We start from the raw sequence: 144,179 nt of genomic DNA on the forward strand, positions 1-144,179 counted from the left end.
TATATATATATATATATATATATATATATATATATATATATATATATATATATATATATATATTAATTATAAAGTATATATTATAAACATTAGTTATAATATTATTATTATACATTTTATATAAAAATGACATTTTAATTATTTAAACAAATAAATAAAAAACTTAAAAAAAAAAATTCAGAGAGGAGATAAGGAATAGACAAATTTTCAGTGCACTTGTGAAGTCTGTCTATATAAATGTAACATAATACTTCCATACATTTGTTTAGTTAACAGCAGTAACCAAGGAATCACTGTATAGCTTCTGTTTCATCAGCGCCATCTGCTGTCAGAGAGTCAATCTACACTCATTCAGTTCCTCAGCTGTTTTGTTTTGTGCAGATGTTTTATGTAGTACAATTAAAAAAATAAAGTCAGAGCATTCAGATTTGGTTTTAAATTTCGAAATTACAATCTAATTTAGATTTAAAACCGCTCGTGCTTGTGATTAAAAAGCAGTCACAGCCTCTAATCATAAATGGTTGTTTGTTATTTTATTTGTTATTTATCTTAAATTTCAATTTAGTTTTGTTATTCAACATATTTCAGTTTCACAAAGAAATGCGCAGCAATTTGGTCCAAGCATTTATATTTGTCTTTAATCTTGTCGCGAGAAAATCGTATCGTGAATTCAGTATTGTGAATCCTATTGCAACATGAGTTGAGTGACTTGTTACATCCCTAGTGCCGAGACATTTGACCCAGTGTCTCCAAAAACCATCACATACACGCAGGAAGACATTTGTACTGTGAGTCACAGTCATTAGCACTGGTCTAACAGAACTGGCCCTCATCCCACTCCTCCCTGAGTGCGTGCGTGTGTGTGTGTGTGTGTGTGTGTGTGTGTGTGTGTGTCATATCAGGACACAACTCTGTATAATGACATGGGTATGACACAGGTATTACAAGGAGAGGGTGACTTATGAGACATAACCCATGTCCCCATTTTTCAAAACACTTATAAATCATACAGAATGAGTTTTTTTGAGAAAGTAAAAATGCACAAAGTTTCCTGTGAGGGTTAGGGTTAGGTGTAGGGTTGGTGAAGGGACATAGAATATACAGTTTGTACAGAATAAAAACCATTACACCTATGGGATGAACACACTTTATACAGAAACAAACGTGTGTGCGTGTGTGTGTCCTATACGACTGACTAGTGAAACTAATTGTCGGCCCAAGGAGGATCAAGCTAATAAATAATGCAAAGAATCAAAGCTGGCCTGCATATCTGATCATATTGTATGCATCCTGCAGTGCATGATGGGTGTGTTCGGTGACCTATTAACACTGCTGGAAAGCAGGGAATTATTGGCGGAAATAGTTTTTCCGAGTACGTGATATAACATCATTCCAACAGCATCATATTTTTGGCTTCGGGCTGATGAACATCATGTAAGAACTATGTTGACTGGAATCCATTTAAAACGGTCACATTAGAGTCATATAAAAAAGATCGGGGCAATCTGGGACAGGGGAAATCTGAGGTTAGGAAACACCTTTCATTACGCAAACGAGGAAACCACATGATACGAGGTGAAAGAGAATTCAAAGATCAAACTATATTTATGAATTAATATGGATGTGTGGATTTAGGCTTGAAGTGTCCTCTTTTGGAGAGACTGTCACACTTTTACTCCAGTGAATATTTCTCAGTATACACAAACCTTGAAGTCTCAGCTACAAAATAGATATTGTATTTGCGTTTGCATCATTATTGGCCATAATGAAAGTACAAAAGGTAACACCAAAATATGAAGACCAATAAATAATCATTGATACATTACGATTAACAACTTGCCTCAACCTGATACATGAAAGCATACCCCCCCCCCCCCCCAAAAAAAACAATACAATTATGATAATTCTGGCATTTTAGTTTATAAGACAGACTTTTGAAAGTAACATACTAAACCATGGTGTGTGTGTGTGTGTGTGTGAGAGAGAGATTCAAGCAGGGAGAGTTCATTCTGAATTGTGATTGGCTGAAGTGATAGGAGCTTGTTGCTATGGGAATAAATCCTCAGTAAAGCCTCAGAGGACAGCGACTCACTTTCTACCGATAAAACACTCAGGAAACATCTAGATAAAGACACACACACAAACACACACACACACACACACTCACTCACAATAGAGACGTACAGCACTCATGTCTCAAGTGTCAAAGGTCATCGCAAAAGTGTTTTTTTTTTATGCTTAAAAACTTCACCTCAGACAAACTGAAAAGTAGATGTGTGTGTGTGTGTGTGTGTGTATATATATATATATATATATATATATATATATATATATATATATATATATATATATATATAGTAAAAATAGTATATATACAAAATTCTATTAAGAAAAAAATACATTCACACACATTTATTTGGTTGTTTTAGGCCATGTCAAAGACTATAAGGTAAATAAGTCATTAAAAAAATTGGTAAATAAACAATAGGATAAAGAAACAATACATAATTTACAAACAAAGAAAATATTTTTTGGCTAAAATATATTTGTTATTTATTAGTTTAAATAATTTAATTTAAAATGAATTATATTTGAATAATAAATAATATTATTTATATAAATAAATAAATAAAAATATATAATTAGTAATATATATATACACACTGTACAGACCAAAAGTTTGGAAACATTACTATTTTTTATGTTTTTGAAAGAAGTTTCTTCTGCTCACCAAGCCTGCATTTATTTGATCAAAAATACAGAGAAAAACTGTAATATTGTGAAATATTATTACAACTTAAAATAATAGTTTTCTATTTGAATAAACTTTTAAAAAAAAATGTATTCCTGTGATGCAAAGCTGAATTTTCAGCATCATTACTCCAGCCTTCAGTGTCACATGTAACATCAGTCACATGATCATTTAGAAATCATTCTAATATTCTGATTTATTATGAGTGTTGGAAACAGTTCTGCTGTCTAATAAATTTGATCAATAAAAGGTTAAAAAGAACTGCATTTATTCAAAAGAAAAATGTAATATATATTCTAATAATATATTTTCTTTACTATCACTTTTTATCAATTTAACACATCCTTGCTGAATAAAAGTATTGATTTTATTTAAAAAGAAGAAAGAAACAATTACTGATCCCAAATTCCTGACCAGTAGTGTATATAGTTATTACAAAATATTTATATTTTAAAAACATAGCATTTTTTTTTTTTTACTTTTTATTCATCAAAGTATCCTAAAAAAGTATCACATGTTCTGAAAAAATATTAAGCAGCAGAATTGTTTCCAACTTTGATAATGAATCATCATATTAGAATGATTTCTAAAGGATCATGTGATAATGATCCTAAAAATTCAGCTTTGCATCACAGAAATAAATGATAATTTAAAGTATAATACATTTAAAAACAATTACTTTAAATTGTAATAATATTTTACAATATTACTGTTTTTTCTGTATTTTCTTTCAAAAACATTAAAAATAGTAATGTTTCCAAACTTTTGGTCTGTACTGTATATGTATATATATATATATATATATATATATATATATATATATATATATATGTGTGTGTTGTAAATACACAAATCTGAACACACAGAAATGGTTCACAATTTGACGCAGATATAAACGCATTACATAAAGTGCTTCTGAAGCTGCCTGGATTCTGTTAACACGAGAAACCCTTTTTAAAAAAACACAAGGACATGTGGAGCTCTTGCACTGCTCAATCCTTATAAAAATAATATGCCTGCATTGTTTTAGCAGTAAGAATAATTCATGGTCCTGTGCCATGTGACTCCAGCTGAGAGCTTGTTTCTTGTGAAGCGCTGCTGTTTGAGCGGCTGCCCCGTCGAGTCTGTCTGTGGCGTGTCAGTTGGTAAAAAGGTTGGTGACAGCCGTTTGTTTTACTCCCTGAACTTTTGGAAATGAACAGCCGCGTACAGCAGATGGTGCTCCAAGCCTGACAACTGAACCTCTGTTTTCTTTACATCGCGTGCCTGGACGGACAGGTTAACTCGGTTAAATATTCTACACTAGCATCTCGTTTTGTCCCTTAGGTTCACTTACAATGATAACCTTGTACATAAAAGCAGGTTTCTTTTGGTCATTTTATCCATTGAGTATTTTCCACCCTCTCTCGGAGCCTTAACAGCCCATTTAGTTGTTGTCTTCTTTATGCAAATTACGTCAATTATGATTGGCTCAATATAACAGCATAGACACCCACAAAATTAAACTTCTTCCATAAGTTAATCACCCTTATGTCATCCCAAAAGCATTTTTGTCATACAAAGAAAGTAAATGAGGCTGGACACTGTGTGTGTGTGTGTGTGTGTGTGTATATATGTATATATATATCCACTAAAATATATTACTTGCATAATAAAACTTCTGAAGCCAAATAGTAACTTTGTATGAGGAAAGACCTTTGAGGAAAAATGAAGTCATATTTAATGACTGCACATTAAAATGTTGACAGTCCCTCAGTTCTCTTTCTGTGTACATTCAAATATGGCGACTCGAGACGTTAATGACAAGACATCAAGAAACCATTATGTGTGATGTTTGGATGATGAGAAACTTTGACTTGAGGCACTTTACTCATTTACAAATGGTCCTTTTTGGAGTTCAGAAATCCTCCTTCATTCACTTTCACTGTGTGCAAAAGAGCAGCATGAATAGTCAACATTTTAAACTAAACATTTTCTATTGTGTTCCACAGAAAAAGAAAACCTCACAGATTTGGGTCAGAGAATTATCTTCCTTTTTGAAAGAACATCAGCGACTCTTTTCAACATACTGATGATTCAGCTCCACCACACGTGCCTCGACATGTAACACAGACATGATCAACATCAGTGAAACAGAGAAGAACCTCAAAGATCGCTTATCAACATGTGAACACACACACACACACACACGAGAAACCTCACGGGTTCACAGGGTGCCCCTGGCAAACAGTGTAACAGGGAAAATCCTCTAGTAAAAGGATGCCTTCAGTCAAAGTGGCTGCAATACCATCTGCTAAAACCAGACCATCTGCTTATCACACACACACACACACACACACACAGAATCTGTCCAAGAAGTTTCAGCTATACACTGTATTGACACACACTCCATTAAACATGAGCATACACTAGTACACTAAGGTTTGTGTTTGATTTTTCTATTTTTTTTAACTCTCTTCTGCTCACCAAGGCTGCATTTATTTGATCAAAAATAAAGAAAAATCTTCAATATTGTGAAATATTAAATCCATTTAAAATAGTTGTTTCTTAATGTAATTAATTTTAAAATGTAATGCAAAGCATCATTCCTCCAGTCTTCAGTGTCACATGATCTTCAGAAATCAGTCTAACATAATGATTTTCTGCTCAAGAAACATTTCTGATTATCATCGATGCTGGAAATAGTGGTGCTGCTTCATATTTGTGTGGAAAGCAGGATAATACTTTAAATATATATATTTTGGAACATTTTAAACTCTACTGTTACTTAATTTAATGCATCCTATCTGAATAAAATTGAATGGTAGTTTAAAATGCATCAACAATCCAGAACGCAAAATGAACTTGAAATATCATTCTCAACTAATTTTATGCATTTCCAAATGAAATCTAGGGCAGGACTGGATTATTGAATTGAGTGAAGTGGGAGAACATTTTCTACAGAATAACATGCACAGATAAAACAGTCCAGGATCATGCACTCAAAATATATTAAGGCTTAAATTGATCTATTTGTAATGTATTTGAATTTTATTTTCCATGCATTTGGATTACAAAGTTTGAACATAAACAAACCAATAAATGTAATGTGATGCATATTTGTCTGACATACATAAAAGAACAGGTCAGATTTCTATAATCATAACAAAACAAAATCTGTAAAGGTGTTTTTAATACACAAAATAAATAATCAATCAATCCATTTTAAATAATTGAATAATGCTTGTTGCATATTTGAACCTTGTTCATGAATAAATGTAATCATTTTCACAATTAACAGAGGCATGCTGTTTCTAAGCAATTTGAATAAATGTATTTTAATTGAAATAAAATGAAATCAAACCAGTTTTTTAGTGACCTGTTTCATTGCTGCATGACTGACATACATGAATCACATTAGGTTTATTATTTTATGTAACTAATCCAAATGCATGCACTTCAAATACATAAATCTTAAATTTAGATCTTAATATCATTTCTGAGTGTGTAAAGAGTCGATTTGACGTCATGTTGACTTATATCCCCTGATGAGGTGATGCTGGAGCGTGCACGTGTTTACCTGCGCTCTCTATGGGGGGTAGGCTGCTGCTGCTGCTGTTGGCGTGTGATGAAAGTGGTTCCCCACACCGGACTGCTGTGGCTGGTCCTGAGCCAGCCCATCGGAGCGGCCGGCGGGAACGGAGCCGTACTGAACCCGTGATCTGATTCTCTGTCTGTGGTCAGAGACGACGCAGAACTCCCCATTGCCACGAGCAACTTAGAAGCACACGCGCTGCGTCCCTCTGTTTGTCTTTGATACACATAAATACACTCAAACACAGAGGTCTACGGTTTTCAAGCTCAGTTAGGAGAGTCAGACATCTCCTCTAGTCTGAGAGATCAACATCAGGAAGTGGCTGTGATTGACAGGATCCACGGGTGCCGTTTTCCCCAAAGGTCTGCGAGGGCCGTGGGCCCTTCAGCTCAACAGGCCCGGTCTCTCGAAGCCTCAGGTGGCATTTAACCTGCCGTCACCTCGCCTGATAGGAAGGACGACACTTCGGGGATGGCAGTACAACACATTACTGAAGCACTCGAGACGAAAACACGGGTTTAAAAGAGGAAGTTTGAGGCAGCGAGAAAGTTTCCAGTCTCCATTCCCGTCTTGTTTTTCTATGCGTCTGGTTGAGTCACAGCACAGTCCCTCTAATCATGTTCACTGCCTGTCTCTCTCTCTCTCTCTCTTGCTCTCTGTCTGTCTGTGGCTCATCTTTCCGCAGCTGTCACCGGGATTACGATGCGTCACATTTCATCTGGCCTGCAGAAGCAAATATTCCTTTCATCGCAAACAAACATCAGCGAGCTTCCAGAAACAAGCATATGAATCTGTGTGCGTCTGCGCATGCGAATGAGTGCATGTATGTGTGCATGCATTTAATCAGCCATGCATGCAAAGACCAATTTTAAAAACGATTTCAACCCAGTACAGTACAATCTGTTAAAAGCGGACTTCTAAGGGCAATTAAAGAGGTTTTAACTAGTAAAAAAAAACATTTAAAATATAGGAAAATTAAAGTGGTAAATAATATGTTTTTAAATTAACGTTTTCTTCCTGATACCAAATATTATTTTATGGCATATATGACTGATATAATAAGTCTCTATGAGTTTGCATGCTTAAAAGATAAACTTTACATTTTAGATTTATGATCAGGCACTAAAACTATTTTAACGAGCAAAGAGGATGGATACCTTTACAAACATGGCACACACATACACAAAATAAGATCTGTATCTAATTCTGACCCAAATTATATTAATAAAAATAATAATTAAAAAAAACAAACACACATTGTAATACCTGCCAGTACCAGTAAAGCTACCACCAATATACCATCCACCCTATTAAGTCAGATATAAAAACATCATATATGTGACTATGCATGCAGGCAGGCATGTGTGTGTGTGTGCAAACCCCTGTATAAACATCAGTGTGTATGAGACTGCGCATACATGTATGCATGCATGTGTGTCTGCAGCATCAGTGGACTCATATCATGGCACAGAGAGGGTTTCTGACCCAGCAGAGTTCCTCAGTGGGTCAGACTGCAGCTGCTGCAGTGAATCTCGTCCTGCTTGTGTAGATCCAGCTGCTCCTCTCATCCGAGTCTCATCTAAAGCTCATGCAGATGTTCATAACGTGACGGCGACGGATGTGAAGGTTCTCATCTGTCTCTCCGGGCACCGGAGTATCAAGTTTGACACTCAGATCGCGACTATGAATATTTAACGGCGCAGAAAGGCTCGGGTGAGGTACAGTGGTCTCGGGCCCGGTGAGGACATGAGCGCTCCGGTTCCTCCGGTCTGATGTGGGTCTCAACTGCGGTCAAGAGTCAAAAGCATCGGGATGGATGATAGGCTACAGAAAGATCCCGACTGCTGAAACGCTGGCGTCCGGGTGCACGGTACGGTTCGGATCGCTCCTGTCGGTCCCGCGCGGTTCAGTGTGCCGGTTCGGTCACTTCTGATTCGGCTGGAGCGGATGATGATGATGTTGATGATGCTGATGCTGCTGCTGTCGCGCGCCGCATAAACACACACAGCAGCCGAACTGCAGCGGTGCTTTCATGCATCTCCTCACGGGACTCATCATGAAAGCATGCGTGTGTCTAAAGCGCACTTGGACGTGCAAGCATAAGATGCTGTTATTAATTTAATTCAGTTCTTAATTCAGCCCGTTCCTCTTCAGCACGCGCAGAGATGAGCGAGGATTACGGCGAGTCAGCAGCGCGCATGCTCAGACTCTACCTCTGCTACAGGAATCGGATTCTCTCGTTTTTCTCCTCTGTTGTATAAATGTACACAACTAATCTAGACTATAGGTGACTGAATCTCACAAAGCCTGTCAAAAGCACGTCCGGGTTATATAGCATCTCAAAATCATAAGAAGAAATACCAAAATATAAATTATTTCTGAATTACAACATTCTTTTTTTATTTAACAAGAATACCCAATCAACATGTCTTGAAAAACACATAATGAATACAAAATGATTGTTTTAATGTAAGTCAAACACAGGAAGTTCTATGGAAATTATGTTATTGCACTTTCGCAATTAAAGCCTAAAACCAGCCTGACAAGATCTTATGTAGAAGCACGCATGCAACAGATTCTTGTGGGGTGAGAGAGCCGAAGTGTGAAACCACTTACAGAAACCACTATAGACTCTATTATGGACCCTGTTAACTGACAAAACATGCATTCAGTACTTAAGACATGTGACACTGATGACAGCAGATGCAGGAGAAAATGTCTCACTGTTGAAACACACACACCTACCTTTTTTCCAATTTCAGTGAGCTCACAATAGACTTCTACTGAGCTGATCTAAAGCAAAGTGCAAGAGTTCTAAAACATTATTTGAGCATTTCCTACCTAAATTAGCAAATTAAGCACACACACACACACACAGTTTGACTGTATATTCAGAGTCAACTGACACATGAAAGATATATTGCTGGATACAAAGACAAACCACTAGATATACTAAACCTAAAATAGTCTTACTGATAAAAAGTGAACATGATCTGATTATCTAAAAACAGAACTGAGAAATAGAGACAGTGAATGACGTTCAGTCTCAATGAGGAATTGATGATGATTGATCAGTATGTTTATGTTATTCATAAACTTGAGCATCTTCAAAGTGATTCATATGACAGACTCGTCACACGCTAAATTCAGATCAACAGTTAGACATCTAATACGCCGCTGATTAAAATTAAAATACCAAACTTCAGCTTCTGAAGAAAATGTTCCTCATCTCAGAATCCACTTCCTCGTTCAGGAGCATCAATAAAGCAGAGCCTAAACCAAAACCAGCACTTAACCTATGACCGGTTATGACAGGTTAAACTATCACGAAACCAACGTTCTATTTTAGAGCGAACTGTTCTTTTAATGATACATTGTATCACTTCGCCAAGGAAGTTATAAAGAAACAAACGATATAATGTAACATTCGATGCAACTGTCGCTCGAGCAATTAAAGAGACAGAACCCGCCAAAACACAGAAACATATCTAAATCAAATGACCTACAGCTTGACATGTGAGGTTTGTTACGATCGGTTTAAACTGTGTGATCTTACTTGTGAAGCACAGGGAGATCTTTGGATGGACCGATGATCTTCTCTTCCTCGACCTGCCCGTTTAACTTTCCCTTCTGCTGTCCGAAACGACTTATTCTTCCCCAAAACCTTCATATAAACGCGTCTTCACTCTCCACGAGCTCTCTCTTCCGCCGATCCATGCTCGTCTGTGGGTGAGCTGATGTGTGATCTGGCTGGTTTGATCTACTGTCTTAATCTCGCAGGGTTCCTCATGCTCCTCTATGGAAATAATCACAAGAAACAGATCGCCGCGCAACCGCCGTAAACCCGTGCTCGAACACCGCGCTGCGCTGCTCAGAATGCGTAACTCTCGTTCAGAATCCGGATTTCTGAAACTCGTTTCCCAAAATGCCTTGTGTATGTATAGGAGAGAGAGATCAATTCTCATTGGACCGCGAATGTTGTCGGCCTGTGAGTGTTTCTAAGGAGACGCGCGAGGTTATTCCTACAGGGGGGCGCTCTACGGCCCAGAAACCTGAAAAGTCATTGGATCCCACGGTGGTTTTTATTTATTGAAATAATTTTTTTGTTAAGAAACAAAGATTTTTAACAGAAATGCAAATCAAAATCTGCCTCAACAGTGTTTATAAAATTGTTATATATACAAAAAAAAAAAAAAAAAAAACTCAATTCTCAATCAGTCAACATAATCAACTTTGATTGGTCCATCTTGATCAGCGCTGAGAAAAGTAACAGGTATCAGGTGGCTTCGACTTCAGCGTCTTGAAAATGTATATATATTTTTAACACGAATAAAGACAGTAATGTCTTTTAATTGTTGTTAAACTGAAAATAAACGGTGAAGAGTTAGAAATGGATAGCGGGTATCGTATTTGAATAATTAGCGACAACCTTTGAACCTCTTAAGTTTCGTTTTTTTTACAACCTTTCAGAGAGAAACTCCCGGATGTGGGTAAATCGAGTCGGTTTTCTCAACAAAAACAAAAATCTAAAACCGAAACTTAGACTGTGGTAAATTACATAAGGATGATAGGAAATAACTAAATATTTTTAAATATTCAGTGATATCAATACTTTATTCTAATCATAAATGTGATGTTATCATTTTAAAATGTAACAATTTGAAGAAACATTTTCTGTGAAACTCACAGGCGACGTGTATTATTATTGGTGATTAATACTTTACATGTAGGCCCACATTATATGTTCACTATAAAATGCAAAGCAGTGACTTGAGGTGCCACTATTATTTTGATGGTGAACAGCGACATCTAGCGGAAGAAGGGAAGCCCTGTTGAAAAGCAGTAATAAAATATGTCTAGCTGATGGAACTGGAATAAAAACGTTCCAAGTGTTCCATGTAGTAAAATATTTTATTTGCATAGACAGAATTATAACCAGCTATTATAAAAATATCCTAAGGCTTATTTGCAAGTTGAAAGAAAGACATGAGAGACAAAAAAAAAAAAAAAAAAAAAAAACATAAGAGATTAAATATATATTTATAGAGATGTTAAAAGTGCTTAGTTTAAATTACTATGATTATATTAGAATTTTACATAGTAATAGAGTCATAGAATAATAACATAATTCAGATGCGTTTGCTGCAGAGATCCTTCAAAGCTCTGGTAGCAAGACGTTGCACTAATCCAGCGGCCAGTTGCAAAAATGAACTAGACTAATTATCATTTAAATCAGTTTTACTTTTAGGATTAATAATAAGAGTAATTTTTTTTTTTTATGTAGCTGATTTTAAAAAGTTAGAAATAATTCGATGACTAACCTTTAAGACTAGTCTGCAATTTATGCAACTGGCTGGCACTATATCTTGGTGAAAAATCCTAACTTCCCAGTTTCTGTGGCATTTCCCATATAGCAAGTTAACAGATTTAATCCCAGGAATTACGTGTCATCAAGTGTATTTGAACTTGTATAAATATATTATATATGTGCCAAAGAGTTTGTCCTTTGAATATTTTGGTTTTGTCCCTACATTTTCACTCTGTAAGAAAAATATAGATATGAATAATATTATTTAAGTCTAGTGAACCTTCTCATATGGAACTTTAAAAATCATATTTTGAATTTGACATTAATGTGTGCAATTTTAATTTTTAAAACAAATATTCACTGTACCAATACTGCTGACATTACCATCATGCCAAACATAATTACTAATATTTTTAAAGACTATTTATAAGACAAAACTTCTTATTTTGGACTTCAGCATTTGAACTGTCAGATATTTACAGCGGGTATAGAAAATAAAAATATGTACGGTTTTATCCAGCTGTATATTATATAAGTTGCACTGAGTAAATACAGCTGGATAAAACATAAATTGTCCATCTCAATTTTTTTATACTTGCAAATGGGGTGATTCTTTTTATACCCACTGTAGTCTATTTGTTCATTATTTTTGTTTATGAGTGGTCTAATAGATAACAATTCTCTAGATATATATATTTTTCTAAGTCTGTTAAAGGTATTATTTACTAGACGTCTGATTTGTGTTGATATAATAATACACAGACACTAGTACCAAAAGAATACATCAGACATTGCATGCCATTGTTGAATATAATGAACATTTTATATTAATAGACAAAACAAAATAGTCCAAGGCTCTAACTTTCTTTGTTTTTATAATGTATTTCCATTCCTGTGAAGACGTGGTCACGTGATACCTGTTGCTTTTCTCGCTTTATTTATTTATTTTTAATTATTTTATAGATATTTTAGCATCGGATTTTTATTTATAAATCATATTTGATTTTTTTTAAATAATAACATTTAAACGAATGCTCTTTTTATGTTTTAAAGAGCCAAAATAATCTCGAGGTCCGCGCGCGACTCGGGTTTGTGAGCGGCCGCGCGCCCCCTAACGGAAGAAAGGTTTACGTCACAAAGGAAACGGTTATTATTAGCAACATTTGATGCTGAAATGTAGCTTCTGTTGGCAGTACACTGTTTAGAGACACGGGCTACACGTGAGTGGACACAATGCGATCTAAGCGAACCCAGTGTTTTCTGTTCTCATCGATGAAATCAGACTCAAGAGAGATAAGAGAAAAAACAGACTTGAGGCTCAAAACTCTTTGACTGAAACTCAGCGACTTCTTTGTGTGGAAGGTAAGTTACGCGAGTGTTTATCAGACATTCCTCTGACCGACTGTGTCTGTTTCTCTCGGCAGTGAGTTAGTTTTGTGTCACCGAACTGAAGCTGGTTTGGTAAATATATATATATTAGTTGTTGGATTTGTGGGCCACGGGTTTTTGTTTTGCGCGCTCACGTTCAGCGGTTGTCATGGAGATCAGATGTCGCTGCGAGTTCACATTTACAGTCACGCCAATTCAGATTCGGTTCCTTTGGGAAGATAACTATTTTTTAATAACTCTGAGGATTTGTAGGATTTTTTTTTGTCACTTCTGAATGGTTTCATGTGTTTGTGTTAGTAAGAATGTATTTGTTTGTGCATCTATCTATCTATCTATCTATCTATCTATCTATCTATCTATCTATCTATCCATCTATCATTGCAGTTTCAATGTTTTTAGTAATAAGATAAGGGTCCATGACAAATAATGATATCTATGTTGAGGAAAATTGGGAAATAATGTGTTGAAATAGTGTTTTTATCAATCAATTTGTTTTTATAAATGTAAACGGCAGTGTTTTAAATATATCTTCTTGATTAAATGACAAATAATTCTCAAGTTTTTTCATTGCATGTCGAATGCATTTGACTGAATTGAAATTGTTATTAGGTTTAAAAAGTAGTATTTTTATATCAATATGATGCACATTCCAATCAAAAATATCAATATTGTTACTCCATTTGACTTAAACAAAACGTGCCTTTTCATAAAAGGCCAGAATGTTTTTTTTTTTTTTTTTTTTACGATGTCAAGATCATATTTCTTGCTTTTCTTGTCACATGACATCAAAATGACTTCTTATATGTTGACAAAATCACACACATTTTTTTTCAATTTTTCTGCTATTTTAAACAATATTGCTTATTTAGTTTTTTATAAAAAATTATGCCTAAGTCCTTACCCCCCCCCCCCCCCAACATTTACACCTTTTCTTTTAAAGTCTCCATACAGTTTGAAAAACCAAGAAATTTTAATTTTAAACCCAGTGAAACAAATCCAAATCATTTTTGGTTCAGAAATTGTAGTTTTTCATCATTCAAGAACTGCATTCAAGTGCACTGCATTTTCCACACCTTTGTTGTATTTGTTGTATTGTGATACAGAACAAAAAGTAAATAAATAATTTAATAGATTTAGACAATAAAAAGGGCGTTACATCATTGAACCGCATGTAAAAACAACAGTTCATAGAAGTCAAAAACATAAAAGTCTATGACGTTTGTTCCTATTTATAAAAAGTAAACACGTGAGTGTGTGTGTGTTCAGTTGAGTAGAATCGCAGTTTGTGATTTTGAGGAAGTCAGATGGTAAGGTGTGTCCTGTATACAGCAGGGTCAGGAAAAGGATGCTTACACACACACACACACACACACACACAATTATATGCCCATATTGGCTAAAGGAAAGGGCCGCTATTGTTGCTTGTGAGTTTAACAGATGAATCTCAGTGTGCGTGTGTGTGTCAATCCAAACATTTGGATTGAGATGCATTTGTCCAGATCCACAGGAAATGAGCTGCTATGAAGTGTGTAATTTCCTCCATTCATTCTGTTCAGCTTGTGATTCATTACGTGGATGGTGAAGTGGACTCTTTTATATCCCGCTGACGTTCAGAGAAGCGAGTCGAGGTGAGCGGTGAGGGAGGTTGTGTTGAGTTGTCAGGTGGGTGACTCACAGGAATCACATTATCCAGTAAATATCAGTGGAAGGTTAATGCGGGAGTTGGTTTGATTGAGAGATTTGTTAAGCGTATGATGATGAAGTTTCCATCATGCCAGGAGCATTTGTACATGTTGAGCTGCAACTCTGTTTGAACATGCAGAGACGCTGGAATACCACGGCTGTCGGCTTCTGAAGGGCTTATGTTAAACACACACACACACACACACACACACACGATAGTGCAACTTCCCGGATGCAAGAACTTTTTATGAGAAACGCATGCTTGGTAATAACAAAGCTGGATAAAAAGTAAAATAAAAAGTTAATTGCGACTTTTAACTCAAAGTTCTGACTATTTTTAGACTTTTTTTCTCACAAATTGTTTTCATTTAGAAATTTTGAGATTATGTCTTACAATTCTGACTTTTGTTTTCTCTGAATTCATAGTTTGCATCTTGCAATTCATTTTTTTCGCAATAAAAAAGTTATTGTGAATTTATTTTTTCATCTCACAATTATTACTTTTTCTCTGAATTCCAATTTTGTATATCACAATTTAGATTCTTTAAAATCTGAATTCATAGTTTAACATCTTGTAGTTGTTTCTGTGAAAAAAAAAGAAGGATATTGCAACTTTTTATCTTTTTTTTGCTTCCATTTCTCAGGTGACATCTTGAAATTCTTAGATTATATCTCACGATTCTGTTTATTCACAATTAAAAAACCTTTTTATCCCCCAATTCTGACTCATTTTGTATGAATTGCAGGTTTATTTCTCTCAAATCTGCATTTCTATCTCACAATTCTGAATTTTTATCTTGTCCATGTTTTGTGTTGCTCCTTTTGATATTGTTATAATCCATTTCATGATAAAGGAATACATTACATCGGTACAGAATTGTAAGAGTCAGTATTTACGCTGTTAAATATGGGTTTTATAATTACATGAGGACGAAAAGATACTGTTTAGTATACTTTTTCCTATCCAGTATAATCAAAAGTGTTCCTGATTATCAGCAGAGTTGTGTTTTTGAGGTTGATGAGATTGGTTACAAACAGCATTTAAAGGTGAAGAGGAACAACTCTAGTGATGATTCCTCTTTTCCTGCGTGTGAACATGAACAGAAGCTGAAATCTAACCGTTTGTGTCTGTGTTTCTCTCAGGATGTGTCTGGCGTGATGTTCGCAGGTTGTTATGCTGATGTATTCAGTACGGACACGCTGATGGAGTAAGTCTTCTCGTTTTGCATTTCATTAACACACATCAATATTCATCAAGTTTAAAAGCCCTAAAGACAGGCCTTGATGTACTGTGCTTTTAGACGACTCTTCAGACGCCTATAAATCAGCCAATATGTTGAGATTATCAGCATTGGCTGATTAAATCTAATGTTAAATCTCCCACCTTTTGGTTTAAAAATCTACCACTTTGCTCTAGATATGCTTTTAGATGTACTAGTGTGAATTTCAAATACATATTGTGGACATGTTCCTTTAAATGGTGTTGGTCACACATCATTCATCAGTTGCTTCTTCTAGTTCCAGTAACCCATATGAGTTGTTATGTTTTTAATGTCTTTCTGCTCACCAATGCTGTGTTTATTAATCAGAAATACAGCAATATTGTGATATATTATTGCATTTTAAAACAGCTGATTTCTATGTGAATATATTTTAAAATGTAATTTATTAATGTGATACAAAGCTGAATTTTCAGCATCATTCCTCCAGTCTTCAGTGTCACATGACCTTCAGAAATCATTCTACTATGCTGATTTGCTGCTCAAGAAACATTTCTGACTATTATCAGTGTTTAAATATTTTTGTGGAAACAAAATTCAAATCTTTTGTGCCATTTTCAATGTCTTTACTCTCAATTAAGTCTAATGTAATTAATGCCTTCTTGCTGAAAGCAAGTATTAATTTCTTAAATATATTTTTTTATCTTATTCACACTATTGATAAGTCAATGGTGCACATTGAACTTTTTTCTACGTTTATGTTTTAATGCCTTACTTCACTCGATTCATATTTCTCCTAAATTAAATGGCGGTTTTTGTTTAAAACAGGCATGTACAGTATAACATCTCCCATTATTTTGGTTAATTATCATACACAACAAGAACATTGCTCATTGGTATCTGCCATAAAATGTGCATCCATAAAAAACAGGCTATTTTTTTTAAATGTTCTTTAATGTATGTAAATTACCAAGATTCCATATTAAGCTCAAATTTATTGACGCAATATTGATGAGTAGTGGTGAAAATAATTCTGTTCAACAGGAAGTATAATTTTGCTGAAATGATGTATGCACTTCCTGAGGGCATCACAGTCCCAGGCTGTGAGTGTTTGATTTTAAAACCCATCATGTCTATAAAGGGATACACTAATGGCGTCATATGATGAGGCAGAGCGTTTTGTGAGTTGATGCTGGTTTAAGGTGAAAATAATGACTTCTGCTCCTCCTTCCACTCATTCTTCATCATCCTGCCCACTGCAGCCCATATGTAGAGCTAGTGTAGGAGGAGCTTTATTTGAACCTTTAAGGACAATTTAAAAGAATAGTTCACCCAAAAAGGAAAATTTGCTGAAGATGTGCTCACCCTCAGGCCATCCAAGATGTAGATGAGTTTGTTTCTTCATCAGATTTGGAGAAATGTAGCATTGCATCAGTGTCTCACCAATGGTTCCTCAGCAGTGAATGGGTGCCGTCAGAATGAGACACACCAATCCAGCTGTTTCAAGTCAGTTTAACATGGTGCAATCATGTTTGAATACTTGATATAATGGTGTTAAATCAAAATGAAATGTTTAAATAAAGTGAACAGCAGAAGAAATAATTTCTTCATCAGTGTCCATCATTGGCTGAATAGAATAATGCAATAATACTATCACTGTTTTTGTACTGTGCTGTGTTTATGTTGTTGTCAGTAAGCACTTTTGCTGTATGCAGAGAATATGATGTGCTACTTTTGCCTAAACATGTAGTTCTTACAATACTCTGTCCTACTACACATCAGTGCAAAGAAATAATATAAACCTTGATATTCGATATCTTTTTCTTGACTTATTGTTCGTCTGTCTGCTAAAAGTTAAGTTCGAAGATTGGAATAAAAATGGTAAATATATAATTATAATGTCATTGTCGAAAATGATTTTTCAAAATGGTAAATCTTAATTTGCTAGCGACTTTTGAGTAAAATAGTTTTTCACTAAATGCTTGAGATCATACTAATATTTGAAAGGGTTTTCGTTATAGTTACTATTCCGCATATTAATTTGAAATAGTACTCCAATGCTTAATTGAACAGACAGTGATGTTGTTGTTGTTGTTTTTTTTAACTGCAGTGATTCTAAGTAGAATTCTAAAAACAGTGTAACATTTCCCAAACATTCCGCACTTCTCTTATTGGTTGGGCAAACAGATAGCCCCTCCCCAAGCTCACTCCATTGGTCGAGTCAGTGTTGCTGTGCTGTGCTGGTCGTTATGCTTAGACAAGCATAGTATCTCATAAAATATAATTTCATTTTTGCACAGGGTAGGGTGTTTGATATGAGAGAGTCAGGTTAGCACACTAACACACACAAAATATGATCTGAAGCTGTATTGATCACTGAAGGCAGCTGATGACACATACTGTACGTGCTATTTTTGATGTTTCTGAAGGCAGTAGATATCACCATTGTCATCTCTATTGTTGTTACCGGCATATGGTTTTTAGGCCTAGATTTATGAGACACACACTCAGAGCCCTTGTCCATGATGTTCACACATTTCTATTTTGTGCGCTCCTAAACAATGAATATTTTTCATGCTTTTAATGCAAATCTCTTTAATTTGAATAACACAGACCTGGCTTAAAATCCTAAATGATTGGGCTTTAGTTTGGTGTGTTTTATTCTGTTTGCTTTGATAGCTTGGTTGATTTTGATCCCTTGGTTAACATTACCTGTATTGTACATTGTGTTCTATCCATCCCCACCATCTTCAGCTTCTATCAGGAGAGCAAAACTGCAGACGGCAGCAGAAGCGAGATGCTGCGGGGAGGAAAATATGCCGGACAAAGTTGTATGCTAGAACAAGATTTATTCTCAATGAGAGCCACCGACGCAGTCCTGTAAATCTGCCATGGATGTGCAATATGCACTCGTTTTTGCTTGCAGCAGGCGAAAATAGGCCAGCTGATGATGCAGTCTTTTGCATTTTTGGTCTTTTACATTGTACATTAATTCAGTCAATATGCAGCCAAGAAGTTAAAGAATAAAGGAATGTAATGAATGAATCGGAGCGTTGCTCTCCTGTCTTCAGCCTGTATTGATTTCATGAACTCCACTCTTTGAAGTGCAGTCCAGGCTGCTGTCTTTATCAAAGCATGATTCACACACACACACATACACACATAGACATGCACCGTTCTTAATGCAAAACACTTGGCAATAATCTCTTGTTCTAGGCAGTGTTGCTGCCTTTTTCTGATTCATTTTTCATCTTTACTCATTCATTTTTTCTCCCTCCCCTGCTCTAGATCATATTAGTTCATTTAGAGCTTTCGGCACACATTTGAGAGAGAGAGAGAGAGAGAGAGAGAGGCTGGGTGAGAGGGAGAGATGCTGATGGTGTTGCTGCAGCACTGATGATGCTCCGGAGGGAGAATGCTGAAAGACACTCTAAACTCAGACGCGTCAGTCTCATTGCATCTCTCTCGTGGCAGGCTCCTTTTGGAGGAAGTTTATAAGGGTGGCTATATTCAGCGTGTGAGCGAGCGGCAGACACGCGACTGCTGCTGCTGCTGCTCTGTGTTCACTGGTGTTTCTGTGGGTATCGTGGGGATGTGAGTGAACGAATGTGACACAGCCGCTCGTGGAATAACAGCAGAACACTGATGCATGCATGCAAGGGTCAGAATGGCAAGTTTCGGGAAACTTACGGATTACTTTAACCGTCGGCGTTCCAGGGATGAGCTCATGGCTCGGAGGGACACCCGTCGCAGCGGCAGTTACTGCTGCACAGTAGCCGAGGCCAGGTACTCCTAAATCAGAGCGCGGTTTGAGAGTGTGTGCATGTGTGCATGTGTGTCCTGCTTGAGATTTCAGGATTTTATTTAGAAAACGGCTGGTATGTTTAGTTAATACTCTAATAATGCTTACATATTTTGTACCTTATAACAAGATGAGCACATATCACTGAATAATCAAATCTGAACTGTATTATTGACATCTGAAACTTTCCCTCATATTTTGGCTCGTAAGAGCGCTTGATGTAGTGTGTCCTGGAGGGTTACAGTGCAGTCAGTTCACCTGGATGTGGCAGAAATCATCCGTGGACAGGACGACAGAAATATGACACAGGGATGAACTTTATGGTTTCATTTACTCAACATTGTGTTGTTCCTAATTTGAAGATTTATTATTATTACATTTATTTTATTTATTTAATAGAATGAAAGCATATATGGGGCTGGGATTTCTTAGTAAATTCTCAGTGTTATATTACTTTTATTTGTATACCATTATAGTATTTATAATTATTTTCAATTAAATTATTTTGAATATTTGCATTTTATATTTTATATAACTTAAAGTAATTTTGTTGTGTGCTTTAGTCATTATTATTTTAAATTAGTTAAAAAATGGTGATAGATTTCATTTATACTTATCTAAGCTTTAGTTTTAGTAATTTCAGCAGCACTTTAGCTTCAAGATTTTATTTCAGTTTTTAACCAAGGCCATATTTCAGATTTTTTAAAGTTTGTTTTTCTGTAAGCAAACTCAATATTACCCTATTAAATAAGTACTTACAAAATTAAATCATATAATGTTTAATATTACTATTTTTTTGGTCTGGTCTGTTTTCAATGTATTTTTTAATAATCCTGCTCTTCTGTAAAGCACTTTGTCAGCCTGGTTGTTATACAAATAAAATGAACTTGAATACAATAAGGAACTTATTAATTTATTTATTTTTGCATTACAATACTAAGAAATTATATCTAATCATCAAGGTAATGTTTCAATTGTTTAAGGTAAAAAAAAAAAAACATCTTTATTTCAGCTTTATTGCAATGAACGAAAATAATTTTTAAGCTTTCAGTTTTACTTAACGATAAAAAATCTGCCAATTCTGTCATTTTAAACTCTGTGCTCTGAAAGAACATGTAACAAGTTAAACGTGGTATTAAATTAGAAAAACATGTAAGACAGGATTTGTATTTCTCCATTGATTTAAAGGAACATGAAAACTCATAAAAATGAATGAAGCCAGATGTTTGCAGGGGAGAAGTTGAATGAATCGCATTATTTTCTGCTCTAATTCTTAAATCATTTCTTTTTTTCTTTTTTTTAAATTAAACTCATTATTAAAAAGCGCACATTGCAATTTTCTTTATTACTTCAAATTCAATTGAAGTCCACAATATGATCCGGAAGATCTTTATAAGTTTAATGTCATAAAATTGTAACATTTGTCGGTTTTGAATTGCGAGTTCTTTATTAAATGAACAGTTTAACTGAGCTTGACTAAAGATGGGAAAACCATATGCAGCTCTTAATATTTGATCAGTAGTGAAGTACATCTGCTGGCACAGACCTCAATCAAATGCTCTGCAGCTGCTGTTCACATCTGCGCTGTGCCTTTCCATCACTTCTGTTTCAGCAGTTTTTGGGATGTTTTGTAGTGAGATTATTGTATCTGGTCTTCATAAATGCAGAGCATCTTCTGGTTGTATTGTAGCTTTGATTTACTCCAGTGTTTTGGATGGTAATCACATTGCATAACCCGACGCCTGTTCAGATCACAGACAGACGCCGTCACATTCTGCTGTAGAATTTCCTCATGCAGTCTGGAATTCACTGCTTCGTCGCTGCCAGACATTCACTTTCGAATACAGCCAAATCTCCACATGCTGTTACACTCCATCTTGCATGCTTGAAAAATAATGTTTTTAATATTACTGTAACCTTACAGACAGACCGATTCAAACATGCTCATGTAATGCATGCAAACTTTACACAGCGATTAGGAAAGAAAGTTGTTTGGAGACATAATAAAACTACTTAATTCCATGCATATGCTATAGTTGTACTAATTTATTAAACAACAGCAATAAATGAATAGATAAATAACAAATGCATAAATAATCTCATATAAAACATCACAAATAAAGTGTTCAAATAAACATCCACACACATGCTTACAATGTAAAAACATTATGCAATGCAAAACATTGCTTGGAATTGATTGTTTCTCTTTATTATTAGAGTTTATTTCAGAAATACATGCATTTTAACCAGTTATCTGTTGTTGGTTCTGCTTGTTTGTGTTCCAGGTCTTTGGAGCGACGGCTACAGAGGCCTTTGTTGGCCAAATCCAGGACATTACCCAGCATCCCTCAGTCCCCCGCCGCTGTCCGTGTGCAGCAGTCAGAGAAAGTTTGTGAACGTCAACAACGCCCTCATGTTCCTTCCAGCCCTGGTGGTCTTCAAGCATGTACACTGCCTTCTGCAGGTATCGTGTGTGTGTGTGTGTGTGTGTGTGTGTTTATTCATTAAAACGGCACAGCCGTGTTAGCAAAACTAATTTGATCAAACTCTCAGTTTTGATGATTTTGCTGTGAACTCGATGAAAAGCATTTCAGTAAACTTATACTTATTTATTTCAGTTAGTTTATTACAGTTATTCATGTTATAACTGTTTAATTATTGCAAACAAATTTTAATAGTTTTAGTTCACAGTATCAGTTGACAGTTCTGTCTTTTTTTTGCACAGTGCTGAGAATTAGTAGTCATGAAAATGTCAATGCAGTAACTCTATTTGATCCAAAAACAGGCTTTATTTTCATAATATTATACAGAATTGTTACTTTCTGTTGACTTTTTACGATGCAGTACATTTTGTGAAATTCTAAATACTTTCAGTTTTCAGCATCTGAATGCACGAGACGCTCTTCAGTTGCTCTATTGCACAAAAAAAATAAACGTGATTTAAAAAAGATCAGCGAGGGAGTGAGAGTGTAGTTGTGAATGGACCAGGTCTGGAACGGGAGGCTTCCACTCGGCACATTCCATTCACAACATGTGTGAGCTTTACACCATGTGCGATTGTTTAGCACGTTCACCCCCCACTCTCTCTCACTTTCTCACGCCTGATTCTCACAGCTGAGCTGCTCCTGTGGAAAGCTTCTCTGAAGGATTTTTCACTGTTTCTCAAATGTTAATCCTAAAGTCTTTGGCTTCCTCCCCATTCTAGTTGCTTAGCAACTGTCATCGCCAACAGCGTAGCATGGTGCAGTTTCAGCACACACACACACACACACCGAATCCCAGCCGTCTCCCTCAGCATGTTTGACGTGCTCATTATGTTGGGATCATGCCAAACAAGGGTCGTAATATCTGGTAGAAACTCTGACCCAGATTTGACTGACTCCAGTCTAATAAACACGAATAACTCTGTTCCAGTGTCCTGACAGATCTCTAGTGTCTTTATCTGAGAGTTTACACCCGTGGTTACAGATCTAGCCGGCTGCCTGGGAATAACCAGCAGAGAAATAAGGTTAAATGTGCCATGTGTGATATTGGTCTGATGTGTGATCCGTCCGTCCTCAGGTGAGATGTGGCGGCTGGAAGATGAAAACGAGGCCGACATCATCGCTCCGGGTGCCGCTGACCCACGACCGCGCTCTCAGTCGCCCTTCTCACATTTCCGACAGCGGGCGGCGTATCTGAGGAAAAGCATCTCAGCTGATGATCAGCTGGGAGAGGCGGAGCTAGAACCCGCCCAGCCGGAGAGGAGGAGCTTCGCCGATCCAAAAGTCAAACTGAAGAGGAAGTTTGTGAGTAGTTGTAAAGAGAGTTTCTTTAAAGGGACAGTTCACCCAGAAATGAACAAGCAGTCATTATTTACACAACCTCATGTTGTTCAAAATCTCTATGTGGTTATTTATTACAGTGGAGTCCTAATTTTCAAGAACGCAAATAATATTTAAGACTTGGATTAAGTTTTTATTTTTATATTTTTGTCTTTTTTGCTCCCAATGGATGCATTTATTCGATCAAAAATACTCTAGAATTCTAATATTATTACAATTTTCTTTTTTTATACATTTTAAAATGTCTAATTTATTAAGTCTTTAGCATCACATGATCTTCAGAAATCATTATAATATGCTGATCTGCTCTTCGATAAATATTTCTGATTAGTATCAATGTTGAAAACAGTTTTTGCTGTTTAATTCATTGTGGAAACATGAAAAAGTTAAATTGTTTCCACAAATTATTTTCAGCATTCACAGTAATAATAAGCATTTGAACACCAATAATGTAATAATAATTCATTGTGGAAACATGAAAAAGTAAAAAAAAAAAAAAAGAGACAGTAAATACATTCGTTGACTGAATATTTCTATTTCAAATAAATGCAGTTCTTTTGAGCTTTCTATTAATCAAAGAATTCTGTTTCCACAAATTATTTTCAGCATTCACAGTAATAATAAGCATTTGAACACCAATAATGAGTTATAATATTTGAGCCACAAATCATCATATCAGAATGATTTCTGAAGATCATGTGACACTGAAGACTGGAGGAAAGATGCTGAAAATTCAGCTGCACATCACAGAAATAAATTACTGTTTAACAGATATTAACATTGAAACTGTTATTTAAATTTGTATTAATATTTCACAATTTAAATGTGTTTTTGATTGAATAAATGCATCCATTGGGAGCAGAAGAAACTTCTTTCAAAAGCATTGCATAAATTAAATAAGAACAGAATTTTTATTTTGGCTGAAGTAGTTCCCCTAAAGTCGTGTTTGAAAATGCACACAGAGGTTTTGTATGAATATTTAATGTAGTGTGTATATTAGCATGAAAGTGGAGCCCTCATTACCTCCCTGCGGCGTGTAACAGAGGCTCAGGTGTTTGAATGCTTCCTGACATGTGGAGAGACATTGAGTTTGTATGAGTTTCACTGTCAGGATGGACTCTTCTCTGGATCTAATGAGTCGTCTGCGTTTAGGGGTAAGATGTCTGTCTGCATGGCTGACTTCCTAATATTGTAAACTTTAGCTGACTCATTTCTCAGCGATACATTGAATGCAGCCTTTCAATAGGATATGGTAAATAAACTATAACTATGAACTTCTTTACACAAGAGCATCATAGTCGTCATAAAAATGGTGATGCACAGGCTATGTAGGCTGCTCACAGCAGGCAACAACAAGTCAGACAGTAATTGTCTTGAAATGTATTGTTGGAAAGCGGTCGATTTGTTAGAAAAGCACTTTGATGGCTGTAGCAGCAGGGCTTTAAATGGGAGGAATTAAAAGATGCAGCTTTTCAGAGATGTTAAGACTGTCTGAGATTTTAGTAGAAACACTTGGTTTTTGAATGATTAGTCAACTAGTCTTCCATCTCATCCCTTCTTATATGTGTATTTGATAAGCTCTGTTCCTCCCAAGTCTTTAGTTTTCAGTGTAAGGAGTGTTATGTTACAGTAAGCAGATTATTATTTTTTTCTGTACTGCATGGTTTAATCATTTTTACTATGCTGGCACATTCAGAAATCCTTCCTGGGTTGCAGAACGCCTTATTTCCAGACAGCTTAGTTGTTACAGTATTTGTACAAATCAACAGTGCTCTGGCTGTCTGCCAACTACTGTCGGCTTAAAGTCAGAGATTTGTTGGAGAAAATAGCTGGAAAGAGCTTTTTGCAGTGCATTAGCCTCCCGTTTGAATGGCCTGCTGGTTACGGATGATTGGACACAGTCTGTGGACTTCTAGTGAACTTGTGCTCAATCTGTATGTGGAGATAAATGACAGCAGCAGGTCCATCAGGAGGATGTTTGAATAATTCATTATAGATATTCATGGCAGGTATCTGTCATATATTGGTCACATTTTTTATTTAATGCACGGCGATGCAGTAGACTGAATTATTTTCTGTATTATGCATTTATCGAACACACATTTGTGTTTCAAGCTGTGTTTGCATGGGAACTAGAGCTAAGAAAAGCATGATAACTATCATGTTTAGTCGTAATTCATGACTCAAGTCAAATTCAGCAGTGACACTTTACAGTTCTCATTCATCCAAAATTTATTTTTTTCTCACAAATACATGTCTAGGTCATGTTTCACCCCAAAATTACATGAAAAAATATTTGAATGCATTTATGTTCAGCATTAAAGCTTTGTTATTTTTAGTATTATTCATATACTATTATAGTCTTTAGTAGTATTTTGAAATAACCTTTATTTTTTTAATTTTAGTTGACCTTTGTAATTTTGATGTTTTTTTTAATTCATTTTTGTCAGACTTTTTTATTTAGTATTTTATTTTATTGTTTTGAGCTTTCAATTTAAAGCTGCAATATGTGATTTTTGTAATTGACCACAAGAGGGCGCATTTCCAACAATAACAAAGGCGAAGCTTGATGACGCTATGAAGCAGGTAACGATGGGAGATGTCCTTTTTAATGCGTTTTCACCATTGCAATGTATCTAAATTGGATAAACGAATCATGATCACGGATGAGGTAATTGATTCGTTTTTGTATTACCTCGGTCATCACACTCGATTAAAAATCCTTACCTTAGTACAAAGAGCAATATAACAGTCCATTTGCCACGTTATGTTATTTTCTCACAGGTAACGTTATGGATAAAGTGACAGAATGTACAGGCATGTGGTGTAATTCATATCTATTAAAATCATCTTTACTGTAACTATTACGTTTCTTGTACAATAACAAAATAAATAATTGATTTGCTTACCTGTCTATCAATACACTCGCGAGAGCAGAGTCTCTGTCAAGTCCAAGATTTTCGCGCAGCTCTCTCCATCTCGTAAACACCTGACCGATATTTATCCTGGTTTTATTCCTCCGTTTGTCACACAGTCTGCGTGTATCCGAATATGGACGCTTACGTTTTACTGGCACTTCAATACTCGCCAAAGAGTAATCGTGATCCATAACAACGACAACCAAACCATACGCGCGGCTATAACATAACCACCACTTCCGCATTTGACCATGTGATATTGCGGTGTGGTGGAACATCACATGGTCTACACCTGAAACAAAGTATAGAGCGGACATTGCGTCACTGAGAGGCGACATTTCTTTTCTGGAACGGCCAGTTATTTAAAATCGGAATTTCTCTGAAATAAAAAATCTTTGGAGACTTTTGAGATATTATAATGTACACAACTAGAGGAAATATATCACACTGTGCAAGTTGTTTTCGACAATTTTATTACAAAATTCCTCCATATTGGAGCTTTAATGCTTTTATAACTTAAACTAATTTTCAGTTAGTTGACAAAATTATTAAGTTTATGTATGAAATGTACATTCAATTTATATTTCAGCTTTATTTTTATTTTTTTTTAATTTTTATATTACAAACCAACACTGCATCGTCAAAATCTTGTTACTGTGATGCTTATAGTTTTACTGACTTAGATTTCTTTGTAATTTAGATTGTTCCTAAAAACATTTTGTATGTATTTAGTGTTAAAAAATTTAATCAGCATAAATACATGATATGCATGACAATTTGTGCTTTATAATATCATATATTTTTTTTAATTGCCCTAAAAATCATATATATATATATATATATATATATATATATATATATATATATATATATATATATATATATATATATATATATATATATATATATATATATATATATATAATTAGTGTTCTTTTTATTTATTTATTTATTTATTTATTTATTTAGGAAATATTACCTGGATCTGTTCTTATCAGGTTCCATGATATTGTCTTTTTAAAGGTTTATTGTACTAAAATAATGCTAATAAAAAAAATCCTAAAATAGGCTGAATTAATCCTATTTTTTATTTTATTTTTCCAGAGCAATGCTTGTAGAATCAGTTTTATGAGTGAGTAATTTTCTCTGTACATTTGGTGTAGGATCAGAGTCAGTCAGAGTCTTGTCTGTTGTGTAAGCAGAGCTGTAGATGGCAGTGCTGAATAGCACAAACTCTCTCTGTCCGTCTGTGTCTCTAAACGCTGAACCCAACTCAAGATCGTCACACGCATTCATTGAGAACATTTGCAGAAATTACATATGCACAGAGGACGAGCATCGCTGATAAGAGAAGAATGAAAAATCTGTTGTTAGGGCTGGTTTCTTTAAATGCTCACACACACACACACTCACATTTTTGTCCTCGCAGCAGTGGTTGCTGTTGGTTTCGTGGTGAAACTGTGGCCATTAAGGCTCATTATGTATTTAGACGTGGGGAGTTGCTCCCAAAATCATCCTCACACTCTTCCCTCTGAGGTTTGTCCGTCTTTTCTTTTCCTTTTCTCTCTGTCTGTGTTTTATCTGACGTGTCTTCCTAAAAAGGAAAGCTGGGTCCCATGAGAACTTGTGTTCAGACACAGCTTAAATCAACAAACATGTTTCATTTCAGACGTGCAGTAAACATTAGCCAGACCCGACATGTGATTCACACATTTTTACTAAAGATCAGAGATGAATGAGCATTTAAGGGTTTGTGAGAACAGTATTTGTGAGAGGGGGATGGGATCGGCATTATGCAAATGCGAATAGAGAAGGATTTTGTTAAGACTTAATAGAAATCCAAATGTTGACTTAATTTTTGGATATTGATGTAATTTGTTTAATCATTTGTAGTTCAGTGTGTGCAACTTTCTGCTGCGTTTATTCACTAGAACAACCATTGTGGTGACCATTTAGCAAAAAAAGTAACCGTTTTTGTTGGCAATTAACAATTTGATTCTTTTTCAGAAAAAAATTGAACAAATTTGAAACAATTTTCACTCAAATTGCTCATAAATTTCACAGATGTTTCAATGTAACATTGAATTAAACATTCAAATTTTGAAGGAGAAAAACTACAGTAGTATTTTCTTGTGAAATTTGTATATTTAAATATTCCGATTTATTTACAACTTCTATCTTATCTTATTTATCTTTTTTTTAATATATATATATATATATATATATATATATATATACAATGCCGACAGCTGATTTAAAAATTGTTTATTAATTATATTTCATTAGTCTCTGCTCTAATTGGTTATTAATTGATTAGATATGTATGATTGTCAAATATGTGCATTAAATCACATTTCAAGGGCTTTACGAATTGTATTTTAAGGAATCAGTTCACCTAAAAATAATTACTCACTCATGTTGTTCCTGATTTTCTTTCCCCAGGGACACAAAATAAGGAAAAAATAAGAAATGATGTTGGTTCCTGGTGCATACAAGCTTCAAAAAGAAAACCATAATAAAATTATTTTATGTGAAATTTAAGTTGTTATTCACTGATATAACTCTCTTAGATGCGTTTGTGAGTTCTTTAGGGAGTCATTTGTTTAAAGCTGCATATTTTCAGTGAATCAGATTACAGAATTCACTACTTAGTTTTTACAATAATTAAAATGGTGAGTTGTGTAATAGAAATCAATTAGAAATGTGCAATTCTTTATAGAAAGACTATAGAACGATTCAATGACTCACTCATTAATACAGGGACTTATCGCCACCTACTGGTGGGTTTAGTGTCTCATTTATTTATTCATGACTGACCTAAACCAGCTAAAAACACACTTAGCAATATTTTGTTTAATTATCGTTATTGAGATATATTTTGTCAATATTGCATACCTCTAGTAGTGACTTAAATTAGGAGTTTGTTTCTCTTGCAAAATGTCCTTTTTTTAGCTTTAAAGCTTGGGTCTCCATTCATTGTAATCATATGTACAATAGCGACCAGCACAGACGTTGGAATTCCTGCTTTTGTGTTTGACAGGAAAAAAGAAATCCAACGGTTTTGGAAAGAGTTTTAATTCAGTGAACTGTTGCTTTAATTCTGGGTTTATGTTGTAGCTGAGGTTGTGCAGTAGTGCTGTGTTGATGTATGGTTGTATAATCTACTGCGCTCACAGTGAGCTGCTCTATTCATCAGTCTTAAATAATACCATCACTGATTGTGTTGAGCTAGTGAGTGTTTGGACGGCTGATATACCTGCTGTATTTCTGCTGTCAAATTAATGAGCCCAGGTTAAGTGTAGCTTTACGAGTGCACCGGTTTTTTTATTTTTTTTTTTACAAATGCTTGATGTGTTTTCTTCGTTACCGTGGCTGTACCTGACCTCATTACTCAAGCTTTTTACTAATGTCTGCATCAGTAAACCAGATTTTATTATTCAGAAAGCTTACTATAAACATGTTGACTTGAACTAACTTAATAGCCAGATCTGAAGGAGAGGACCTGAAAGAAGCATACCATAGAAGGAATATTGTTATGCTAATGCTCGCTGTAGCACCCCCTGTGGCAATGCAGTGCATGTGTGCGGTTTTCTAAATGGACCCATTTCACAGACTGTAATAATGTAAAGATTGCAAGTTTTATACATTTCGTAAAATATTTATTTTAAAATATATATGCAGTTAAACCAAAAATGTATTCAGACACCTTCAACATTGCACACGTTATCACAGTTTATTTGCTATAGTTTAGAAAATGGTAATAAAATATGAAAAGAACTCAAGTTAAACTGAGTTAACATGCAGTTATTATTATTATTATTATTATTATTATTATTATTATTATTATATTTGGTTTATATATAAATTTATATGTATGTGTATATGTGTAAATGTTTTCAAAAATTATTAATATTATTTATACTTAATGCATGAATGCTGACACACATACACACACATCCCTGTATATTATTTTTTGATCTAAATATATATATAATATATTTGTATATATTTAAATATATTTTTACAATTGTATTATTATATACTTTTGTTTAATATTAACTTGCCATTAAATAACAGTAAATAAAAATCCTCCCAAAAATGTGTAAACACTGCTTTTTCCTATTTTGATAGAGCATTCAAATGCAATAGTTTTTGCTAATTTATTTTGTGGAACAAATAGAAACACAGTAGGTTTAGTGTTCGCTGTGGTCTCCCATGTGTCTCTAAATATGTTTACCCCACTTTAGTTTACTTCAGTGTTCCAAGCACAAAATAGTTCAAAAGTGCGTGAAGTTGCCCTTGACTTGATGATTGCGTTATTATTATTTGCTGTGTTGTTGTTGTTGTTGTTGTTTTGCTTTGATTGTTTTTTTTTTGTGTTCGGTGTGGACTGACAAATGCAGCAGGTTAGCGCAGTCTAAATCTGTAACTTTTATTGAAATGAGTGACTTGTGGTTGCTCTATCGCTCCAGATCTCTTTGAGTGTGAACGCCCCTTCAAGATGGACCGATTCACTTCAGTTGAAGTGGGTGGATTTATTACAGCTTGTTTACAGCCTGTTTTTTGCTTTTGCCTTCATGGTCTGCAGCCTTCTGTCAGAGACTCTATTTTGTTTTTAATAAACTGACACTTATTGGTTGTTCGGGGTTAAGGGTGTATAAATATATATACGTGTATGTGTGTGTGTGGACTGGCTGTCTCCCAGCCGTACACCCAGAGAATACAGCCCTTCATATGCTTACAAGCAGTCCTTGAAATACTACTTACACACAGTGCTACTACAAGAAGAGGAGTGTGTGTGTGTTTATAAATATGTGTCCATGTCTCTGAATCTGTCTACTACATCACACACACACACACTTCATGCTCTGTGGCATGCACATTTCAGAGCAGCTTGTTTTTGTAACCATGAGGACTCTGGGATTGGCTTGAGCTCCGGTGGCTGACTGATGTGTTGAATGTTTTAGCTGGAAATAAAGCACATCGATTCAGCCAGTCGGCGTAAACACAAGCCGAAATCCAAGATTGTTTCATTGGACCAGCTTTGTGATTCATCTTATTCATGACAACTTAAAAAAAGAGATGTTTTTAACATCATTCAAGTAGTTTTTAATAACATTCATTTTCCATTACATTTAACTGATTCTGAAATCTGATTCAATGATTTGTTTGCGTCATCAATGCAACTTTTATCGTTTTATATTTATATTTTAGTGTTGGAGTAAAACTATATATGAAAAATGAAACAAGGAAATGATATATATATATATAAAATGTAATTTATTTATTTTTTTACCCATTGAATGAAATTTGTTAAATCTGCTTGTTTGAAATGATGGTTTCTGTAAAAAAAACAACAACAAAAACAACAAGACCTTTCAGAGCCAAAATGCAAACATAATGAATTTCAAAACAAAGAAATCTTGAAAAAATTTCCATTTACTTCTTTGTTCTAATATGAAATGTTTATAAAAGGGTGTTTTTAGTGAATACTAAAATTAAACAACAGATATTTAATATGCACAAAAATTTACATTTTAGTGCAGATTAAAATTCTGTGCAACTAGTATTATTTATATTACATGTAATTTTCTTTGCTCATTTAGTGATTTTTTTATATTATTATTTATTTTTCAAGATATTGAATCTGGTTAAAATTATGGTTATTCTGAAATGTCTTTTATTTACATTTTTTAAAATAATAATAATAATATTTTTCATTTTTCATTTGGTTTGTCAGTCTTATTCTTCCAGCTTTCATGCACCAACATCACTGAAAGTAAAAAAATCCATATAATTTACTATAAGATGTCCGTGTCTTTCTTTCATTTGTGGTTAAAAAGTATATACTTAAAAAAAAAGAAAAAAAAAGACACATCTTTGATGACATAGTGGTTAGTAAATTATCAGGACTTTTTTTTTTTTTGGACGTGAACAAAATTTGGAAGGCTTTCTTATTCCTGACACGTTCAGAGATGCAGACGCTCTTCAAAGATCTTTCAGAGAGCAAAGAGATAACAGAGACTCTCTGAGCTTTTCATTTGGAAAGATGGACATTAACTGGGCAAAACAGAAGGTTTTCAAAGGACGCCCTCATGTGTTTCATCGTTCGTTTCCGTGTGAAGGCCAACTTCATTTGGGTGTCAAGACTGCATCCATCTGATTAGATTTAATGAAACAATCAAACCCAAAATCAAAAGTGAAATATTTAAACAGACTTGATATTTAAATAATATGCACATGCACCTCGTCTCAGCATTTGTCTTCATCATCTTCCTTCTTTTGGACTGTTGTCATTACAGCAGCAGTTTTTGAAAATGAAAGATCAGATACGTTTTTTGCATGTAATTGTATGCATGCTCTTCTGAGCAGTTTGCCTTCGAGCGTTTGCATATATAATGCAGATGTGAGTAATTATGGCATTGGCTGAAATCTTTTTATATAGTGAGTCATTGGTTATGTCACATAAATGGTACCCAAATTCACATACCGTATTTTCCGGACTATAAGTCGCACTTTTTTTCATAGTTTGGCTGGTCCTGCGACTTATAGTTAGGTGCGACTTATTTATCAAAATTAATTTGACATGAACCAAGAGAAAACATTACCGTCTCCAGCCGCCAGAGGGCGCTCTATGCTGCTCAGTGCTGCTGTAGCCTACACTGAAGACATAGAGCGCCCTCTGGCGGCTGTAGACGGTAATGTTTTCTCTTGGTTCTTGGTTCTAAATAAATGCGACTTATAGTCCAGTGCGACTTATATATGTTTTTTCCTCATCATGACGTATTTTTGGACTGATGCGACTTATACTCAGGTGCGAAAAATACGGTAGATTTTCTAATTCTACTCGTATTGCAGTTTGAGCTGCTTTGTCTCTTTTTATTTCTGAATTGGCTGATATTGGAAGGTGATCATATCAGGGCTTACTATATGTTTTCCTAATCAAACCATAAACTTTGTTTGTAATGTTATCAGTTATCATAGCAACCATTAATACTTATTTAATTATGTTATAAGTAGGTAAAGTCTCAGAAAACTGGTACAGTAACCTTGAAAAGAGTACACCTTTGTATCAATTTCTTTCCCCAAAAAGGTCCATATTAGTACCTAAAATGTATACATTAGTACCTAAGAGTACCATTTATTTGGGTTCCATGAAATGCATTTTTATTTTTCCCTAAATTATGTGTTTATTTAAAGATTTTGTGTTTCATTATTTAATATAAATGTAATGCAAAAATGGTGTCTATTGAAATCGAATTAATGCAACTTTAACAATTAAAGAAATCTTTTAATATTTAATTAAATAGTGATATATGTGTCAGGGTGTACGTCTCAGTATGTGTGTATGAGTGTGTGAATCAGTGTATAAATGTGTGTGTGTGTGTGTGTGTGTGTTTGTGTGTTGGCATAATCCTGTTCAGGAAACAGGTATTCTGGGCTGCTGGCTTCTATTTATTCACACCGACACGCAAAGGCATCCGTAAGCCTCCATTAAGACAGGAATGGAATGTATTGAGACCTGTCCACACACACACACACACACACACACACACGCGCACTTGCAAATTTCCATGGAACATTTCCATGGTTCCTGCTTTGGTGTAGGTGAAAGCTTCTCTTCTGCTAACTTTAGAATACTTAAATATCCCTGTATAAAAACACATTAGCTTTGACCACACACACACACACACACACACACAGAGAGATGCACACACATCAACCTGCACATGCATCGCACAACACTGAACACACAACATGCATGTTCCCTTTTGAAGTGCATTAATATTTCTGTTATCACACACACACACAGGTGTGTGTCCATTCATAGACTGGGCTCTCGCCATCTCAAATCCCTCAGATTCCAGGGTCTGATCCAGGTCTCAGTGGGACATTAAAGTTTTTTCCGCTTGGGAATTTTGGGGAAATTATATTCATGTTGTGCAGCGATAGCATCAGCGTTCTGAGTGCTCTGATTGGCTGTGGCCCTCTCCGTCTGCTGTGAGAGCGATAGAGGGATGTGGAGTGAGTGGAAAGTTAGCAGCAGTGGATGACTGAGAGATGAAAGGATGGCTAAAGCCAGGATGGAGGGGTTGACAGAGAGCTGCTGCAGGAAAAGAGAGAGAGAGAGAGAGAGAGGGCTGATATCTCTTTATCCCTGGCATCTGGTGAGCGGCGCTTTGTTCTGGACGTGTGTCTGTGTGTGAGGAACGCCTCAGTGGCACCGCACCCCTCAGATGATACAGTAATAATAATAATGCAATAGATATATTGAACATAATCTAATATAAAACTAGGGATGTCCATTGATTAAACATTGTTATCAAACTATATCTAAACATGATGATTAATTTACCAAATTCAATAATTAGGTTGCATATATAAATGACTTGCATTTTACAAACTAAACTTGTTTATTTTTGTTTAGTTAAGTTACTAAATAAACTTAAATGTAATAAAAAAAGATATAGAGATTTAATTGTTTTTAATCTAATGCAAATAGCAAATATGCATTAAATGAAATATTTCAAAACTTTAATGTGTTTTATTTCAGCTAGTTTTAGTGATTGAAGTTGAAGTACTGAAATAAAATAAACTAAATGAATTCAAACTTAAAACTGTATAATGTCATTTTAAAAACAAACAAGAATGAATAAAAATGGCTTAAACATTACAATTAAAATAGAAAATGTAGAAATAGAAAATATTGAAATAAACACTGCGTGGTGAGAGATGGTAAATGTAAATGTAACATTTTTATAATTTAGTTTGACCATGTTTATTAGATAAAGTATTTAAATGGCAAACAATGTTACAAATAAAAGTTATGCCATTAAAAATATTTATGTTTAATGTAATTTATCTTTGGTAGTCCTGCTGTTTATTCACCATTGAATCTAACTAAAACTAAAGTGCAGTTGTAACCATTTTCAATAGAATACACTAATGTAAACAAATATGGTAGAAACACCGATGTGCTCTCACACACTCTGTCGTGCCCTTTTCATCAGTGCAGGAGTCTTTGAGGTCACTGAGCGCGATCGCAGTTTCACAGGTTCAGTTACAGACAGACGGCTGGGAAAGGAGAGAGAGAGTGATGCTGATGCAACTTTAGACCTGTGTGTTTCCCGTAGAGCCCCCCTCAGCTTTCTCACTCACACACACACACACACACACACACACACGGGGAAGGTTTGAGGTGGCGCCCTGACCTCTTTATTTATTAGCTCTGCTGAGCTGTGGAGTCTGTGGTATTTTCTTCCGAAATGCCATGCATGTGTGAGTGCATTTACGTGTGTGTGTGTGTGTGTTTGCATGCTCAGGCTTCAGGTATTCAGCAGGTTAAAATTTTAGATCACTTGACCAACCTCAACACAAAAATGAACAGCGCTGGCGAACAGATTAACAGATTATCTTTCCTATGCCTTTTTTTAATTATTGTTACATCTTGGTTCAAAATCATAAAATCCTACTTTTCCCATTTTGTTTTTATTTATATTATTTTAATCTAATTATTTATACATTTTTAATCTTTCTAGTTTGTGGTTCAGAAATTACACCGCCATAAACCATGATTTGCTACTTGTTAATTGGTCGCAGACAGCATCAGGGGGAGGGACATTCTCATTCTAACGCATTTGATTGGACAGAAATCCATGCAGTCCAGGATGAGTCATCAATATATTAAATCTGTTTTAGACGAAAAATACTATATTTTAAACATGAATATGTGTTTAAAATAATATTTAGGAGTACACCAGCATACCGATGTGACTAAAATGTTAACAGGCACCAACTAAAAGCCACTAAATTCTAGTTTTAATATCATGATGTTTCTAATTATTTCTTTGTTTTATTTGTACAGTCGAGATAAAGGGTGTAATAAAGATGGGAATCAAAGTCATTTTGGCTTGTAACATGTTAATCAAATGTTGAGTGTGGTTCGTGGTCATGCACGTCTGTGTTTATGTGTGTTTTTGTGTCTGACTGCAGCACGTAAACAAACCAAATACCGTGAGAACGGAGAGGTGTGAAGAGCGTCTCTCTCTCTCTCTCTCTCTCTCTCTTACCCGGGCTCTCTGTCTGTCTCCATGTCTGGCTCCCGACCCCAAACCAAAATGAGTTTTCCTCTTGTGTCAGCAAATAATCGGAGATCGCTCCTAACCCTGCGCGAGCCTATCATACACACACACACACACACACACACATGCATACACGTCAACAAATCAGAGCTTTCACATATTCAACAGTCCTCAGGATCAGTTCACTCATTTATTTAGGTATTGCTGTTGTTTCTTTATTGGGACTTGTGAGTCTGTTTTTACATATTTCATTTAGATGTTTTCCATGTTGTGCAAAGATTATTATCCTCAATCCTTTTTTTCTGCTTGGTCAGTGGGGAAATATTCACAGATAAATGTTTTTTACTGATCTTCAGCTTATCATGGATCTTTCTCTTATGGATCTTAAAATTATTTCTGTCAAGTGTAAAAAAAAAAAAAAGTTTTGTTCCAAATGTTCCTAAAATTACATGACCCCAATCAACCCTAAAATCAAATAAAATCTTAATATAAAAGAGAGAGATTTTATTTTTCATGTCTGTTTATGTGTACATACTTATTTTTTTTATTATGTTTAATTAAAATGTTGTATAAAAATGTTTTTATTAAACATTTTTATTGTTTCATATTTTTTTCATATTTTATATTTTTATGCAATACACATCTCAATAACATAAAAAGATACATTTATTTATTTTTAATATTTTTTTTTATGCAAAACACAACTCAACACATTATGCAATAAACTAAGTCTCTTCTGCTCACCAAGGATGCATTTATTTAATCAATAATACAGAAAAAACTCTAATATTGTATTCTGTCTAATGTGCTAATTTATTATTAACTGCTGTTTAATATATTTTTGGAACAGGTGATACATTTCTTCAGGATTCTCTTAGAAATAAACGTTTAGAAAGAACAGCATTTATTCAAAATAGAAATAAGGTTTTTCCTTTCACATCTTATCAACTTAAGACATCATCGCTGAATAAAAATATTAATTTGTTTAAAAAAAAAAAAAAATATTGAAAATACATTTTGTGACCCAAACTTTTGACGGCAGTGTATATGTTTTTTTTTTTACAGAAGATGTAGATGTATGGGTTTGAATGGCGGTCAGTGGATCCAGCTGGTGTAGTTACAGCTTCTACCAGTAGAGGCGCCCTGGACCACAATAACATCTCCACTCATCCACTTCTTCTTCTGCTCTCTGTTTGTGTGCCATGCCTTGCTTGATATCGGCTCCTTCCTTCTCTTTTCATCTCACTTTTCATTTCCATTGCAGCAGAAGCACTACACAAACACAGCAGCATGAAGAGCCAGACTCATGTTTGATGATTAATGGCTCATTTAACACTAATGAAGGAAAATAAACCGAGCGAGCTGCGAGAAACAGAACATGTAGTATGTGGTTTGGATCAATCACAGTCATTGCGTTGAAACGTGGCAGCGTGCAGCATTGTGATAAGAGATCCACACCCATAATAAAGCAAAAAAAAACCTAACAGATAGGAAATGTAGATACGGGCCGTTGTGCAGCAGTCGGTAAATCAGTGTCTTACGGACCCACCGCCGCGGCTGGCATCGGTCTGCATGCGAATGACTTCATCCTGCAGATGACAGCATGTCTTCTAGCCCCATTACCCTGATTTGAGGTGGTTACCAGATTAATGGGTAGCATTCAGTCGCTCCCCACAGGAACCACAAGCGAACACCCATCAGCACACACACACATGAGGTTTCAGAGCGTCTGCGTCTCTCACTGTGAGTCACTTCACATCCATGGCAATTGTCCGGTGACACTGAACACAGGTCTGCGGTTCTGTCACTCTGACACATTCCCTCTTTCCACAGCATCCTCACCCAGAGCAATCTATTTTACTCTTGAGGCCGCTCTTTAAATACAGGCTTCTCATGGACATGAAAAACCAAAAAACATATCAGGGAATATATTTTAGTTACATTTTTTCATGCAACACACCAGGCAAAAACATAAACAGAAAAGTAATTGTATTTCATTTTATTCAGAATTGTATATGCAGTACACAATTCAGTAACATACACAGATAAATTAATTCTCCTGATCTTAAAAAGCCTTTTGGTCTAAAAGCTTCTGCTTAAACTAATGAGCCGAATTTTAACACATATAAATGTGGATTTCTTTACAAAACTAACATTTTAATTTAAGAAAGCTTAACAGAATATGTTTTGAATGTATCTGATTATGTATAAGGAAATTGTTAAATAATTTTTTAATGAAAGACTCAACTCCAAAACATACACCGATAAATGAAAGCTTTCTTAGGCTTTATACAGCTCAAAAACATAAACAGAAAAATAAATGTTATTTTATGTTTACTTTTTTTCATGCAATACACAACTCAAAACTGTAAAACATACCAGAATATTATTCTTTTTTATTATTCTATTTTATTTTTATGTAATGCACAACTCAAACACATAAGTCAATCATTTTATTTAATAAATATATTTTTTCTTTTATTTTTAATTTTCATGTTATACACAACTCAAAACTGTAAAACTTTATTATTATTATTTACTTTTTATTTTTTTATTGCAATACACAACTCAAGAACAGAAACAATAAAATTCAAGAAATTATTTTTGGCAAACATTTCGGTGTGTTTCTCATACAAAGACTTATAGCTCTTAAATCATATGGACTCCTGGTAGTCATCAAAAATAGAAATACAATTTCTCTTGATTTTGGAATGATTGTGCATCAAATCAAACGCTTTTTAAAATCAAACACAATTTTCTTATACATAATCGGATACATTGTTAAAAGTCGTTTTTTTTAAGAAATTCACATTTAAATTTCTCTACAAAACTGGTTTTAATAATTTAAGCAGAAGGGTTTGGATCAAAAGGCTTTTTAGGACATTAGAGAAATATAAATCCAGTCAAGTGTTCCCAGACGTTTCACTGCTACTGTATATGTTTTATAGTCTAAAATAAACAGAAATATTATAAAAGCTCTTATGTTTTGGAGAGCCGTTTCTATGATAATTAGCACACAGCCATGCGTGCAGACAGGAGCTGAACTGCGGATCATTATGGCAAGTGAACAGAGAGAAAAACACTTTGAGATTTTCCATTTCACATAATGTGCTGCAAATGTCTCCAATTTTCCATTTCATACTCGAACAAGCTCATTTGGTTAAAGGGGGTGTGAATGTGTGTCTGCCAGAGATGCGAAGCTACAGCATCAGACTCTGATTTGGGAGATTTTTAGTTAAATGCATTTAGAGGAATACAGAATATCCCAGTGTGTGTTTATGTTCATGTATATTCATGCGTGGCATCATTAGTTCATTAATCTTCTCTTTTGAGTGATGTTTGCCCAGTCAGGGTCCCAAATCCTGGAATAGACTTGTCATGTGACTTCACCTTTCAGAGTAACTTATCTAGTGTAGTGTAGAAATTTGTGAATAATATAATGACATTTTTTAGGGCCAGTAAAAAACGATTTCCAGTCCAGCATAAAAAAACAAAAAAAAATGTCTATAGTGCTTTACATTTTCCTGTTCATTCATGGCGGTTTATGAAGCTTGATCATTTTAAAATCTTTAATAAATTATAATAGTAATTTTTAAAAATTCAATAAAAAGAAAAAGGCTCTCTATTTTGCATTTACAATTACTTAAAAAAACAATTGCAGCGTTTTTTTAAGCTGCAGCAGATATAATGAACTTGTTAGTGATCTTTCTAAAACAAGAAAAAGTCATGAATATTAATTGTTCAAAAAGTGTGAAAACCCTTTTTTTTCCTAAAAAGCTATTGTCTCTAAAAATATTATTAATTACTATATTATTGTGATTATTTGTTAATGCACCAAATACACAGTTAAAAAACGAATATTCTGTCAATTGTATGTGCATGTAAAGTGTATTTTTTTTCATGCGTAACCGTATAAAATATATAAACGTACATTTAGTATAGAAGTATAATTAATTTATAATATATAAGGAGTGTATTATGATAGGGATAGTGGACAAGATTAACAAGACACAGGTGCAAACAATGAATGCTGATGAGTCTGGGCAAAGGATTATGGGAAATGCTGTCCAAGATTGAGAGACAGTGCTGTGAGTGCCCTCTGGTGTTTATCAAGGGCACTCCAGCTGATGATCATGACAGTATCAAATATTCTTTCACAGTTAATTATAATATTCTGAAAATTGTATGTGTACTATGTTTAAAATGTTTAAAAGTATAGCTAAGTATAAAATTATATTTAGTATAGAAGTAAATAGGGTTTAAAATATACAAATTTTAATTAATTAAAAAATGTTTCTATTTTCAAAAATAAGTACAAAATACTTTACAATAAGTATATTATTATGATTTTTGTTGATGCATCAAATATTCTTTCAGAGTAAAGTCTACTATTCTGAAAAATTGTATGTGATAGCAATTTATATAAAACTTTAGAAATGTAGTAACATTAATAAATCATATTTAAAATAGAAGTATATTATAGGAGTATTTAAATGATAAAATTTGAAATAATTTAAATGTATATTCTTTCACAGTTAAAAGTTTAATATTTTGAAAGCTTTTCAGTATTATGTATATTATATAAAAAGATTACAAATGTTTTTAAAATGTAAAATATATAAGTATAAAAATTTATTTTTCAAATATAATTAGTTTATATTGTATGTAGCTAAATGATTTTTTTAACTTTTCTGTTAAATATTACATACTGTGGTGCATTACCAAATAAATAAATCTATTTTAATTTCAATGCATCAGTGAAAAATCAATAAACCGAACAGCAAAACAGCTCATTTTCAGGAACACAAATTATCATGTGCAACTGCTTCCTCAACCAAAGCTGTTTATTTATTTATTTTTGATTATGTTCATTCGTCTGCTAGTCTGGAAGTTTCTGAAGAATTATTTGAAGAGCTGCTAAAGATTCCACTTTAACTAATTCAGAGGAACAGAGAAATTGCATCAAATAAAAAGATAAACAAGTGAATTAGGAGCCGATTCAAACAAATCAAAATCTCTTACCTGCTCACCTGCGCCTCTGCATTAACCAAATGTCAAATAAAAATAAATCCATGCAGGAAAAGTGACAGGTGATGCTCTAGGCAGCTGAAGCTCATTTCATATGGAGAATAAAACTAGTTAGTGAAACATTAATGGCAGATCGATCAGCACCTGCTCACTAATGAGTAAAAGTGATGTGAAATATGACACTGAGTGTTTTTTGTTCCACGACTTTCTAACAAACACTAAGTGTGATGTGCGACTGACCTTTAGTTTAACTTTTATTGTTGCAGCTATTAGTATTCAGCACTGTTTAGAACACCTCCCTCTCTCTCTCTCTCTCTCTCTCTCTCTCTCTCTCTTTTTCTGTTTACTGCACATTTAGTGAAGCTTATCGCATGGCAACCACAATTAAAGTACACCAAGTCAGCAGTAGCAGAGAAACAGACTGAAAAAACACTGAAACACCTCCAGCAGCGAGCGAGAGAGAGACAGATAGACGGACACAGTGTGTGTGTGTGTTTTAGTAAGTCTGTACCTGAAGAGAAGAAAAAGGAAGTGCGACAGGTGAAACTGGAACTGCACAGGTATGTGATTAGCAGAATGCCTGAGGAGCGTCTTTGTGTGTGTGTGTGTGTGTTTAGTAGTTTTGTTAAAGGGTTTTGCACACTAATCACACTTGATGCGTGCCGACATGCTGTGTTGAGAGATGCTCTCAGTGAGAAGTTCTCATTTGGTGGTTATGCTTTTGTCACAGCGCTCGTTTGTGCTGACGAACGGCTAATTCGTGTGGTTTGAGGCTGCTGAGGTGTGAAAAGTCTGAACACTGGAGATGGTGTTCTGTGATTTCATTCACTGTGATTCCAGCTCTTCATACTTGAGTGTAGAAACGCAGTACTCACAGTGGCAGAGGAAGAACATCATCATCATCATCAGAAGTTAACAGGAATATGAGTGTATGAGTGAAGGTTTAAAATCATACTTTAGATGTCATAATTCAGTGTTTTTCTGTGTCGGAGACTCTGACAGGTAAAGGTCAGAATCACAGCGGTGATCATCCTGACTCCAGCTGTTTGCTTTGAAACAACCACACACCCTTTCAAATGTCACCACATCTGTCTGTCTGTCCAGCCATCTGCCCATCTATCTGTCTGTCTGTCTGTCGGTCTGTCGATCTTTTCATCTGTCCATTGATCGTTGAATAGTTAAGGGTTAATGTACTGTTAGCCAGACATTATTACCAAATAAACCCTTGGTAGGGTACTGGAGACCATCTGATAATGTGTGTAAACCCACTTATTTCACGGCTGCTAACCAAATTAATAAATAAATGTGTATTAAATACTAATTTGATACATGAGACAGATATGTTGGAGTTGGTTGGGGAACAGTCGGTTAAATTATTTAGTCAGATTATTTGACCACAGAATGTTGCAATTGACCAATCAGAATCAAGTATTCTGGAGTGTAATAATCTGACTGCAGTTTTTGGAGATGATTGTATCTCTGTAAATTGGTCGTGACGCTGTGTTTGTGTGTGTTTCAGAGTCTGGGCTCCATCGACAGGAAGGGAACGCGGCAGAGAAGGTAAGACACGTCTGCGTCACGCTCTCATTCGGGTGATGCAAGGGTTAAATATGCCACGATGAAACAGTCAGGTCATTGGGAATGTGTTGAGCCACAGAACAGCGAGATAATCTAGTTTTAGCCAAACTGTAATCTAGAGTAAGCATTAGGGCTGAAACGATTCCTCGAGTAATTTTGAATGAATTAATCAAAAATAGGTCATTGCACTTACATCAAATCCCGATATGTGCTAATATGGTTTGATTTGAGTAAAACTAGCATCACATCACATACACAGAACTGTAAAGGTACACCAACCCGTCAAAATAAAAGTCCTGTTTAGTTTAGGTATTGCAGTTTAGTACCAAAAAGTTACGTTTGCTTAATTTTCAATAATTAAAAGATAAATTAAATTAATGTTTTATGTGTTTAATGTGCATCTCAGAAAATGCTTTATTTAAAACCCCAACTGAATGGCACTTAAATGCACTTAATTCATCTGTCAACTTTATTGTCATTGTTCACAGTACAAGTACAGACAGAGAAACAATGGGTACTAATTAAATGTTTATTTTTGATGTATGCATTGCATTCTATGCATTTTAAAAAATAAAAAAAAATTCTAAAAAAGGAAACTTAGTTGTTCATTTTAAGAGACACTGGAGTCTTATTTTGTCTTGCATAATTAATATTGCACTTTAATTAAGCAAAAACACATTTTATCCGATTACTCAAGTAATCGATGGAATTTTTGGCAAACAAGTATCTCATGACAGAAATGGATGCATTAAGGTCAGATTGAAGATGTGAGCACTGTAACTTGCTCGTGTTACCTGTAGGTTACGCATCAGCTGCATTTGAACAATCTGTGTTGCATCTCAACAATAAATGAGTGAAATAAGTCTCATTAATGTTTTAGTGCTCCTGACATGTTAAATGGTCTTATTATTGGGTCTGTGAATTATGAAACTGTCACACAGTGTGGTGTAGGAAAGCCTTCCAATCAACAAGAACGCCATGTTAACTTGGTTACTAGATTGAAAATGGAAAATCTCCTAAATCTGTCACTAATGAGAATTGAACCGCTGATCGGATCTAATCAAAGGACGAGCAAAAGATGAAGTCTTGTTTTCCTCTCTGGGAAGGTTATATAATTCTGCTTTGTAGTATTTTTCACCCCAAATCAATGATAGCGGATGTAGTGTTGATTATTTGGCCTAATAAGTATACTTCATCATTGTCAGCAATTGGTTAGTAATTATTGTGTCTGTTCTGGTCGCAGGTAAACGGCTCCATGGAGCAGTTAACATTGTGTGTCAATTTTTCATCCTTGCTGAAAGTTAAACGTTGTGCAAAGCAACAAAATCACATTTCATAATTTCACAAAATCTAAAATCAAACTGACAGCAATTAAATACAGTACTGTTCAAAAATTTGGGATCAGTAAGTTTTATTAAAAATTGTACTAAAAGAAGTTTCTTCTGCACACCAAGGCTGCATTTATTTGATCAAAAATACATTAAAATTGTGAAATATTATTAAAATGTTAAATTGCTGTTTTCTATATGAATATATAGTCAAATGTAATTTATTTATGTGATGCAGAGCAGGAAACATTTCTTGTTATTATTAATGTTGAAAACTGTTGTGCTGCTTCATATATTTGTGGAAAGCGTGATAATTTTTTTGTTGGATTCTTTGATGAATTAAAAGTTCAAAAGAACAGCATTTATATAAAAAATAATATTTTTTTGTATTATAAATGTCTCTCACTTTTCATCAATTTAGTGCTTCCTTGCTGAATATGTATTCATTTGTTAAATTAATAAAAATAAAAAAAAACATAGTGATCCTAAACTTTTGAACTTTTCAGAGACCTGTCACATATGTCTCATAAGTTGTCTCAAATAGAAGTTTTTTTTCTTTTTTACTAAAAATGTGTTTAGACAGTTTTTTTACGTAACTCTGAAATATACAATTTTGTTCATGAATATGCAGTTTACTTGCTATTAAGTGTCTTGTAATAAACGTTGGCAAACTTTGGAAGGCTTTCCAGTCAGGCAGAATGAATGAAACCTGTGTGGCCTTCCTCTCAGAATTTCAATTCAGTCAGACACATTGTTTTTGTGTGCACTGAGTGAACTGAATTAGTGAGGAAAAAACATGCATGTGCTCTAACCATTTGTGGTCTCGCGTTTGGACATCTAGCAACCGTTTGTGAACAAACCACATCAACCTTACGTTGTAGGACTAGTTATTGTGGGTTGCATAACTGAAGAGAGAAAATCAAATGAATGTGAATGATTGATATATGTCAGCAGTGTCCATATGTCTCTCTGTCTCTCTCTCTCTCTCTCTCTCTGACACACATAAGCATTTTTCACATAGACAGTCTAATAACTTTAATAAGTGTGCATGTTTTTGTGTTTGGTTTTGTGGTTGATGTGTGTATGTGTAAAGGTTGACTCAGCCGTGTGTGTGTGTGTGTGGAGGGGCTGGCGTTGTGGTTTGCATCTTTGATGTGGTTTGGCCATGAAAAGTCTGACGGTTCCCTAACAGTGCCGCGCCAGACACACACACACACACACACACACACACCTCAATAAAGCCCCACCAGAGGAACTTTCCTGCGAAAACATCGCCTGGCATCTCACTCATTTGTGTGTTTTCCATTCTCGTTTTTCTCATACTCTCACACACAGACATATATATATATATATATATATATATATATATATATATATATATATATATATATATATATATAAATATATATATATGCACACATTTGGCCACAGGAGATGACACAGCCGAAACCCCGGCTTGGAGAACTTCCTCACAAACACACGCTGTTGTGTGTTACCGTGTTTGTGTGTGTGGTTGACGTCTATAAATGTCTGACACGTTCACACGTTCGTGATCCGCTCCAGAATAAATAATCACCATGATGGTCGTCTCCACTCTGATTGAAATCTTGATGCCCTGTGGAATTGTGGGATTCTGGAGGGAATGACAAGATGGGAGACACTTTCGGTCCATGCCTGCAAAGACCACAGAGAGAGAGAGAGAGAGAGAGAGAGAGAGAGAGACCGAGAGACCGAGAGACCGAGAGAGAGACATGTGGCGAGTAGGTGGCCCTCTAGAGAAGCCACTTTTGTTTTGGAGTTCAGGGAACATGAATCAGAAGTGTGTGTGTGTGTGTGTGTGTGTGTGTGTGTGTGTGTGTGTGTGTGTGTGTACTAGACTGTACTGAATGAGTTTATAGCTGTATTGGGTGTTGATATTCATATACTCAAATATACAGAAGCATAATTTATCGAGATTAACTTTTAATGTTGATTTGAAAGTTTTGACTAAAGTTTAAGAAGCCTCAAAATGTGAAGGTTTATATGCTTGACCGACGTAATGATACATTGCCAGAAGTTGATTCTTTTATTCTGAGTCACTTTAATTATGATTTTTGTTATTTGAAAGTAACACACAAATCCCAGTGTTAACGTGTGTGTATCAGAGGTGTAAAGAGTAACTGAAAACCATACTTGAGTAAATAGACAGACACCTGTCTAGATGAGTGAAAAAGACTCCAAGGCACCATTTACAACACGACTTGAGTAAAAGCCTTTAAGTGGAAATGTCCAACACATTTGATGTGCAGTATACAGAGCCTTAACTGACCGGTTTGTGTCTGCTGTTTAATACTGTGTGTGTGTGGTATTTATATGCTCATCTAATGAGCAGCCGGGGCTGAAGCACTGGAGTCTGAGCACCCATCGACATCTAACAACACAGACAGACACTCGCCTCTCCCTCGCTCTCCACATCCACTCCAAACCTAGTGAGACGCCTACCTAGGCAGCACACAGATAGCACAGCCTTCAGTTCAAAAGCACCTCGAATCGCATGCCAAATTTCCATCCAGTTGAATTACAGTGACAGACTTATTAACTTAATATGATGCATACATCAATGAAACAACAGGTGAGATTCACACACTCAAAAATGGTAGCATTATTTGATTTAAATAATCATAAAATGCATTTATTCAGATTTTAGTACTATTACACAAATCTGAACGGGTTCATTTATGCATGACTGGCAGCGTTGGGTAAGTTACTGTAAAAAAGTAATTAATTACTAGCTACTAATTACATCAACAGTGTAATTACTGTAGATTACTGTACTAATAACTCTCTCTAAAATATATTGCATTACTTATTGCAACCTCGACCAGTTTAATAATATATGGATGGACATGAAACTGCTCTTTTAATTCTTTTAAATACATAATATAAAATTGCATAGATTATCTTTGGACTGACCAGTGTATTTAAAGGGAGAGGGAATTTTCCTGTAGTCTTTAAAGTATTTAATGCAATTACATCAGAAGTATCTGTAATAAAATTACAGAAAAAATAAGCGTAATCCCTTTTAAATTACAATCATTCATTTCTTAGTATTGCATTACACCTAACACTGCTGACAAATATGCTTCTCATTATGTTTATTAGTTTGTTTGATAAAAGCCTGCCAGTTCATTAATAAAATCAGTTCATTTCAATTTAAATCATTTTAACTGAATATTGCTTACCACTTGCCATATTTTAACCATGTTTATACTTAGAACCAATTTTATTGATTTCACAGTGATTCTAAGCAATTTGAATGAATGTATTTTGAAAATATTATTTATATAAATTCAAAGAGGTGCAAATAGTTGAAAATAAACTGCTATGATTGCATAAAACTGTCCTGTTTCTTACCTGGATTGGATTTATTGATAATAATATATAAACTGGGTTAATGTCTATTTAAAACAGATTCAATTTATTGTTTGTTTTAGAGAAATCCAACCTGTTTCAATGATTTATGACTAGCAAAAATGCATCACATTACATTTAATAGTTTGGTAAAACAGCATAATCAAAATGCATGGAAATTTCAAATGCAATTCAAATTGGCCAAATTCTGCAGTGTGTATCCTTTATAAACAAGGCAATCCCAGAATGCTTTGTGCAGCTGACTTGATTTTGAAATCTTCTCTCTCTCTCTCTCTCGCTCTCTCTCTCTCGCTCTCAATCATGTCTAAAAGTGAATACAAATTAAGCAATGACTTGTGCCGTGTTTATGTTTGCTATTTATTTTTATACCGGTGTTTGTGTGTACATGTCCATACGGTGTGTGTGTGTGTGTGTGTGTGTGTGTGCTCTTGAAGGAGGTGATGTCATCACTAAGGCTTTCCTACTGTAAGAAATCTACTAAAGGCATTACATCAGCACATGGGACCCTGACCGAGCGCAGTGTCATCCAGAACAGCTGCCGGCAGAATCAGATTAATCCCGCTGTCCTCCTTCCTCTCTTATTCCCAAACGGCTTCTTTCTAGGAACATTCCTTTCTGGAAATACGGATGCGGTCACCTCTCTATGGCATGAGCGTTTGGGACGCGCTGGCACTGCTGTTCGCCCGCTGACCTTGTCCTTCACTGTTTAAACATTCTTCAGGCGCACTTGTTGACTTGTTTGTCATTAAGCGATTGTAGGATCGTTCATTCACGCATTTACAGCACTGTCAGACTCACACGCACAGATCTGCATATAGAGTCCGCTGCTGCTGTTATGACCACACTGTTGCTAATGAGACGACAAATTCAACACATGCAATCCCTCTTACATAAAGTTTAACAGGGGAGTCTCTTGGAGAACATCTCCAGGCCACAATGCACCTTATTGTGACATCATTTTCTTGATGATTAGACTTATTTTCCTTTTAAGTTTTTGTAAATATATTTTTTTTCTATATACATTCTCAGACCTCATATAAAATCTTTTAAAAATTGAACACCTGGGATTAAAAATAAATAAATTAAAATGCAAAAATTCAAACCTGGAAACAAACAACATTTTAGAATTTTGAAAGATGTAAAACAGTAAAAAAAAAAAAAAAAAAAAAAAAAAAAAATATATATATATATATATATATATATATATATATATATATATATATATATAATATATATATATTTATTTAAATGTATTAGTTTTGTTATATTATCCACATTTGATTATTTATTTATTTATTTATGTATGTATGTATCCATAATAACAATAATAATTTTATTATTAAATATGTTTTATTTTATTTTCATCATGTTTGTCCTTTTAGTTTTGGGCAAAATGATTTTTGATTTAACCAAGATAAAATGTTTACATTTTTAAAGTGACGCTGAAATGTTAAATTGTACTATTTGTTTATAATTAAAGATCAAATATTTATACACAAAATGGAAAATATTTGGTAAATCTCTGGACTGGTGAAATTAACTAAATAAACTAAATTGATAGTATTTTGAAGAATGTAAAACAATAAAACATTTTTATTTTGTTTATTCATTTATTATTTTAAGATTTTATTTATATTTATTGATTTGATTTGTTATTAATAAACACAATAATTTTTTATTTATGTTTATTATTTGTTTTGTTTCATATCATTATCCATATTTGTTAGTTCTATGAATAATAATAATAATAATTGTATTATTATTATTACGTTTTATTTTATTTACATGATCTTCATCCATTTGTGGCAAAAGGATTTTTGATTGAAGTGATAGAAAAAGTTGATCTGCATTTTTAAAGCGACGCTGAAATTAATTTTTTAGTTAGTTTGTGTGTAATTGAAGATCAAATATTTATACACATGAATGTTTGGTGAAGTTCTGGACTGCTGTCAAGCACTGTGTGTTTAGGGAAACACTGAGTAAATCAGTGTATGTATTAGAGTAATCATGCTATTTCTGTGTGTTTGTGTTTCTCAGGACTGAGTCTGGGATTGTGAAGTTCACCCAGAGACTTTCTTTGAAGGACAAACACTGCAAGGACAGAAGTCAGTCGTCTAGACCTCCGGCCTACAGGAGGCGCTCTCTCAGCGTGGACTGGTACCACAACATTTAATTACCCTATGATTTCAATAATGTCATTTTAAACAGATAAAACTAGTTTGCGTGCGATTAACCGCCCATTTGGACTCAAAAGATGCCAGAGAAGCCATGCTGGCTCTGAATGCTGCTAGTTACCCAACGTTTCTCCTCCGCTCATCTCTACAGACATCATGACTCCAGCTCTGACTGTCTCTCTGCTCTCCACCCTCTCCGTCTGTCACGGCTTATGCATGTCCAAAACTCACAAATCTGACTCACTTCCAACATGCTTTTCTTAGGCACTTTTTCTGATGTCATCAACATGCATTTCATTTTAAAGGCACGTGAATCTCTCTGCATTTTTAATTTTTTTTTACTGTTTAAGAAAAATGACCAAACTTTGACCACAGTTACTCATTTGGACACAATTTTTAATGGTGCCTCAAAGTACTTTAATGAAGGACAGATTCGTATAGTGCTTTTCACAATGTGCATTGTTTCAAAGCAGCTTTGCACAAAATCATGATTTTAATGTTTATAATATCTTAAAATCTTCATGCCTTATAGTTGCATTTAGCAGATCGGAGCTGGACAATAATATAGTTGCATTTTGTGATGATACAAGCAATCAAGCAGTTGAGATTTGATATATAGTATGTATTTATTTATGTAAGTATCCTGTATCAATTATATATTTATGATAGCAAACATATGATTAGAGCGGGTCATTTGAAAATCTATACTGCACTTTGTTTTTATTAAATATGTTTATTTAATTTCTAGTTAATGTTATCACATTGGACTAAAACTTACTGACTTTGCTCACATATAGTATGTGGCCCATGACCAATCAATTCCAAAAATAAACACAAAACCAGTGCTAACTGGAAGATCGTAGCTAAGATTTGGTGGTAATGCAGCATAATGAGAGATTATACAAGCAACTTTTAAATGTCCGGTCGTTTTCGACTGGGAAAACCAAATTTAAGAGATAATTCACCCCTGAATGAAAATTGTCTTAATTCTTTCTTCTGTTGAATGTAAAACAAGACATTTTGAAGTATTTTGGTTGATGGTACCCATTGACTTCCATAGTATTTTCTCATACTATGGAGCTCAGTGGCTACCAGAAACTCTTTGTTTCCCAACATTCCCAAAATCTTATTTTACGTTCAACAGAAGAAAGAAACTCATACAGGTTTGGAACAACTTGAGGGTGAGTAATTGATGACAAACTTTTCATTTTGGCTGAACTAAGGATTTTCAGTTAAAAGGTATTTAAATCATCCCATTGTAAACCTGTTATTATGCACTTTTATGGTGTTGAACTACGAGTTTATGTGCTATTGTTTGTGCATGAGAAGAGGTTTGTATCGGCGGCCGCATCTGGGACATGGCATATGGCAGATTGGGAGCCGAGCTCCAGAGACACATATAACTCCGGGGAGTCTCAGGGCAGCGTGTCCCAGGATGTAGCCACCCTGGCTGGGCATGATGCACACTGGCCCCCCCCTGTTTTCAGGGTCGTGCAGAGACTCACGCAGACTCCCTGTCACCTCCTTCACGCCGAGCTGTCTGTCGCCAGAGCCTCTTAGACGGGCCTAACGTCACACACACACGTACGGGGACGATACACAAAGACACATCGGCACACACGCATTCATACATTGATTGATCCCGCGCTCACACGCGCATCTCGTCCCCCTGCGGAACATCCCCATGGCGACGGTCTTCTGTCTCTGCTCATCAGAATTAGAGAGATTTGCCCCATGGGGTGGGGGGCAAACAGGTGGTGGGCAGTTGAACTCTCTCACACAGCAAACACTCTCACAGGGGAGCGACTACTACTGCGATAACACACGTGCATACTGCCGCAAGCACACAAATACTCTCGTGTTTAATCTCTTAATCTGCATGGATTAGAACGCATACGCCCGCGCCAGGAACACGCAAATGCGCAGACGCACACATGATGGGAAAAGACCATGGATTTACTGTGTTAAACAAACTTGCTCCTGTTTTAATGCCGTCAAACGACGTGTGTGTTCACATGAAACGCATTTCACCGCAAATCCAAATGAAAGAAATTGCATTGTATTCAATGAAAATTAAACCTATTTTTGGAGATTTTTGTTTTGCAATTAGACATTATTTTGTTTATATATATTGTTGTAATGCAGAAATCCAACTTTATTATCGTAATGTGAATATATATATATAATATATATGTGTATACATTGTATTATTTAAATTGTTAAATATTTGTAATGATTTTAAAGCACTTTTAAAGAAAGAAACTGCAGGCAAAATGCATGCACTGGTAAATTTTTAGGTAAATTTTGCAGGTTTTTTTTTTCTCCATAACTTTTCTTCTTTTAGACTAGAGGAAAGAAGAATTCCTAAATATGCATTTAAGGATTGATTTAATCTATTTGTGCCTGTTAATTCCATTATAACACATACATTTAAAGACTGTTTTCTCAAAAATAGGACAAATCTCCAATGAAAGCAGTACTTACAGTGCATTGACCAAATTTAAGGGATTTTATTCCTGCAAGCTTTTAGAGAAGGGTTTGTTCATATAGCATTTGCCTGAACATTATATTCCTAAATACCTGGTGAAAATTGGTAAACCATATTTTCTGATTTACGGAGAGATAAAAAGAGACATTTAGTATGTCAACAAAATGTAACAGTTTTAAGCCTGGCTGCATTGACTGTTACAGTTTTTTGCTCTAGAAATAAATGCAAATTTAATTATCTAATACCTCATTTGCATATTCAAATATACAGTTTCAGAAGACTTATCATACAAAACAGCTGTCTTAATTTACTGATTAATCAGCTGATCTATTAGTTCACATTTGTATCCTATTCACCTGTAGTTTATTATGATATTCACCATTGAGATTTCGAGGTGAAATGTGACCCGTTCTTGTGAGATTATGATCAGCGAAGAGCGTTTGCATGCTGAAGATCTCTGTGGTGACATGCAAACCTGTTGGTGCGTCTTTTAAACAGCGAGGGAATCAACTGATTAGCTTTGATTCCCCATTGTGTGTGTTAGGGGTCGAAGGGTTAGACTGGCTCCACTAGGCCTGAAGTACACAAGAGAGAGAGACTGGTTCTGTTGACCCTAGTAACACACACACTGATCTGTAAAACTGTCCTCACTGCCCCCTCCTGTTGCTTACTGTCACACACACTCCACCTCCAAATTTTGGCTGGTCAGACTGCAGTCTGTCTGGTGCCAAGAATCAAATTTCAGACTCTCCTTTTCACAGCCACATATAACTCTCAGAGAGGTATCCCTCTGCCCCCTTTCCGTCTGTCATAGCCAGCTACTCTAACAGAAAGAGAGATGTCGTCCCGTCCGCTCTTTACGCATTCCTAGTAAAGCATTCCAAATGTCACCAGGGTTTTGTTTGGCAGAATCACTGTTTTTCTCACACATCCTCAAGACATTCTCTCGACTAGACTAGAAAATGTGTCTGGCTTCAATGGAAGTGAATTAGCATGGTTCAAATCGTAATTATCTGACTGCCATCAATTCGTTGCAGTGAATGAAGAGCTATCGTATCGACCACAAGTGCAGTATGGAGTACCTCAAGGCTCAGTACTAGGGCCGTTACTTTTCACGCTTTACATGTTACCCTTGAGAGAGAGACTGGTTTTGGTACCTTGCCTCTGTCGCCTCTGGCTTGGTAGTTGGAGACACTTAATTTCCAGCGATTTCGGCAATTTGACTGCACAGATACTATTTAAACTGAGCTGTGCTGGATAATGACTATTCACTGAATTCAACGATTAACTGCCTTTTTGCATTATTGACAGTTTTCCTATTTAATGCTGTTCAGTTGCTTTGTCACAATCGGTATTGTTCAAAGCGCTGATTCTCAAACGATTCAATCAAAACAGTTCTAAGATTGAGTCTCTCTAAACCCCTCCTTTCCTTTGATTGGTCAGATGGCCCAGTCTGTTGTGATTGGTCTACGTGTCAGAAACAATTCTCCCATTGCCATAATTCTGTATTTTGAATGCTCAATAGAAAATATAAACATCTATTATGTATCATACTTACAGGTTGTGATTCAGTGAAGTCAGCTGGTCCAAATAAACTGGGTTTATTAGAGAAGCTGTCAAAAGTAAAATGACGTGTTTGTGGGTTGGGTTAAGTTGTTTTCGGACACCAATGTAAAACATAGGTGGGAAATATGCAAATGTATTACCCTGTGATATGCATCCGTCATGAAAGTGGGATTTCGAATTACTGACGACTCATTATGGCCCAATAGAGTTGGTTCTTTATTTTAGGAGACAATAACTATTTATTGTGCACTTGTACAACTTTTCAGATCATTTACATTCACATACAACTACAGTGCATGAAAGGCAATATTGGAAATAAATATGATGGAATAACATGCATTGATGCATTGTGCAGAATAAGCCCAGGGACGTTCCCATTGTTCCCATTTATTTTCTGTATAGCAACATCAGGTCTAAAAACCAAGTGACAAAAATACTCTCCAGCTTTATCATTGTCATCATTGAAACGAAGCGGATAATTTAGCAGCCACATTAGTGGAGGTATCCGGCTGAGTTTGATCTTGGAGGTAAATGTGAACATGTGTTCGGGGAAATGGTAAAGAGTAATCTCTTACCATCAGTGAGCTCAACACATGCACATGTGTGCAGGATTGCATGTGTTTATATGAGCCTACTGTTCTCAATGGCTATTATTCTTAGACCGAGGCATTACTCACCAAATTTTCCATACTATGGCCTATTCTCGTTTAGCCTTGACTTACTGGATGTGTTAAATGTGCTTGTATTTGCATGCAAAATTTTGCTTTGACTTTTGATGTGATGCCAGAAAAAAAATCCCCAGATATTTGAGCAGTTTTGCCCCCATCTTGACTGTGGTTTGTGCACACAATGTAAATAAGTGTGTTTTGCTGTGCATAAGTGCAATCCAATCATTTTTCAAATGAGTAGCATTTTGAATTACGAATAATGTTCGAAAAATCTAAATGTTATCCCGCCTGACTTGAGATTCTGAACAAAGCGTCACATGATCAATGTACAGAAGTGCTACTATGTTTCTTTCTTTTTTCTTTTTTGCTAATGTTTCAAAGTTCTAAATCTTTCAGATTTGGTATTCCTGGTTTTTCGTGTGGTCTCAGACGTTTGGACATCACGGTAGTTGTGTGGTGGGAAACTATAAATGTGTGTGTGTGTGTGTGTGTGTCTGCTCCATTCTATCACTATTCGTCTGATTGGGTGCTGAGACGCCTGTGTTAACATGTGGTATCCCTGTTTCTTTTGTTTTTCTCCCTTTATCCCTCGTTCTTTTATCTGCTAGTCTTTCATGTGAGTGTGCGCCGTTCGCTCAGCAGTCTGTGTGTTCGGCACAAGAGCAGAAGCTTTAAGCCCAGCGATCAGCCGCCTTTGAAACTGATCCGACCTGCCACAAATATACTCACTTTTATCTGCACACAGCACATACCTGTCCATTAAAATAACCACGTTATTATCAGAGCACTCGGAGGTGTTCGCCTGTTTCTGGCCGTGTGTATCTGACGTGGACAACGCTCCGTCCTAATACGAGAGCATTTGTGACAGTTGTAGTTCTTGGAGAGCTTTGTTCTCTTTCCAACTCCAAAGTCCCTCTGAATGAATCTTCATATCCATGTACACACATATACAATATTAGTGGTCAATCAATATAGGTTTTTAATTTAGATTTGACTTTTAGTCCCTTCCAAGATTACTCTATTTTTTTTTTTCTTTTCTTTTTAAAAGTAAAACCTCACTATTTTTTATGTTTTAGAACAAGAAAACGTATTTGCAAGAAAGATTTTAAGGGGCCAAATTTAGGAAGATAAACTTAATTCAAGTTTTATTTTCTGATAAGTCAAGCACAATTATGCATCTCAAGTATTTTTGATTTGTTCTACATTTATTTAAATGTATAATTATATAGGACCCATTACTAAACATTAGTTAATACATTAACTAAAATTAACTAATGATGAACAATTAATTTAGCAATTCGCAAACAATGAACTATGTCTTCGTTAACATTAATTCATAAAAATACATCTGCTTAATGTCAGCTCAGGTACGTTAAATATGAACAGGTACAGCTTTAAATTTTAGTTTTGTATTAGTAAATGTTGAAAGTAACTAAGATTAATAAATCTCTTTTATATCTAAAAAATGGTACCTTATTATATAGAGTGTTATTGAAATATTTAATGGAAACTTGTTGAATGAGTTTTGGTGGTGTATTTCTTGTATAAAAATACTATTTTTATATTGATGTATTAAAGTTCACAAATTTTTGCAGACTGAATACATAAACCTTCAAAGACAACAATTAGCACTTTTTTTAAATTATTATTATTTTGTCCTGAGGACAGTGCTGACAGCATCTCTCCTTATCTCTCATAATTTCTCATTTCTGATGTAATTTCTTTTTCAGGGCTGAGTCCAAAATGACTCAACAGGTTCCAGACCCCCATCCTCTGATTCCCCGCAAATACTCCAGCACGTCATGTTCGTCTCCGCCGAGTGCTGCACGACGTCTCTACAGAAACCTGTCTGGAAAGTTCCGCACGGCGAACCTTGTTCCGGACGAAACGTTTCTCCCGAGCCAGTCGGACAAGGACCACTTGCACAAAACCACCATGGTGAGATGCAAACACTTCAACAAGAATTATGCAATAATAAAAACCAAATTAGTCTTGCATGACTACTGAATTTTGACTTTGCAGCTTGTGAACCGCCCACTTTACATATGACTGACGCATAATGCAGCCAATCACAATTGATGATGCTTTAACCTTCAAAAAACCATATTGCAACTCAAAAATCTTATTCAGTCAAAAGTGACATTGGTATATTTCCTACATGTTGTGTTTGCAGTTCTACAGCATGCATTGTTTTATGTGTGTGAGATATATCTATGCATGCATGTCTAGTTCCAGGGAAACGCAGCTCTGTTTGAAGCCGTGGAGCATCAGGAGCTGGACGTGGTGGAGTCTCTGTTGAACACCTTCAGTCTGGAGGAGCTGGATTTAAATACCCCCAACAGTGAAGGGCTGCTGCCGCTCGACATCGCCATCATGACCAACAACGTGCCGATGGCCAAACTTCTGCTGAGAGCCGGGGCCAAAGAGAGTCCCCACTGTGAGTACACACTCCCTGTGATCAAACACATGCAGCACGAGCCCCGCTTTATGAATCATAAACCATACATCGACAGATGTTTGCCACATGCTATACATTACAATGAAGCGTTAGTGGCTTATTGCTTCAATCAAACGGCGGCAGCAGCAGTGTGATATGGTATGCAACACCAATGATCAAAACGAAATGTCAATTTTAACACCACTTTATATTGTCATCATTATTTTCACTGTAATATGTTTGGGAACGTCAAGTCATATTTCATCTTTCAGTTAAAAAAATTAATAAAACATTATATTTGATAAATAAAAATATGCACATTATGTATTGTTTAATATATTATTCATAAAATTCATAAAACATGACGCATAATTTTTGGAGCATTTTTTAAAACTCAAATTAAATTAAACTTATTTTTATTGTAAATAATCATATTGTAAATTTTCTTGGTAGCATTTGCTGTTCTGAAATTCATTTATGTTAATTTAAAAAACATATTCAAGTAAAAAGACAAAGGTTATTATTATTATTATTTTTACATTGCGGTAATACCGTTTTTAGGGAGAATTTTTTTATAAAAATTTACACATTTGAATGATCCTGAAACATAATTAAATATTAAATGAAACATTTAAATGTGAAGCATTTTTTATAAATTTAACCATTTATTGTAACAAAGTAATATAACTATCAAAAGCTACCTATTAAAGATAATTCAAATTAATTTGCTTATTAACTTGTTTTTACAGTGGTGAACATGGCCCATTTATAACTCATTCAGTGCACGTTTAAAGTCCATTAATTCATTTTCACTGATGTTTAACTGTACACAAGTAGGATATAGGGAATACAGTGAATATTTCAGTGGAATTGGGTTGACCAATCAATCAAATAAAAGAGGTTTCATTGCCTCTCACATGTGTGTTTTTGTTTATAAAAGAAAATTATATAAAAAAAGACATCTTTTCCTTTCTCGTCATTAATAGGAAAATAAAGTGGTTAATGGCTTTTCATGATTTGATGAGATGTTTGCAGGTGTTTGTTTAGTGTGTTTTTGTACCCTTTAGTTCTAAGTCTTGAAGGCAGAGCTGCTCACCTGGCCTCGCTGGTGCAAGAGGCGGAGCATCGCATAGCAGAGCTTGTTGCACATGTGAAGGGGGAGGAGCCTGGGGAGGGGGAGGGGTCAAACAGAGAGAGGCAGCTGAAAACCTTGGAATGGAAGCTCCGCCTCTACATGCGCATGCAGACGGGATACACACATGCCAGTAAGCAAACCACACACACACACACACACACACACCTACACACACACACAGTCCTGTGTGGCACTGAGTGTGTCTTTGTGTTGAATACAGGTCGTCCTGAGCCTCCCAGTGTCGTCCAGCTGTCCGTCAGCAGTGGCACCAGTCTCAGAGTCTACTTCCAAGAGCCTCTTTGTCACAATTCTGCTGTTATTACCAAATACCGCGGTGAGTGACCCCTGACCCCTGTTTAAGATTTCGATTATACCACTAAAACACATGAACACACACAACAGACCGGTCAACTAGCTGGTAAGAATCCAAATCATTTGACGGCCAACTAGAGAATATATTCCTTACAGTCGAGATGATAGTAGTAGTAAGTAAAATATTTGTATAATATTAAAGTTGTATCGATATTTTAACTGCCTTTTATTTTGATATATTTTCAGTTTTAAAGTAGTAAAAACAATTATTGTAAGTAAGATAAATATATACTGTAGTAGTTTTTTTAGTTTTCTTATTTTTAGTCATTTTGTTATTTGTGCTTTTGTCATTTTATTAGTGTTTTTTTTTTTTATATTATACTTTTTCGGTTTTAGATTTACTAATTTAACTAATTTAAATTAGTTGCAAAGTAAAAAGTTATAATTTTAATTTAGTTTAAGTCTAATAGTTATATTTCGTTTTATTCCAGCTGTATTGCAAATTGAAAACAGCAAAAACAGCAAATAACAAAAATCGCTTTACTTTTAGTTAATTAATTAATTTAGTTAATTATTTACTGATAATGACCTTGATGCTGTTATATACAGAAAAAAGCCTTTCTTCTGGTTGTAGTATCTGTCAGACAATAGGGATGTTGAATGGGTCCCTGAGTGGTGCAAACTAATTTTAGAAATTTGCTGATCAGACTTTGGGAACAAAAGACTACCCCGTATCTTTTCATTTTCACATTTTGCCACTACATGATATAAAACAACAGCCCACAAATAGACCAGGACACAGTTTGTTTCACCATATAGAGCAAGCCCATTTCAAAGCACATTATATGTGACTAGTAGACACAGAACTAGGTGACTATTCAGTGCAGTGCAGACTAATGACTGCTTCTTATGTGTGTCTCAGTGAGCTGGAGCAGCGTTCCTTCATTTACTCCATTACTGGGTGAGACGCTCATTGAAGACGTGACTCAGCTCCAGTATGACATCACTGGACTTCCAGCGGTTAGTATGTGGAGTAAAACATACTGCAAACAATATCACCACAGCTGTCAAGCTCCAAAAAAGCACTGGAACGTTTCACAACATACAGCTTGTGCACGATATTTCAGGATTTCTGAAGCCAGATGATAGCTTTGTGTGAGAAACGGACTTGACATTAAAGTTATTTGTAATCTGCTCCATCTTTGTGAATCACTTTAACCCAGAAAAGTGTTTTTAGTTTTATGAACGAACTTTTTCTGAATGAAAGAACGAGCATTGTTTGAAAGCAGCGGATTTCAACAACTAGGGAGCCTCAGCAAAATGACTCTTAAAAATTAAAAATATTTAAATATAGACAGAACAAGCATTAAAATAATCTAAAACAACTAAAAAAAATAAAAAAAACAGCCCTTCAACTGCTTCTAGACCTGGTAAAGTCATATATGTTAATGATTTCTGAATTTTCATTTTGGGTGAACTGTCCCTTTAAGCTATAATATATCTTTGATTCATTTTAATATTCTAATTAATTTTAATATTAATTGATTAATTTTAAGATTACAGTTAATTTCTTCAGAGGAAAGAAACATTGTTTTAGAGGTGAGGAACCTTTTAAAGAAAGATTATTGTTTAAGTTTTGTTATGAACTTTTATCATTTATATTTATTATGTTTCCATTTAGCTTTATTTTTTTTTTCTCTTCAACCTGCATTTTATATTTTATTTCAGTTATTTGCCAAGCCAACATTTCTATATTTTCCCTATTTCTATATTTAGTTTTGTTTAAGCTTCAGTTATTTCAGTTGATGAAAACTAATTCTATTTTTATTGTTAGTTCATTATAGCAACATAACATTATAATAAAAATATTGTTTTTTATTGGTTTTGTAAGAACAACAAAAGTGAGCAAACAACAAACAAAAAAGACCAAAGAAATTATTGAACAAACAAATAAATAAAAATAAATAAAGCCTGATGATTCTGAACTCTACTGGAAAACAGAGAGAATGTTTTTAATGAATTAAACACAGTGGAAGGTTGTGTTAAATGTACTCTCTCTCATTGCAGGGCACATGCTGTTATGTCCAAGTATCAGCTTTTAATATGAAGGGATGGAGTTCACCTCAGATCGCTGAACCTGCTTGTGCTACTCCTTCAAGTGAGAACACACACACACACACACACACACACACACACACACACACCACATTCAACAACTACAAACAGGATAGATGTTAGTTAAATTTAGCTTTCTGAGAAAATGCATGACGTGTGTGTTTGTGTGTATGACATTATGTATCTGTGTTTTTGTATGTTATATCTTTCCTCATTTTTATGTTTGTGAGGACAAGCCCTCCTTTTCTTCCACAGATTTTAGGGCTCTTTTACTTCAAGTGTGTGTGTGTGTGTGTGTGTGTGTTCTTGAGCATGCTAGATTAAATGTGTGTTTTTTTTGTTTTCCATTTCGACTCCCTCTGGAAATATTTGCATGGCTATGAGAAGCTGTAAAGTTGCAGACAGAACGGCTCTTATGCACCAACTCAAACACACACACACTCTCTCACACACACTTGTTGTCTACCTCTACAATTCATGCTCACACACACACGCCATTTTACGGGCACACACAGAATTTATTTTCACTCCGTTTCTCTTATTTACATCAAGTATGCGTCCTTTTTCCTGCTCTCTTATCTATTTCATATCGCACGTGCACGCACACACACACACACACACACTCTCGTGAGGTTAGCGGGGCTGAAGAGAGGGTCTGTGTTAGACATTCCCGGAATAGAGTGTAGATGTTTTCCCTGCCTGCAACCAACATACTGTCAGAACATTATCTTGTTTACTGTCCCAAGAGTGTGTGTGTGTGTGTGTGCCTGATGCAGGTATAGAAGGTCAATACTGAATGATTTACTGACAGATTAAATCATCCTAGCAATGCTTTAGCATTGTGGTGACAGTTTTACCATAAGAAATGGTGACCAGTGCACTGGTTCTTATCTCTCTCTGTGTTTCTGCAGGCTGGAGGGAGGTGGACGGTCTTCCCCCCCGCCAGCAGGGTCTGAAAGAGGCGTTAGAGCAGCTCCTGGGGCAAATTAAAGGGACGCACCGTCACTGCGCCTGCCACGGTAAACACTTACTCACTCACACTGGACCTGAATGAAACCCTCCTCATTCATACAGAGTCATCACCACCACTAACATTACAGTGCTTTAAACAAATGCTGAGTGAATGATTCAGAGGTCTGGAGCGCGTGGGGGTCTGCGGTGCGATGCTGGGGGTCCTGTTTGTTGTTTTTAGGGCATCAGTGCTGAGGGTTTATTTTACTGGGAGTTAAAGGGGATACATTTGACTCGACTGTACGGAGTTAAGAACAACAGTGTGTATGATCACATACTCTGAGGAAATAACCAGCTGCTCGTTCCTGTCTCTTTAGACTCCAGTTAAACTAGAAAAGGTCTTTTGGATACGTAGGCATCAACTGCCCTACGGAAGCCTGTTTAAGCACTGACATTTTTTTATCTGAAAACACTAATAGTGCTGTAGTGTTTTCATGGTATGCGATATTGGGTACTTTATTTATGTGCATTGTGACATTATGTTTTACAACAGTTAAACACATTTAAACTCCTCTTATCATTAAATTATTCTTATTTTATTAAAATGCTGTAATGGAAATCATCCTCTCGTGAGATGATGTTTATTTTTTCCGTTAAAATCAGCATAAATTATATTCTGTACAACAAAAGTATATTTTATAAGTGCTTAATTGTTATAAAAATAACATCTCAATTCACTAAACTTATTTTAATTTTGTTTAAAAATAAGACTTTTATTTAGTAATACTTTTTGGTAATTTAATTTAAATAATTATTTTATTACAGTAATTGCCATTTTTGGCAGTATGTCAAAAAGCTATGTTTTATTCTGTTTCAATCACTAGTGTTTTATATGCATGTTATATACATTAATGGTTCTAATCTAGATCCTTATGAATATTCAAGTTAAAGTTAAAAAGCAACAGCTATTACTATTGAAAAGCAAATACTGTTAGTGAGTTATCATTTCATCTGAAAGCTAAAAGTGCAGATCTGAACTCCTCTGCATGAATATCTGCTCTGCTTTTGACATGTCTGACTTCTCTGTGTGTTTAGAACAATGCAAAGCCTCGTCAAACACCAGGAAACACTCTGTGTCTAAAAGCCTGAGACATCTCTTCCAGGCCACCAGCAAATTTGTCAAAAATCTGAAAAGGTGAGAGAAAACGGCATCAGAAAATGCCTGCTGCAGTGTTGAACACTCTAAACACATATCTTGCATTATCTCTGACTTTCTCTCTTCCTCTCTGTAGAGGCCTTTATCTGGCCTGTATATTTTATAAAGATGAAAACGTTCTGGTGACTCCAGAGGATCAGCTGCCCGTCGTTGAGGTGGACGACTCGTGCAGCTGTCACGCGCAGGATTTACTCTGGTTTACAAAGGTAACAAAGTGTTGCATGCAACCAAATCACTCTTGTGAACATTCTTGTGATAACCAATCAATGCTTTTGTGATAGGTCTGGTTTGGTGAGGTGTATTGCCTGTAGTTTAGTTTATTATTATTATTTTTATTTTTATTTTTAATAAATGGATTTATTATTCATTATAATTGTTAAAAAACTAAATGTATATTATTTAAATATATAATATTTTATGTATTAGTCAGCGTTAATTACAGTATATAGCACTTTATACAATACGGATTGTTTCAAAGCAAATATATGCAGTACACACAAATAAATCATGCAAAACGAAAACTTTTATTTTGAATGTGATAAATCGCGATTAATATTTTGTCAGCACTAAATATAAAACATTGTAAATGTAGTTCACATCGTTAAAGATAAGGAGATTAATGTTACAGTCTGATTAATAATGAAATCGTTCATTACACTAAAACTGATTCAGTAATTTGCACCGCAGTACACAGTATCAACATTTGAATATTAAACATGCTCTTCATGGTGTTGTGTGTTGACAGGTGTCACATCTGTGGGAGGAGCTCTCATGGATGCAGCAGTGCATCAGTCCTGCACAGGCCTCTAGTTCCTGCACGCTTCAGACGCGCCTCAAACTGCTGCAGGCAGCTGCACAGCTACAGGTGAAGTCTATAGAGTCACCGGGGACGTAAAAATGCTTCAAAATAACCAACAGTTTTATTTATACCTGTAACATATACAGTATCCTAAGGTAAAGTTTCTTTTTTGGTTTGTTGTGCAGGCTCTCCTTGGCACGGTGGATCTCGGGCAAGTGTATTTTGAGTCCATCAAGGATAAGCACGGTAACGCTGTGTTGGTGCTGATGAAGGACATGAGCGCAAGTGCGCCGCTGGAAGGCGTACGCTGGATTCCTGTCAGTAAATTCCAGCTGCAGCGCAAGTCTTCCTCTTCCTCATTAGATGAGCCCAGTGCACTGGAGACGCTTCTCACCACACTGCATGTGAGTACTGTAAACACTAAAACACTGCATGTGAGTACTTTAAACACTAAAACACTGCATGTGAGTACTTTAAACACTGAAACACTGCATGAGTGTGCTTTAAACACTGAAACACCGAATGTGTGTGCTTTAAACACCGAAACACCGAATGCCTGTGCTTTAAACACCGAAACGCCGCATGCGTGTGCTTTAAACACCGAAACGCCGCATGCGTGTGCTTCAAGCACCGAAACGACGCATGCGTGTGCTTCAAACACCGAAACGCCGCATGCGTGTGCTTCAAACACCGAAACGCAGCATGCGTGTGCTTCAAGCACCGAAACGCCGCATGCGTGTGCTTCAAACACAGAAACGCCGCATGCGTGTGCTTCAAACACCGAAACGCCGCATGCGTGTGCTTCAAACACCGGAACGCCGCATGCGTGTGCTTCAAGCACCGAAACGCCGCATGCGTGTGCTTCAAACACCGAAACGCCGCATGCGTGTGCTTCAAACACCGAAACGCCGCATGCGTGTGCTTCAAACACCGAAACGCCGCATGCGTGTGCTTCAAACACCGAAACGCCGCATGCGTGTGCTTCAAACACCGAAACGCCGCATGCGTGTGCTTCAAACACAGAAACGCCGCATGCGTGTGCTTCAAACACCGAAACGCCGCATGCGTGTGCTTCAAACACAGAAACGCCGCATGCGTGTGCTTCAAACACTGAAACACCGCATGCGTGAGCTTCAAACACCGAAACGCCGCATGCGTGTGCTTCAAACACCGAAACGCCGCATGCGTGTGCTTCAAACACAGAAACGCCGCATGCGTGTGCTTCAAACACCGAAACGCTGCATGCGTGTGCTTCAAGCACCGAAACGCCGCATGCGTGTGCTTCAAACACCGAAACGCCGCATGCGTGTGCTTCAAACACTGAAACACCGCATGTGATCTTTAAACACCGAAACACTGCATGCGTGAGCTTTAAACATTCTCACTTAAATTACATTTTTAATGCTCAACGAGGCTGCATTTATTCAATCAGAAATACAGTAAAAAAAACAGCAATATTGTGAAAAATTATTACAATTTGAAATAACTGTTTTCTATTTGAATATATAGTCAAATGTAATTTATTTCTGTGATGTGCTGCTGTATTTTCAGCATCATTGTGATACTGAAGACTGGAGTAATAATGCTGAAATTTCTGCTTTGATCACAGTAATCAATTACATTTTACAATATATTCAAAAAGAAAAAGTTATTTTAAAATTTAATGATATTTCACAATATTAGAGTTTTATTGTATTTTTGAGCACTTCAATGCAGCCTTGGTGAGCAGAAGAGAATTCATTAAAAACACTGAAAACTTTTGACAAGTACTGTATATTTATGTCCAAAACCCAATTTTAGAATAATGAGAACCATAAATTCAGTCTAACTGTGTCCAAACATCTGAATTCATACAATTTAGATGCGTCGTGCCCAGTTTGACGTCAAACATCATCATTGACTTTCTAGTGTCTCATTATTGACGTCAAGCCTGGCATGACTCATTTTGATGCAGTGTATTTAGATTCAGAAAGCAATGTGAATTTGAAACAACTTTGGAGAGAAAATAAATATATATATATTTTTGGGTGAACGAATGCTTTAACTCTTATATAAAATAAATGAGCCCAAATCCAAAATAATCATTGGGGAAGAACAATTCAGCAGCTGTGAGCTTCTGTATTCCTCGCTCTTGTTCCTGGAGTGCCGTGAATTGTGGGATTATAACAGTAGCATTGTTCAGCTGATGATTTAGTCTGAGTGCTGTAAACACTTCACCCACCGCTGATCGTGTGTTTGGAGCGCCTCTGGCTCAGGAACATCAGCCTCAGTGTCAAAATGATGTTTTGTCTGAGCGGCTCAGATTTCCCCTGTGGTAAAGCTGTGTGTGTGTGTGGTGGAAGTGGTTCTACAGCTCAACAACCACATGGCTCCAGAGTCAGTCTCTCAGTCAAATAGTTTGGAAATGATAAACATGGGTCACTTTCAGGCTATTACAGGAAGTTCTTCATTCTGTGTGTGTGTGTGTGTGTGTGTGTGTGTGTTTGCCTATTTTTCCATTCCATATCTTTCAGACTGCACACAGAATGTTCCAGACACTGTATATCATCTTTTTTATTTGTATGTTTTTTTTTTTTTTTTTTTTAAGTACAAAGCAGTCCTGAACAGTCCTGGCTTTTATTTTGCAATAAAGTCCATTCAGCTGTACATTTTCCTGCTGAATCAAAGCAATATGTGCATGGATGTAAAGGAGAAGGTTGAAAAGGCTGATATGAGTTGAGATTATTTTATTAGCTTGGAGAATACGAGCACTGCTTGTACAAAACACACTTTTCCCAGGTGAACAGTCAGTTATTCAGAAATATTTTACCATGAATAACCAATCAGAAAGAGGTACTCCAGAGTAGCATTAATAACATGTCATGTTTATTTCACTTGTTTTGGGATGAATTTCTATCTGGACGTGTTCTTGACAGGTTTCTAGAGATTGTGTTCTCTAATGAGCTCTTGGTGTGCAGGAGAAGCTGGCGTATCACCGGCGCAGCAGGAAGTGTCTGTCTCCAGGCCTGTATCTGGGATATCTGAAGCTGTACACCTCGGTGGACCAGATCAGGATGCTCGTGTCACAAAAACACCCAAACGTACTCTGCCACGTCAAAATACGAGACAACGGCCATGTCTCCAGGTATGATGTGTTCATGGTTGTGTTATGCATGCGGATGCCTTTATATATGTGTGTAGTAATTATATGTGTCTCGTAGGGAAGAGTGGCAGTGGCTTCAGTCGCTGAGTTCGCTGGAGGACAGCGCAAAGGTGTGTGACGATGTCCAGAGTGCTCCACATCGCCTCCTACTGGACCTGCGGAGCGCTGCTAAAGATTTACTCACCTACATCAACATTCCCAACCGCCAGGTTTCTGCATTCACACTTCCACACATAGACACACACTGAGCTTGACTGCACAAGCATTTAATGCCATTTATGTGGAAATTTAGTAAATCGGCGCCACACAGTATTAACTGCACACATATACACACGACACAGATGAAACGCATGCCTGCTAGAACTTTTTGCATGTTTTGTGTGTGTAAATGAAAAAGTCATGGACATTTCTACACTGAAAACATTTGGTGTAGGAAACTGTAGTACATTTCACAAATAATTACAAGTAACACGCTGAATTAAATTTGAAATGTTATTTTTTTTTGCAAAACATACACCAATAGTCTTATATAAGTATATTTTCTGTGAAAAATAAAGGTTTTACAGTGTAAATAGTCATCCTTTCTGAATAAAAGTATTAATATCTTCAAAAAAGTGGCATAATGTACTGTAAATATTGTTTAACTGACCCTTTTGACTGATTAAATGCATCCTTTCTGTTTAAAAGTATTTATTTATTTTAAAAAAAGGCCTTTATTCACCATAAATAGTGTTTTCCTGTCTTTTTTTCATTAATTTAATGCATCCTTTCAGGAAAAAAGTATGGATTTCTTCGAAAAAATTGTCATAATGTACAACAAATAGTCTTTTACTGTCACTTTTGATTGATTTAATGCATCCTTTATGAGTAAAAGTAATATTTTCTACCAAAAACTGACAGAATTTCCAGCAAAGTGTTTTACCATCCATTTAATTAATTTAATGCGTCCTTGCTACATAAAAGTATTAATCCCTTTAAATGAAGTGCCATAATGTACCACAAATACTACAGTAGAGTCTGATGAATGAAAACCTTAACCATTAAAATCAGAATATTATATGCAGTAAAATAAATAAATAAATAAAAAGGTTCTTCAGAGAACCTACGATACTGCAAATACTAACGTCTCTCCTTTTCCTTCTATATCAGGCGCAGGATTTCCGTGTGTATGTGAAGGAGGTGGTTGAGTTGGGAGGGGGCGTGTCCTTCCTGTTGCTCCTCCCACCGTGTGAGGAGGTGTGTTCACCGCCCGGACAGAACCATCTCTGCTCGCCGCGCTCGGGTTTCCTCACCCTGCCGCTGCAGATCTTTGAGTTAGGTGAGACCACACACCAGAAACACATTCACACATGCGTATCTTCTGTCCCGTCCCCCTCCGTGCTCTCACTCTCTGTCTGTCTAGTTCATTTCGAGGCCTACTGCCCCAGTTTCATCGGTCTGTACTGCCGTGTGTCGGCTCTGCTGGCTCTGGAGTCCCTGATGTCCCAGCAGACTCTGCGTGAGGCGTTCTCTGAGTCCGAGCTCTTCGCTGCCAAGCAGAAACATCAGCAGGTTGAGGAGTATTTGCAGGTATTTCTGTCCTCCGTGCAATTCAACACTGGCAGCCCGCTGCCGCTCCAGTTCAGCTTTCATAGGTGAAACTGATGACAGTAAACCTGCAATAAAAATCAGAACAAACTGTTCGACCGTGGCATTTACAGTATCATCTTTAATAGACGCAGAGCTAAAGATCAGCCCATGTGATCAGTGAGCGGAGTCATCTGAATTTAAGATTGATGTTTGACAGTCTCCCATTGAACTACATTGATACACTGCAAAAAAGACTATTTTTAATGGTCTAATTGTTCAGATAAAATATCTAAATATATTAAAAATGATCAGTTTAATTAGGAAGCAACACTGTACAAGGTGTTAGTTTTTTTTCACCGTTTCTTAATATTAAATAACTTATTTAATATTTTATCTGCATGTTTATTTATTTTTTTAACAAGACTTTATCTTGTGATGAGTATTTCTGAAAAAAAAAAAAAAAAAAAAAAAAAAATATATATATATATATATATATATATATATATATATATATATATATATAAATGAAAAATAATTTAAACAAGGTCAACCTTGAATTATCTGTGAATAAAATAAAATGTATTTATTTGATGATTTGATAAGGAGACATGGTTATGACTTTTGATCAATTTTATAGATCATTACTGAATAAAAATATGAATTTTGTAAAAAAAAAAAAAAAATTTAACATACTGCAAATTTTTTTACTGTCGATTTTGATCAATTAGATCCATCCTTTTCAATAAAAGTATTTTTTGTTCAGATAAAATAACTAAAAATATGGAAAGATAAATTGACTAATGAGGCAACACCATTTCATATATTTAATTTATATCTCATGTATATTTTTATTTGCTTTATTTTTTTAATTTACTAAAGTATTTCTTGCATAGAAAACAATAAAGAAAAAAAAATGCATTTTTTTACGTGTTACATTACACACACACATACACACACACACATATATATATATATATATATATATATATATATATATATATATATATATATATATATATATATATATATATATATATATATATAACAATATAAAAAATATCAAATATAATATAGACTGTGTAAACCTTATAGGTTAATTAAACTAAAATTAAAAGTTTAAGTTAAAATATACTGGTTCAGCGACACAAATACCTTCAATTGCCCCAGAAGAGGATGATTTGAGAGGCAGCTGTTGTGTTGTGAGTTCAGATGAGATGATCATGTTAGTGTGTGTTGTCTCTCAGCATCTGGAGGAGCTGTGGCGTGATGCGCGGTGGATGGTGGTGCTCCAGTCGGCTCGGTATAAACATCAGAGCTCTGGAGCGAGCCTGGGCTGCATTATAGACTTCTCCAAAGAGAGTATTCCAGAGAAACCAGCGTCCACTTCCTCTCAGCTGGACTTCCTGCCCTCACCGACCCCGTCACCAGAGAGCACACGCAAACACAACGGTGAGAGAGAGAGCGCTGACATGCACGGATAACGTTTCGAATGTTTTACTCTCTTTTTTATGTTTTATAATCTCTTTATTTACATGCAAAACTGTTCTGATTTATATATGGCTAGATAATAATAATAATAATAATATAAATTATTTATTACAATTACAAAAGGAAACAAAAATAAGAAATATTACAATATTGCATGATCACAGTATCATATTGTAATCTTTTTACCGTTGAAACCAAAAATAATGAGTATTTAAGAAAAATGTAATTAAATCACAGTCTTTGAGATTTGATGATCGCACGAAGTCATATTGTAATTTTGTTTTTAATTTGATTAATCATGCAGCCCTATATTAAACCAAGCAATCGTTTATTGACATGATTATTTATGATTTAAAAAATAACATTTTAAATGATGAGTTAAGATACAGTTACGTCATCTGATAGAAACACTGAGAGTTTGACTGTAATTGTAGTCTTTTTGTTTCTAAAGCAAAATTTTATTTAATTGTCTTATTTGTAAAAAGTGGATATTAAGTAATATTCTTAAAAAATGGTCTTGTTATTGTTTTACCCTCATGTCATTCCAAATCTATATGCTGTTATTAATCTGTTGAACACAATATTATCATTTTTATAAAAAAATTTATTTTATGTTATAAATTCATTAAATTATATATTTTTGTATTTACAGTCCTTTACAGTGACTATAGGATATAAGCTCCGAAAAGTATAAAAGGACAAAATCACACACGCAAAAAAAAACAAAAAAAACAATTGTATAAAGTCAATAAATAATTACTTAAACTGGGGTCTGTTCCCCATTTTGTATTATTTATTTTATATTTATTTGAGCTTGACATCCCATACAGGTTTGGAATAACCTAAAGGTGAGTAAGTAATCTGAACTGTTCTTTTAAGAAGTCTGTCTTTCTGTCTTTCCCAAGATTCCCAGGGTCTGTCGGATGAGGATAACTCGTCGGAGGTGTTCCTCACCGCTGACAGCGAGTACAGCTCCAGTGTGGCCCAGAGCACCAGAGAACTGGACCTGCTCCCACCGTCTCCCTCCAGCTTCAGATCCTTCACCTCCACACAGTCCTCTCCTCGCTCCTTGCAGCCGGACGTGCTGCAGACCGGAGGAGGGGTGAGCAGACGTGAGCACATGATCGATAATGACTTCATCCTGCCGAGCCGTCAGATCGAGCTGCTGCGGGTCACCGAGAAGAGAACGGCGCTGTGCATCCGCACCAGCAGTCTGGAGCACCCTCCTCCCGTCTCAATGGAGACCACACCCACCAGCTCCTCCAATCAGAAGTGCTGGACACGCCCCTCCTCCTTAGACCTCTGCTTCCCTGAGCCCCGCCCCGTGCCTGTGCGCACCCAATCAGAGGACAGCGGCGTCCAGCGACTCTCTGCTGGTTCTCTTCACCTGCCGTGCCACAGCACACTGAGAGTTTACCCACAATACCGCACAGGCTTACCCAAAGACACCAGTGTCAAAGTGAGTGTGTGTGTGTGTGTGTGTGAGCTCATACACTAATCGTCACTGGATAAAACTCAGGGTGCTTTAGAGAGTATAGAAACGTAATTGGCCCTAGAAGAAGTTGTATTGGAATTTGAATAGAAATGACAGTAAGAGGAATTTGATTCAAAGAAATTGAATAACATACACATAGGAGTTTCAGTTTGTTTACTTTATATTAATTAATTATGCCTGTTTATGCACTGATTTACTGATTTCACTAATTTCACCGATTTCTTTTTACTAAAAATATTTTTTTTATTTAAGATATATTTTTAATACATTTTAAATATTTGAATAAAATAATAAATTTTTATTTGATTTTGTTTTCATTTAAATTGCTTATATTGACAGAATTCTAGCATTCTTGGAAATTAAGTGTTTTTTATATCATTGTCTATTATCTCAAATTTTCTAAATATATATATATATATATATATATATATATATATATATACCATTTAATTAAATGCTTAATACGTATACAAAACATAATAATTAATTACATTTATATAAGTGGCAATTGAAATCTTTTTTTTATTGATATCATCTAATATGTTTTTGTAATTCTATATATTCCAGAAGACATATTATTATTATTTTTTTACTTTTTTCTTTTTAATTTTGTTTCTGAAATCCTTATATTATATTATATTATGTTATATTATATTATATTATATTATATTATATTATATTTATATTATATTATATTATATTATATTATATTATATTATATTATATTATATTATATTATATTATATTATATTATATTATATTATATAGACATTTTAAACTCTCAATTAAGTTCTGCTAATTGTAAAGTTTCTTAGTACTATATTTGAGCATTAAGAAACCTAACCATAGTTTACTAAACTGATGATTAATCTGCTGACTTCATGTGTATGTGTCTGTGTTTGTAGCTGCGCGTGACTCTAGAGACGTCGGCCAAAGAGATGGTTCGTCTGGTGGTCCAGGAGATCAACGCTGTGTGCCATCGCCTGCAGAAAGCCACGCAGCAGGGCACCTGTGCCCCGGATCAGAGCGGAGCCCCGTCTGAGGGGTGTGTGTATGACAGCGAGCAGCTCCAACACTTCGGCCTGGTTCTGCTGGTGGAGGAGAGAGAGAAATGGCTACAGGACGATTTCTGCCCGCTCACGCTACAAAACCCATGGACTCGAGGCAAACTCTGCGTCCGCTTCAAAGAGTATTCCCCGCTCGCACTGCAGCACAGCAGAGCCACGACTGTTTGATCACGCAAACCTGTAAATACACACACACACACACACTGACTGAAGTGCATAGACTACTGAAGTACGCCGTTTTAGATTATGAATTACTTCATGAGGTTCGTGGTTAGCCAAGCGGAGTTTTATAGACGCTAACCCTTATGAGAAAATCAATCACTAATGAGAGTTAAAGTCAACATGAAATAATGTATAGTTCATCAGTGTACATTATTTTCATAATCTACCCACTGCTTTATATACTCCATATTACATATAATTCATAAAACTGATCAAAATGACAGTAAATATGAATATAATTAATAATAAATAAACTTTCTAACAATTGATAATGGTTTCCACAGAAATATTGTGCAGCACAGCTGTTTTCAACATTGATAATAATCAGAAATGTTTCTTGAGCCATAAATCTTTATATTATTCTGATTTCTGAAGATCATATGACACTGAAGACTGGAGGAATGATGCTGAAAATACAGCTGTGCATCACAGAAATAAATTATTTTAAAATGTATTCAAATAGAAAACAGTTAATTTAAATGGTATTAATATACCAGCAGTTTTTACTGTAGGTTTGATTAAATAAATGCAGCCTTGATGCAGAAAAATTAAACATTTAGTTTATTTCAGTGTCTATATATATATATATATATATATATATATATATATATATATATATATTATATATATATATATATATATATATATATATATATATATATATATATATAATTTTTTTTAAATCTTTAATGTTATTTTGTAACATTTTGAAATGGAAAGAAATAGTATTTTCTTGTAGAATATACTCCAATAATCTTTTTGTTTTTATTTTTTGCAGTTTACTAATGCATTTCTCTGAGAAATATGAAATTTATTAAGAAAGTCCATCACACTTAAAAAAAAAAACAATTGGTTATGAATGGCATTTCATGTTGACTTTAACTGGTTCCATGCATACTATCATCATCACATCTAACACTCAGGCCGCATGTCCACCAAAGCCTTTTTAGCCAGACTGAAGATGGAAAGCACTCATTGAAAACTTTTTTTTTATCAGTTAAGATAATTTATGCACTGAAGTAATATGGCAGATGCATTACAAAAGAAATGATTTCCCAATCATTGTTTCATTCCATCTGTTAAAAAAATGAATGCTCACAGACAAGTAATATTAACTTCTCCATTGTTGCTCAGTTGTAGTTCAAGCAGGGTGTGACATGTTTTAGCCCCGCCCCTCCTTCACTGTGATTGACAACAAAAACAACAAAAACAAGAACAAGAAAACAACAAAAACGTGTGAAATAAACGCTCAGAGCCTCGCCACGCTCCCGCTGTTTTAAAAACCGCTGCGCTCCCGTTGTCATCAATTGAAAAAATACGCTAGCCTCGGGGGAAAAGTGTTTTGGTGGACACGTGGCCTATTAATATCACTTTCTTTGCATATTTGGTTTAGTGCCACTTTAACACGATGGTGTAAGTTCAGTCTGGACAGAAACTCTTCCACACGTGTTCTGAAGTGAAATGTTTACAGCTTACCGTCGGCGGTTTGAAATCACCGAATAAACACTATGTCATGATTTCTGGGTCAGTGCATTCTTCCTCAGGATACCGTTAAACCCTTCCACCAAATACAGCGACGGCGGTCAGACGTATCCAAACTGTGAATACTCCATTAGGATTCTCCCTTGAGCAAAATACACTGAATTACTGAAGGTTTCTATAAACCGATGCACTTGAGAAGGAGTCTACACTGGAAGCACCACCTGAACAGAAGCTTTAGCCAAACGAAGAGTGCCGTTAAACCTGGTTTTGATTGTTTGTGGACACACGCGTTGGACTGAACGAATAATATAGTGCTGTAGAAACTCTTCCTGTTTCTAATGTTGATTTGTGTCGCTTTGAGGAGCGTTCACTTTTGTTGTAGTGTGGTGAGATTATTCTGGATATTGTGTTTGCTGTCTGTGTTTGGCCTCTGATGGACACACACAAGTGCGAAGTTAAAGTTTTGGTGCAATAATATTTTACACTGTAGCTCGGAAGCAGTTTTCTCTTCCGGATGAACGATGATTTGTGGAATCATGTACAAATACACACTTGAGCTGATACACAAGCACTGTTCCAGATGATTTGTGTGTGTGTGTGTGTGTGTGTGTACATGTTCCTAGCATGAGCTCATAGTCTTATTGTTGTCCATTTGATGAAAGCATAGATCTGAGCAGCTGCAGTGTGTGTGTGTGTGTGTGTGTGTGTGTGTGTGGTTTACTATCTGTATTAATACGAGTGTTTTATTTACAGCTCCTGCAGCTATTGTCTGATTCAGATTCAGTCAAGTCCTCCACGCGTCTCAAAATACAGGCAGGTAACAGAAAAATACTGCACATTTTCTTCATGAAATAGATTTTTAACAATAGCTTTTTAAAACTTTTAAATAATTAGTATTGTTATTTTTTTTAATCATGTTTTATATATGAATTCCCAGCAGTAAATTACCCGTGGAAACAGGAAATGCAGTGATCATCCATTCATATAAATTACTCGCAATCTACTTACAGAATAAATTTTAATATCTCGGTCAACTGTAAATATACAGTATTTTATGGAAGCACAGGATGAAAAATAGAAAGGATAAAAAAGTCAAAATTGCGAGATATAAACTCATAAATCTGAAAATGTTCCTTGGAATTCTGTTACATTTTTTTAAAATAAAGTTTGAAACAAAATGCTTTTAAAAAAAAAAAGCAAAGCCAGCAATAGAGATTCGTGCGAGTTGTTTTGATTTTCACATCACATCTTTTCTCTTCATTAGTGTCACTTTTCTGTATTATTTTTGAAGTTTCAATGCGTTTGAATCAGCTGTTCAAAAGTTCACAGATCAGATTTGTTTTCATTTTTTGAACAAAATGAATACTTCAGTTCAGCAAGGATGCATTAAATGAATCCAATCTGACAGTAAAAAAAAAATAAGCATTGAAAAAAGATTTCTATTTCAAACAAATGCAGTTCTTTTGAACTTTCTATTCATCAAAGAGCCTTAGAAGATAAAACATTCAAGGTTTCCATAAAAAAATATTGTGCAGCACAACTGTTTTCAATGTTTCTTGAGCAGTATATTAAAATGATTTCTGAAGATCATGTGACAAAAATACAGCTTGCATCGCAGGAAAAAATGACATGAAATATATTTGAAAAGAAAATAGTTATTTTAAATTGTAATAATATTTCAAAATTTTCTGCCTTTTTTATCAAATAAATGTAGCCTTGGTGAGAAAAAAAAAAAAACGTAAACTCTTAAGCGCTGGTGGATAAGTCATCCATCTTTCACTGCAGATCTGTTGTTTGAGTTGATATTTATTTTCTAATGCAATGGCAGAGCCGTTGTAACCTGTTTTCTCTGAAATAATAGCCTCTATCTGATTGACTGAATCCACACTGAGTGTCTCACTTCTACTAAGTAAAGTGTGGGAAACACTCGACACACACACACACACACACACACACACTCCCAATAGAAGAGTCCTGCTCGCACAAACAAACACTTACAACACAAACTGGCAGACCACACACACTGGTATACAAGGTCTCCCTCACACACACACACACACATGCATTAAAGTGCAGTGGAGCGTGTGGAAGACCACACACACGCTGCACCTTTAAGACCGTCGCTATGACGGTTATCGACAGTAACCTTAGAATCGTAGCAGGGTTCTCACACCTCCTAATTTTACCGTGTAGACTCCAGGAAGACCTGCGCTAAATTTAGCCCTGTGCAGATCTGCAAATACTGTTAGCAAAACATTCCCAAAAGAGCCTGAATGGATGTGATTCAGGGCTGTGCTGCAGATCTGTGAGAGCCGCCGGCGGAGAGCGTGTTTTCAGACGCGCTAATGATGCTAAGCTTGATCCGAGAGGTTACCTGCCATAATCTGAGGCAGCAATTAGTAAGAAGACAATCCCATAATGCATCGAAACAAGCTACGTTTACATAGTCCATCCAAAATATTTTTATAAAATATTTCATTTTTTTCTTGATTTTATTATTGATTTTATAGATTTTTCTTTTCTTATTTTTATAACTTTTTATATGTATTATACATGCTTTTAAATATGATACTTATATAAAAATATATAAAATTCACAATTCACCTTATATTATTTCCTGTTTATGAATAGAGGTGTAATCCATATAGTTTGTCTAACAACTTGCCATTCTTATTTTTGCCTTTATTATTATATTAATTAAAATATAATTAAATATAGAAGTAAATAAATATAGAAGTACAATATACAATAAAACAAAATTACTAAAGAAATACTTAAAAATTATCATGAAGCACTTTACATGTGCGGTCAACACAGAATAAGTGTACATCACAATAAAAGATTATTAAAATATCATGATTTAGTGTACCTTTAAGTTAATATTTTTAGTTTAACATTACTACTAAAAGTGTATGTAAGTGTGATGAGCATAAATGTGTCCTCTCTTTAACCACACTTGACTGGGAGTTTAGTTCATGAATATTATATTATCTGCATTATTTTTTTCAGAATACACTTTTAAGACTTGAAGTACACTGGAAGTTCACATTCAGTATGATTGAGTGCCCCTCTATTTCACGAGACTTCCACGCACCTTTAACTTGGTCTCTTCCTCTTTCTTTACAGCAGTGTAGTCACACACACAGTAGTGTAACACGTGTCGGCGTGAATGTAATTATATCTAACCTAATTGAGGAGCTCATCACTAGGTTCAGCCTCTATCTTTAAACCGCACAAACCGCAGCCTGTTATTCCCATCACGGCTCTGATTACAGTCTGAATGATAACAGACGTTATTCTGCTTCCGGTGCCTGGAGATGGGTCTGTAAGACTATACGTGATACCAACACAGCGTCCTCTGTGCATTTATAGCATGAAATGATGTGCAGAAATGCTCCTGTTTCACCTGTTCTGTGCTTATTGTGTGCGTTTTGTGTTGGGGTTTTCAGACAGACCCCCCTCCGCTCGGGACACCCGGGGGCTGTAACCCTTTAAAGCACCTATAAAACATTTGGTAGGAGCGTTTGAAGTTTTTATGAAGCTCTGCAGTATTGTTCCCCAGAGAGACGGCGCACTCCACTGGCGCCTCACTGCCCTCGTACACTGCCAGAGACCCACGTGTGTGTGTGTGTGTGTGTGTGCGTGCATGGCTCTGTTTGTTCTTTCTTACTGTCTGTGTGTGCAATAGATGGAATGAAAGTGTGTATGTGTATTTGTTGCCATGGTCTTTAGTGTAGTAAAGTTTGGGAGTGTTTGGCTGCGTTCACACAGTACAATTCTGCTCTTCTCACACCGGATTGTTGCACACTCTATTATTTATATTTATGCATTCAGCAGACACTTTTATCCAAAGCAACTTACAGTGCATTTTTCTTTTTTTTTTTTTACCAGTATGTGTGTTCTCTGGGAATTAAACCCATGACATTTTGCGCAATGCTCTACCACTGAGCCACAGGAACACACTTTAAAATACTGTAATGGTTTTTATTCATACTTTACATTTTTCATAAAATAGACTTCTTGTTTTAGTTTAAGTTCATGTGATTTATAGGCAGAGTGGTTTAATTTATTAACATTCATTTCAAGTGAAAAGACGTAAAACCTCACATATTTCCTGTAGTACTTTATAATAATGTAATGTTATTCATACACTGATGAATGTAAATCAGTTGTTAATGTTATTGTGTGTGTGTTGCACTGTTACATAGTGACAAGTTTCTACTGTGTTCCTTTTGGTTGCTAGGTGTTTGTGTGTTTTCAATGCAATATTTATTATTTAAATTATAAAGTAAAAACAAATATTTTAGTTTTTGAGAAAAGTATTATTATAAATGAGACAACAGTTTGAAAGGGCTGTCCATAATGCTGAATTAATTTCAGTATTTTCATATTTCTGATCTGGATCAAAGTTAGATTGATGGAGGAACATCAGTGCAGACTGATAAACACTGCATTAAACTTCATTGATAAATAATAGAAGAATGAATCCTTCTTCTGCCAAGTTCTAGACTTCATGGGTTGAACTGTGCTGGCCAGGCGTTTAGCAGCTCGCCACATTGAGACTGAACGTACTGTATTAGATGTAGAGTCACAGATTTGTGTGTATCGTCTTATAGAAAAGAGCTTTGAATGCGACTCATCCAATCAGATCAGTTGTTTTATATAGATTCTGTTGTATTGAAAGGTGTGAAGGAACCAATCAGAGAAGGCCTTACTCAACAGCTTTCTCTCAGGTTGTCTTGTGCAGGTTGTGTGTGTGTGTGTGTGTGTGTGTGTGTGTGTGTGTGCGTGTGTGTGTGTTTGTTTGCATTCACACACTCACACTGCAGAGCAAACAACTGCCAGCAGCATCTAATCCACTGGAGCCAGACTGTGTGTGTGTGTGTGTGTGTGTGTGTGTGTGTGTGTGTTTATTACTTCTGTTAATATAACACTAATAATCATTCATAAGCCTGTGTTCAGAGCTGGTGTGTGTCCTGGCACACACACACACACACACACACATTGTGCCATTGTTTATAAATAGGATTGGATTGATGAAGTGATGAACAAGACTAAACGAGGGGGCGATAGAGTGTGTGATTCAGGAAGCTACTATAGTTATAATCTCGCACAAAACTAGTGTTCTGACACTTATTAGGAAACATAATAATAATAATAATTAACAAAATTCAGTTCATTCAGTACTAGTGTGATAGAATCACTGCCCAAAGACACTCGAGCAGTCTCTCTCTCTCTCTCTGTGCTAAAGGAGGGATGTTTGTTTTCTGCAGCTGCTGGTTTATGTGTGTTTTGATTAGATCACCAGTGTGAGTCAATATTCAGGACATCTTCTGTGTCTACACTGCATCTCTGTCCTGTGCTGTTCTGCATGCTGTCGCTGCACTGAGGCATTTCACAGTATGTGTTCAGAGCGATCGGCATCTTGCTACAGGAGCACACACACACACACAAACACACACTCCTCAGAGCTACACTTTCACCTCACACAGGACAGATAGCAGATCAATCTGAAGGACTCGTGGGATTAAGTTGCTAAGTGTGTTTCGGTTGTTCTCCTGACCGTGTGTCCTAACCAGAACGTGAAAATACAGCAGAACATGAAACAATCAAAACCACTCAGAACAGTTTCATGTTCGCGTTTTTTGCTGTTCAGTTGCTCTATAAAAGGTTTTCAATAGAGTTTGAAGAGTTTGAACCAAACCTAATCCAATCAAACTAATGCTAAACTAATGATTGTCATTGATTTGTGAGCATAAAAACTATAGACACCATAATTCAAACATTTGGTTTTGGTAAGATTTATTTATTTAAAAAAATTTAAATTAGGAAATTTTTCTGCATTTATTTCGGTCAAAAGTGCAGTCAAAACAGTAGAATTGTGACATCATTACAATTCAAAATAGCTTTTTTCTGTGTGAATATACTGTAAATGTGATCAAAGCAGAATATCCAGTCTTCAGTGTCACATGATCTTCAGAAATCATTCTAATGTGCTGATTTGCTGCTCGAGAAACATTCCTGATTATTATCAATGTTGAGAACAGTTCAATTTTGTGAAAAAAAAAATGATGCATTTTGTTCAGGATTCAAGTTCAATAAAAAAAATTATTAATTTTTTATAACATTATACAAGTCTTTCAGTCCAATCAGGGGTGTGTTACACGCTCAACCAACTACCATAATATGTTGCATCATTAACAGTCTAGTTGCAGTTGTTTCCAGCAACAAACATGGTCCCATGGTTTCAACAATCGTTAATGACGTCATGTGCAGATGACGGAGTAATAACTCTTCATTAATGGCTCAGATTGTAGACATGCTATATTGAACATGTTAGCATGCCACATCACACTAACAAGAAACTCTGCTTCTATCCACAAGTGAACTTTGCGATGCTGTTTGTGAGAACCGTGTTAGTAATGACCCTATAGTTTGCTTTTGGAAAATCATCCCAAATCGATTGAGGTGTTTACATGAAGGCCTTTCAATATGATTTGACCTTACGGTTGCACGTAAATCTAGCTCGACCTCAACTGTGCACATTTGGCACATTTACAGCAATATCTTGCGGTTATTAGGACCCGGGCTCCAGGAATGTGATGTCATCCCGTCCCCCGTCCCCCGTCCCCCCTCGTGTCGGGAATGCCCTCTCCCCGGGTCTCTTCCTTTTCCCCGCTCTCCATCCCAGCAGGATATTTTCTCGCATTCATTTTAATTTTAGGCAACATGAATGAGGGTAATCAAGCTGGAATGCAGTGAAGTCTCACACACACACACACACACACACTGACCACATCCCAATTAAACGAGTCCGAGAGATCATTACTGACCTCCTGCCCACCCCCTCTTCCACTTTTCTTTTCTTCCTGTGTCCTCTCCTCCCCTTTCTGCGTGACACATTAGGCCTGAATAGAAGCGCGGTGCATTGGAGCTGTGTGTTCAGTCGCACACACACACACACATTTAGAGAGAAACGTCCCCATGCTGTGTCACTGAAAACCCTCACAGTCTGCGCTGTCAATCAAACGCTGTTTTGTCCGTATGCTGAACGTAAGGTATGACATCACCTCACGGGACAAACGCCATCGGCCTCCATCGCCGTCTCCAGAGAGATTCGTCAACTTGATGCTGTTTGCAAGCGTACAGTGAAAGAATAAAGAGGAGATCTTCAAACAGGCAGCAGATTTCTCAATGCTGCTTCCAGCATCTGCTTTCAGTTAAAAACGCTGTTGATGAAGAGAGACACGGAGCGAAATAAGAGCGCTCTGTTTACTCTGATGAAACAACACTGTCACTTTGAGCATCGAATGAGTGAAAATGAATTACAAAGCAGCATATGTAGTCCTAATCATTCAGCAGATGAGGAACACTGCAAGTCTGTCTGTCTGGGAATGTTCTTCCAGTAACATTAATCCAATGTTTGTTTACAGTTCTCTTTTTTTGAAGAATGTTTTCAAAATGTTAGCACAAACATTTTGTCCTGGATGCACATTTGTCTAATGTTTTTGAAATGTTATTCCTTTTTACTAGAACGTCTGTCTGTCTGTCTGATCTAATGTTCTTAGAACTTTGGCTAACGTTCTGGCAAGGTTCTCTCCGAGTTAGAGTACGAACGTTCTTCCGGTAACATTAATAGAACGTTCATTCAGAGTTTTCTGGTCTTTAATAATGTTCTTAAAGCGTTAGCCCCAAACCATTATTTATACGTCATTCATTAAACATTTTCCTAAAATGTTTATCTAACGTTTTTTTTAATGTAACCACATGTTTAAGAACGTTCCGAGGACATTCAAAAGTAACGTTCCCGTGATGTTTGCAGAAAGATACAATGGAATGTTCACTGAAAACCAACAAAAACGGTTTCTAAAACCTTTTCAAAACATTTACATTACTTTTTTTTAAACACTTAATAATAACATTTATTATCAGATCATTGTTTAAAATGATATAGCCTACTGCATAACATCAGAAGCTCATTCGTTGAAATTTGAATGTGATTATATATGAACCAAATTCTATATCGTTTCAGTCTGTTGGGTGAAGGTGAGCGTCAGTGACCTCTAGCGGTCAAAATGCGGCGTGACACCGGCAGCTGAACCCCAGAACCGCAGCCAGACTATGGGATTAGAATCCCGCCAAATGTATTGCAGTCACAGATCGAAAAATAATAAGCATGCATAAAATATTTAAAAACACGTGTAAAATAATAATGCACAAAACCGAAAAAACGAATGCATTTTTTTAAATAACAAAACTGAAACATGAATTCAAAATTTTCCAAATTGCAAACAAAATCAGGTTTCCTGCTCATGTGTTATTTTTTTGTGTGCTTGTGGTTTATTCCCCTTTGCTCTTGTTTTTACCTTCTGTGCTTGCGTTTCTAGAAGTTGCAGTTTGAGTTTCATGTAAATCAGGGCAGGCTTCAGCGTCACCATTGGCCACAAGTTCTAGATTGACAGCTGCGCCTCTAGCCAATCAGTTCTCAATCAGTCTAGCCAGGGAGTTGACGTCACTCCAATGCGACTCGTGGCTGCTGTGGCAGGTGTGTGAAGATGGATAACCAGCGTCAGCAGACAAATCCCGGATGATCTCAGGTGATTAGCCATAAATATTTTGTTAGTGGGTGACAGAAACATTCCCTTTGTGTATTATGATATTTTCTGCAAGCACTATGTAGTCCGAGTAGGCCGATATCCTGTTAACACGTGTCTTGTTAGTTTGGTTTATTTACCAATACTTTATATTTTAGGCAGTTGGGCTGCATGATAAATCACACGCAATATTTAATTTATCTTGTCAGTAAAGCCGGTTGTGTAATCAGCGGTAAATCTCCATCACCTGCGCGCTTTCACAAGGAGCAGCATTAGCGTTCGACTTGAAGCAGCTGCATTAAGATCAAGATGCGCATTAAATATCACACGAAGGGAATGTTTCTGTCACCCACTAACAAAATATTTAAGACCAATTACCTGAGATCGTCTGGGATTTGCCTGCTGACGCTGGTTATCCATCTTCACACTAGAGACTGACATTGATTGTAAACAAAATCACTATCACGGGACACAGAAATGTGACACAAAAATGTTGGTGGGACCTGGAATCATAATAACACTTTGATCCCCAACTTTCTACACAAATATAGCCTACCTTTTAAATAAATAAAGTATAAACTATAGGCTTATGATAAAGGAGAGATCGGTAACGGCTGGTCTATGTGGTAATACATCGGGCAGTACATCCAAAAGCCCACTTATCATTCATAGACCTCAAATATAGCTTTTCTTCGAAAAGATGTATGAAGTAATAACTTTATATGGCCGTTCAATCTAATGTTGACCTACAGATATGTGCGCTATTGAAGTGTGTGTGGACACTGAACAGCAGGACAGATGGAGGCACCTGTGCTCTCACTTGCTCTTAAAATGTGAACTTGAGCGAGAAACTCCATGTATGAAAAATAAATCTATAGAGAGTGCCACTCTCAGAGAGCAATGTCTATGCTCAAATGAAAAATAATAAAATAGAAAGCGTGTGTGAAATGCACAATGTGCATTGTTTAAGACTGCTTTCAGTTCAATAAAATATAAAATAACAAAAAATTATTTAACTAAAGTGGGCATGCTGTGATCTGTGTTGTATTTTTTCACTGTAACTGACATATTCTGGCAGAAAAAAAATAAATAAATACAACATGGGAGAGGGAGAGATCGTGTGTCATTCCGGGAAATGGGACGGGATTTCCCCCCAGTTTTTTTCGTGGGATTGGGACGGGAAGGGATCTTTTTTTTGCGGGAGGGGGACGGGAGAGATTTGAAAATCCACTCCTGTGTCACCATCACACTCTACTTCACACACACACACCTGCCACAGCAGCCACGAGTCGCATTGGAGTGACGTCAACTCCCCCTTGAACTGATTGGCTAGAGGCGCAGCTGTCAATCTAGAGCTTGTGGCCAATGGTGACGCTGAAGCCTGCCCTGATTTACTTGAAACTCAAACTGCAACTTTTAGAAATGCAAGCGTAGAACGTGGAAACAAGAGCAAAGGGGAAAAAACACAAGCACACAAAAAAATAACATATGAGCAGGAAACCTGATTTTGTTTGAGATTTTGAAAATTTTGAATTCATGTTTCAGTTTTGTGCAATATAATTTTAAATGCGTTTACGTTTTTGATTTATGCTTATTATTTTTCGATCCATGACTGTGCTTTTTGTTATTAAAAAAAATTGCATTTGTTTTTCGGTTTTGTGCGTTATTATTTTACACGTGTTTTTAAATATTTTATTTATGCTTATTATTTTTCGATCTGTGACTGCAATACATTTGGCGGGAAAATAATCCCATACCAGACAGTCTGCCACCGATCCACAGACTGCTGGGGCCCTGCTTTACATGCCTCACACTCCTCATGTCATGAAGCCCACAGCTCACAGAGCGATATCCCTCCAGCCTCTGCAATCCACCACAGACAGCTTGAGAACAGAGAAAGACGCTTAAAATTACACAATCATTAATGACAGTTTTGAGCATTACTGAATATTGATCAAAAATGAATTAATGTACATTCAAATAATTTGACAGGTCATATATTATTGTTAATGGCTTGATGAAAATTTTACATGTGCATTTTGAATGCACAGTCAAATTTGTGTTTTAAAAGTTCAGCCCAGGTCTTTGAGGTCACCTGTGAGCTGCTGGGATGATAATGAGGTGCTGAATTTGTACGTATCGTTTGAACATCAGGCTGCACATCGAGCTTGAGTTCTGGCACCGTGAGAGGTGACACGTCTCTGTATGTGGCCCGTTTAAACACTTAATTGCGCATGCTTATTTGGTGACCCCGAGAGTTCATGAGCATTGGTTCCTGCCAGTGGCAAGAGCAAAGGTCGAAGCCGAATCCACAAACCTCCACACAAACCAGAGGCGCTTTAATGGACCAATTATTGGATTCCTAAGCACTTCACTTTGTTTTTCTTTTTCCTTGGGAAAAATGTATGTGTCGCCTGTGTGTGTGTGTGTGTGTGTGTGTGTTTGTGTGAGTATTTGTGTGTGTGTGTGTATCATATCAGGACACAACTCTGTATAATGACATGGGTATGACACAGGTATTACAAGGAGAGGGTGACTTATGAGGACATAACCCATGTCCCCATTTTTTAAAACACTTATAAATCATACAGAATGAGTTTTTTGAGAAAGTAAAAATGCACAAAGTTTCCTGTGAGGGTTAGGGTTAGGTGTAGGGCCATAGAATATACATTTTTTACAGTATAAAAACCATTACACCTATGGGATGAACACACTTTACACAAAAACAAACGTGTGTGTGTGTGTGTGTGTGTGTGTGTGTGTGTGTGTGTGGCTCAACAATGTCAAACTAGTAAAAAAAAGGGCTTCATTGGGGGAAAGAAAAGCATTAAAATACACAATATGCATCATGTGCCAATATGTGCAAAAGCCCCAGATAACTGATGCATCCAGAAAAGAGTGTAATTTGAATGTGGTAAGAATGAATTATAAGGTTTCCACTTGAAAATTATTTATGCAAGACGATATAACCTCTCGTAATAGGTGGGTTAAGTGTCAAGGAATGTGCAAGATAGGGAAAAACCCAAATACGTGTTTTCTGGTTGCTGTTCTGTAGCAACCTGTGATAAATCTAGATTTGGGGTGTGTGTGTGGAGGAGGTTGGGAGGGGGTCACATTGTGTGTGTGTGTGTTCTGCTGTCAGTCACACTGAGGGTTCTTGTTGAGTTGGCCCCGCGCGCGCACACACACACATGCGCGCGCTCATGGAGCCGACGGGGGGAGGAGGGAAGGGGTGGGGATATTTAACTTGGGAAAGAGAGGAGTTCTTCTCCAGACACGCTCATTCTCCTTCTGTCCCAGATCAGGAGCAGGCAAGTTTTTCGGACGGCTCCGTGGAAGAGGATTTCTGGCACAGCGGGGATATGAAGGTACCGAGGCTGGAGAACATACAGCACGCGTGCGTGGGAACGCTTGACGCGAACGTGTAGTGGAGTCTGATTTTATCTCGGACTGACACCGAACACATTCTTTGCGCGGAACGGAACGCGTTTGAGGTTCCGATCTTGCTCTCGCGCGCGGAGTTCTGCAAGATCCGTGGAGAGACCGAGCGCATTTCGTCCGTGTTCAGCAGCGCCGGTTCGGCCTGTGCGCTCAGAGAGTGCGTAAAAATAACATTGGCTAAGACGCGCTCCATTCCGCGGGCGCGCTGACATTTCAAACGCCCGCTTGGGAGGCAGCCGGCAACAAAACCCGAGCAGGCTGTGGAAACGGTGCCATCCCATCCTATCCGGTTGTCATGGTGACCCGCCGACAGCTTCGCTAGAGGAAAGTCTAATGAGGATAAGATTCTGAAGCGCACTTGGCAAGTCTCACTTGAGCGAGTATCCCTGAAAAACAGCCTATGTCCAATGTCATTCCGGGCCACGCGGCCGTCTATTAAAAGATCTCGCTCGTGCTGTCGCTCGGACTATTTATGCGCGGGTGTGTGAGGGCCAACTCCACTCCGTAGACAGACAGAAGACGAGTCATGGGCAGCATCCCCCGCGCGCTGCCGCTGCTGTTGTTGCTCCTGTGCGCGCACGGCGCCGCGGCCCAGCACAACTTACGCCTGAGGCCCTCGCCCAGCGACCATCTGCCCGTCCCGGACCTCAGGGAGGACCCCGACCCGGAGCACGATCCACGCGAGCAGGATCTCTCGGAGAAGACGCTGCGCAAGAAGCTGGGCAGCCACTTCGACTCCAACTTCATGTCCATCCACCTGCCCGCGCAGCTGAACGCCAGCGCGCCGCCGGAGCTGCCACGCCTGCCCATGCCCGCCGACCTCAAGAAGCTGAACCTGACGGAGACGCCGTACGGGAGGAGTGTCAAGGTGGGCAAGAAGGCGCGGCGGAAGTTCCTGCAGTGGCTGTGGATGTACACGCACTGTCCGGTGCTGTACAGTTGGAAGGACCTGGGCGCGCGCTTCTGGCCGCGCTACATCAAGGAGGGGAACTGCTTCAGCGAGCGCTCGTGCTCCTTCCCCGAGGGCATGTCCTGCAAGCCGGTCAAATCGGTGACCAAGACCTTTCTGTGGTGGTACTGCCAGGGCTTCCTCCGGCAGAAGTACTGCACGTGGATACCGGTGCAGTACCCCATCATCTCCGAGTGCAAGTGCTCCTGCTGAGCAGCGCGCGAGCGCGAGAGAGGGCTTGTCGATTATGGATGATTGCACTGTTTACCCACGGACAGGGACGTGTGGCGCCACATAGCGAATCTATTTTTTTATCCATGCATACACACACACACACACACACACACATATATAGCTTTTTAATTCAAAATATGTGACAGCATATGTACATATTTAAGTGAGAAGATGATGATGAAGAAGAAGAAGAATAATGCAGCTATTTTTGTTAAAGGATCAGGACCATGTTCTCACGAGGAGCACTTCCGCTCGTGGATATTTTTATGAAATCACTGCGAGGAAACAACGTCAGTCGAACTCTGTTCATAAAGACTGAAGAACACTGCATAGAGGTTTTGTACAAATATTAATATCGGTAATGATGATGATGATTTAAAAAAAAAAAGGCTGGGCTGAAAATGATACACGTGAACTCAGTTTTTTTTTTGGAGATCAAATAGTATTTTAGTAAAAAAAAATGTATATGTTTTATTTATTGTTTTAAAGGTTGTGAGTATAGATAATGAGAAGATAATAGAATATAACAGAAATTCTACTTGAAAAACTCTAAAGATGAATTTAAGAGAATATTAATATTAACGATAATAATAATGAACATGTCCGTGTAAATGCCATGGTTTTAGCAATAAACTCTGTTAAACTTGCACCGAAGGATCTGAGAAATATGTTTTATGTCAGATTCTTAATGGTTTCTTAAGATTGAATGATGCATATGTTGCAGAATGAATGCAGATGCGTGCGTGCTGCTCTTTCTGAATGAGATCTGGGCCCTTCCGCGTGCTGTCGGTGTGGAAATACTCTACAGGGCGCGCTTGGAAACGTGCGTAAAAGCGCGCAGATGTTAACAGCGCTAAAATATGATTCAGCCATTTTCAAACACTGTCACTGGTGAAATAGAGCAGGGAGAGCCAGCAGCTCCTGACGTACTGCTTCTGGAAAGGGAACGGCAAGGGGGAGAAATCTGAGAGACAGAAATCTGAGACCGATTCTTGTCCAAAAGTCTCAGCGTGAGAAACTCTGCAGCCCTCTACAATGCCTCTGAACCGATGCTGACGGTTCCAGACTCTTAATTAGTCAGCAAACATGCTGTCTGCGAGTTCAAGAGATGCGTAAAAACGCGACTTCACACACGCGCACACGTGCATGCTGCGTGTTCCAGAGACGCGCGTGAATCACGCGCCTGTCATTTCGGCGTCCAGCGCGTCCGCGCGGATCACTAGGGAGTGAAAGTGCATGTGTGTGCGTTACTGCTAAGGTTATTGTGACAGATACACTGCTGGCGCAGAGTGGGGGCTGTTGTCAGCTCTGTTTCTTGATGATGTCTTGAGCTTTTTGGAGGAGGCTGAGAGTGTGTACGACTGTGCGAGTGTGTGTGTGTGTGTGTGTGTGTGTGACGCACAGGCGCCACTCGGCTGCGCACTCTGGCGAGCGCAGAATAGATTGAACAGTAACCCTTTCAGCCTGTGTGTGTGAAAGCCAATCCCCGACAAACTAGGCCTCAAAACACCCAGCCGTCAGACTGGCGGAGCACTTCAGCCTTCCATGAGGGAGGGGGGGTGTATTCATCATTAAAAATATGACCCAAGCTGGAGTGAATCAGGGAGTTCTTTCAGACCGAAGTTAAACACAATGTTTTCTGTCCTTGGCAGAGGCCAGTGAGATACCAAATGTAGTAAATGCTCCAATTTGCAGTGTTCATGGAGACAGTGCTCGGAAAACAAAAGCAAAACAGCTCACTTATCTGGATGAATTACAGCTCTGAGAGGGAAACCGATGAAGAAGTTTAATCATCAATCATCTGCATGTCTCCAAATAGTGCTGCAGTGGTTGCAGGCCCGCTGTAGTAGTTTTTCATTTGATTTGTTGTGTTTTGCTGGAGTGTGTGTGTGTGTGTGTGTGTATGAGAGAGAGAGAGAGAGAGAGAGATGCTTCCATTAGTCTTGTGGGTGACATTCACACTGTGCCTGTTGGACCACCATCAGTTGCCTGAGCTCATGATGTGTGTGTGTATGGTTACTACAGTCTGTGTGACTCAAACTATATGCATGTGTGAGTCCCCAATCCACACTTAAGGCAAATGTCTGAATTTCTTTGCATTATATGGATATATATATATATATATATATATATATATATATATATATATATATATATATATATATATATATATATATATATATATATATATATCTGGTGACTGTGGGGCTATTTTAGTACAGTGAATTGTCATGTTCAAGAAACCAGTCTGAAATGATTCGAGCTTTGTGACATGGTGCATTATCCTGCTGGAAGTATTCATCAGAGGATGGGTACATGGTGGTCATGAAAGGAGGGACATGGTCAGAAACAATGCTCAGGTAGGCCGTGGCATTTAAACGATTCCCAATTGGCACTAGGGGGCCTAAAGTGTGCCAAGAAAACATCCCCCACACCATTACACCACCACCAGCAACCTGCACATGATGGATCCATGTTCTCCTTCTGTTTACGCCAAATTGTCACTCTACCATCTGAATGTCTCAACAGAAATCATCAGAGACTCATCAGACCAGGCAACATTTTCCAGTCTACAACTGTCCAAATTTGGCGAGCTTGTGCAAATTGTAGCCTCTTTTTCCTATTTGTAGTGGAGATGAGTGATGGGGTCTTCTGCTGTTGTAGCCCATCCACCTCAAGGTTGTGTGTGTTGTGGCTTCACAAATGCTTTGCTGCATACCTCGGTTGTAACGAGTGGTTATTTCAGTCAAAGTTGCTCTTCTATCAGCTTGAATCAGTCGGCCCATTCTCCTCTGACCTCTAGCATCAACAATATGCCGCATACTGGATGTTCTTCCCTTTTCACACCATTCTTTATAAACCCTCAAAATGGTTGTGCGTGAAAATCCCGGTAACTGAGCAGATTGTGAAATACTCAGACCGGCCCGTCTGGCACAAACAACCATGCCATGCTCAAAATTGCTTTAATCACCTTTCTTTCCCCTTCTGACGTTCAGTTTGGAGTTCAGGAGATTGTCTTGACCAGGACCACACACCTAAATGCATGGAAGCATCTGCCATGTGATTGGTTGATTAGATTATTACATTAATGAGAAATTGAACAGGTGTTCCTAATAATCCTTCACACACACGTTTGTTTTTGTGTAAAGTGTGTTCATCCCATAGGTGTAATGGTGTTTATTCTGTACAAACTGTATATTCTATGTCCCTTCACCAACCCTACACCTAACCCTAACCCTCACAGGAAACTTTGTGCATTTTTACTTTCTCAAAAAAACTCATTCTGTATGATTTATAAGTGTTTTGAAAAATGGGGACATGGGTTATGTCCTCATAAGTCACCCTCTCCTTGTAATACCTGTGTCATACCCATGTCATTATATACACACACACACACACACACACTGTACAAGCCAATGGTTGGGAAAAAGAAGTTAGAAATGCTAAGATATAATGTTACATTGAATACTATGTCCGTGTTTTTCGCTCTGATAAAAAGGTGCAAAAGCTGCCACAGGGGCGGTAGCTTTTCACAAGTTACTATTATGTACCATTTAGGTACTCATAAGTACACCTTTGAAGTGCTTTGTTTTGAAAAGGTACCACCCTGCTGACAGCTTTTGGACCTTTTGTTTCAGCAAGTGACACCTGTGTGAACTAGAGGAGAGCAGATTTCATTTAGCCACAAGAAAATCACCAAATACAAAAAAAAGATCCTGCAGCAGATGATATTTGAGCTTATATAATGACATTTAGACTTTGTGTCACTTACGTGTCTCCATGGTGCAGGTTATCAGGTGTTTCTGCTACGGGTCTTCTTCAGACCGATGCTCTCAGATCCGCTTTAGAGAGAGTTTTCCCTGTTTATTCAGGATTTAATGGGGACTGATCCATCAAGAGGATGTCAGGAATCACTGTGTCGACTCTTTATGTAACACTTGCTGACGATATCACCAGGGCAATATAATAAACCACTATTGATTCATTTGCAGATGGGATGTCCTGACGACGCGCTGAGATGGTATCTGACAGATTTTCAATTAACCAGGAAACTTTTTGCAGCGTAGTCAGGAGTAAAATGTACTGTGTTGGTGTCAAAGAGTTTGCATTATCATTCAAAAGTTTGGGATTAGTAATTTGTTTTAATGAATACTATTCACGAAGGACACATTAACTTGATCAATAGTGAGAGTAAAGACATTTATAAGGTTACAAAAGATTTCCATTTAAAATAAATGCTAGAATGATATAGCATGTATCATATGTCAAAGAATGATATATCATCATTTTTATAAAAAAATCTGAAGCAACACAAAGGTTTTCAACATTGATTATAATCAGAAATACAACAAAAACAAAACATGATTTCTGAAGGATCATGTGACACTGAAGACTGGAGTAATTCAGCTTCAATCACAGAGTTTTTAAATATATTCACATAGAAAACTGAGATTTTAAATGGTAACAGGTTTTCACATTTTTACTTTAAATATGCATCCTTAATGAGAACCTCTACTGTATATGACCTACTGTAGCTGCAAATGGAAATAGGTGAAAATGTCTATTTATTAAGCTTTTTCTTCTCAAATGTGATCACATTCTAAGGCCATATCTGTTTTTATGATTATTTATATTCAGTTATGTGTGTGGATGCTCATCTATCTGCCACTTTTCTTAAAATGTGATCCTCTAATGTTAAAAAACTGTTTAATTTGCCCTGGATTCATCAGGTTTATTGGTTGTCATCGTGGCCGACTGTTGCATGGGTATTTAAGAATATTTATCTATCTATATAATCAGGTCAGTTTGTATTTTCTTGTTATTTAGGTAGTTATGAGAATGTTTAGCACGTAATTAGATTTTATGAAAGCATGAATCATAGAATCAATCAATTCTTCTGTATGAAGAGAACATTAAACAGGCTGCACTGCCCCCTATTGACCGAAACATACCACAATCTATAATGATCTAGAAGTTATTGCTTCACTAGCTTATTCATAATGATGGTAAATTATCCGATTCCAGGGGCGGATCTAGAAAAATACTGATGGGGTGGTGAGAAGGGAGCAGGAATTTTGGAGGGGTGGCAACATATGGCAGACGTATATGTACTGAATTTAGTCACAGTTATCACAGTTTGATGATAAATAGTATATGCACACACTACGAAAGGACACAGGCCATCATTTACAAACTTAATCTCATGCAATCAATGTCTTGCATTTGAAACAGTTCATATAAGGAATAAGTGACCATACCCCATAAGCACCACACACTCACTAATGCATACAGTAAGGTTTAATGTTATCAATATGTCAATTTATTATAAGAAACACAAGATTTTAACAGCCAATGACATTTACAGATGGGGAGACTCAACTGATTTTCTACTGTTTAGTGTAAATCACAATCTAACTCAACCAGTCAAGAGCAACATTTAGCCTTAGATGTTATATGAATATGGACCTGAAGCATAGATTTTATTAGCTGACAATAAAAATAAATAAATAAGCATTATAGGCACAAATACAAATGTACTTTTAGAAATTGTTTTTGAAAAATATGGTGTTATTGTTTTGGCAAGCTTAAATTAAAACTTCTATGAAAACTTGTGTGATATCCCTTTAAAATAAGGTTTTAGAATATCTTTTAAGTATATTTTACTGTGCAATTTCTTACATAATTTCTTTGTGTTAGACCAAACTTTTATTTTGGTGGGTTGTAACCTGAGTTTCTGTGTTTTTTAATTAACTATTATTATTAGTTATTAGGCCTACTTGACGTATAGCATACTCTACTGTGCAATAGTACTATATTTCTGTTTGAATTTCTTCAAGTCATACCGAGATTTTATTTTGACAGGTTGTGGTAAAGACATTGTCGTTTCTGTCAGTCTGTGTATGAGACGAATGAATGACGATAGTTTTATCAAATGAAATGTTGAAATCCTCTCATAGCACGCTGACGTGCACATGTGTAGCATACATCATGCATCAATATAGTGAAGAGCTGAAAACACCACGCGTGCTTCAGTGTGTGTGTGTGTGTCTGTGTGTGTGTGTGTGTGTGTGTGTCTGTGTGTGTGTGTGTGTGTGTGTGTAGTAGAGCACACATTCCCAGAGACGTGTATAAAAACACCTTAAGGGTTCCCATAAGCAGGATTGTATTGTTGTGACCCCCTTCCTCAAATATGATGAGGTAAAAAACACCTACTATAGGGGTGAAAAAAGAACTTTATTCAATTAAAAAACTAAATGAATAAATTGTATTATTTACAAATCACAATTGTAGCTCTCGACATTTACCTGTGGCTGTAACTTTATTATGACTCTAATTTATTTTATAGTCTCAAGGATTCAGAAATCATGCAAAAGGAAATTAAGCAGTTTTTCTATGATAAAACCATGGTTTATTTTTGTAAGGGTTGTGATATGCACGTTTTTTTTGTTGAAGAAATGATAAAGGCTGTGTCATCTATAGCAACAAGGTGGCCAAAAATGAAAGATTAAGTGAATATTTAAATGAAATGTTTGGTCGGTAGCCTAAACAAGGATTTGATCATCCTGTAAGTGTAACAGAAGCAATCACGTGGCATTTGGCTCCCTTTGCAGGCATTTGTAGTAACATGTGCATAAACTGTTTATTTTGTATTTGCCTACATTATGTATTGTAACAGTGTTATTATTAACCATTCATTATTGCCTCATTATTTTTTTTATATAATACATTTTAAGTCATTTTAAAGGCTATTGATGGCTTAGGTCTGTTTTTATAGCAACAACAACAAAAAATATTACAGTTTATTAATACTTTGTAAATTATTATTTGAAGTAACAAAACCATGGTTAATTTGCAGTTACCATGGCTACAAGAACGATGATTTGTGGTGTTATTGTTAAAACCATGGGTAATTTTCGTAAGGGAACCTGAAAAAAAAAAACTTTCACAGGAATGTGCCTGAAAGTGATAAACGGGCCCCATTTTTACCTAAATGATTTATACTTTATTTTAATATATATTAAAAATGTATAAGTTGTGCATTGTAGTTGACACCAAAATGAAAACATTACAATTGTTTTATGACTGCAAGTCTTTCTCCTCAAATGCTACTGAGCTTCAAATTTGTGTTTGAGCCCATATGAAAGAGTAGCATAATTTACTTATGATTTACAGATTATTAAAAAAAAAATCAAACATTTAATTCAATTGTGCATTATAGCTGACATCTACAATTACAGTTGTTTTTATGACTATAACTCATTCTCCTCAAATGCTACTGACGTTAGAAAAGTGTATAACAATATCACATGTAACTTTAGAGATGGTCCCTAAATTTGAGACTCGTCCAGTCAAGCCAACTTTATCTCTGTTTTTTTTTTTTTTTTTTTTTTACTTTTAGTTTTCTTTTCTCTTCGCTGGATTGGATTCATCCATCAATTATGAACATTCGCGAATCATTTGATTCAGTTCGGGAGTTCGTAGCGGGTTCGCGAATCATTTGAGTCAGTTTGATGATCGCAAATCATTTGAATCAGTTCCGGAGCTCGGAGCGGGATCGCGAATTATTTGAGTCAGTTCAGGAGTTCAAAGCGGGTTCGCGAATCATTTGAGTCAGTTTGGGGATCGCAAATCATTTAAATCATTTTGGGAGTTCGGAGCGGGATCGCGAATCATTTGAATCAGTTCGGGAGTTCGTAGCGGGTTCGCAAATTATTTGAGTCAGTTCGGGAGTTTAGGGATCACTAAATTTTCTAATTGGCCATAACCTTTAATTCGTTGCTGCCAACTGGGGTGGCAGCAGGGGTGGCAAGGCTTTCTTTTATGCCACCCCGGTAGATCCGCCCCTGTCCGATTCAAGATATAAAACAGGAAAATAAGCTACTAGTTGAATATAACAGGCTCCTTGATATTCGGGTACAATGATATCCATCACTGAAAGGATTTTATATAATAGAAATAAAATAAAATCAGATAAAAAATAATATTTTTATATACACATACACCTTCATTTTGAAACAAATGAAAATAGGGTTACGAGGACAAAAAAAATATTTCCAAAAAAAAAAAAGATATATATATATATATATATATATATATATATATATAGAAAAAATATTTAAAAATTATAAAAATATTTCTTGATTTAGCAATATAATTGGGCCTATATATTTCAGTCCAAGAACATACATTCACAAAACTTGTTGTCTATGTACATGTAATCATATAACACGTTTGAATAAAATGAAGAAAGTAATAAACCTTTACAATGTTCCAAATAAAATAATGATTTGAGCATTATTAAATCATTATAAATCTAGTTTTGATCTTGAGAGGTTATTCCATTCAAGTGCAGTCAGCCAAAATGTCAGCTACTGTAAGATTAGAAATATATTTTCTTGCCCCTGAAATACATTTTGAAATTTATTTCTCTCTGTGTATTTAGTATGTATTTAAAACATATTGTGTTAACTATTTATTTATTGAATGGGTAATTATGTAACGATTTTTTTTAAATGATCAATATTCTGAAATTTTAGTTCAAAGACAGAATTCATAAAAACCCTAATTTACACCCCTTGTGACAACTAGCCCCGACCTTCTCTATAATTTAGACAAATATCTTATTCTCTGGTGTTAACTATTTAACTACACAAAAATTAGACTCGTGGGTCTCAAATGGACGTGTGAGTGTGCTAAACAGACAGCAGGTGGCGCTATTGACTCAAATATCTCTCTCACGCACTCACGTGAGTGTTGTTTCCAGAGAAGCACAGACAGATTGTTCTCAAAGGTTCATATGCATGTGTGAAGGAGGAAGGAGACTCTTGACCTCTCACACAGTGTCACACACTCATCGGAGTAAAACAGTGCCATAAATACCACAGGGATATTGAGCGGCTTACACAGGCCTGAGAAACTCCCACATCCATCAACACACGCTAGACACCATTCACTGAGAATGACTTTATTTCACAGCACATCATGGAAAAAGCTTGGATTGTGCGGCGGCCGCATGCATGATCCTAAATCTGTGAGTCTCTGGTGCTACCAGTCACCTTAAAAACAGCAACACAGATCTGTTTGTCATTCAGTGCTTATAAACCGTCTTCTGTGTATTGTGTTACAGCATGAGGATTGCTCTGGGAGTTTTCCCACTCGTCGACATCAATGCTACTGTACAAGAAAAACATTAAAAAGTCAAAAACACAGTAACTGAATATGAATAAGTCAATTCCGCAGATGCCTCTCCAGGACATTAACCTCCTGGTCTGAAGCCACTTCAGTGTGGTTTTGGCTGTGTTTTGGTTTACTGGTGTGTTGAAAGGTGAATCATCCTCCAGCTCCCAGCGCTCAGTTTCCTCCAGCTTTTTTTTTTTCCGGTTCCAATCATTTTTTCTTCTTACTTTAAGTGTTTTCCAGTCTGTGCCGCTGAGAAATATCAACACAAGCATGATGCTTCGCTGTAGGAATGCTGTCATGTGAGTAATGCACTGTTTTTGAGGTTTGTAGGCTTATTAAATTATTTAATCCGTTTCTAAATTGTTCAGTCTCTCACATCCAGTGCAATTTTTTTTTACCTTTTTATACAAGCCAGATGTATTAAAGGAATAATTCTCCCTAAAATAAAATAAAAAAATTAGGTTGCTCCATGCACAACAATTTTCTTCTGTAAACCACAAAAGGAGATCTCTAAATTGCTATTGTATATATATATATATATATATATATATATATATATATATATATATATATATATATATATATATATATATATATATATAATAAAGCATATATATAAATAATGAATGCAAATAATGACATTTTGTGTCTGTTCCGCATTTAAAGCTATAAAATTACTTCAAGAAGCAGCCGTATTCTTTCATGAAATTTTATGGCACTTCTGTCATTTTTACAGTGTATGCTTTTATTGTATGCAGAAACGCAGTGTAAAAAATCTGCTAAACATCAGCTTTTGTCTTCCAGAGAAGAAAGGAACATCATGCAGATCTGGAATAAATATGAGTAAATGAAGACAAAATGTTCAAAATGTATCTGAACTATCGCCTCGTGCACAGTTACAGTCATCTCTGTAATGAAGGAGTTCCTGTAAGCATCCTTGTGTCCTTCACAACATTTCCTCAGTTCTGGAGGATGGCCACGCAGTTCTGGGCAACATCATAGTTGTTCCACATGCACTCATCTTTTTAATGATGTTCTGGTGTGCTTTTGAGGTGCACTTACTGTTTTGGAAAATTCCTGGAGTATTATTTTTCAAGAACACTGTCTTGGATGAGTTCAAAATGTTCTTGTGATGAGCGTTTCATTGGAGATGATCTGGATCATGTTAAATGACTCAAATGCACGAGACGGAGTCCAAGTAAACAGTTTTGCAATTTGAAGAGAAGAGTATTTTACACACAGATTCAGGATAATGAAAGCAAAATGATGACTTGCACTGTTTCCATGATGCAACACATTAAAAGCTTAGCTTTACAGATTATAGATAATTTACACTCTAAAAAATGCTGGGTTGTTTCAACCCAACTTTGGTTCAAGAGTACTGGGTTAAAAACTGTATTTGAAATTGGGTTGGGTTGAAACAACCAAGCATTTTTTAGAGTTGGGTTCCCCATCACTACTGTGGATAAAAGCAACTGATCAAATATTTTGATCACGTGATGTTGGGAGATGTTTAACACCGGATGAGTGCAGTTCATCAAGTGTTTAGGATCAGTTGTGGAATTACGTTATGTCTGGTGTTTTACGCTCTCATTACCCGCACCATCTGGATTCTGCATCACACGTTTCTGATGATTTACGGGAATCAAAGCCTCTTGAGATGACTCCATGAGATAGTGTCAAGAGGAAAAATCAGCAGAGTAAAGCACACATGCGCAGAGAGACGCCTGATGCCAGAGGGTGGGAATTTATTTGGGTCTGACCTCCTCACCCCTTTCAGAGGTCAATACAAAAGGTCGAGCAGTCTTAGTAAAAGTTATTAGTTAGGCTTAGGGGTTTCTCAATGTTAAAATGTTTTAGTATTAATGAACGTTAGATTACAAGAGCGTACTTGATAAAAAATAGATGTTACAGAAATCACGCTAGTGTCCCTTATCGCACACGTTCATCATGGAGACATCTGTTTGACATCTACAAGACGTATATTTAGAGCGTTTGCTCATCTGTGATGCATCTGTAGGACGTTTCCTATCAGATGTCTAATAGACGTTTAGAAGATGTTTATGATTTAGAATGAATGTAAAACTGACATCTTAAAGACGTCTGTCACATGTTTAAAATTCTTCTTAGAGGAGAAATTAACCCCCCTAAAAGTTAAATTCGCTTACTTCCGGACCCCCGACCACACACAGCGACTTCTAGTCTGCGCATGTGCTAAAGATCATAACTGTGGGAACTTATATCATCTTTGCTCGTCGAATCCTCTTTTGTAAATCGTGTATTGGCAAAAGCGGTTGCTAAATATTTGCATGAATATCAAACAAATGCTGACTGCTACTATGCCTGATGCTAGACCCCGAGCACACATTGGATGTGTTGCTGCTAAGACTACATGTTTATGGCATCATTGGCGCGCGCAACCGACTCGATGCCACACACTGCTCATATGTAGCCCATAAATGGTGCACGCGACCCCGAAACGCCGCGCGCTTAAAATGCACCGAAACGCTGTCTACGTGTGTGTCTAACTAGGTTTAGAAACAGAGCCTCGTTTTCAAATGCACTTTGTGTCTGGAGTTGTGTGTGTGTCAGGGGCACGGTCGAGTTTCTCACCTCGGCTCTCTCTCTCTCTCTCCGCGCGCGCGCGCATGTGTGTGTGTGTGTGTGTGGCAGTGTGTGTGTGTCTCAGGAGCGGAACTGACCGCTGCTGCATCTGTGAGTTTCATTCAGCATCAGACGACAGGACTAAATGACACTCGATCTGGATTAATGTTCCTCAGATCTGTGCTTGAATGAGGTTTCGCGCTTCAGACGGGATTCAGAGATTCAGGTGAGTCCTCGGACAGTTCAAGAGTTGGAGCATCTGCATCATGCACAATGCACTTGTAAATGGAGAAATACGTGGTATCTATTGCTATGCATGTGTTCAGTTACAAATCACACTCGGTGCATTAATTACTTTATGTAAAGTTACCCTGGTAACTGTAGTTTCCCCCCAAAATCTTATTTACTAGTAAAAAAAAATAATGCTTTTACACTGTATACATTTTTATGAATTGATTTACTTCAGTGGCTACTATGGGCTTGAATAATGATTCTCAGATGGCTTGATTTAAAACACTGTTATTATGCAAACTGTTTAATTGCTTTTAATTGACCACAAATTAATAAGTTAAAGCAGTGATGCTTTTCATATTAGCTGGTGTGGTGTTGAATAATCTGATTCTTTTAATTAGAGAATAATGAGGGTTCTGTGCACTGGGCAATTACAGTCTAAACTCTCTCCTTTTTTTAATGGTGATTTAACAGTGCATCCCAAAGTGTTTCGTTCCCGGTCCGTGACAGATGCCCAGCCAAGCTACTCCTCACGAGACAGCGTCGAGATTTCTGCTTCCCCTGATGGACGTTTGTGTGGATTCCTGTGATTTTATTGCAGTGAAGCCCCTCTCTGGTTTCCCCGGGGTCACAGATGAACTGTAGAGTTAAACTTTGGGATAAACATTTACGCCAGCTCGGTTTACTGATCCTGCCCGCGGCCGGCCCTCAAGAAAAGGTAAAAAATCAGACATTTCAGAGCTGTCGAAATGAAAAGCACTTGATTCTTGACCTACTTAACACATCCCAGCTCTCTCTTCCAGCACTATATATATTTAAAGAAATAGCCCCCCCCCCCCCCCCACATTCTATCAAATGTACCTTATGTCCTTTGAAACCGGTATGAGATGATAAATTCAAAGATGTTTAACTTTTTTTTCATGCAATGAAAGCACAGAGCCTGTCAATCCACAAAAAGTCTCCATATTCCATATTCCGAGTCATATGAAGCTTTATGTGAAGAACAGACTAATATGTAAATCATGTTTTCACTGAAACCTCACATCTTTATTAGCACTGATGGTTCCATAAAGAATCTTTTACATCCATGAACATTCCATAAAAGGTTCTTTATAGTTGAGTGTTCTTCAGATTATTAAAATGTCCTTCACATTTAGAACAAAAGAAAACAGTTCTTTAAACAATGATTCACTGAGAGGTTCTTCACAGAACCAAAGATGGTTCTTCTATGGCACCACTGCAAAACACCAACCTTTACTTTCTAGAGTGTACTTGGATTTACATTGCGTTTAAAAAATATGATGTCAATAATATTGAACACAATTGCTTCTCTAATTTTATGAGATCTTCATGATATAAAGGATGGAATTTTATAACAAAAGTTATGATATGTTAGATAGAATAGAATATTTAAGACGCTTTAGGTTCAGGTGTTCCACAAACAAAGCTGTTGGATTGTAGTGCACTGGTCATATGCACTACTTTATGATATTTTTATTGTCCATTTTGGAGACTGGTCACTGTATGCTTTCATTGTATTGCAAAGAGCAGGTTGAACATCTTTTGTGTTCCATTGAAGGAAGAAATTCCCACGACATGAAGGTGAGACAAAATGTAGAGTGAACTCTTTCTTTATTTCATAGTATAATTAACTTCTTTATTTACTGTAGCATGCATCATGCACTTTTGTGATGATGCACTGTATGCATATAATTTAGCATCACATTTCAGCATTGTTGCACTCTCTTCCTGCATTTTAAGACATAATTGGAGCGTATTTTCATCACCGGGCAACATTAGAGCAACTTCAGTGAAAGGTTTGGATCTGACACAGTATTGGCTCAGTCCACCTGAGCAGCTAAAGTCAACACGGCCTATATTTCACTCTCCTCCTCTTCCAGCACAGGAAGCTTCATCTGTGTGTGTGTGTGTGTGTACGCATGCACGTGACTCCCTTTCACTTTTGTTGCCAACAGAAAAGTCCCTCCAATAAGTTTAACTGATTTACTGGATTTGCATTCAAAAAGAGTCATTTCAGGAGTTTAGCTTGATTTTTTTTTTAGATGAAAGAGTTTAATGTACAATTAAAGCAACTTTCAGATTTCAAAACATCTTTTTTAATTGTTGCAAACTTCCACAGCCTTCTGATTTCAGACAGATTAGATTAGATTATGCATTGATGAATTGCACTCATGCATATTGCATAACATAAAGAGTAAAATGTGAAAACACGTACCATGTTACTAATATTTAAGTGGATCTTAGGTTAATATATATATATATGCGTGTGTGTGTGTGTGTGTGTGTGTGTGTGTGTGTGTGTGTATGTGTGAGTCATCCATTGCTCCTCTAGTATGTGTCTTGTCTGTCTGTCTGTTTATGCATGTGTTTTTAAGCATGTCAAGAGGTCAGGGGTCATAAAATAGCAGGTGACAGCTGTAAAAGTGTAATTGGGGGAGTGTGTGTGCTTGAAGTTATTCTGTGCCATGCAACTCCTGTGGTGTAACTTTTGGGGTGTTCCTAAACACACACACACACACACACACACACACACAGAGTTTGTCCAGTCAGAGAGCGGTGTTAAATGATTCAATCTGTCGTAGCCTTGGCACCTTACGACTTTGTACGTGTGTATATGTGTGTGTGCGAGTGAGTGTGTTTGCCAGTGTTTGAACACTTCATAAAATGATTTGTGGTTTCCCTCCTGAGTTCAAAGCCGGTGATGCCTAGTGCTGAAATATTTGTTGTGAAATGGAAAAAGATGTGCACTTATGTTTGAGATTGTGAAAGTTTGTGAAACCCCATGCATTAAAACCCCACAAACACATTTGCATATCTAAATGATGACTTATCGTATAAAACAAATGATAGTAAATACAGACCAACCAAAGCTGTCTTTATTGTCTTTATTTATGCATCTTTTTTTTTTTTTATCTTAAAGGATGTTTCTAAAAAAAGTTTTTTCCCTATTAGTTTTAGTGAACGTCTGGCCGCATTTCTGTCCCCATGATGCATTACTGCACAGATTCTCAAATATCTTCAATTATTTTCAAATCAGCAATCAATGCATGACCCGGTCATCATGTGTATTTTTCTGTGAGTGTGTGTGTGTGTGTGTGTGTGGTTAAGATCAGGTTTTGCTGTTTTAGCGAGGGCTGGGTTTGGTCCGTGTGTGTGAGGGAAGGGTCTGGTCGCAGTGGCTGCATTCTTTCACCAGGCGCTTTTCTTTCCACTCGCACATTTGTAGTCATGCATTTAACTTGTCAGCTTGCTCTATGTGACTTTTTAATCAGTTTTAACCATCGAAAAACTTCCAAAGCATGAATGGTTCCTCAAATCATGCGTGTTGTTGAGAAGAGTGTGGTGCTACATTACGTTAGGTATCAGATGCACCATTTTCACCTGCTGGACCAGAAAACAAGTGGAGTAAAAAACAGACCTGAGATGATGGAGAGAAATGTAAAGTGCAGAAATCTGTAGTTATCAACAATTCTTGATGAATTCTGTGTCATGAGACACACACACACACACACACTGTATACACAATGGAGAAACTATGCTTTCCTTATTTAGTCGTTCTGTAAGAGATGTCCATTCTCCATTCTTTCTAGAGAAAGAGACTTCGTCTGACAGCACGAGGGTCAAATAATGAGCTCAATTCTCTGTTTGGTGTTTGATGATGTGTGACTCAAGAGGTGTGTGTGTGTGTGTGTGTGTGTGTGAGAAAAAGAGAGAGTTTGGTAGAATGTGAAAGAAACCAATAAAAAAAAAAGACCATTCAGAGCTAGTTTTGTCTTTATATAAAACATACGCTGTACAATTTTCTTCGAAAACACAGGCTTTGTAGCTTCATAATGCTGGAAAAAAGGACACAAAAGCACCATAAAATCTCATATAATCATAGCGTTGTTATAGATTCAGTTAAATGAATGGATTTGTGAACTGAATCAACTGAATCATTGGAAAGATTTGACTCAAACGAATGATTCGATCATGAATCTGAAATATCGGATTTTCAGTACATGCATCCCATTTCTATTTGTTCCACAAGGAAGCTTCTGTGTGCTTTTTGATGCTGGACAGCTTCATTGGAATTGCATGGGACAAGCATGATGTAGTAACGGCATCTGAGCCAATTCCTAATCTATTCTTCATCCCAGTAATAAAACTTAATTCATCTGGCTTGCACCGTTTTTATCAAATGTATAAGTTGCGTCTAGCATGCTTTTATTGACTCTATTTTTGAGGGTCCATCTGAACCGTTGCGAAGGGGCCCGAGCAGAAAGAGTCGCATTGATATTCACATCACACACACGCAGTGACAGGTCCTAAGAGAGGAGTTTTACACTGGTTTCATGGTTCATTGCTCTTTGTAATGCTGTAGAAGTGTGATTCGGCTCAGATACACACTAATGTCAAACTGTTTCTCATTAACTGATCTCATCAGATTCCCTCCCGGCTGATCATATGCATGGATCCGAGCATCAGGAGAGTTTGAGAGTTGTATTCGTTCGGTGTCTGTCTGGAACATGGCACATCGGATGGGGAACGGACTGTGACCGCTGATTCCTCCAGCGGTAGAGGTACAGAAGTACACTTTTCTGCTTTATGAGTTTAGAAAAGTGCATTGTGCACAATATTATATTAAATGTTCTTATTCAAATCCCCTGGCTTCCAACGGCCCAGACTCGCCAAGAAAACACGAAGAACCTCAGCAAGACAAAATTAACCCATCAAATAACAGCAGCATGCATGGCTTTCCTAAAACGACTGAAACGTCTATAAATGAGCATTTCTAAACACACTTGTACAATCATCACTATTATTGTTGCTCATTCCTCATGCTCATTACAGTGAAGTGTAGAAATGATTGCAAAACGTTTCAGCTGCAAAGTATTTAAAACATACCAAACAACTTAAATATAAAGTACTGTAGATACATATATTTAGCATTATTTATAAGAGTTCACTGATGTCCCTTTTTAGTGTAGTATTAGATTTAGTTCTGCGAGTTTATCAATAACTACAAACCAACATTTGGTCCAAAACTATCTTGCTCCTATTGAGTGACAGTTGAATTTAGGCTGAAACTCTGTTTGTTTGTATTTAAATAAATTGTATTCATTTTTAAGTTAATTTTATTTATTACACATTGATTTTTTAAATGTATTTATTTATTTTAAAATGCACGATCAATTTTATTTATTTTTATTTTTTAAAAATATTTATTTTATTTTTATTGTAAATGTAAATTTTATTTATTTTTAAATTTAGTTTATATATGTATATATAAACCACTTTTCATGGACTATTTATTTATTTTTTTTGGCCTTTTTTTTTTTTTTTTTTTACCTTATTTTCTTCAGTGCACTTCATTTGCATTATGGTGTCATTGCGGTAACATCATTTTTTGGACTCTTTGAAGTACCTTAGACCAGTGTTTCCCAAACTTTTTTTAGTCGTGGCACACTTTGGAAATGTTAACAAATTTGTGGCACCCTACAAAATTTATTTTGTCACAATAATTGAATTTCTAACTTCAGTTTGATACCTTGAAAAGTATAGATATTCGGTACAGCAGGGAAGAAGTGCAGAATATACTGTAATACAGATATTTTTGTGCATCAATGGTACCAACCTGTAGGCCAATTTCTAATGAAGAGACCAATTTATAAGACAGGTTTATATGTAGGCTTTTATTTGAACATTGTTTAAGTACCATTATAACTAGCTATCTCACACATTTTTGATCTTTCAGTGTATTTTAGATTTTACAGTGCGGTAATTTTGTTGCATTAGCACAAGATACAGTAGCTTGATTTCAAACTTTGAATTGAATAAAAAAATGACACTGTTCTACATACTCTAGATGTTTTCTGTCGGCTCGATTTTTAAGTAGACTTTGTGGTTCTGATGAGCATGAATGGTATAAATATAGTTTTATGATGTATAAATATAATTGACATTTTGTGCCTTTCCATTTCCAGACACACACTCCCGAGAACTGCTCCTGTGAAAGTCGTCTATCCACTGGATTTTTTCTGTCCGGGTCGTCTTACCAAGATAAAACACATGCTCCAGTCTGAAGAGACGCTACGGACATATTTGTTTATTTGACTTCCCCCTCTCCCGTGACATCATGAGAAGTTTTTGGAACATTATTTCTCTGGTTACTCTGTTTCATACTCTTCCCTGGGCCTCCAGTCACAGTCCGAACCCATTCGCCGGGCCTGAAGTGACACCGACGGACCCTTGCTATGACGAGACGGGCGATGCCCGCCGATGTGTCCCAGAGTTCATCAATGCAGCGTTCGGCCAAGAGGTCACTGTGTCGAGCGCATGCGGCCAGCCACCGTCTCGCTCCTGCAGTATAGTGGAACGCGACGACCGTCCTGCGGTGCGCACGTGTCAGGTCTGCGACGCATCGGACCCTCGCCACGCCCACCCTGCCTCCTACCTCACAGACATAAGCTCCGCCCACAACCTCACCTGCTGGCAGTCGGAGAACCTGCAGGGTTCGCCGCTCAACGTCACGCTCACGCTGTCGCTCGGGAAGAAGTTTGAGATCACGTACATCAGCCTTCAGTTCTGTTCCCCACGGCCCGAATCGCTGGCCATCTATAAAAGCATGGATTATGGTCGCACTTGGACGCCTTACCAGTTCTACTCATCTCAGTGCCGTCGCATGTACAACCGACCCAACAAAGCAACGATAACCAAGCAGAACGAGCAGGAAGCTTTATGCACGGATGGACACACCGATCTCTACCCGCTTTCCGGCGGCCTTATTGCTTTTAGTACACTGGACGGTCGCCCTTCGGGGAAGGATTTCGACTCAAGCCCTGTTCTGCAAGACTGGGTGACAGTCACAGATATTCGAGTGGTCTTCAGTCGCCCACAGCACTCTAGAGCTTTGCCCATGTCGGGACGCGAGACCAAAGACCCTCTCGGGTCTCCTGGAACCCTGCCTACTTATTACTACGCGGTTGGTGACTTCCAAGTGGGCGGGAGGTGTAAATGTAACGGACACGCCTCCAGGTGCACGCGAGAGAGGGATGGGAAACTGGTGTGTGAATGCAAACACAACACAGAGGGTCCGGAGTGTGACCGCTGCAAACCGTTTCACTACGACCGGCCCTGGCAACGCGCGACAGCGAAAGAAGCCAACGAGTGCTTGCGTAAGTTGCACACAGACTGGTGTGTTCTTTTTAAAACGTGATAGTTGTTCAATCTTTGTTAGCTTTACTTGCAACTTGTACCAGTGCAAAACACAAATTCGAATTAGATTTACGTTTGCGACTGATCTTATTGCATATGCATTTATAAAAGTCAGACACAAAATTTATGGGAGGAGAGTATTTAAATGCATCACACAATGTGATTTATTAATGTTTGCGGTTGTCATTAAATTGGTATTCGTGCTATTATTTAACTCCCAAAAAAGCATGTCTTAACCCTGTTAGTGCTGTTGCTCATTCGCGCTGCACTTGGTAAATTAATTTGATCGTTATGGAAATTTGCTGGCTGTTGAATTTGCAGATTGTCAGTAGATCACCTGTTGAACTTTCCAATGGCATCAGCACTTTTATGAGTTTGTGGTCTTACGCTAATTTGTCCTGTTTAGTAAATCTGGCCCCTAGTGAGCTGCCTTGCTGATTACATAGCTATCCTAAAGGCTCCTTATCACAATAAGGATAACCACACTTATTAAGTTTTAATACTCGTTCCTATTGTATGACAGCTAAAACGATAATGACACAGAGGAACGATTGAAAACGACTTTTCAAGTTGATAAAAACACTGACTCAAGAGCTTGAGCATTTAAAGTGGCAAGAGGCTAAACAGCAGTGCGTGCTTATAATGAACAGAATATTATCATGCATTGGTGCTGACGCTAATGTTGTCATCATATCGTCATACATTCTTAGTTTGAAGGACTTTAATTGACAATGATTTGGACTATTCTTCATCTGCAGCTTTGCAAATTTTCTACCATCAAACTCAATTGCGAATCATTTTTGCTAAACTATTGATGAAAATTCACAACACACACATGTCTTGCGTAAAGTAGGCTGAATTTTGTATTACAATTCAGTATTGAATGAAATGTTATGCTTAATATCAGCAAATGTCACTGGGCCAACCAAATTATCAACCCAAAAAACTGTGGAACTGCTGTATGTTTATATTTAACATTTTTCTCGAGCGGTCCGCCATATTGAATGCACTTTTCACTGGAGTTTGTTGCAGTGTATTCTGGAATTGGTCTTTCTGTGTAAGTCAAAATAAAGCGTCGATATTTATGCTGTCTAGGTAGGCAGCTCACTACATTTTAGAACAGAGCTACAGTGTGATGTTACGAAATGATCTCTTGACAGAAACGTGAAGGTTAATTCTCATCGCATCTCACATCTGAATTTGATTATTGAGCTTGACTTCGGCTGTATCGGTATTAATGCTGGATACATTCTGTTGAACGCATTCAGACTGACACACAAGTGTGTTTGTGTATGTCTGTATAGCAGTATGTTAATCTTAGCATAAACTTCTTCTCATAGACCATGTCTGAAAAGCCCACGCTCAGAGCTGAACTCAGTGACAGCAGTGTGAGAGTATAGGGCTATTTCACACGCGTGCGAAAGCAGCGTTTATTTATTTTGGCGGCTATATTAACACTGAATTCACACCGATGCTGAAGCAGAGCAGTGCCGCGGAGCAGAAACAAAAGTGTGAGTGTATTTTTGATGGGCATGGTGCACTAAACTGTGCAGAAAATGTTTAAAATGCACCTATAAATTATATTTAAAAAATAAAATACAAAAAAATCACCTACTGTATTTATCAACACAGACTTTTTGCAATGTAGGGTTTTGTAAAGCAGCACAAACTCTTTCTGTTCAGTGAATCCGACGCTGTAGTTAAGTTTTGTTTAGTTTAGTGTTGAAAGTTTATCTCTAACTACAAACCAACATTTGGTCAAAAACGATATAACCCATATAGAGTTACAGCTTAATTTAAGCTAAAATGTAACTACACATTCTGGGAAATGCACTGTTTTATTTTATTTTATGAAATTAATATTTTTTAAACGGCTTATATAACTTTTATTTTATTTCCTAAAGTTACATTATACAATACCTGAAAAAAAAAAAAAAAAAATATATATATATATATATTTATATATATATATATATATATATATATTTATATATATATATATATATATATATATATATATATATATATATATATATAATTTTGCATGTACTTGATGGCTACTGCACACTGTCTCTTTAAAGTACCTCGGAACCATGAAGTAACCTGTAACAAAGTAAAAATTAAAGATAAAAATAGTAAAATTAAAAATCTGATACCATTAATGCATCAGTTATAACACAGTAGTTTATATAAGGATTCTAGCAACTGTCTGTAGATTTACAGCTGCAGATATTCATCTTATCTTATCTATAATTGCCGAATGGTGTAAATGTATTAATCTTTTTTGTCAGGAGAGATATATTGGTTTCAAAAGCTCCAGTTGGACAGTCCTGACACTTCATTAGTTTCACTAATGTCTCTCATAAATCTCTCTGCCTCGTCTAATTCTTCCTGTCTTTTTTCCCGTGTGCTTCTTTGAGCACAGAGTGTGAGAGTTTGCAGATAGTTTATCTTTCGTTCTCTTATTGAAATGCAGAATGTGATTGGCTTTGCGGTTGCTGGTGTGTACTAAGTGCTTAAAAGTGTGTTGATTTGCAGTTACTAAATATTAAAGTGTATGTGTGTATACATATGCCAGTCATGGCCATCTGCACAGGACACTGAATAAATCAGTGCTAACCATATCCACGCACACACAAGCCCAGTTTTACTGCCTGAGATTTCCGATACGTCACAAACCAAAACATGCTGCTTTCAAGAATAAGAAAAAAACGGAAAACGCCACACAAAGCGTTAATGATTTAAAGCTGTGACGCTGTAGAGAAACCCTGTAGAGATGTGTTTATCTTCATTTTTATTTGTTAGTCTGCCAACGATCGTGTGTCTTGGAACTAGCTTGTCGTTTGGTTTCTTTGCGTGCTACGATTCAAAGGGATGCATTTGTCAAAGAACTTTGTGCTCTTGTAAAACCAAAGCCATCTAGAAATTTGCACTGGATTTCTATTATTTCCTGTTCACTCCAGCAGTTTCTAAACCGTCTGAAAGATGCCTGTAAACCAAAAACACTAAACGCCACCTTTTCTGTTTGGCTCGTCTAAACACATGTAACCATTTAAGTAAATTAATAAATAAAAGCACTCTCAGCACCCTATTCCTCCATTTTATGTGAGCGTAAGTATCGTGACATTTCAAAAACAAATATAAAGCATATAAAATACAGCGTTTAGTCAGAGATCTCCAGCTTGAAATAGCAGCGCGTGTCTGTAACTCATCAACATCTCGAGTTAAAGTCCTGTGCCAAACCTTCAGAGAAGAAACTTCCAGCTGTCGCCTGTTTCTGGGAGTTTCGAGGTGAGTCACTCTTCAGCAAGTGAAATGCCTGTTTAGTTGAATAGAAGTTTAAAAGATTAAAAACATGTCTGCCAAAGGCCGAGATCGACTTGATTAATCAAACATTTTCCTGTGTTTTTGTTGTTGGTTGTTGTGAATCACCATCCTGTTTTGTTTTTGAAGGGCTTTCCAGCGAACCCGCCGTGATTCGTACAGTGTTCTGGAGATTGTTACTCATTTCACTGACATTTGTTTTGTTTATTCATTTTTTTGTCCTTTTTCTCCTCCTATGGCGACCGGAAGATTTTAGTGAATTGGTTCGTTCAGACATTTCATGTAGATCACTTTTTGTAAACCTCTTGAATAACATGAACACTTTTGTTCAGATGATCACCCGAATGAACCGATTCACTAAAATGAATCGGATTAACTGATTCATTTGAGGCCCTGCATACGTATATATGAAGATTTCTACTGAGCATTAAACAAAACAAGTACAACTACTAAAAGATGACACACTATACTAGAAAGCACAACATATTAGTTGTATTTAATGTAAAATGATTTGTGTAATGCTCTCACCCTAATAAAGATTCTCATTGTTTTTGTGCCAAATAAATACAGTGGTGTGTGTGCAAAACATTAAATGATTAACCATTTAAAGAAAGTAGCTGTTTCTTTTCAAGTAGCTTGTTTGTAATTTAAATGATGAGTAGCTCGACTAGCTACAGTTTCAAAGTCGCTTCACTGCCAAACTTGTGTTATAACTTTTTCCAATTTTCCTAATTCTCTTGGAATCCAGAATCACTTTTCTAATACAGGCAGAAAACAAAAGGTCTGAACGGAGACGTGAGACTTCACGACTCTTTCATGTGTGAACAATCTACGCAACAGGAAGCGTCTAATCAATTAAAAACACCTGTGCACCAAATGTTCTGATATTTATGCTCACATAAAACCAGGGATGGAATTTTAAATGAGCTGTTATTCCTAGTTGATAAAACATATGCGTGTTAAAACGTACAGGTGATGTTCTGTGCATGGTGTTATTCTACAGTTTTGGTGTTTTTTTTATTAGCGGCGTACACTGAGACAAGCATCACTTACCCAATTTACCCAAAAATGAAATTTAGTCATCATTTACTCACCCTCAAGTCGTTCCAAACCAGTATGAACTGATTTGATCTGCTAAACATAAAAGAAGACACTTTGAAGATGGTCCCCATTGACTTCCACAGTATTTTTTTTCCTCTATACTATGGAAGTCAATGGGGACCAGCAAAGTGACTTCAGTGTCATTTTTTTTCAAAATTGAGATTTATACATAATCTGCAAGCTGAATAAATAAGTTTCCAGTAATGTATGGTTTATTAGGATCTGACAATGTTTGGTTGAGATCTGTAATCTGAGGGAACAAAAACAAAAAATCTACATACTGTGAAAATCACATTAAGAGTTATCCAAAATGAATTCTTAGCAATGCATATTACTAATCAAAAATTACATTTTGACGGTAGGAAATCTACAAATTATCTTCATGGAACATGATCTTTACCTAATATCCTAATGATATTTGGCATAAAAGAAACATTTATAATTTTTACCCATACAATGTTTTATTGGATATTGCTACAAATATACCCCGGAGACTTAAGACTGCTTTTGTGCTCCAGGGTCACAAATGTGTTTTTAGGTGTAGTTCTGTGCATACCTGTAGTGCACGCTCCATCAAACTAAAGTTTTTGCTCTACATGAATGAATTTGGAGCTCTGGGTTTGCTCTAACCTCAGGTTAATAGGTTTGAGAGCTTTCAGCTGTGTTTGGAAAGCTCTTGAAATAGAGGAAGGGTGCCATTGAGAAAGACCATTGGAACAGCTTTAGATTAAGCGTCACGCTTTATGCACAAACTCAGCGCTGAGAGATAACAGCAAACCTGCTGGATACACCCGAGTAGGTGTTCACATGTAGACCATATGCTGTAATAACTCAGTCTCTGTCTTGTGTGTATTTGAATGTGTAGTTCTTTATTTGGGTGTGAATAGTTGTGGTTTTTTTGTCACATGTTTGGAATTTCATTTGGAGAAATGCACACACCCTTACAACCTTCACAATCACACACATCGTCTGCAGACGTTTATCGAGCTGAATTTGCTGTAATCTCACCCTGTTGACTTTAGCCCTGAACCCCCCCGAAATTACACCCCTTTCCGTGAGCCCCGTCACACACACACACACTCAAACAGAGCAGCAGATGGTGTGTGTGAGGGAATGGCCCGAGCAGGTTTCATTAACCACAGAATTCCATACAAATTGGCCCTGTAATAACACACACACACACACGCACACACACACAAACACACACACACACACACAAAAAGAGGAAAATTTAAACACTGAAATGAAACAGGTAGGCAATTCAAAGATAAACCCTTTTACTTTTTATGGCAGATATTTGAATAAAATATTATATAATGTATATATATATATAAAATTCAGGATAAAGAGTGTTAATTCAGGATATTTGGGATTTTTTTACTCTCTATTGTAAAAACTGTTCCAGTTTACCTATATTTCTTTATTTAATCATATAATAAATCATATATGCAAATCTATAATTTTGTCCCATTATATGTTATTTATTGTATTATAAAATATTATGTATCAAAATTTTGTTTTTATTTTACTGGTTTTATTGATGTGGATATGGTATTTTATTTATTTATTTATTTTTCATCTTGGAATGACAACCTGGAATAACTCTGATTCTGAAAAAACATTCCTTTTTGGTTAATTTTACGCAAAATTAAAACCACTGTCCAACACTCTGAAAACTCTTTGAAATACATCACGTTAAAGAAGTAAAAAGGGTCTCTTTCTCTCTTTCTTGTTGACTTAAAAAATAAAGGTTCAGTGTATATATAAATAAGCTTTTTCTAGACTGTATAGAGTTCTTGAATTGCTGTATGTGTCTTTGGGGATTAATAATGGGGACTCAATCTATAACATGTTCACTTTTTAATTTAATTTCTTTATAGCATGTCATTGTAACCTGCACGCGCGGCGCTGTCGCTTTAACATGGAGTTGTATAAGCTCTCGGGCCGTAAGAGTGGAGGAGTGTGTATGAACTGCAGACACAATACCGCCGGACGCCACTGCCATTACTGCAAAGAGGGATTCTACAGAGATATGGACAAACCCATCACACACCGCCGAGCCTGCAAAGGTACGACACTCCTTATCTTTTACTGTTACATCTACAGTTAATATCAGATATTTATGGAAGCCTGTTTTCATCTCACAATTCTGACTTTTTTTCTCGTAAAATTGCGTGATATAAACAATTCTAAAAATAAACAAAGTCAGAATTGTGAGATATAAATGAATGTGAGAAAAAGAGTTAAGCCCGTAATTCTGAGAAACAAAGTCAGAATGGCTAGATAAAAACGATTGCAAGAAAAAAGATTTAAAATCGTAATTTTGAGAAAAAAGTCAGAATTGCGAGACATAAATGATTGCGAGAAAAACATTTAAAATTGTAATTTTCCGAAGTCCGAAGTCACGATTGCGTGAAAAATATTTAAACTCAGAATGGCTAAGTATAAACTCGCAATTCTGAGAAATAAAGTCAAAATAGTGAAAAATTAATGATTGCGAGAAAAAATATTTAAACTCATAATAAAAGTCAGAATTCTGAGAAAAATAAAGTCGGAATTGCAAGAAAATTTTGAGAGAAAGAATTAAACCCGTAATTCTGAGAAAAAAAGTCAGTATGGGTAGATATAAATGATTGCGAGAAAAAAGATTTGAAATCGTAATTTTGAGACAAAAAGACAGAAGACAGAATTGCGAGATATAAATGATTGCGAGAAAAAGATTTAAAATCGTTATTTAAAAAAAAAAGTCAGAAGTCAGAATTGCGAGATATAAATGATTGCGAGAAAAAATATTTGAAATCGTAATTTTGAAAAAAAAGTCTGAAGTCACGATTGCGAGAAAAATATTTATACTCAGAATGGCTAAGTATAAACTCGCAACTCAACTACAAAAATAAAGTCTATTTAAAGACTATTTAAATATGAAGTCTGTAGTTCTGCGTGTGAAATTATTAAATTCTTTGGAAATAAATTGATTAGACATGCTTTTTGATTATTTAAAATTCAATAAAATCATTTAAAAGCAATATAGAAAATTACAGAAAACATAGAATTTGGGAAAAATAATAAAAATAAATTTCTTAAGGGCCCTAAAATTTTATTTAATTTTTTGTTGAACTTAATAAATTGGTGTGAATTTTTAACACTGAGATGTAATTACTAACATTAAACCGTAATCCGGAAAAGATAAAGCAAAAATGAATTTGGGAAATATAAAAATGTAAAAGTATTCAACTTTTATTAAATTGCTGTTAAATTCTAACACTAAAATTTAATTACTAAAGCTAAAACAAAATCCAGAAAAATTCTAACGAACAACAAACGGAATCCAGAAAAATTGTGAAACCAAGCCGACCACCTTAGCGACACGCATCTGACGTTTGCTTCCATAAATTGTAAAAGTCTAGTTATTTCTGCTGCTCTGGTTTGAAATGACCTCAAGAGCATTATGTTGAGTGTGCTGGTAATGAGAACCAGTGCTGCTCTTGCATGAGTGTGTTTGTGGCTTCCTCAACCTTTTGACATTTGTACTTGAATGAATGTGTGTATGCATATCAATCAGGTGCTCTTTTGTTGTGCTGTCAGTGTTCATTTGATAATGCTCATGTTGAGTGCTGAGACTCTTATCAGTGTTACTGTGATACAGCACCTGAAAATTCCTTAAATTCCACCTGCACGCACACGCACACACACACACACACACACACACACACACACACACACGAAGTCACAGCTCGATCTCTGTTCAGCTTCACCTGCAGTTGCCACAGCTGTTCAATGTTCAATTAATGACAATTAATTAATTAACATTTTATTTAATAATAAATGATTATTTTATTTAATTTCATTTGTCACCATATTGTTCCAATACTTTTTTTTCATGTCATAGTGTGGATAACTTAAAAAATGGTTGTATTAAAGAATAATTAGATGTGCACACTCTTTTGACTGAAAGTGTTAGCAGCTCTGAATGGGCCGTTTTGTATTGTGCATAAAGTTGATATAGTTAATATTGTTAATATAGCATAGTGAGTGTTTGAGTATTACACAGTACATGAGAATCCTGTTTTCCATGCTGTGACTGTTTGTTTGTTGTTGTGGGAGGCGTCAGTTACTCTGTGTAATTCCTGTAATACAGTCCATACTTTAATATAATATTGAGCCATCTGACTTTAAATGAGTGTGTGTGTGTGTGTGTGTGTGTGTGTGGTTACGGGAAGTGTGTAACAGATTGAGTGTCATGGCAATGTTTACGGGTCCAGACGGGGACTAAGGCCATTATTTGGACTTCCCTTCTGCCCCTGTGCCAGAGCTGACCATCTCTCTCTCTCTCTCTCTCTCTCTCTCTCTCTCTCTCTCTCTCTCTCTCTCTCTCTCTCTCACTCTCTCTCTCTCTCTCTCTCTCTCCAGCATGTGACTGCCATCCGGTGGGAGCTGCAGGCAAAACGTGTAACCAGACGACGGGTCAGTGCCCGTGTAAAGACGGGGTGACTGGCATCACATGCAACCGCTGTGCTAAAGGGTATCAGCAGAGCCGATCGCCCGTCGCCCCATGCATTAGTGAGTGACACACACACACACAAATACACACACACACACATTGGTTTTGTGAAAAGTGGGTTCATCCCATAGGTGTAATGGTTTTTATTCTGTACAAACTGTATATTCTATGGCCCTACACGAACCCTACACCTAACCCTAACCCTCACAGGAAACTTTGTGCATTTTTACTTTCTCAAAAAAACTCATTCTGTATGATTTATAAGAGTTTAGAAAAATGGGGACATGGGTTATGTCCTCATAAGTCACCCTCTCCTTGTAATACCTGTGTCATACCCATGTCATTATACAGAGTTGTGTCCTGATATGATACACACACACACACACACACACACACACATATATATATATATGTATAGTTTAAAAAGAGAATTGTTTGCAACTTCATTATTTTTTATTGAAATGTTTAATTTTTGATGAAAAAAAGTTTTTATGGTTTTAGTTTTCGCTAATAACTAATACGTTTAGAGAGAGAGAGAGAGAGATTTTAACTTGAGCCAATGACAAATAAATAACTTGCCCTTTGGCAAAGCTATTTGTTTTAATTGGCTCGAGTTAAAAAATATAGATGTGAATCATTACCCTATTTTTTTTTAAATTGGATGAATGAAACACTTTTTTCAGTGCATGTATAGAAGACAAAATTGCAAACTACTGAGTCAGGAAACAAATGTGAATTCATGTGAATTCACTTACATTTAAATTCAACTTTATATTATTTTATTTTTGGTCTAAAAAACGAATTGCATCCTGTCTGGTTGTTACACTTTGACAGATGTGATGAACTTTTAGGGATAATTTTGTCTTTGAAGGATAGCTAAGTGAACGTGGGGTTAACTATCATCACACAGTCTGTCAATCAAACACCTTCTCCACACCTGCACATGTAGATTTAAGTACATTCACTTTGTGGACGCTTTTATCCAATTGACTTACATTGCATTTGTGGTCTACCATTTATCACTTCATGCATTTCTTGAGAATCAAACCCATGACCTTTAGTGCTTATGTACTGTTTGAGCTACAGGAACACACACTGACATCATGCTGTACTGTGTCTTTCAGAAATCCATGTTATAAAGCCGACGGCAGTGGTCAGCACTACAGAGGAGCCTGCAGGTGTGCACACACACACACACACACATTCAGGACAGAGTTTAGACAGACAGAGGAACTAATGCTCTGTAACACTGCTGGAACGGGGCGGAGAACTCACAATCTGTCCTTGTCATGACTGAAAGTGAAACAGAGGTGTGTGTGTGTGTGTGTGTGTGTGAAAGCAGAGAAGTGAAGTAATTGTGTGTGTTTTCAACAGCTCTTCTGGGTCAATGAACACTTCACACAGTGTGCCACATAAGCACTACACACACACACACACACACACACACACACACTAAAGTCATGCCAACTAATGCAAACACTCTAAAACACTCACAATACACTTGAAAACACCAGGAAAGTTTTCCAACTAGCTTAACCAGCAAGTGGTCCTTGGTAAACCAACTTTACCAGTTGCTAGTTGCATTCTAGTTGACTAGCATTTGCTACAGTAAATATGCTAAATAGTGTAAATATACTGATCCTGTGAAAACCAGCCTGAACCAGCATAGATAGATTGATTCACTATTCTTATACATTGTTGAGTTTATGATTATATTTCTTGAGTGATTTAGACACATTTAGTGTAATCACAGGGTATTTTACTTCTAACAAACTGTACATTTAAAACTGAGTGTGTTTCCAGATTGTGACTCGTACTGTAAACCACTGAAGGGAAATCTCAAGATAAACATGAAGAAATACTGCAAAAAGGACTACGGTACAGCTCCTTTATCATTCATTCTGTGCTTTCCTTTCAGTCGCTGTTTATTTGACAAGCATGTGGTGTAACGTTCTCCTGTGTGTGTGTGTGTGTGTGTGTGTGTAGCTGTCCAGGTCAGTGTGTTGGACATGGAGACCGTCGGAGATTGGGCCAGATTTTCGGTCAGCCTGGTGTCTGTGTACAAGAGCCGTGGAGAGCCGCTGAAGAGAGGCGATCACGTGCTGTGGGTCCATATGAAGGATCTGGCGTGCAAATGTCCACGGATACACATGAGCAAACGCTTCCTCATCCTGGGCACGAGCGAGGGCAGCGTGACCCCCGAACGCCCGGGACTACTGGTCGACAAAAACAGCCTGGTCATTCAGTGGAGGGACATTTGGACTCGACGACTGCGCAAGTTCCAGCGCAAAGAGAAGCGAGGCAAGTGCAGCAAAGCATGATGGGATGCCAGGGGACTCTTTATTAGTGACCACTGTCCTGTGTATGCGGGAGACTGCGAACATATCTGCGTTATTCGATGTCGTCCTGTAAAGGGACGTTCTGATCACACACCACTGAATCTCACAAACACACACACGCTGCAGTTCCTCTCCAAGCCACAGTTTAATCAATCAATTATGAAATACGTCCTCAGATTACAAATGAGGGGAACGTTTCTGTCCGCATCTGGTTCGGTTCTTCTAGTCTCTGTGGCCTTCATCAGATGCTCTCTCTGGGGTTCACCACATGCTGCTCAATTCACTTCTGAAAACCTTAAAATCTTCATCATCGTCATCATCGGCCTGGATCATTTCACTTTTGAAGACCTTTTTAAGCACGCTCATATCTGTGGGCTGTGTTGTGCATGTGGATTATTTGATATTGAAGGATCTAGTGCAGAATAGAGTGAATGTGTGCATTAGCGTACAGAAACATACTCAAGTATGCAAATGCACGAAAGCTTGGCATTGGTTTCATTGTGCATTTTTAACATGCTTTTTTGAGTTACTGTGGCAGGAACAAATGTCTGTCATTAAAGGGATATTTCACCCGAAATTTTGTCATCATTGGCTCACTCTCATGTCGTTCCAAACTCAAAGTGTGTTACTCTATTCTGTGGCACGCAAGAAAACTGAGAAGGTTATTAGTGAATAATGACTTTTTAAAGGCTTCATATGGCCTTAGAAGACTTGGATTATAGTCCATAGGAGTTGCATGGAATACTCTTGTGTGTTTGTTTGTGACGGCCAAAGTTTTCATATATTCTCCTTTTGTTTTCTATGGAAAATACTAATGTATGAGATATGAATGACATGAGATTTGGTGAAAAAGCTGGTAACGGTTGATTACAATTTTGGTATTCTTTTTAAAGGGATTGTTCACCCAAGAAACAAAAATTATCTCACCTTCCAAACCTATATATATATATATATATATATATATATATATATATGTGTGTGTGTGTGTGTGTGTGTGTGTGTGACTCTGGTTTACAAAACCAGTCATAAGTGTAAATTTTGGGATTTTGTAAATCATCTGAAAGCTGAATGAATAAGCATGGTTTGTTATGATCAGACAATATTTGTCTGAGATGCAACTATTTGAAAATCTGGAATCTGAGGGATGCAAAAAAAATCTAAATATTGAGAAAATCACCTTTGAAGTTGTCTGAATGACATTCTTAGCAATGCATATTACTATTCAAAAAATAAGTTTTGATATATTTATGGTAGGAAATTTACAAAATATCTTCATGGAGCATGATCTTTACTTAATTTTCTAATGATTTTTGGTATAAAGGTAAAATCAATCATTTTGACCCATACAATGTTTTATTGGCTATTGCTACAAATATACCCCAGAGACTTCAGACTGCTTTTGTGCTCCAGGGACACATATATATATATCTTCTGTGATCCACAAATGAATGTTTCTCTGGAGAAAGTTACTAATCAAATAGTTCTGGTTCTCATTCATTTCCAGTGAATGGACAAAAATTACAATGGGAACCGAAACGTTTTGGCTATCAGCTGTTACCAACATTCTTTAAAATACCTTCTTAAATGTCCCACAGAAGAAAGAAAGTCATGACAGAATTGTCATTTTTGGGTGTCATTTTAGAAATAAACACTTCAACAGTTTAACTAACCTTATCTAACTTAAGACCGAAATACACTACTCAGCTTTACACAATATGTTTAAAAATCACCTTAGAATATCAAATATGTTCCTTCTCCTCTGAAAGGATGGATTCATAGTCTAAAGCTAAACATTTGGACTTGCCGAAGTCTCAGATTTTCTGTTTTCAGGCTGTAAATTGGGTGGAAATCTGGGAAATGGTTGTGTAGTGTTTGTTTCCTCTGCCAGATTCTCTTCAAACTGTTGCTTCACCATTTCAATAGTTGATCTGAAACAGAAAACTGACTGTAGAAGCTAAAGTATTATAGCGCCCCTTGAGGCAGTGACGAGAATAGCTTCATATTGCATTCTGATGCATTTCTAAATCTAATGGCATGTGTAATTGAGTGTTTGCATACTTGTGTAGAGTGCTCTGTCCTAATGTTTCTCTCTGTTCTACTACTGAATAACTCTGTTTTTATCCACCGTCTCACCGTTTTAAAATACAAGACAAATGAGAATGAGATGAGAAATGAGACTAATGAGTCAGATTCTTCTTGTTTGCATCTCTTACTGTGAGAAAATGTCAAACAGGCATATACAGTGGGGTCTTAAACGTTTAAAAAAACATATATATACATATATATTTACTTTTTTCATTTTAATTACAAATGCATTCATTTGCATTGAACATTTTCATGAACAACCAAAATCACGTTCTCTAGCATGATAAAACCGATAATGGCCACGTTTATCAGTCTGTCACTAATAGAAATAGTGGCAAATTTTATATATCGCTTCTACATTTTACATCACAACTTAGCTTTTTGTGGGGTTTACAGTCTTGAAACTCCTCTGTTTATTTCTATAGTTGGCAGATTTTAATCTTTTAAACTTTCGGAGCTCGGTGTATCTGCATTGTATGGCATACAGTACGATATTGTCTGTTGTGTCGGTAATATTACAGAGAAATTAGGGAAAATCACAGTGAAGGAGTAACTCGAGATACATTCATGCTCACTCTGATCATGTAAAGATGTATTTCAGTTTTTCACTGTCTTTGCTGCATTAAGAAGTTAACGGCCCTTTTTACTTTTTACACCTGCTTCCGCCCAACAAATAATTCTCATTTTCTGAGAGAGATATGAATGAATGAATGTCAATTGTCAGGATGATTTTTATTTGATTTATTGTCTATATGATTATGCAAGAACTAGTTTTTTTTATGCCAGTGTTAAACTAACATGAGAGTTAACTGAAGTAGTGTTAAAGTAAACTCTCACACACATCATGATGCACACCGACTTCAGATTGTGCTGTCCACTGAGTGCCAGTGACAGGACTAATACATCAGTATGCATACATTTTATGTCCTCATTTTTTATTTTGCTGAATAAAAGTCATTTTCAAATATTTGGACTAGGGATGTGTACGGAATGGAATACTATTAGCAAACTATCATATTGTTTGTCATCCATAATAAATGCTGTTTTGCATTATTCATTCAAAATTTAGAATGTGATAATATTCCCGAAGTTATCTGTGCACTTGTGCATGAATCCCACAATGCAATGCACTCAACTTGATCTTCCATTTGCAGTAACAAATGCACCAGAATTAATAAAAAAGATAATTTTTTTGTTATGACCTATTTGTTCTGTTCAAGATTGGGTTAAAAATGCAAAACAAACAAGGTGACAACAGGACACACTTTGCATAATGAGGTCATGTGAGAATATTTCTATTTCACATACTGTAAAAAAAAAAAAAACTGAATGCTGTATATGTGAGTTTTTTTTATCCAAAGTGACAAATCAGAATAACACAAGCAGAATAGATTAACACGAGGGTTGAAACTGGCGTACCAAACACTGGAGTAAAAACTAGTATGCCGTCCTGAACCTGGCCTAGGTCACAGAGATGTCTTATTAATGAAGGAAATGTCATTTCAACAGCAATTTCCATTTTTGATTTACTCCTGGAAGTGGTTTGGATGAGACACTATAAACATACGAAAGCTTTCCTGCTGCATGAGCGGAGCAGATTACCGGTTTTAATGACTCTGATGTCATTAAGTAAATGAACATTTAGAGAAAGTCGTGCAGAAAGTTGCTCTGCTTGTGCGAATGTATTTGTGTTGTGTGCAAAAGTTTGGGCATCATTCCCACACGTCATGTTTGGGTGATTCAGTCTGGCATTGGCATCCCAACTGAGCATGTGCGAAATTAGCTTTGAAGAAATGCAGCAAATAAACAGCTCGAAAATGAGCGGAAATATGGCAGAAGTGGAAAATTAAACCGAGCGGTTAGTTTAGCCACAGACATTTGCACACAACTGTGTATTTTCATATATCTGTGTATGAATTAATGAGTGTGTTTTTGTGTGTATTTACTTCCATTAGTCTAAATGTGAAGTGTGTGTGTGTGTGTGTGTGTATGAACATGTACATAATGTACAGTTTGATGAACTTTGTGTTTCCACATGAGGAATATTCTTCCTTCTAACACACAAGGAGAGTTTCTCTTCTTCTCATCACCTGTTTTATTTGCTGTCTCTGTAAGTGCAATGACCACTGAATTAATCAAATATACAAATAAATTATTAGATGATGTATGACTTTGTCCTTTTGTCAGCTGTAATTAATTCTTTATCACTTTAAACGGTGTCCTAACCAGACGCAATGCAACACCAACATAAAAGGTATCTTTTCCATGTTAATTGTGTGCAAACAGTATCTTAATAATAATATTTTTATGGTTTATATTAATAATAATGATACAGGATTTTTTCCTAACCAGATACACGACAAATGAAACAGTTAGGAAACAATTTGTTCTGTGATGTCATGGCTGAAAGGACTTCCGAAGTTACGCCCAATGCTCAATTTCGCAAAAACTGCAATATATATCGTAAAAAAGTTTGTACGCTTGCATGAGATGGTTTTCAAAACAATTGGAAAAATTTATTTTTTTGCTGAACTGCAATTTAAAAAGTTTTGTTTTCATGCATTTTCATGCATTTGGTAGATGCTTTTATTTAAAGTGACAGTGCATTCAAGCGGCGTTGCATTTCGTTGTATTGCAATTCAGTAAATTCCTCTTCCTGTCGTTCCAGCTGAACTGGAATTCAGTTTAAATTCACAAATTTGGGCATACTTTAAGTTTTGCTTTCAGATGATTGCAGTGGGGACACGTCGGTGACTCGAGTCGCTGAAGGTCGTCCTAACACACACAAACACTGAACTAGCAGTTTAATCATACCCAGGTTCAAATGTATATAAACACTAGCAGGTTTCTGTCAGGCTGTATACATTACACTGACGTTTCTTAATATTTATACACAAGAGCGAACAGGGAGTTTGGAGAATTTAGGTGCTATTACTGTGTTTTCTCAGGTGTGTTTGCTGTTGATCTTAGAGAATGAGTCTGCTTAGATTGGCTGAGCGCTCGTACAACACAAACACACACACCGCTCTGGCTGTCCACCAGAGGAGAGGAAACTCATCGGACACTTCCTGTGTGCTTCAGCAACCAGCTGATGACTAATTAATGACTCTAAAGAGCTCGTTAAGAAGCTGTAAGCTTCATAAGTATGCTAAACTGAAGTCGTATAATCAAGAACCATTGTGACTGTGTGCGGTTCTTTATTTGCTACAGTACATTTTATTTGGAAGATAAAACATGTTTTGTCAATGTTTTGGCTCGTGTGTTCAATAAAACACCAGAATATATGTTTTTCTTTTTCATTTTAAAGAAATTTAAAAACTTCTTTTTGGAACTTAAAAGGGTCGTCCCATGGCATCAGAGCTTTATTAAAAAGAGAAGAGATACAATCTCTACACTACAATATTTAGTTTTTTTTGTCTTTTTTTTTAAGACTAATCTTTTGAAAAGTATGGTTAGAAAAGAAGAACTATAAACTATAGACTGCAAAAAGTCTTTTTACTTGTTTTCCAGTAAAACTTACTGGACTAAAATCATAGAGCATTTACTAGAGAAAAAACACAGCAGAAGATATTAATGTTTGTTTTTGGTGTATCTTAAATATAATTGAATTTGGTCCTGAACGATGCATGCACTCGTCGTTATAAAAAACATATGAAAAAAAAAAAGATTTCTCAGCAGATGCATGTTGCATGATGCATGTTGTGTCATCATGACAATGGCAAGTTTATGGTCAGAAACATGCCTTATGTACATTTTTGACCTACACATTGATAATGCATCAATTATGAATTGTGTTCTGACAGATGTGCATTCATGATGTCGTGCAGACGAGAGCATGTTTCAGGCCTGAAGTCGCTCTGATGCTGTCATTTCATTTGTGCAGAACCAAAGTCTTAAACCTAAAACTTTAACACTACCCTGTACTGTACACACTGCTATTTCCTTAAGCAAATGCCAATCTACTTGGAGGCTTTCGTTTGAAGAGTATGCAGTATATGTGTGCCAGGTTCAGGATCTGGGCTGCAAACACAAGGTTGTGGTTTAACAGGGGCGACCCGGGACCTGGAGAGTCACAGAGATTACAGTCGCTCTCTGTCAGCATTGTACCCTTCAACAGGACATTTAACTCCAGGCTGCTCCAGAGGGACAGAAGCTGCAATTAGCGTACTGTAGGTCATTTAAGATACAAAGCGTCTGCTAAAAGCCAAGCATTTAAGGTGAAATAGGCCCTAAAAAGTGCTGTAACATCATCTCAGTAAACTGAGTTGAAAAAGAACACAAAACTCTGTAGCATGAAGACGACGAAAGCTAATTTCCTTTCAAGGTTTTTAGCTTAAAGGGATAGTTCCCCCAAAAAAGCCCTGTTCATTTACTCACTCACAAGCCATCCAGGATAACAGTTTTTCTTCAGTTAACAGTAAAGAAGATTTTTGGTGATTCATAAAATGCAAGTCAGTGGCTATCAGCACTCAAGAGTCAAAAAAGACCAAATGAATCCTTGTGGCTCCTGACGACATATTGAGATCTTATGAAGTGAAACGATCAGTCTGTGCAAGAAACTCAACATTATTTACAACATTATTACCTGTAATCCAGAGGCAAATGGGGAAATCTGATTTCTTTCAGACCGTTCATTCCAATGAACTGCTTCAAACAACTGATTTTTTGGCACAATCGTTCAATGATGTAGCGTATACATAATAACTAAATGATTAAAACACCCAACAATCATGCAAAATATAGATGTTTCATGTCTAAAGCATATATAGTAAATGAACACATTTTTAGAACTTACCTTTTTTGCAAAACCAATGAGAAATGGTTCACACACAGCGGTTATTTTGCTTAATAACACCTATATATATTATCAGGAGCCACTTTTGTGTTGCCTTATATGCTTTTTTGACTCTCTAGTGCCTTTAGCCGTTGACTTGTATTTTAAGAATCACCAAGGAGCACAGTTTCAGCTAAAAATCTTCTTTAACGTTTACTGAAGAAAAAAGTATGCTACATCTTGTATGCCCTTAGGGTGAGTAAATTTAAAGCAAATTTTAATTTTTGGGAGAACTATTTCTTTAACATGATTGTAGATTTTGATACAAGAACCTCCACACATACTAACCCAACCTCTCTCTCTCTCTCTCTCTCTCTCTCTCTCAAGTTACCAGGTTTAAAGTGGAAACTTCATCCTTTATTTCAACACGAATCAATTAAAGCATGTCTTCAGGATTACCGAAAGCACACACACACCAACACTGAACTTCTACAATTAGAAATGTAGTCTGTCTCCATCCTAAGAGCGATACCCATTTCCCAGACACTGCGTTCGCTCTAATCATCTCAACACATTTAGTGAAAGAGATGCAAGGACCCTTGAAATGTCTTGCATGTGTAGTTTGAATGCTGTCACGTTTTCATGTTCGTTCTGGCTTTAGATCAGACAAAAGCGACAAATATTCATATTTTTTTGCATCCCAGTTTAATGAAAAAAGAACTGCAACTAAGTCATTTATATGCTGATATACTGTGAAACACAGCTTCCTTTGAATGGCCTTTTCCCTGGAACATATTATTGCTTTCTGAAACATTACAATCTCGCTGCAGAGCTTCGGTGGAAATTGCACTGCGGATTCGTGCCTCAGCAGGAGAGCACCATTGTATTTAATATTTGAGGTTCAGGTCTCTCTGATATTATATATTGATGCATTCTTCATCTTCTACTTTCACACAGTTTGTAATGTGATTATTCTCCGTGCTCTTTATTGAAACATTTTTAAGATCACTTGGAGGAAACTAAATATTGCATCCGTGACACATTTCCAAAAGTTATAACACCTATAAAAGTGCATCAAAAAGAAGATTTAGACAACTTTATATTGCTAAAGTTAAAAAAATATAATAAAATCAGGCCCAACTCTCCATAAATAAATAAATAATAAATAAATTATTTTACTTTATTTTTTTTTCTGCATGTTTGGGGTTCTATATTAATCCTATATTAAACCTTCTAGTTCTTTTGCTCCATAGATTTCCATTGCAAGTGTTTTATTATTTATTTATTTCATTTGTTTTTGTAAACCGATGGACAAGTCAACTTTATTTAGAGTTCAGCTCTATTTAACCAGGAGTATTCCTTAAAAACAAACTAAAATGTACATGGTTCATGCTGGTAAAAAAGAGAGTTTTGCAGTGAGCGATTAAACAGCTCACAGGTGCTTCAAATGAAAGCAAGTCTTTTATACGCTGTGTGTTTCTCAGAGATGCGCTGTGTGTGTGTTGTGTGTGACTTTGAAGTGCTGTGTCATGTTGGAGGATTCCTTGCGTCCCCACAGCGTCTGGGATTTGATTCGGCAATTCGTCAATTTGTTTGGCACGTTTCAAGGAATTTGTTCAAACCGACTTGTATCACATCTCAGCTGGTGTTCGGCCCAAATGCATGCCAAACACTCTCTGTGGAAAATGCTGTGCTCCGATAAGACCAGATTTGGATGTAGCAGTAAAAGCATCATCTGTACAGTCAGGCCTGGTGCTGGGAACATGCTTTAGTCTGGCAAGTGCTGGAAAACTCATAAAGACCGATGGAAAAATGAGTGGCGCTGTAGCATGCTGTCCGTGGGACTGAGATGATGTTTCAGCATGACAGTGATGCATAACATGCCGTAAAACTGACATGAGAGTGACTCGAAACCAAAAGATTAAAGTCCCAGCACAGAATTCAGTCCAACTGAGCATCTGCAGAAGAACTTAAGCTCAAACCTGACGGAGAGTCTTCATTCTGCCAGGAAGAATAAATATATGAGAGCCAAGATAAAAAACTAAGCTGAAGAGACTCACAGCTGAACTTTACTCGGTTTTTATGTATCTAATGTTGTATTCCATCTGTCTCCAATGTCTCAGACACTATCCAGAACACGCTAACAACTTTTAAATCTATTATTAATGCAGTTTTTCTTTAGAATAACATGCATTGATGAATTATTCCTAATAACTGCAAGAACGAGTATCAAGAAGAAAATGTTCAGATTTTGATGGATTATTTAGCTGTGCATCCGCACCTGAGCAGTGTGTGTTCAGGTTCTTCTGGGGATGCAAAGGTGGAGCTTTCACAGTGTTATGTGGAAACAATCTGGATAATCTGAAGGACAGACAGAAGTGAAACAGAAGGCTTTAAGAGCGGCAGACAGCTCGTTCAGACCCCGAGCGCGTATGTGTGAGGCATTGTCTACATACTCTCCATCCATCACGCGGTCAGGTGGCTCTCTCCCGCTCTCAGCAGTCTCTACAGTGCTCTTTCTGCAGCATGAAATCAGTTTTTAGCTCCTCATTTCCTTTGCCAAGAAAAGAGGCAAGTCTGCCAGACACACACACACACACACACACACACACACACTTGTTTTGTATTCCCATTGGTCTTGTTAGGTGGAGTCTGGGTTTAATCCTCGCCTCATTTAAAATAAGCAGCATTTTAGTTCACTGATGACGATCCTAAAACTTTTCAAACACACACACACACACACACACCCATACACACACACACACACACACACACACACACACACACACACACACACACACACACACACACACACACAGTGATCAAAGATGCACCCGCACACACACTGTCTTTATTGTCCAGACCACCCAGTGTGTGTGTGTGTGTGTGTGTTTGGTTACTTATCTATAGTTAATGGAGCAAACTGCCTCCAAAAGTTAACTGAAGCTCTTTAGGGAACACCCATTGACGTTCTTAATCAAAAGATTGTTATAAAGGTTTTTCTTTTATATATATATATATATTTTTTTTTTTTGTAATTTCAATCTTTCTACTGTAATTTTCAAATATATTCTACTTTATTCAGTGACATTTCTTTGTAATTAATTGTGTAATTCACTAGCATTTAATATATATATATATATATAAATGCTAAACATTTTTCTTTAAAGTTTGATTTAGTCTATTGGAATAATTATTTTTTTAATTTGTTGTTTTCATGTATTAATGGTTTGTGTTAGACTGTTGGAATAACAATTAATTTTATATAACAACTTTGTCATGTTCTCATTTACATAGACAAATAAATGTGTAACAGAATTTTGCTTTCATGTTTAATAGGCAATTCTTATACTAGTTTTTCCACTTTAATTTCATGTTTTCATTTTTTTTATCATTATGATGATTTTCATTTTTATTTATTGTTTGCATACAGAAGTGCAAAGCATTTTCTTTAAAGGTTTGGGTTGGTCTGTAGGAATAATAATTATCTTTATATAAAAACATACCATAAACAAACCCTAAAGTTGTCTTGTGTAGAGCGCTAGGTTTTTCTTTACATTCTCATCTGGAATACAAGCAGCATGTCTGATGTTTTAGGGAAGATTTTGAGGTGATGACTGTATTTCCAGTAAAGTGTTCCCGATATTCACTGGAATGTTTCTGATGTTCTGCTAGAATTAACATTTCTGGAGCGTGTCAGATGGCTGTCCAAAATCCTGTACATTATCCCACTTGAATTTTTCTCATTATTCCGTCCTCGTTTTTCTCAGTGTCGGGAGAAAAGAGAAGGAGAGGCTGAAAAGAGAAGATGTTGTGAGGGAATTTTCATCATCTTCACTGCGACTGGTGTTGGAGCGAGCGGTCGCATCCAAAGAGGCTTTGTGTCATTATCACGGCCTGCTGAGTGACACACACACACACACACACACACACACGTGCCGCACGGCTGCAGGTGCAGGATCCTGGAATGTGTTTGAAATGATGTTCACCTGCAGGGGCCATGAGAACCTGAGAGTCCCAACAGAAACACGAACTCCACAGAGATCAAAGGTCAGAGGTCATCTTCCTGCTCTCATGTGAAATATCCAGTCTGGATATTGACACACACACACACACACACAAAGAGACATACTAGAGCATTTCAGTAGAAATCCTGAACAGGTGCAGCGAGCGTCTCAAAGTCAGGATATGAGGAGAAACTTTATGCGAAGGCCTGGACGTTTCTCTAGCTACGCAAACTTGATTCCATGCACCGTGTACTGAAATGTGTAATCCATGACAACAATACAATGTTTTTTATTCCAGAATATATCAATATGCAAAACAAGATGTGCTAAATATAAAATGTTCAGTCTTAAGGCTGATTAAAGTGTCTCTACAATGCCTTTTCGACTATTACCTGTCATGCATTATGCCATGGCAATTGGCGTTTGGTTTCCGACGTGCACTGTATGTTGGTAGACCAATCACAAAAGACTGGGCCATCTGACCAATCACAGCAGTGAGGGCTCACGGAAAGGAGGGGTTTAGAAAGACATATTCTGTGAACTGCTTCGCACGAGTCGTTTATGAATAAATTAGATATGAGTTAAAATTAAATCTATTTTCTGATGAAACTAACGTGTTTTTTGACCGTGCATGCATGTAAACCTGTTTTAGGAGACTCATAAAACAATTTTAGCAACCTTAAAAATGGCATAATAGGGGCACTTTAACAAAATCTCAAATGCATACTGTATACTTTCATGTAACATGTATATATAAAAATATCCATGCATCAAATAATTGAAAAATGCAATAAATATAAAAAGAGTAAATACATTTAAAAAGAATAAACAAATGTTTATGCAAGAAGTAAATGCTTCTAGCTAAACAAACTTGATTTCATGCATCGTTTTCTGAAATGTCTTTGAATGCAATTCACGTTTCATTCTCGTTTTTTTATTCCAAAATATATAAATTTGTAACAAATGAGCCCAAACAAGATAGAAACTTGTTTTACAAACTAAATATGCAATTTTCAATGTTAAGGTTCAAATGCATACATATGCAAATTAATGTGACATTTACTCCTTACACATATTTCCATGCATTAAAAATATAAACAACCAAATAAATAAACTGGAAATAAAAAAAATTCATAAATCTTATCAAACTAATATTTAATTCTTAATATTTAACTCCAGTTGACTTAGATTTAGATTTAGGTTTTGCTTCATCGTCACTGCCATTGAGATGAGCGAAGACTAACGGACAGCTCTCTTTCACCTTCATACAGTAGAGAGTTTGAGTAATGTTTGTACAGGTTCAGTGTGTGTGAAATCATAATATGGGTTTAATTAGCTGATGAATCTCACACACAAACACACAAAGCTGGTTTAATCAAACATATAAACACACACTCCTCACCTCACACACCTGACACCTGAGCTCACAGCCAAATTAACACACACACACACACACACACACACACACAGAGCACATATCAAATCTTGATGCATGTGTTCAGTACAGGAGCCAGCAAAGACTATGTACTACTGTATATACTTATAAAAGAGAAAGTTAGCTTTTAGTCACATGACAATTAGAAATGTTCTACCTGAAATAAGTTTTCATATTTTATCTCCATTAATTGTTATTTTGCATCATTTTAGTCCCCCCGCCACAGACAGCAGCATATATCAGTTTATCTGAACGTATGAAAACACTTCTGTTGTATTAGTGAGTCAGTATTTTCTGTCCTAAAGTCACAGTAAAGTAAATTTGTACTTCAGCTGACCAAGCAATGGAGCAATACTTGCATTTGCTTTGGCTTCATATTTAGGATTTTAGTCCCTAAACAACAAAACTAAAACCAAAAGTTTAATTATTCATTTGGACCCATATAAACTGGTCAGGCTTTGCGACTTATATTAATGCCATTACTTAGTTAAGTATAACAATTACTAATGCTGTTGCTGTTTTAGTGCATGTAGAGATCGATGGACCTTCAGTATCTTGAGTCCTCAGTGTTTCTTGTGTATTTTAGCACTAGATAAAGACTGGTAACTCAACGGTTCCAGGTTCAGATCCTAGAAGAGTTATTGATGTGCTTTATTTTAGTGAGTTTTTGAGTGGTTAGTTAGTTAGTTAGTTGGTGTCTGGCGCCCTCTTGAGGACACAGAGGATTTGCTAGTTTCTCGTTAGTGCATTAAATGCATTTATTGAGAATATATTAACCCATATTACACAGAGGTTTGTACACAATTGTGAAGATTTACATTTTACATTTCATGCTGTAAAGCTAAACCGGAAAACAAAATCATCTTTGAAGCAGGTTACAATAAGGTAAATGATCTTGGTGTGTATCACATGTGCACATTTAATAGATCTCTATAAAGTTCCACTCTCTTGTGTCAAATCCATCTTCATCTTCTGCTTCTCCATCACCGTCTCCAGCTCTGTGGCTCTGTGAGCGTCCTGACAGACAGAGAGACAGACGGTTAGATGCATGTGTGGGAAATACATGATCACTGGCTGTCAAGATGAAATTGCTTGATAAGTTGGTTATTGCATATTAAGTCAGGATATTAATCTGGGTGTCCATGCATGTTGAACGGAAACTACCACAACACTAACACATCTTACACTGTGATGTTAAAGCATTCTAAAGCAGGTTGTTATTGCATTGCTTTGCAGAGAGATCCAGTGTTTCAGACTCTGTATAGTGGCAGCTATTTTCAAATAATAAAGTAAGAAACCTTCTAATAATTTGTCAGTGTTTTAAAATATGAAACATGATAGCTTAGACCCTCACACAATGGTTTCGGTATTTTACAGAACTGTTTTAAATCTCAATTGCAATATATAGAAAATAGTGGCACCGAATGAAATTGCAAAGATTATTACTGCGTCAGTGCTATTGTGAAAAAAAAAAACTATTTAAAATTTAAAATTAATATCAACTGAAATAAAATACAATATTAAATGACAAAATTATTTCATTTTGGCTAGCTCTCAGCTGTTTTTTTATTTATTTAATATAAATAATTTTTATTTTTATTTTAGTTGAAGTTGAACTAATAAAATAATAAAACCAATTAGGAAAACTAATAATTTAAAATTAATATTATATGGATAAATAAATAATAAACTAATAAAACGAATATAAATTACAAAACATAAAATTACTAATTAATTATTTTATATTATACACACACACTGCATGTACTATAATAATATATCAGTTGCAGTAAAATAACACTGAACTGCATGGATTTTATAGTGGCAATGTTTTAATTTTGATTGAAAGGTTTCTAGCTACTAATCCAGCATAAAACATATTTTTATTTTAATAAACCGAGATCATGCTGCACATCAGGGGATGTATGTTTACATTTAGTGTTGTGACCTCTGTGACCTTTCAGAATGTTGAGAGCAATTTGTAAAAATGATTCGTATATGCACATTTTTAAATGTACTGTAGAACGTTTTTTTTTACATTTTAAAAAAAAAGTTTTCTTTTATAGGTAGAGTTAGAATGAAGCATTCATCAATCATTATATGCAGCTTCAAGTAAAACAGCAGAGAAGTGTATGATATGTTTGGACTGATGCACCTCTATCTGCGCTCTCTGGACGGTCAGCTGACTGTAGACTCGAGCGCCCTCTTCAGGAATAACAGCGCGTAGCTCTTCTTTATTCAGAGAGAACAGCTGAGCTCCGTTCAGAACCCGCAGACACTGGACAGTCCTGCACACACATCAGCAACAGCCATTCACTGACCACAGCTAGCACATCATTACATACTACACGCTATGATCAGATAAATCTGGACTGAAACGAGGATATATTGTACTAAGAGAAAAAACGCATCATGTTAATCATACTATAGCTAGCTCATAGAAATGGTGATGTGAGGTGTTACAGGTGGAGTATTATTACTAATAGCTGACCGATTGCTGTTGTAAAGTGTGATCTGTGTGAGACTCACGGTTCACTGAAGCCTTTCTTGCGCAGCCAGTTTTCCACCTCAGCGGGCGGCGAGCTGTAGTCCAGCGGGATGGACGTCTCTGCCGAGCGAGGGATGACCAGACGAGGAGACAGATTCTTCCCACTGGTCAAACGGTGAAGCAGCTCATCATTCACCTGCATCACTGACACACAACCAGCCAATCAACACGAGCACAAGACAGAGACACCTGCCCGTGAGCACCAGATCAGATTACAGCGTTTATTCATATTTAAAATGATCATTTTTACATTTTCAGCAGGGTAAAAATACCTAAGATAAAAAAAAAAACATTAACTGAAAAGATAAATAAATAAAATATATTAAGTAAAAATTAAATAGACATATAAAAAAACTAATGACTAAATGACAAAAACATAACAAAATTACAAAAATGTAAACTAATATAAAAAAACATTGTTAATTCAAAATATCAATGATAATATAATAACATTTATAGGAAGTATCAAGTTTGGGAAAATTGTTCAGCGACTTTTACATTCAAGGAGTTTTACATTTATATGTATATATCAATTTAGATTATTATTCCTATTATTATTATTTCAAAAGTTTTCTTTTAGAGGTAGTTTGAATAATTACATAAGCATTATTTTAATATTTTACAATGGATTATTATTGTTAAATAAAACTAAAAACCAAAACAATACAAATTATAAATTATATTTAAAAAAAATATTAACTGAAATAAACAAAAATAAACTTCTTTTATTTCAGCTAGCTGCCAAAGCAACATTTCTTATTTTAAGTTGAAGTACTTAAATAACTAAGCAAGCTAAAACTGAAAGCTTTATAGACGTGCTTAAAACATAAAAATGACAAAAACGTGCTAATTAAATATTTAGATTTAGATTTTAGTTTAAGTTTCAGTAACTTTGTTATGTTTTTTATTTTTATCTTTTAAATTTTTTTTATTTATTTATCTTTAATTTATTTGTAATTTCAGTTGGAGCAATTTTTGTATTTCTGCTAATTCAGTTAGTCACCAAAGCAATATTTCTAATTTTCATTTAGGTTTGTACCTTTCTCCGTGTCATCAGACATGGATCCGAGGATCATGCTGCGTGGCCGTGTGCTCCTGGGGTCAGAGGTCGCGGTGGACATGCTGGGCAGGGTGTTGAACATCGGTGGAGCAGCGGGAGGCTGAAACAGAGAGAAGAAGAAGTGTCAGAAGAAGAAGAAGAAGGAGGAGGAGGAGGAGGAGGAGATGAGGGGTGTTCTGGTGTGGGGCTGTACCTTTGGGGTTTTGTGAAGCACAGGGTTGTCGATGTGTGTCACCGGCTCCAGGATGTTAAACGGCACGAATCCCACTTCATTAAACTTATTACGACACTTCCACCAGCGGTTAGAGGACTCCACCACCTGGAGCATGGACAAACAACAGGAAAACGATGCTTATTTGTATTATTGATGCATCTGTTTATTATTTTAGAATTTCAGAAAAACATATATATTGTACATTTATTTACTTTTTGAGGTTATATATATTTAATCAATTTTGATTCAGAAATTTAACATTTTGGTCTAATTAATGAATAACATTATTGTTATAATTATTATATTTTATAAAAATAACAATTATATATCTCCAAAAATAATGTGTGTGTGTGTGTGTGTGAGAGAGAGTGAGTTAGCGTGTGTGTGTGTGTGTAAGTGTGAGGTTGAGTGTATGTGTGTGTGTATATAAATGAGTGAGTGATTGTGCGAGTGAGTGTGTGTGAATGAGTCAGCGTGAGTGTGTGTGTGTGTGTGTGTGTAAGTTCGAGGTTGAGTGTGTGTGTGTGTGTGTGTGTGTGTGTGAGTGAGTGAGTGAGTGAGTGAGTGTGTGTGTGTGTGTGTGAGTGTGTATGTGTGTGAGTTAGCGTGAGTGTGTGTGTAAGTGTGAGGTTGAGTGTGAGTGTGTGAGCGTGAGTGTGTGTAAGTGAGTGAGTGAGTGAGTGTGTGAGTTAGCGTGAGTGTGTGTGTAAGTGTGAGGTTGAGTGTGAGTGTGTGAGCGTGAGTGTGTGTGAGTGAGTGAGTGAGTGAGTGAGTGAGTGTGTGTGTGTGTAAGTGTGAGGTTGTGTGTGTGTGAGTGAGCGTGAGTGTGTGTGTGTGAGTAAGTGAGTGAGTGAGTGAGTGTGTGTGTGTGTAAGTGTGAGGTTGTGTGTGTGTGTGTGTGTAAGTGTGAGGTTGTGTGTGTGTGTGTAAGTGTGAGGTTGAGTGTGTGTGTGTGTGTGTGTGTGTGAGTGTGTATGTGTGTGAGTTAGCGTGAGTGTGTGTGTAAGTGTGAGGTTGAGTGTGAGTGTGTGAGCGTGAGTGTGTGTAAGTGAGTGAGTGAGTGAGTGAGTGTGTGTGTGTGTGTGTGTGTGTGTGAGTGTGTATGTGTGTGAGTTAGCGTGAGTGTGTGTGTAAGTGTGAGGTTGAGTGTGAGTGTGTGAGCGTGAGTGTGTGTAAGTGAGTGAGTGAGTGAGTGAGTGTGTGTGTGTGTGTGTGTGTGTGTAAGTGTGAGGTTGTGTGTGTGTGAGCGAGCGTGAGTGTGTGTGTGTGAGTAAGTGAGTGAGTGAGTGAGTGTGTGTGTGTGTAAGTGTGAGGTTGTGTGTGTGTGTGTGTGTGTAAGTGTGAGGTTGTGTGTGTGTGTGTAAGTGTGAGGTTGAGTGTGTGTGTGTGTGTGTGTGTGTGTGTGTGAGTGAGTGAGTGAGTGAGTGAGTGTGTGTGTGTGTGTGTGTGTGTGTGTGAGTGTGTATGTGTGTGAGTTAGCGTGAGTGTGTGTGTGAGTGTGAGGTTGAGTGTGAGTGTGTGAGCGTGAGTGTGTGTAAGTGAGTGAGTGAGTGAGTGAGTGTGTGTGTGTGTGTGTGTGTGAGTGTGTATGTGTGTGAGTTAGCGTGAGTGTGTGTGTAAGTGTGAGGTTGAGTGTGAGTGTGTGAGCGTGAGTGTGTGTAAGTGAGTGAGTGAGTGAGTGAGTGAGTGAGTGTGTGTGTGTGTGTGTGTAAGTGTGAGGTTGTGTGTGTGTGAGCGAGCGTGAGTGTGTGTGTGTGAGTAAGTGAGTGAGTGAGTGAGTGTGTGTGTGTGTAAGTGTGAGGTTGTGTGTGTGTGTGTGTGTAAGTGTGAGGTTGTGTGTGTGTGTGTAAGTGTGAGGTTGAGTGTGTGTGTGTGTGTGTGTGTGCGTGAAAGTGTGAGGTTGAGTGTGTGTGTGTGAGTAAGTGAGTGAGTGAGTGAGTGTGTGTGTGTGTAAGTGTGAGGTTGTGTGTGTGTGTGTGTGTAAGTGTGAGGTTGTGTGTGTGTGTGTAAGTGTGAGGTTGAGTGTGTGTGTGCGTGAAAGTGTGAGGTTGAGTGTGTGTGTGTGTGTGTAACCTCTAGTGTCTCTCCGTGAAGTACAGACAGCTCACTGTTGTTCCTTGCAACAAAGTCATAACTGCAGCGATACAAGCGCTCTTTATTTCCGCCATCACTGAGGAAGAGAGACAGAGACGTTTTCTCAGATCATATCGCGTTATTCTTTTGTTATTTGTGTGAACAAACCCTGGTCATTCATACTGAACACCGTGACTGACATGGACACATCCCAAATGGTTCGACTGATTCTTCAGATGTGAATCAAACTTACGGTTGGTCTGTAGTCTGAACGGGAGCAGTGTGACGGTCAGACGGAGTCAGCTGAGTGACACACACACGATTCATCACGTTAGCAATAACATCACAAACACTCAACACAATCAAAATCAAATTACATTTAAATCTGTTTTTACTATATGTTTTACATCTGACTGTTTGTTCAGCATAGCGGCTAAGAAAATGTGATTATATTTTAATTTAAAGATGCTAACCAGTATGTGCACTGTTAATACTTTTATTCAGCAAGGATGCATTAAATTGATCAAAAGTGACAGTCAAGACATTTATAATGTTATAAAAGATTCAAACATTCAAATAAATGCTGATCTTTTGAACTGTCTGTTCAATGTATCACAGTTTTAACAAATCATAAAGCAGTACAACTGTATGCAACATTGCTAATAATCATAAATGTTTCTTGAGCAGTATATCAGAATGATTTCTCAAGATCATGTGACACTGAAGAGTGGAGGAATGATGCTGAAAATACAGCTGTGCATCACAGAAATAAATTATGTTTTACAATAGATTACGATATAAAATGGTTAGTTTAAACTGTAAAAATATTAATGTTTTTTAATGTATTTTTAACCAAATAAATGCTGCCTTGATCAGTGTAAAAACAATACCAAAGCAAACTTTCGAATGTTACATTATTAGATCATTTAACCTCTACTTTTGAGATCTCTGCGTCCTGTCTGTGTTCCAGCTCCACAGGATCGACCCATCCAGCAGCGTGTGACCCCGGCGGTTTCCATCCGTCCTGAAACACGAGTGTGTACGGCGCCACGGGGCTCCGCAGAGCAGATCTACATGAAGGTAGCCAGCCATCAGCATGTGCACTTCAGAGGAACACATCTCCAAAAATGACAGTTCTGCACCGTGTACCTGTGTTGTGTCCAGTTGGGCCCTAAAGACACCCATAATGCATTTTCCTGTGCTGTCAGGTTGTTCTGTAGCAGAGTCACGGCTCCTTGTGTCATAGCCGGGCTGGAGACGGATGCTGCGAAACCAGGACCTCCTGTAGCCTTCACGATCTACAAACACACACAAATACAGCTCAATTATTTAAGTGCACTTAACAGCGAACAAGACCTTTCTCCACACAATAGTGTGCAAACATTTGATGAAACACAATGTAGCACAAAACAAAGGCCTGTAAAGCTCTGCACAGGAGAAATATGAGCAAGCATATCAATGCAAACACATTTACCATTTCGAGTGGTTTAAAGATGTAATGCACCAGCTCCTCTGAGGTCGGATTGGAGATGGCAAATTTTAACCGTGCCTGTAAAACAAACAATGCACTTATGAATACCTGAGAGAAGATATATGACACCGCACTGCTTAATAGTTCAGTGTTATAATATTATTAATAGCAATAATGATTATTAACAATATTAATAACAATAAATAATTATATAATATAATATTAGTTATTATTACATTAACTTATTAGACAATAACAATTAATATAGTAATTATTATAAATTAATACAATTAATATTTATGTTTTATTGCACTATAGCTTCTCAAGTCATTTATTTCACATGAGTTATAATAAGAAATTATATATATATTTGTATTAATTATTATTAATAATTTTTTTAAAAATACTGTATAAAGTTTTTAATAGTGATAGTGTTCTAGTGTTTATGATTTATATATATATTTTATAATAAATAATACATTTAACAAGTTAATGGATAAACTAAATTTTCTGACTCACATTATCTGGCAAATAATTAAATACTAAATATAAATCTTCTAAAAAATAATTAAACAATAAATAATTGTATTGTTGTTATTATTAAATAATTACATTTCAAATTAAGAAATTATTCATTAATAGTAGTAATGTTAGTAATGCTTTGATAAAATGGCTAATTAGTTAACATTAATTAATGCATTAACTCCTATTAACTATCAATGAGGAATACATTTATTAAAGTATTTATAAATCTATGTGAACATTGTGAAGTTTGTTGTTAGTTCATGTTAGGTCCATTATGCATATGAACAAATATAACTTTCGATTTTAATAATGTATTAAAATATGTTGCAATTATTCCGATCTGAGATTAATAAATGCTTTTCAAATATTTTTTATTTATTAGTTTGTTTAACAAATGGAACCTTATTGTAAAGGGTTACCCATCATTTAATTTTTTTATGTATTTATTATTTAATACTGACGTGACGATTGATGACTCACCAACAGACTGAAGCTGTATTTGAACTTCTGAAAAGTGTCGAGAAACTCTTTCTCAGAAGGCGGTTTGGCTTTAGCTGTGAGCAGATCCTCTGTAAAACACAAACACACAACAAACTCTAAAACACTGATCACGTGTGCTGTTAACAAGATGCAATGAAACCTGTAACTAAAGATTTCCAGGTGCATTATGGTCTTGGAACAAACTCAGGCTTGTTTTAGCTTAAGATGATGCAGGTGTGATATTATTAACACTTTCCCATCAGCTGATGTCCTGAACACACTAGGAACTTTTATTAAGCGCTCAGGTTTGATTTTTTCCCATAGGTAGACTCATACCATCTGCACTTTTCTTCTGGCTTTTCTTCTTCTTTTTGCTCCTTTGCTCGAGGATAATCTGAGCCTCCGCTGACTGCTGCAGCTTTCCGATGAACGCTTCGATATCATCAAAACAGTGATTAAGCAACTCCTAGAAATAGAGAGGAACGAGGCGGTTAGCAATAAAAATACATGCAGAGATCCTTGGTTTGGTGGTTAATGTAAACAGGGATATCAGTGTGACGTCGTCGGTCATGTTAATGGTCAAACTGAGGGTCATAAAGCTCCACTGACTGAACTAAACATGGATCCAGCTAGACTTGGAGGAGAGAACGGCTGAAAATGTGCCCAGATGTTTTGCATGTATATATGAGTCCATAAACCATAATAACACTTCCTCCAGGGAAAATATGCTTTTGAAAGCCTCCTATGCTGTATATTTACCTATATTGTAATATGTTATTTATTCCTGCATCAAAGCTGTATTTTCAGCATCATTCCTCCAGTCTTAAGTGTCACATGATCTTCAGAAATAATTTTAATATGCTGATTTGCAGCTCAAGAAACATTTATTGTCATCAGTGTTTAATTTTTTTTTTTGTGGAAAATGTGATAAACGAACATTCAAAAGTTCCAGTTATATAAATATTTATATAACAAAATAATTGATAATAGAAAGAACCATTATTAATAATTTGTCATAAATAATAACTGAGCACAAATCAAGCATAATATATTTAATTTATATGAATTGCCTTTATATTTTACACTGTATATATGAGTGCGTGTGTGTGTGTGTGTGTGTGTGTGTGTGTGTGTATATATATATATAATGTTTTTGAAAGAAGTTTCTTCTGCTCATCAAGCCTGCATTTATTTGATCAAAAATACAGAATTTTTTTTTAATATTGTGATATATTATTACAAATTAAAATAATTGTTTTTAAATGTATTATACTCTAAATTATCATTTATTTCTGTGATGCAAAGCTGAATTTTTAGGATCATTATCACATGATCCTTTAGAAATCATGATTATTTTTTCAGAACATATGATACTTTTTAGGATACTTTGATGAATAAAAAAAAGTAAAAAAAGGAAGCTATGTTTTTAAAATATAAATATTTAGTAATAACAATATACACTACTGGTCAGTAATTTTTTTTCTGTCTTTTTTTTAATTAATTTACTTTTATTCAGCAAGGATGTGTTAAATTGATAAAAAGTGATAGTAAAGAAAATATATTATTAGAATATATATTATAAGATTTTTTTTTTATATATATATATATATATAAATGCAGTTCTTTTCAACCTTTTATTGATCAAATATATTAGACAGCAGAACTGTTTCCAACACTCATAATAAATCAGAATATTAGAATGATTTCTAAATGATCATGTGATCGACTGATGTTACATGTGACACTGAAGGCTGGAGGAATGATGCTGAAAATTCAGCTTTGCATCACAGGAATAAATAATTTTTTTAGGTATATTCAAATAGAAAACTATTATTTTCAAGTTGTAATAATATTTCACAATATTACAGTTTTTCTGTAATTTTGATCAAATAAATGCAGGCTTGATGAGCAGAAGAAACTTCTTTCAAAAACATTAAAAATAGTAATGTGTATATAGCATTTGTTTAGATGTACTCACCACTTCCATCTCAGCCCTAAGGAATGATTTATCAGGTTGACCGTTCACCAATCCGTTAGCTAGAATTGAGGAAGAGCGTGTTAACCTGCACTGTAAAACATTCTGGAATTAAATAACAGTAATTTACTGGCAGCAGGGTTGCTAGTAAGGTACTGTTAGTTTACAGCTCTCAATCGTTAACTCTTAACTTTTTACAGTGTTTTACCGTAATTCTACCATGGAAATGAACTCTGCTCCCATTGGTTCAAACAGTTCAAGTTTTAAAACAAGCATTCATACGATTTATTATGGTGAAAATATTTTATTCGAGACCACTTTTACTCAAATCACTGCAGTTCATTGTCAGCTAGCACACACATGCATGTGCTGAAATACTCAACACAGACATCCACACTATATCAACAACTCCACATTCAATATCTTTAAATAAAGCAGTAGACATCAGTGTTTTTGGCTCATCATTGACTAAAGCACGGACTCTACTCTCCTGCACAATGGTGACCCAAAACCTACATTAAAATAAAAGATCTCTCTTGTGTAAAAACACATTAATACAGTTGAGTTCAATATTTATTCTCCTTCTCAGCGTATGACTTTGCATAACTCTTTTTCTATGGATGTTCACAAATATTTCAGTCACATTAACTTTTTTCATTTGGTAAATCTGACTTTTATGTTTTACAGTATATTACAGTTTTTTTTTTCCTCGACTTAACGGCAGCAAACTGTAAAAAAACAGTTATTTACTGGCAACTGTTTTTTCTACCGATTGTTGCCTTAAATTAATTACAGTTTATTACTGTTAAATTACGGTTCATGCTGTTTTTTCTTCATATTACATCTTTAATTAAACCCCACAACAAATCCTAAGTTTTTAATGTGTGCACACTACATAGTGTTAGAGTAAAACTGAATCAATGAGGTTAATGAGATAATTCTGTGATGAATTCATGATTGAGCATTAGTAATGAACACCTGCTATTAACAAACAGAATCACTGAAGAAAAAAGAAAAAACAAGACACATACAAGAACTACAAAAGTGTACGTGTGATTTGAAACACAGCCTCTGAATGTCGACTTTGAACACTGTCAATTAAACGATAAATAGCATCAGCTACTTTCTCGAAAATGAGGAACATTACCCAGCATGCACTGTTTGAATGAAAAACAGCATGTTACTGTCAAAAGTTTACAGTGGTTTGTAACAGTGTGTGTCTGTTTATAATCAGTATTGATTAGTATTGGGTCACACACACCTCTGGTGCCGGGGTAGGGTGGAGGAGGGTTAGGTGAGGGTGGATTTGGGGCTTGGGTGTACGGTGGACTCGGGATTCCCGAAATATTCATACTGGACTCTGAGAGCCTGAAACACACACATTGACATAACAACAACACTCTCTTTACGCAGAATGAAAGTGTGTGCTAGTCCCGCACAATGAGCAGATTTGCAGCATTTCAGTGGGTTTTGATGTACGTCACAGTGTCTTAAAATGTGATTTAATTGCCGGCACACAATGAGTCACTAACAATCACATCAAACATCCAAAAACGCCCATATGTGCACACACACTGGAAAAAATCAAGATATTATCTTCCAAATAAAGACTTGGACAGAAATGAAACACCCTTTTTGAATCAAGTTCGTTTACTTAGCTATGAAAATGAGTCAAGGTTAAATTTATTTAAAAACTACAAAGTCGAGGAAAGAGCTGTGCATTAAATGACATACCATTTTATTTTTTTTAAATACACGTTAAGACAAACCCTGAAATAAAACTGCATTTTTAGAATGAAAAAACATTATCGAATTTAATATTTTTATCTGTAAAGTGAACTTTAGTCAGATTTTGCTCACTTTCAACATTAATTCTGTCTGTAAGGTCTTAGTTAACCTACATATACTCATCGATAAAAAAAAATCTCGCAAATCCCAGAAAACACGTTTGGCATTCAGTTTGACATTGAGATGCCTCGAGTTTAGTTTGGCATGTTTCCTGCTCTAAACAGACACACACACACACACACACACACAGTTTCAGTCATTTGTAGCTGATAAGCACATATACAGATAAAGATAACACACTGTACCTTACTTGAGTCCTGCTTGTCTTGTAAGTGTTTAGTCCTTAACAACAGTCAAGGTCGAATGAATCTTTTCCCTTTGCAAATCTGTCTCTCTGTCACCCTATACTCTCAGTCACGCCTTCGTGAGGTATGTAGAAACCGGTTAAACCGGTTTATCTTCTTGCTAACAGGTTCTGTTTCTCTAGGTTGTGCACACACTGTGGAACATCACCCGAGTGTTAAGATCCGTACCTGTTTGCTCTTATTGTGTAATGCGCCACGACTCGCTTGATGTCATCTCTGATGTTCTCTGACTGAAACATGCAAACAGGTAGAGAGTGATGTCATCAAAGAGGCGGAGTTTCTGCTTGGACAGTCACTACAGTATCACCTGAATCTGAATGAGTCAAACTCGCCTCACTTTGACAGATGCAGAGCTGAAGAAATACACGCTTGGCCTCTTCTGGGTGCAGCTCTGACTAACCAGCAGGAGAAGGGATGGATCACTGACAGATGGGGAATTAATGCAATCGCAGCGGAGAAGAGACGACACGGCAAACTCCTCCAATTCCTCATTAATGGTCAATCATGGAACATTTAATAAGCATTCATAAAATTTATATTCTGTAGAGCATGCAATGTTTCACAAACATACAGTTGTCCAAAATGTATTTGAGTGACATCTAAAACTTGTGAACTTTTGTTGCATTAGATTAAGTGTTAAATGCTGCAGGATATTTTCTCCTCACAAGCATCATTATTGAAGTCTCAAAGTCCTTTACTCCAGTATGCATTGAACATAACATTTTACATTTATGCATTTTAGCAGATGCTTTTATCCAAAGAGGCTCATATTGCATTGCATTGCATTCAAGTCAAAGGGACGGTTCACCCAAAAAGTACAACTTGCTGAAGATTTACATTATTGCTTACCAATGGATGCTCTGCAGTGAATGGGTGCCGTCAGAATGAGAGTCCAAACAACTGATACAAAACATCACAATAATCCACAAGTAATCCATTCCACACCACTCCAGCCCATCATTTACCATCTTGTGAAGTCAAAAGCTGCATGTTTGTAAGAAAAAAAAATACATTAAGATGTTTTTAAACTTTAAAATGTTGCTTCTGGCCAAAATATCCTAGTCTATATGTAAAAATAATGTTTTGTCCAGTGAAAAAAAAATCCACAGACATATGTGTTTAGCTCTGTTGTGGACTGCTTTCACTTGTAAACAGTGCTTGATTTGTGCAGATTTCTCTCCTGATTCAGACAAGATGGCTTTTTCACTGGAGGAAGCATTATTATGGTTTGTGGACTCATATTTCAGCAACAGCAAATTAATTTTGGATTTATTTTGTACAAACTCGCAACTTTTGACTTCTCAAGACATTAACTGATGGACTGGAGAGGTGTGGATTATTGTGATGTTTTTATCAGCTACTTGGACTCTTGTTCTGACGGCACCCATTCACTGTGAATGCATTGCTGAGCAAGTAATGTAATGCTGCATTTCTTCAAAT

The 144,179-nt window shown here is 36.4% G+C and overlaps 5 protein-coding genes across 11 annotated transcripts in view; 3 read left to right on the plus strand and 2 right to left on the minus strand.

The window, feature by feature from the left end:
• Positions 1-10,254, minus strand: part of capn15 (calpain 15) — a 29,460-nt gene extending 19,206 nt beyond the window's left edge. Inside the window, exons 1-2 of one of the 3 annotated variants that reach the window (XM_052541923.1) lie at positions 7,812-8,504; positions 6,312-7,049 (exon numbers count right to left, since the gene is read on the minus strand). In XM_052541923.1, coding sequence (XP_052397883.1) covers positions 6,312-6,496 — 185 coding nt within the window. In that variant the 5' untranslated portion in view covers positions 6,497-7,049; positions 7,812-8,504. Of the gene's footprint in view, positions 1-6,311; positions 7,590-7,811; positions 8,505-9,882 lie in introns of those variants that run through there. The other 2 variants (XM_052541924.1, XM_052541922.1) reach the window with 2 other exon arrangements.
• A 2,500-nt stretch (positions 10,255-12,754) lies between these two features.
• LOC127945832 (ankyrin repeat and fibronectin type-III domain-containing protein 1) lies at positions 12,755-75,779 on the plus strand. Of its 5 annotated transcripts, none has more exons than XM_052541920.1 (25): positions 12,755-12,996; positions 14,580-14,685; positions 15,850-15,914; positions 22,014-22,192; positions 23,290-23,516; positions 43,100-43,140; positions 49,935-50,054; positions 56,524-56,731; positions 57,023-57,230; positions 58,298-58,495; positions 58,586-58,699; positions 59,600-59,697; positions 60,745-60,835; positions 61,704-61,811; positions 62,839-62,938; positions 63,036-63,165; positions 63,705-63,824; positions 63,944-64,162; positions 66,716-66,882; positions 66,959-67,109; positions 68,050-68,218; positions 68,303-68,469; positions 69,714-69,918; positions 70,863-71,416; positions 72,358-73,305. In XM_052541920.1, the coding sequence occupies exons 3-25, from the start codon at positions 15,865-15,867 to the stop codon at positions 72,685-72,687; spliced, it is 3,954 nt and encodes a 1,317-aa protein (XP_052397880.1). In that variant the 5' UTR covers positions 12,755-12,996; positions 14,580-14,685; positions 15,850-15,864; the 3' UTR covers positions 72,688-73,305. The 5 variants fall into 5 exon arrangements, with proteins under 5 accessions (XP_052397880.1, XP_052397881.1, XP_052397879.1 ...); XM_052541921.1 differs by having other exon boundaries at positions 14,580-14,651; XM_052541919.1 differs by lacking the exon at positions 14,580-14,685.
• Positions 75,780-86,094: 10,315 nt separating this feature from the next.
• On the plus strand, positions 86,095-88,095 carry LOC127945855 (noggin-2-like). The gene has a single exon (XM_052541955.1). It carries the CDS (start codon positions 86,785-86,787, stop codon positions 87,418-87,420), a length of 636 nt encoding a protein of 211 aa, XP_052397915.1. The 5' UTR covers positions 86,095-86,784; the 3' UTR covers positions 87,421-88,095.
• Positions 88,096-105,571: 17,476 nt separating this feature from the next.
• On the plus strand, positions 105,572-118,852 carry LOC127945839 (netrin-3). The gene is made up of 6 exons (XM_052541934.1): positions 105,572-106,634; positions 112,980-113,168; positions 115,510-115,659; positions 116,725-116,778; positions 117,404-117,478; positions 117,587-118,852. The coding sequence occupies exons 1-6, from the start codon at positions 105,596-105,598 to the stop codon at positions 117,919-117,921; spliced, it is 1,842 nt and encodes a 613-aa protein (XP_052397894.1). The 5' UTR covers positions 105,572-105,595; the 3' UTR covers positions 117,922-118,852.
• A 12,128-nt stretch (positions 118,853-130,980) lies between these two features.
• Positions 130,981-144,179, minus strand: part of LOC127945838 (epidermal growth factor receptor kinase substrate 8-like protein 1) — a 15,057-nt gene continuing 1,858 nt past the window's right edge. Inside the window, exons 3-18 of the mRNA XM_052541933.1 lie at positions 143,077-143,226; positions 142,908-142,969; positions 141,848-141,954; positions 140,590-140,648; positions 138,948-139,077; positions 138,612-138,700; positions 137,610-137,684; positions 137,285-137,433; positions 137,067-137,205; positions 136,389-136,438; positions 136,136-136,232; positions 134,042-134,167; positions 133,828-133,948; positions 132,770-132,932; positions 132,396-132,528; positions 130,981-131,257 (exon numbers count right to left, since the gene is read on the minus strand). Of these exons, the coding sequence (XP_052397893.1) occupies positions 131,171-131,257; positions 132,396-132,528; positions 132,770-132,932; positions 133,828-133,948; positions 134,042-134,167; positions 136,136-136,232; positions 136,389-136,438; positions 137,067-137,205; positions 137,285-137,433; positions 137,610-137,684; positions 138,612-138,700; positions 138,948-139,077; positions 140,590-140,648; positions 141,848-141,954; positions 142,908-142,969; positions 143,077-143,226 (1,737 nt within the window). The 3' untranslated portion in view covers positions 130,981-131,170. The remainder of the gene's footprint in view (positions 131,258-132,395; positions 132,529-132,769; positions 132,933-133,827; positions 133,949-134,041; positions 134,168-136,135; positions 136,233-136,388; positions 136,439-137,066; positions 137,206-137,284; positions 137,434-137,609; positions 137,685-138,611; positions 138,701-138,947; positions 139,078-140,589; positions 140,649-141,847; positions 141,955-142,907; positions 142,970-143,076; positions 143,227-144,179) is intronic.

Source organism: Carassius gibelio, chromosome A24, assembly GCF_023724105.1.
Source record: "Carassius gibelio isolate Cgi1373 ecotype wild population from Czech Republic chromosome A24, carGib1.2-hapl.c, whole genome shotgun sequence".
Lineage (NCBI taxonomy): Eukaryota > Metazoa > Chordata > Actinopteri > Cypriniformes > Cyprinidae > Carassius > Carassius gibelio.

Coding starts and splice junctions, on each gene's coding strand:
- LOC127945832 (XM_052541918.1), top strand. CDS start 19,576: ATGCATGCAAGGGTCAGAATGGCAAGTTTCGGGAAACTTACGGATTAC. Junction 64,163..66,715: donor CGCTTCTCACCACACTGCAT/GTGAGTACTGTA, acceptor CTTGGTGTGCAG/GAGAAGCTGGCGTATCACCG. Junction 68,470..69,713: donor AGGTTGAGGAGTATTTGCAG/GTATTTCTGTCC, acceptor GTTGTCTCTCAG/CATCTGGAGGAGCTGTGGCG.
- LOC127945855 (XM_052541955.1), top strand. CDS start 86,785: ATGGGCAGCATCCCCCGCGCGCTGCCGCTGCTGTTGTTGCTCCTGTGC.
- LOC127945839 (XM_052541934.1), top strand. CDS start 105,596: ATGAGAAGTTTTTGGAACATTATTTCTCTGGTTACTCTGTTTCATACT. Junction 116,779..117,403: donor CACTACAGAGGAGCCTGCAG/GTGTGCACACAC, acceptor GTGTGTTTCCAG/ATTGTGACTCGTACTGTAAA. Junction 117,479..117,586: donor ATACTGCAAAAAGGACTACG/GTACAGCTCCTT, acceptor GTGTGTGTGTAG/CTGTCCAGGTCAGTGTGTTG.